Genomic DNA, 140,848 nt, shown 5'->3' with positions numbered 1-140,848 from the left:
GGATTGATGGCAGCATTCGCGTGAAACTGAAAGCGAACCACTGCTTTTAATCAGGCAAGGTGTCTGGTAACATGTCCGAATATAAACAATGCAGCTATTCCCTCCGCAAGGCTATTAAACAAGCTAAGCGTCAGTACAGAGACAAAGTGGAATCTCAATTCAATGGCTCAGACACAAGAGGCATGTGGCAGGGTCTACAGTCAATCACGGACTACAAGAAGAAACCCAGCCCAGTCACGGACCAGGATGTCTTGCTCCCAGGCAGACTAAATAACTTTTTGCCCGCTTTGAGGACAATACAGTGCCACTGACACGGCCTGCAACGAAAACATGCGGTCTCTCCTTCACTGCAGCCGAGGTGAGTAAGACATTTAAACGTGTTAACCCTCGCAAGGCTGCAGGCCCAGACGGCATCCCCAGCCGCGCCCTCAGAGCATGCGCAGACCAGCTGGCCGGTGTGTCTACGGACATATTCAATCAATCCCTATACCAGTCTGCTGTTCCCACATGCTTCAAGAGGGCCACCATTGTTCCTGTTCCCAAGAAAGCTAAGGTAACTGAGCTAAACGACTACCGCCCCGTAGCACTCACTTCTGTCATCATGAAGTGCTTTGAGAGACTAGTCAAGGACCATATCACCTCCACCCTACCTGACACCCTAGACCCACTCCAATTTGCTTACCGCCCAAATCGGTCCACAGACGATGCAATCTCAACCACACTGCACACTGCCCTAACCCACCTGGACAAGAGGAATACCTATGTGAGAATGCTGTTCATCGACTACAGCTCGGCATTCAACACCATAGTACCCTCCAAGCTCGTCATCAAGCTCGAGACCCTGGGTCTCGACCCCGCCCTGTGCAACTGGGTACTGGACTTCCTGACGGGCCGCCCCAGGTGGTGAGGGTAGGCAACAACATCTCCTCCCGCTAATCCTCAACACGGGGGCCCCACAAGGGTGCGTTCTGAGCCCTCTCCTGTACTCCCTGTTCACCCACGACTGCGTGGCCACGCACGCCTCCAACTCATTCATCAAGTTTGCGGACGACACAACAGTGGTAGGCTTGATTACCAACAACGACGAGACGGCCTACAGGGAGGAGGTGAGGGCCCTCGGAGTGTGGTGTCAGGAAAATAACCTCACACTCAACGTCAACAAAACTAAGGAGATGATTGTGGACTTCAGGAAACAGCAGAGGGAACACCCCTATCCACATCGATGGAACAGTAGTGGAGAGGGTAGCAAGTTTTAAGTTCCTCGGCATACACATCACAGACAAACTGAATTGGTCCACTCACACTGACAGCGTCGTGAAGAAGGCGCAGCAGCGCCTCTTCAACCTCAGGAGGCTGAAGAAATTCGGCTTGTCACCAAAAGCACTCACAAACTTCTACAGATGCACAATCGAGAGCATCCTGGCGGGCTGTATCACCGCCTGGTACGGCAACTGCTCCGCCCTCAACCGTAAGGCTCTCCAGAGGGTAGTGAGGTCTGCACAACGCATCACCGGGGCAAACTACCTGCCCTCCAGGACACCTACACCACCCGATGTTACAGGAAGGCCATAAAGATCATCAAGGACATCAACCACCCGAACCACTGCCTGTTCACCCCGCTATCATCCAGAAGGCGAGGTCAGTACAGGTGCATCAAAGCTGGGACTGAGAGACTGAAAAACAGCTTCTATCTCAAGGCTATCAGACTGTTAAACAGCCACCATTGAGTGGCTGCTGCCAACACACTGTCATTGACACTGACCCAACTCCAGCCACTTTAATAATGGGAATTGATGGGAAATGATGTAAATATATCACTAGCCACTTTAAACAATGCTACCTTATATAATGTTACTTACCCTACATTATTCATCTCATATGCATACGTATATACTGTACTCTACATCATCGACTGCATCCTTATGTAATACATGTATCACTAGCCACTTTAACTATGCCACTTTGTTTACTTTGTCTACATACTCATCTCATATGTATATACTGTACTCGATACCATCTACTGTATGCTGCTCTGTACCATCACTCATTCATATATCCTTTTGTACATATTCCTTATCCCCTTACACTGTGTATAAGACAGTAGTTTTAGAATTGTTAGTTAGATTACTTGTTGGTTATCACTGCATTGTCGGAACTAGAAGCACAAGCATTTCGCTACACTCGCATTAACATCTGCTAACCATGTGTATGTGACAAATAAGATTTGATTTGATTTGATTTGAGGTGTCTCGCCTGCTTTCCCTGCTCCAAAGGGATGTGGCCCTGGTGCAAGTGGTCCCAGCGCCATCTCTGGCTGGCCCAATCCCGTCTGCCACCTGCTCTCCAGAGCACATTTGTCACTCACCCCAGAACTGACATTTGGCTGGGGTTGATGACATTCTAGAGCAGACCGATAAGGTTCATAGGGATCGACAGAACCTGAGACAGTTCATGCCGCCTCCTCAGGCCCCAGGTGCAAGGCAGATGGAACGTCGCCACACACCTGCATCCGAACGACGGTGAGGTCCTTCTCCTGCCCCATCGCCTTGTGCTAAGGTATGACAGCAGGGAGGGGCACAGCCATGCAGTGAAGCAACAGGCTGTTTCCCACACAGGTCTACCCTGGTTCTTGCAGAGGTACTGGGTAATTTATCCCTCGCCGTGTTCCTATTCCTCCAAGGGGGTCACAACATAAGCTCTCCCAGAGTGTTGGATCCCTGCTTTGTGGCCTTGTTGGCTTGGTTGAGCGTATGACCTCCCTTTGTGAGAGGTGTGATGGTGTCAACCGTCACTGACATAGGGACGTGCCTGGGAGACCCAGGTGCTCGGGGCACCAGAGGACACACCCTTCCCCGGCCTTGGCGCTTCTCCAGGTCTCAAAGGGCAAAGTGGGAGGAGGGTGTGGAGCATAGTGTTGTCCACTATGCTCGAGGGGTACGGACTCTAATTCCGGTGCCCCCTGAAGAAAACACTGCGGCCGAAGATCTCCTCACTCCTGGATAAGGGTGCCATCCGCAGGATCAAGACATCAGAACAACTAGGTAGGTTCTACTCCACTTATTTTGTGCTTCCAAAAAGAGATGGAGGGTTTCAACCGATTCTGGACCTCCGCAACCATACTGCCTGGCTGGCATGCCAGTGCTGGAATCTGTGGTGGCACATTCAACACGAGGTGGGTCTGCGTCCTGGGCTCTACTGAGAGAAGTGCCCCTTGCTGAGATTTGTGCTGCGTCCAGCTGTGCTTCCTCTTGCACCTTTGCTAGGTGATCCATATAGCTCACATAACCGTGGTTACATGGGTAACTTTTGTTTTCAATAGTTAGCAATGCTTTCTTACACAGGTTCTGGGACAGTCTTTTCTTACGGCATCTTTCAACATTTTATTTGAGTGGCCATAGCCATCTCCAGAGATCTAGAGAGGATTTAAAACCAGAGAGATCTTTTAAACCAGAGAGTGTTTTAAAAACAGACCACAGAGATAAGCAGCCTAGACCGCCCTCTTAACCAAGACATTTATGGCACATGTATTTATTTGTATTTGCATTTATTATGGATCCCCATTAGCAGCTACTCTTCCTGGGGTCCAGCATAATTAAGGCAGTTATACATTTTTAAAAACATTACGATACATTCTCAACATATTAAGTCTGTATACCTTTCTTTCATTGAGGATTTGTTGAGTACATCAGAATTCAACCAATTCTGCATACGTTTGTTTTATAATAAAATGCTATTTCATTTTCAACATCTCCCCATATACTGTATACTTCTCAATCTGACCGTTATGCTTCTATCACGACAGAAACATGACACATGACATGAGATTTAACATTAGAATAGCACTCCATAGCTCTATTTAAATTGAAATATGTAGTGTGCTCAACATTTTTTATCATTTACATTACACATGTCAGTGTCATGGTATGAAAATGTCCTTATGCAAAGCTTGTCTTATTCAGTTTTACTGAAAGCTCTTCAGCTTGTGATGAAAAGTATAGTTTCCTCTTTGGTTGAGCCAGAAGGTTAGTTAACTGATGGGGTCTAACCCAGCTGAGCTGAGCTCTCTATTCCACCTGGATCCAAGCCAAATGGACGAAAAGCAAATGTTCCCAGTGGGAAAAGACTGGAGTTTTTCCCTCTCATAACACTCCTTAAGAGTGCAGGATTTTTTAAATCAGCTGCACCTGCTGTGGGCCATCAGCTGCATGGTGGGAAAATGCTGGTATATTTGGTCAGTGTCCCTAGAGGACTTAAAGGTTAAGGACTTAAGGTAATGTCAGTTATTATGATATTGATTTCCAATCAGAAGAGAGGTACTTTCCAGAGGAAAAACACAAAGCAGGACATGTGAAGCATGGATCATTTCAATGTATGAGGGAATATCACAGTGGACAAGTCTAGGGATGTGCGTGTCCCAAGCTGCATATGAGCTGCAGTATTTCTCTCAGCAGATTAACATTCAATTTCTCTCAGCAGATGAACATTCATCTTCTGTTTCAATAGATTGTCACTGTATTTAATATCAATATAATCCCCAGAATTTGACGTTTGTTAGTGTAACTGATGTGAAATGGCTAGCTAGTTAGCGGTGGTGCGCGCTAATAGCATTTCAAATCGGTGAAGTCACTCGCTGGGAGACCTTGAAGTAGTTGTTCCCCTTGCTCTGCAAGGGCCGTGGCTTTTGTGGCGCGATGGGTAACAATGCCTCGTGGGTGTCTGTTGTTGATGTGTGCAGAGGGTCCCTGGTTCAATACTGTTACATTAGTACTTTATGTGGCTTTTATAGCCGCTTATATAGGAGAATAAGTGTAAGTCATCTCCCAGCTCATACAAATGTAGCTACATGACATAACATGGAATATTGGCAGTAGGAATCAGGTTATCTTGACACAACATATACAGTGCATTCGGAAAGTATTCAGACCCCATGACTTTTTATACATTTTGTTATGTTACAACCTTATTCTAAAAATGATTCAATTCTTATTCTTTGCTCATCATTATGCACACTACCCCATAATGACAAAGAAAATACAGGGTTTTATAAATATCACATTTACATAAGTATTCAGACCCATTACTCAGTACTTTGTTGAAGCACCTTTGGCAGCGATTACAGCCTCGAGTCTTATTGGGCATGACGCTACAAGCTTGGCACACCTGTATTTGGGGAGTTTCTCCCATTCTTCACTGCAGGTCCTCTCAAGCTCTGTCAGGTTGGCTGGGGAGCTTCACGGCACAGCTATTTTCATGTCTCTCCAGAACTGTTCGATCAGGTTCGGGCTCTGGCTGGGCAACTCAAGGACATTCAGAGACTTGTCCTGAAGCCACTCCTGCATTGTCTTGGCTGTGTGTTTAGGGTCTTTGTCCTGTTGGAATGTGAACCTTCACCCCAGTCTGATGTCCTGAGCGCTCTGGAGCAGGTTTTCATCAAGGATCTCTCTGTACTATGCTCTGTTCATATTTCCCTCGATCCTACTAGTCTCCCAGTCCCTGCCACTGAAAAACATCCCCACAGCATGATGCTGCCACCACCATGCTTCACCGTAGGGATGGTGCCAGGTTTCCTCCAGATGTGACACTTGGCATTTAGGCCAAGGAGTTCAATCGTGGTTTTATCATACCAGAGAATGATGTTTCTCATGATCTGAGAGTCTTTAGGTACCTTTTAGTAAACTCCAAGTGGGCTTTCATGTGCCTTTTACTTAGGAATGGTTTCTGTCTGGCCACTCTACCATAAAGGCCTGATTGGTGGAGTGCTGCAGAGATGGTTGTCCTTCTGAAAGGCTTGGTTGTTGCTTTGACATGCATTCTGAACTGTTGGACCGTATATAAACAGGTGTGTGCCTTTCCAAATCAAGTCCAATCAATTGAATTTACCACAAGTTGTAACAATTGTCTTTAGTGGAAGAAGGTGAGGACCAAGGTGCAGCGTGGTACGTGTTCATATTTCCTTTAATAAACTGAACACTAAATACAAAGGAACAAGAGGATAAATGAAAACCGAAACAGTCCCGTATGGTGCAAACACTGAAATTGAAAACAACTACCCACAACCCATAGCGGGAAAACAGGATGCCTAAGTATGGTTCTCAATCAGAGACAACGATTGGCAGCTGCCTCTGATTGGGAACCATACCAGGCCAAACACCTAGAAATATAACACACAGAACAAAACAGAATGCCCATCCCAACTCATGCCCTGACCAAACTAAAATAGAGACATAAAAATGGAACTAAGGTCAGGACGTGACACAGGTAGTCTCCAATCAAGTTGTAGAAACATCTCAAGGATGATCAATGGAAACAGGATGCATCTGAGCTCAATTCCGAGTCTCATAGGAAAGGGTCTGAATACTTATGTAAATAAGGCATTTTTATTTTCGATTTGTTATAAATTTACAATTTTATTTTCACTTTGTCGTTACGGGGTATTGTGTAGAATGATGATTTTTTATTTATTTAATACATTTTATAATAAGGCTGTAACGTAACAAAACGTGGAAAAGGTCAAGGGATCTGAATACTTTCCAAAGGCCCTGTACCTTAAATGCTGACACCAGCCTGTTTGGCCATTCTCTGCTGACTGCCTTCCAACCCAACCTCCAACCAGATCACTGTTTAGACTGTTAATATTGTCTGTCCCTGTTGGGCTCTTCAGATGCATGTACAGTTTCATCTGAAGGATGAGATTATTCAGTATTTAGTCACCTTTCCCCTGACTGACTCTGTGGGAGCATGGAGCGGGAAGTGTGCTAAGGTCTTGAGCTGACAATTTCGTTCTAAGTCACTGATGCCTGGGAAGGATTACTCATTGTCTCCTTTAGCCCTTGACGTATTGGAAATGACATAAGATGTGATCACTACGTAGGAGAAGCAACGGATTTTGTATGGGGGTGACTCAGCTGTGGTTATGTTATAAATACTGGAATGCAAAGCTGCTGTGGAATATTGCCCTCCATAATTAGAAAATATAACCCTAGCCAGCCAAACTGGTTGCAATGACGTCACTAAGACGGCCTTTGTGACATCCTGGTCTTGTTGTGAAATGACGTTTTGTTAACGTCTTTTTAGCGACCAGAAAAATGTCTTTATATCTGGTCTGACAACCTAACAACCAAAACATAACTTGAAAAAATGTTTACAAACAAAATATGATGTCTTTTTGACATCAAGTTCCACTAGGAAAATCTGAGGCTAAATAATGGAATGATAATAATGACGTCGGTTTGTGTTGATTGGGCAAACAAGAGCCTTTGACCTCATGACCCTACATGTTTGCTGTTAATGAGACACTCTCTTTTCTTCACTGTTTCAGGGTAATCAAATTTCCACTAAATCCTGTGTGCAGATATTTTTTCACCTGGGACACAGAAAGGGGACATTGTCTTTTTTTGTGGGAAATCGTGGGTGGGTGACGTCTGAGGGAGAGTAAAACCCAACCAGGCGTGAGCTGTTGCTTTTGGCCGGTCGAGAAAAATACTGCAATGAGGCGGCTGGGCTGGAGCATTGAGCATGTCCCCGCACCTGTGTCCACTCCTGATTGACAGCACGCAACTCCCGGTCATTCTACTCAGTGACAGCAGTGACCTCACTTGCAATGACATCATGGGATTGTCTGTGTCAGACAGATGGTAGCGTGGTTGGTTTGCACAGCTGCAGAACCCCATAGGGACTCTTTACACCAGCACATCACGTCTCTCTTACACCAAAGTCCACAGCTCAACTCAGATTCCTTAATACTGCAGGGACCTCATCTCCAGTGGATCTGATGTCTCTGTTGTTGACGCAAATACTGCAAAGTGCTTGGCACCGTTGTATTGTATATTTGATCATTTCATGTATGAGTAATTTTCCTTGGATAATTCTAAAGACATCACAATGCTTCTTTGAGTGAGAGCACTCATAATTAAGAGTAATTTGTGTCTGGCACAATTTGAGATTGAGTGATATTTCCATTCAGATATGCATGACCGCATGATGAAGCTATGTACTGTGTATTCCTGGATTTGATATGGCTTTTTAATGGTGGGTGTTGATATACAGAGAAAGGCTTGGGTTTCCTTAGTCTTCCACACCTTCTCCCTCAGTGCTAATATTTTACGTGTGGACAAGGTGTGGTTGCCATGTGCAAAAATATTCGTATTTAGATAGATTTAATTTGTTTAACTTTTCTTAATCAGATTTTTCACTAAACTAAATAGGAAACGAAGCACACATTTGATGTGTTTCAATCAGTGAAGGCTCCACTTGGGAAAAATAGGGGCGGTCCTCCTCAAACATTTTTCAAACATTAAAAACAATTTTTTAAAATGTAATTGTCGTTGTTTCTCACATCTCCTCCCATTAGCTTACCAGCCGCGACTCCTTTCTATAAACAAATGCTCACACGCAGTAATTTTTAGTCTTACCATCCATCACGTTCATTAGTCTTACCGAGGGGTTACCCCACAGCTAGTGACCATGTCCTCATTTGTCAGTCACCCCATGACAATATACTTCTGCATTACCTTCATTTATCACGTCAGCCACAACAGCTCTCCAAAGAAAACTGCTTCAGCTAACATCCTGAAAATGCCCTGACTTATGACACTTTTACATGATTGATTCATTTGAAAGGGGTGAGCACCAAGAGCCTTGAGGAGACGCAGTGGAAACACACTGGTTGTGTCAACATTGTTTCCACGTCATTGAAAATAAATGACATTGAACCAATGTAGAATACACATTGAATTGACGTCTGTGCCAAATGGGGACACTCTTAGAATGGCAGCAATGACAACAAACAGTACAATTGGTGTTTTCTCAACAGAGCACACCTGCTCTTGGAACAGTTCTTCAACAGTGCTCTTCTTAGTCAACTGGTGTTTTCTCAACAGAGCACACCTGCTCTTGGAACAGTTCTTCAACAGTGCTCTTCTTAGTCAACTGGTGTTTTCTCAACAGAGCACACCTGCTCTTGGAACAGTTCTTCAACAGTGCTCTTCTTAGTCAACTGCAAGCTATTGTTCAACTGCAAGCTATTGTATCAAATGACAGAGGTTTTGGTTCTTGTGACTTAGAAAAAAATAACCACAAAAATGCCACAAGGTTGATCATTTTGAAAAGATTCAGGTAAGGTTGGCGGGTGGCTGTTTATTTTTCAACATGAAAAGAGGGAGAGATATGAGAGTTAATTTCATGTACTCTGTAATATGGTTTCATTATTTTTTTAAGTAAAAAAAAAACATTTTACTGCCATTTTGTCACCTCAGCAACAAGTGCGAAGATGGTCAAAAACAATTTACTCAAGAGTGCAAATTACGTTCAATTTACATTTATAAATGTCCAGTAGTAACATGTCAAGGTTATACTCTGAAAGCTCTGAGTAAAAAAGCAGGTGTGTGCAAGGCAGCTGATCTATCCTACTAACTGAATTCTCCACAGTTCTCCTCTGAAGACATTCCCTTTCAGCAGAAGTGTCCAACCTCTAGAATGGTGAGTAGCCATGACATTTACAACACACTGTAGGGGAAATAAGTCTGCCCGAACCAGGCATCCATAGCTCCAGCCTTTAAGCTTATAGAGATTCAGATGAATTCTCTCTGCATTGTTCAAGCCTTTTGTTTCATGTTTGTTACTGGGCCACTGCACTAGGGTGTGTGGTGCTTAGCTCTGATGGAGGTGAGACAGTGAGAACATTGGCAGGCTGTGAGGCTGGCTGGGGAAATGGTCAACAACTCATAAAATATGTTCCTTCAGGAGTAGCACATGGTACTTTGAGTATCGGAAGGAAAAGTCAAGGTCACCTCCAGGGACGGTCAATGAATGTCTCCTAGTGGTACACTGTATAATTTAGATGAAGATGGATGTCTTCCCTTAATGATGTTTTTGCATGCTTATGATAGGGTTTCTGGAACAGTGACCCAGAAATACCACACCCCAATGATATAAATGTGGATACTTTTTCTCTCTCTTGTGGAAACACATGTTCATTGGGGTCATTGAGGGTCATGACACTCTGAAATTGTTTTCACAGACCCTGGAATGTCATCCAATTTCTTCAGGAGGTTGAAGGTTGGAGTAACAGAATGAAAGTTTTATACTAAATCACGAATGACAGGTAATGTATATAACCTGATAACATAGGTCAGCGGTTTTGTTTGTTGCAAAGCTATCTACTGTGGATAATGGTTTTTGACACAAATTACAACTTTTGAGGCTTAGGGAAGCCCTCCTTAACCTTTTATAGGGGCTATATAGATGCTTGAGAAGCATCATCTTCTATGTGGTATGACTTTGCTTTGTGAAGATGATTTGTGAAGCAGAAGTGCTTGTGAAAACTTCACAAATCACAGCTTATTTGTAAAGTTATTGTGAGACCCCAAGTTCTTCATTCCTTCTCCATGCACGTTGAGTGGGACCAACGTGATATTTGCTGATTTCCCCACTGTTTTAAAGTCACACAGTGGCTTGCTGACCTCTCATTCCATAGAGCCTATTCTGTTTGAGAGAGGTTGCCTAGTCGCTGCTTTTGACTGATCCTTATCAGTTGACAGGAACAAAAGGGTGCTCAGGTCTGAGAGTGCTCTCCAAAAATGTGGGGGGGAAGAAATGTCCGGGTATTCACTTCGGACATGAATTCTTAACATTTATGGTCATCTGTTTTCAGAAGAATGTGTTTCTTTCAGTTCAAAGAAATGAGAATGTTTCAATTCCAAGACATGTAGCCATGTTGGGTTTGAGAATTTTTTGTCAGTCTGGGTTATTGTGGCTTTTGATTTTGGATGTTAAACGCAATTACTTTCTAAGAGTGACTTGTGGAGTAACTAAAAGACTACAGCTTATTGAACCTTTATACGAGAATATATTTTCTAACTTACTTATCTGTGGATGTGTGCAGCAGTGAAAACATTTGTGAATAACATAGTTCAGTGTGGTTTGACTAATTAACGTCACACGAAGTGAATGTGCATGAAATAACTTCATTTGTGAGTTTTCATGGCCATCAGGTGTTAATTTAATTAGTCAAAGAGGCAGCTCAAATGTGCCAAGCATTCCATTTGTGAGTGTGTCAGTGCTCTCGCTAATACCAGGCCACAGATACTTTAAACTTTTGTTTTTAGGTTATCTCACCCCTAAATGTGACAAGCATTCCTATTTTGTATCCTTTTCTATGCCCCAAAGCTGCTCACAGAGTTCAAATGGCCAATGGCATTTTGACGTCTTGTTGTTCATGTGAGCAAGGTCGTGAGTAGTTGGAAGACAGGGTCTAAAATAGCATGTTATTTTTAGACAAAACTTAGTCATGGACATGAACTTTACTGTCAAATAAGACTATTTGTTCATTCTAAAAGTTACCCAAGGGAATAATGTCTCATTGTTTCAACCAACGGTCATTATTAAATTAGAGTGGCTATTTAAAATGGATGTAACAAGCCTTAAACTATTAATAATTAATTCATGTTTAACAAATAAAGTATAACAGATTTGCTTTCTTACCTTGGTAGTATGCATGGGTAAATCCACATACTATACAGACTTCATCAAAAGCCACTTAAAAACATACCAGAATATTTGAATCCTTTATGTTGTCTGTTTGAGTGGCAATCTGGAATTCGAATAACAACTGAGGAATGGGTCTGGATGAATGTAAGCAATCTCAAATTCCTAGACCAAGCTATGGAGCTTCACAGGATTCACGTGGTATTACATGTTATGTTCTAAGACAAATGGCCTTTGACTGACGCCAGTGTTGACTGACGCCAACACTGTACAATGCTTGGTGATGTTTCAGCACATGTTGTGTTTTGAAGGAGTCTGTCAGTGAAGTCTGGGTACCAAGGTTTTTTTTTTCTTTCGGGGGGGGGGCGGACTGCTGAATAGTTCAAGACTGCGAAAGTGAACATTTTTGTATTTTGAAAAGTCAAAACGAGAACTGTAAACAGTAAAATAAATGAAGGTATATGTTGAATAAACTCATACACAAATGGTTGGCACATTTTAATTAAACTGATTCACACTAATAATTTCAATTTGATACCATCAAATTTAAATTGATTTGATTGATTCGACAACACAATTCAATCACACGTGTGGATACACTGCACATCATTGAGGATAACCCAAAGTTTAACAACTTGGTACTTTTAAATGAACTCAATTATTTACTTAGTCTCAAGTGTATATATACACATGATTTAATTATACCTGTCTTCAATGTGGTTGAGAAATGGTGAGAAAATGCCAATATTTTCAGAGATTTGATACTTGATACTTTGAACAGCTGCAAAGCGGAGGGTTTTAATGGATTGACAAGGCAGCAGCATCTGGTAGGTTTATCACATGATGTGACATCATTTACCATAAAGGCATCAGGGGCCACTGGGACACATTCCTGGTATGGTTCTGTTGTCCATTAATATCAGACATGAGAATATCATATATATTGGACACTTCAGCGATGATGGACGTCTGTTTCAGCTTTGGGATTTGCTGGTGCGTCTTCGCACAAGTGGGATATGACTTTAACTTGGTGCCTGAACACTTGAACAAAACAGTAAGCTACGGTTTCAACATAGAACCAGAGGCAGCATTTTATCCAAAAACATTCCTACATTGTGTAGCGTTGCAATTTCTGAGGCCTGATAATGGTGTATCTGGATTTTTTGGGGGGCCAATCTAAGTACAGTGCCTTAGGTAAGTATTCAGACCCATTGACTTTTTCCACATTTTGGTAGGTTACAGCCAAAAATGTATTAAATAGTTTCCCCCCCATCAGTCTACAGACAATACCTCATGATGACAAAGCAAAAACACAATTCTATACATTTTTGCTCTTTTATAAAAATGTAAAACTGAAATATCACATTTAAATAAGTATTCAGACCCTTTACTCAGTACTTTGTTGAAGCACCTTTGGCAGCGATTAAAGCCTTAAAGTCTTCTTGTGTATGACGCTACAAGCTTGGCACACCTGTATTTGGGGAGTTTCTCCCATTCTTCCCTGCAGATCCTCACAAGCTCTGTCAGGTTGGATGGGGAGCGTTGCTGCACAGCTATTTTCAGGTCTCTCCAGAGATGTTCGATCGGGTTAAGTCCAGGCTTTGGCTGGGCCACTCAAGAACATTCAGTGACTTGTCCCGAAGCCACTCCTGTGTTGTCTTGGCATCGACCTGTTGGAATGTGAACCTTCACACCAGTCAGGTCCTGAGCGCTCTGGAGCAGGTTTTATCAAGGATCTCTCTGTACTTTGCTTCGTCAATCTTTCCCTCGATCTTGACTAGTCTCCCAGTCCCTGCCCCTGAAAAACATCACCACAGCATGATGCTGTCACCACCATGCTTCACCGTAGGGATGGTGCCAGGTTTCATTCAGAAGTGACGCTTGACATTCAGGCCAAAGAGTTCAATCTTGGTTTCATCAAGACCAGAGAATCTTGTTTCTCACGGTCTGAGAGTCTTTTGGGAAATTTCAAGCAGGCTGTCTTGTGCCTTTTACTTTGGAGTGGCTTCCGTCTTGCCACTCTACCATATAGGCCTGATTGGTGGAGTGCTGCAGAGATGGTTGTCCTTCTGGAAGGTTCTCCCATCTCCACGGAGGAACTCTAGAGCTCTCAGAGTGACCATCGGGTTCTTGGTCACCTCCCTGACCAAGGCCATTCTTCCCTGATTGCTCAGTTTGGCCGGGCGGCCAGCTCTAGGAAGAGTCTTGGTGGTGCCAAACTTTTTCCATTTAAGATAGGCCACTGTGTTCTTGGAGACTTTTTTGTTTTTTGGTACCGTTCCCCAGATCTGTGCTTCGACACAATGCTGTCTCAGAGACAATCCCTTCGACCTCATGGCTTGGTTTTTGCTCTGACATGTACTGTCAACTGTGGGACCTTACATAGACAGGTGTGTGCCTTTCCAAATCATGTCCAATCACTTGAATTTACTACAGGTGCACTCCAATCAAGTTGTAGAAACATCTCAAAGATAATCAATGAAAACAGGATGCATCTGAGCTAAATTTCCAGACTCACAGAAAAGGGTCTGAATACCTATGTAAATATTTTTTATTTTTAACAAATTTACAAATAAATCTCAAAGTCTGTTTTTGCTTTGTTATTATAGGGTATTGTGTGTAGATTGCTGAGGATTTGTATTTATTTAATCCATTTTAGAATAAGGCTGTAACGTAACAAAATGTGGAAAAAGTCAAGGGGTCTGAATACTTTCCGAAGGCACTGTAAGTAGTTAATTTGCTGTGGTTCTCTTTCAATCCAAAATATTTTCATATTATCTTGTGAAGTTTGATGGTCTCAGTGTTTTTCTTCTGTCAAGTCCTCATTTCAGCAGAAAACTGACAGCTTTGGTGGATGCAAAATGTTCAAGTGCTTCAATAAATAAAATAAATAAAAATGCAAATTATGTGACATGTTGACCTCCAGCTAAACAATACATGGCAATGAAAGAAAAATGTGCTCCTACGTACGAGTGGAAACAGTAAAATACTTTAAAGTACTACTTATGTATTTTGGGGTGGTATCTGTACTTTACTTTATATTTTTGACAGCTTTTACTGTTATTCTACTACATTTGTAAAGAACATATGCACTTTTTACTCTTTACATTTTCCCTGACACCAAAAAGTACAGAAAAATGGTCTAATTCATGCACCTATCAAGAGAATACTGCCGCTGATCTGGCTGACTCACTAAACACAAATGCTTTGTTTGTAAATGATGTCTGAGTGTTGAAGTGTACCCCAGTTTATCCATATAAAGAAGAAGAATTGGGCCACCTGGTTTGCTTAATATAATGAAATTATTTATACTTTTACTTTTGATATTTAAGTATATTTTAGCAATTACATTTACTTTTGATAGTTACGTATATTTAAAACCAAATACTTAGATTTTTAATCAAGTAGTAATTTGCTAGGTGACTTTCACTTGAGTCATTTTCTTTTAATGAATCTTTACTTCTACTTAAGTATGACAATTGGGTACTTTTTCCATCACTGAGAATATCACCCACTAAGTTCTCAAATACACAATGATGGATGGAGGACCTATGTGAAAACATCATCCTCTGCATCACAGATCCTGATATCTATCTGGTGGGAAACACTCATTTTGCCAGAACCCACTCCCCTTCCTTGATGAATAGTTCACTTTAAGCCGTTCTAGAAAAGATGTCTGAAGATGTCTTTTTACATACTCTTAGCCATGATGACATTGAAATCATAATTCAATTTACACATGCCATCATATGTGATTCCCTTTCACTACCCCCATTATGTGCTGGCAACAGATTATATTGGGGCCTCTTGGATTGGTAACCATGCAGTTCTACCTCATAGAGAAAGCCCATATACACTGAGTGTACAATACATTGGGAACACCTTCCTAATATTGAGTTGCACTCCCTTTTGCCCTCAGAACAGCCTCAAGTCATCGGGGATGGACTCTACAAGGTGTCAAAAGTGTTCCAGAGGAATGCTGGCCCATGTTGACTCCAATGCTTCCCACAGTTGTGTCAAGTTGTCTGGATGTCCTTTGGATGATGGACCATTCTTGATACACATGGGAAACTGTTGAGCGTGAAAAACCCAGCAGCGTTGCAGTTCTTGACACAATCAAACCGGTGCACCTGGCACCTACTACCATACCCTGTTCAAAGGCACTTAATTCTGTTGTCTTGCTTATTCACCCTTTGAATGATACACATACACAATTCAAGTCTCAATTGTCTCAAGGCTTAAAAACAATTATTTAACCTCTCTCCTCCCCTTCATCTACACCAGTGGTCACCAATTGGTTGATCAAAATCTTATCTCCATGGCATTCCTAGTCAATCACCAAACATTTCTGTAAAAAAACAACGATAAAGCCTTGCGTTCCTATTTTATTTGTATTTTTTTGGTCTCCCGCTGTTGGCGGTAGGTGCAACCGATTGAGCGTAGAGTAGCCGATGTCTTCCCAATTTGAAACATTTCATGTGTCTTAAGGTACAAACTCTGCCTTCCCGGCGGGCCCGGAGAGCAAATCTATAGGCCTACTGCTGGCCAATCGGATGGCTCAGATTACTGTGTCTGCAATGGAGTAGTTGATGCTGTGAGATTTCAAAACCTTTAAAACCATGACTAGAGAGACTGTCAACTAATAGAGCAAAGAGCGTCTGTTTATATTAGTGAGTTCTAGTTTACAGTTCTTACTCAGCACTGTCAACACTCTATTCAACACTTTTTACAAGCCATAAAATGCACGTTCCCCCGACTTCCACTCGTGCTACAACCAGCACTGCAGCTGCAATGAATGAGTCGTAAAGTATATTGATAGGCTTGTGTTATTATTAGCAGCATGGGTATTTTTTAATATCAAGGAATACTTTAATAGAAGTTACAAAATGAATTTGTGCATGAGGCAGAAATAATGGGGTGCTACTGGAGTTACGCTGGAAGATTATGTCCCTTATTGGTCAGTGTCTGCGGAGGAAAGTGAGAGCGGAGATACGTTTAGAGGCAGACCATAAGTCTGCTACCCTCTCCCTCCACTGACCATCAGATGCATGTACTGGGCCTATAACCTACTGCACAAACCTCATTGCTACAGTACTGCTTTTAATATGTTCGTGTTGCATAGACTTACGTTTTTGAGCGGTAGATCTCGGCTTGCATTGTGACTCAAAGTGATCTTGACTCAGAAAAGGCCGGTGACCACTGATTGAAGTGGATTTAGCAAGTGACATCGATAAGGGATCATAGCTTTCACCTGGATTCACCTGGTCCCTTCCCTATGTCGTGGAAAGGGTTCCTAACGGTTTGTACACTCAGTGTATATGTGATTCCAAGGCATACACTTAGAAAGCTAATGTAAGCTGTTCCTCGCTATGTTTCTACAATTGAATCAAAGTAAACAATTCTCATCCCTAAACGTGTTTTTTTAGCCAAATAGAATTATGTTCCTGCCCTCCCCAAATTACAAGATGACCTGTTGTAAATGGCCCATGGTGGTCTGTAGAGGAAGGGTCATCTCATCCCCTTTGTCATTTCTCTTGTAGCTGCCGGAATTCTAGCTTGGCTGCATTGACTTGGCAGTGTCAAGCACCATAGAGTGCAGCTTTGTACGTCTCATCCAATTCTCTGCTACCTCTCAGTCACGCACCCCTAACAGGCTAACAGCTGACTACACCACAGAATGATTTCTCAGAACAGCTAAATAGACTGGCATGCAATGGGCAGGAGTGAAATCATTGTAATTCACTGAGCAGAGCAGAAGAGTTGGCATGACCGTGTTTTTCTGGGTTTGGTGGAAAACAACTCCAACTAGTAAGCATAAGCATCTGTTTCCTGATACAAGTTTGTAGCCTCAGTTGGATCTTTGCTATTTTGAATAATACATTTTCACTCGTACTCTTACAATGTTTGAGAGAGAAAGAGAGAGAGAGAGAGAGATTTTAAGTGAATATGAATGTGACTGTATTTAAATCTGAATGGAGAGAGAGTGCATTATCTTCACATTTTGGTAGTCAGGTTGGCTTTGATGGTGTCTATTTTATAAAAAGATCACCAGTATTTTGTCTTGTATGTTGGAGGAAAATCGAACTTTCGTTGCATGCTGATTGTTGTTCAACAGCGCACTTTTAATACTTTGGGGAAAAAGGGTATTTGAATGTTAACAGAGCCTAACACTCAAGTATATTATCCAATGGGAAAGGAATAGGAAAGGTCTCTCACATCAGCTTGGAGAGTCATATCAAACACAAGGGATCTGTTATTAGATCACATTTGAGCAATGAATATTGGCTGGGTGTAACCCAATCAATTGGGTAAGAACACATTACTATAATTTGATACATTTGATTTAATTCACCGGATGAAATAGTACATTCTGCAGCTTGTCACAGTTATTGAATGAGACATTTTAATTGCATTCTAAGCTATTACACGGGAAATACTCACAGTAAAACCGCAGCGTGAACATGGAATACTAAAGACGGGCCATTTTGTAGAATACCTACTTCATCTGGTCATCATACTTTTTTTTTAGGTTAAAATAGACTTTTGTTGTAAAAGTGATGTAGTATGACACAGAATTATGCGAGCCTCTAAAATGTCTTCAGACATACATATGGTACATTTCTTGCATGTCTTAGTGTAGCATTTCTAGTGCACTCAGGTTAAACCCTTCGACAATGGATAGCAGATAGTTCCAATATCAACCACGGAAAGTAATGGAAATTGACACATGAAAAGTATTAAAATTACATGTAATTATATTACTACTGTGTTGCAATGCAGTTAAACACATTTTTATTATAAGGCTATGTGGGTGTTTTTTTTACACATCTAGTTCATAGGTGATCATATTCAATTAGTTAATGCCCCACTACATTTACTCATGACCTCATCCACAACTGCAAAATGGGAAAGGCTTTATGTTGGCAGTGAGTGTATTATGACCTAATAACTCATATTTTCCTTGTGCCTGTAAACCTAATTTTGAAGGTTAAACATGTTTACCTAAAATACAGTGTTACTAAAGTTTATTTTGGGGAGTCATTAACTGTTTTTTAGATTTGAATTCAGGATCTCCAACACATCATATTCTGGTTGTACATACGGTGCATTCGGAAAGTATTCAGACCCTTGACTTTTTCCACATTTTGTTACATTACAGCCTTATTCTAAAATGTATTATATCATCTATAAACAGTACACCATAATGACAAAGTGAAAACAGCTTTGTAAAAAAACAGAAATTCCTTATTTATATAAGAATTTTGTCCCTTTGCAATGAGACTTGAAATTGAGTTCACGTACATCCTATTTATTGGACATGATTTGGAAAGGCACACAGCTGTCGATCTAAGGACCCACAGTTGACAGTGCATGTCAGAGCAAAAACAAAGCCATGAGGTCAAAGGAATTGTCAGTAGAGCCCCGAGATAGGATTGTGTCGAGGCACAGATCTGGGGAAGGGTACCAAAACATTTCTGCAGCATTGAAGGTCCCCAAGAACACAGTGGCCTCCATTATTCTTAAATGGAAGAAGTTTGGAACCACCAAGACTCTTCCTAGAGCTGGCTGCTCGGCTAAACTGAGTAATCGGGGGAGAAGGGCTTTGGTCAGGGAGGTGACCAAGAACCTGATGGTCACTCTGACAGAGCTCCAGAGTTCCTCTGTGGAGATGCAAGAACCTTCCAGAAGGACAACCATCTCTGCAGCACTCCAGCAATCAGGCCTTTATGGTAGAGTGGCCAGACGGAAGCCACTCCTCAGTAAAAGCCACATGACAGCCTGCTTGGAATTTGCCAAAAGGCACCTAAAGGACTCTCAGGCCATGAGAAGCAAGATTCTCTGGTCTGATGAAACCAAGATTGAACTATTTGGCCTAAATGCCAAGCGTCACGTCTGGAAGAAACCTGGCACCATCCCTACGGTGAAGCATGGTGGTGGCAGCATCATTATGTGGGGATGTTTTTCAGCAGCAGGGCCTGGGAGACTAGTCAGGATCGAGGGAAAGATGAACGAAGAAAAGTCCAGAGAGATTGTTGATTGAAACCTGCTCTAGAACTCTCAGGAACTCAGACTGGGGTGAAGGTTCACTTTTCAACAGGACAATGACCCTAAGCACACAGCCAAGACAACGCAAGAGTGGCTTCAGGACAAGTCTCTGAATGTCCTTGAGTGGCCCAGCCAGAACCCGGTCTCAAACCGATCTAACATCTCTGGAGAGATCTGAAAACAGCTGTGCAACACGCTCCCCATCCAACCTGACAGAGTTTGAGAGGATCTGTAGGGTAGACTGGGCGAAACTCCTGACGTCCAGGTGTGCCAAGCTTAGAGCGTCATACCCAAGAAGATTCAAGGCTTTAATTGCTGCCAAATGGTCTGAGTACTTGTAAATGAATACATGTAAATGTAACATTCTGTTTTTCTATTTTTAATAAATTAGCAAAAATGTCTAAAAACCTGTTTTTGCTTGATCATGATGGGGTATTGTGTGTAGATTGATGAGGGGAAAAAACAGTTCAGTCCATTTTAGAAAAAGGCGGTAGCATAACAAAATGTGGAAAAAGTCAAGGGGTCTGTATGCAATACTTTTGACAGGTATATGAGGATGTAGGTTATAGTACACTGTATTGCAGTCTTTGGAGGCCAAACTAGTCTCTAATTTCTGTATGGAACATTGTTTGGCTCGGGCAGTGGATCTGGTACATGTTCGCAGAGGAGAGAGGAAGTGGAAAATAATTGATAAGAAAAACAGAGATACAGTAGAAGCTGGGAGTTTCAAGTAAACAAAGTCTGTGTGTCACATGTGAATCTGTGAGTGTATCAGTGGAGTATAGCAAGTGAGGGCTTAACAATTCCTCTAATCCTCGTTTACTTTGTACAAATTCCAATTTTAACGAAATCATCTTCAAAGACCTCTGATTTCTTTCAAAACACATTTCAGTTTCCTATATTTAAAATAAACAGCTCGGCAGGTTTGATATATCACTTGGGCATCATGGAACATTGAACATTTCTCAGTATTGTCTTGGCTCCAAAATGTTGATTGAGCCTCCCGTAGGATAGTTTCATTTACGTGAATGTTTTTAACAGTCTGGCCACCAGTGACCTAGCCGGCATGTACACCCCAGTACGTCATTTCACAGTACAGTAAGATCTCACCAGTCTGAAACACTCCCTCTGGAGCCGCTCCAGGACACAATTTCTCACTCTCAGGACTGTCATTTTGAGGAATGTAAGTTGAAGCTTTTCAAACTAATGGGATGGAACATCCCAAACTTGTCCACTCAGGTAACACTCAAATACAATAACAGAGTTTTGTCATTGATGTATGGGCCAAGTGTTGCTGTATGATCTCTGTTCGAGATTATCCTAACAACGGAACATTAAAAACTGTAATATCTTATGTTTCACCGAGTCGTGGCTGAACGACGACACAGATAATATAGAGCTGGCTGGGTTTTTCGTGCATCGGCAGGACAGAACAGAACAGCTACGTCTGGTAAAATGAGAGGTGGATATCTATTTGTCAATAAAAGCTGGTGCGAGATGCCTAATAATAAAGAAGTCTCGAGGTATTGCTTGCCTGAGGTAGAGTACCTCATGATAAGTTCTTGACCACAATACCTACCAAGAGAGTTTCATCTATATTATTCGTGGTCGTCTATTTACCACCACAAACCGATGTTGGCACTAAGACCGCACTCAACGAGCTGTGTAAGGCCATAAGCAAACAAGAAAATGCTCATCCAGAAGCGGTGCTCCTAGGGACCGGGGACTTTAATTTCTACCAGCATGTCACATGTGCAACCAGAGGAAAGAACTCTCGACCACCTTTACTCCACACACAGAGACACACACAAAGCTCTCCCTCGCAATGCATTTGGCAAATCTGACCATAATTCTATGCTCCTGATTCCTGCTTACAAGTATCACGAACCGGCTCAAAGCCCGTAACGAAAGGGAGACAACGTGGAGATAAGGAGTAACAAAATATATATTTATTAACTAAAGCAACTAAGGAAAATATATCAATGGTGTGTGTAATCAGTAATCAGTAGTGTAAGTGAGTGTTTTGCATGCATGAATGTGTTAATGCAGGGTTTTGAAAGGTGCTAAGGCAAACAACCAAAAACCACCAAGAAACACAACAAAAACTATCAAAGTGTCTGCATGAAGAGAGTCTCCTGCATGAATGGGGAAGTGGTGTATTTATCCTGGGAGACACCGGGCCCAGGTGCAAAAACGAAAGCTGTAAGTACGAATGACTCGCGCAATACAGAAGTGGTCAGATGATGAAGATGCTATGCTACAGGACTGTTTTGCTAGCACAGACTGGAATATGTTCCGGGATTCATCCAATGGCATTGTGGACTATACCAACTCAATCACCGGCTTCATCAAAAAGTACATTGACCCACAGTGACCGTGCGTACATATCCCAACCAGAAGCCATTGATTACAGGCAACATCCGCACCAAGCTAAATGCTAGAGCTGCCGCTTTCAAGGAGCAGGACACTAATCCGGACGCTTATAAGAAATCCCACTATGCCCTCAGACGAACTAAGATTGAATCCTACTACACCGGCTCTGATGCTTGTCGGGTGTGGCAGGGCTTGCAAACTATTACAGACTACAAAGGAAAACCCAGTCGCAAGCTGCTCAGTGATGCGAACTTACCAGACGAGCTAAATGCCTTTTATGCTTGCTTCGAGGCAAGCAACACTGGCAAGTGTCTTAACTGATATTTTTAACATCTCCCTGACAGAGTCTGTAATTCCTACATGTTTTAAGCAGACCACCATTGTCCATGTGCCCAAGAAAGTGAAGGTAACCTGACTAAATTAATACCGCCCCGTGGCAATCACGTCGGTAGCCATGAAGTGCTTTGAAAGGCTGGTCATGACATCAACACCATCGCATACCACCCCAACAGATCCATAGATGATGCAATGTTAATCACACTCCACACTGCCCTTTCCTATCTGGACAAAAGAACACCTGTGTGAGAATGCTGTTCATTGACTACAGCTCAGCGTTCAACACCATAGTGCCCTCAAAGCTCATCACTAAGCTAAGGACCCTGGGACTAAACCCCTCCCTCTGCAACTGGATCCTGGACTTCCTGACGGGCCACCCCCAGGTGGTAAGGGTAGGCAACAACACATCTGCCACGTTGATCCTCAACACTTTGCTCAACACTTTGCTCGTCTACATCATAAGCATACATCGCTAACTCTTTTTTGATCAGCGGTTTGATTAGTGACTTTTAGGACATTTAACGAACATGATGCTGTTGTTCATTTTGCTGGTGTCTACCCTTGGCTTTTACAATGTTGACGATACATTTAGAACCCGTTGCACTGTAAATGAGGAAATATATGATTGTTTCTCCCTCGAGTATTGTGAGAAACCCCACACTTGCTTCGGAAATGCACATGAGAACTATGCACATTTCTCCCGAACAATATGGGAGAAATCGGACTCTTGCGCTTACATGTCAGGACTGTTCTCTTGGTACTTAACCATGTCTCTGGACTTTACACATCTTCTGAAATATGTGGCGTTAAAGACTGGTGACTATGGATTCTCGTTCAAGTTCTGTCTGTAACTCCAAATGTTGTAACACTCGATATAGACTTGCCATTATCTTGCTGCTTCTTTTGTCTGGAAATGTCCAGTCTAATCCAGGTTCTGACATTCTTACCCCTGCCGAATTAAGTAGTTAGTGGCCTGAAGTTTTTGCATATGAATGTAAGAAGTCTTCTGCCGAAGTTTGATTTTGTGAATTACTGGATAAAAACTTCCGACCCGGATGTATTTATGCTTTCTGAAACATGGCTTAAAAAATATATTTACAGACAAAAATATTGGCATAAATGGTTGCAATGTTTTTCGTACAGATCGTAAATCTAAGGGTGGTGGTGTTGCTGTATATGTAAAAGACAAGTTCTCGGTGGTCGTTCTGACTTCTGTTACTAAACCTAAGCAATTTGAATATCTGTCTTTGAACCTAAACCTTGGCTCATCTTTAAATATTGTTGTATCTTGTTGTTATAGATCTCCATCTGCTACTGTTGGCTCGCTGGATTGTATTTTCAAATTGTTATCACAGAATGTCAATTCTGAGTTTGTCCTGATGGATGATCTGAATCAGGACTGGCTAACATCTAGCTCTGATCAACTTAAAATTCTGTGCAATACCTACAATCTCACTCAGATTGTCAACAGTATAACTAGGTTGAATATAAAATATCCTCTGAAATCCTCTTTGATTGATTTGATCTTAACCAATACTCCTCATCGTTTTAATGCTTCTGGAATGCATGGAATGCAATCAGGTTTTAGGTCTGGCCACAGCACTGTTTCAGCAACATTGAAGGTTTTAAATGACAGGGGAGGGTCCGGGTGGGCATCTAGCCTTGATGGCGGCTCCGGTGCGGGACATAGACCCCGCTCCGCTCGCGGATCCGCCCGCTTCGGTGGCGACTCTGGTGCAGGGCTCGTCGCCGGGGGATCCGGACCGTGGATTGTCGCCGGAGGAACCGGACCGTGGATCGTCGCCGGAAGCTCCGGACCGTGGATTGTCGCCGGAGGAACCGGACCGTGGATTGTCGCCGGAGGAACCAAACCGTGGATCGTCGCAGGGGACTCCGGACCGTAGATCGTTGCCGGAGGAACCGGGCCGTGGATCGTTGCCGGAAGCTCCGGCCTGTGGATCGTCGCCGGAAGCTCCGGCCTGTGGATCGTTGCCGGGGACTCCGGACTGGGAACCTTCGCAGGAGGCTCTGGGCCATGGATCATCACTGGAGGCTCCTGGCCATGGATCATCACTGGAGGCTCCGGGCCATGGATCATCACTGGAGGCTCTGGGCCCTGGATCATCACTGGAGGCTCCAGACTGGGAACCGTCGCTGGAGGCCTTGTGCGTGGAGCTGGCACAACGTGTCTTGGACAGATGACAACCTTCGCATGGCAAGTGCGGGGAGCTGGCACAGGACATACCGGGCTGTGGAGGCGCAATGGAGACACTGTGCGTAGAACCGGCACACATTGTACCGGAACGATAACACGCTCCTCAAAGCGAGTGCGGAGAGCTGGCACACGACATACTGGGCTGTGGAGCCGCACTGGAGACCTGGTGCGTGGAGCCGACACAGATGGTACCGAACAGATGACACGCTCCTCAGGAAGAATACGGGGAGCTGACACCCGTGGCATCAGACAGATAACACGCTCCTCAGGGCGAATGTCTTGCCTCTCCAGCCAAACCTCCTCCGCTTCACTCTCTTCACATTTCGCCAACCACTCATCGAAGGTCTCTATCTCACCCCTCAGTTAACTCTCTCTCAATCTATCCAACTCTTCCTCCATGGTCTCTGACTCACCTCTCAGCGTTGCCGACCACCCCGTGTGCGCCCCCCCCAAAAGGTTTTGAGGCTGCTTCTTGGGCCTACGTCGTGGCTGCGAACCCCAGTGTCTTCACTGTACCTCCTTCGCTGCTTCCGCCTGCTTCCATGGCAGTCTTTTGTCTCCTGCCATTTCGTTCCAAGTCCAGGATGTCCTCCACTCCTGGCTTTCCTCCCAGGCCCAGAATCCCTGCTCCTCCTGGGCACGCTGCTTGGTCCGTCTTTTTTAGTCAGGTCAGTAAATAAATATAAATTATGGTCCCATTCTGATTTGCTTCTAACAGTACCAAAAATTAGAACAGGTCATGGTAGAAAAGTTTTAGTTACTTAGCACCGTGGTCCTGGACTTCTCTCCTGAACATTTTAAAATGTGATGATCTAGTTTTGTTGGTGGAGTTTAAACACTTGATCGATATGTATATCATAGAAGAGTGTAATTGTTTTCAGGCCAGCTGTTTTTAGTCAAGATGTTTGTGTTTTTAATGTAATATTTAATTGTTGTACTGTATGTGTATTTATAGTTTTGTTTAATGTTGTGTAAGTGTATGTAAGTTGTTTTGTCTGAAACGTTGTTCCTCCTGCTGCTATTGGACCAGGTCTCTCTTGGAAAAGGAAAAGAGATATTATCTCAATGAGAAAAAACATGTATAAATAAAGGTAAAATAAAATAGTTTTAAAAAACACTGTGGCCTCTCAGGGGTGTGTGCTTTGTCCTCCTGTACTCCCTGTTCACCCACGACTGCGTGGCCAAGCATGACTCCAACACCATCATTAGGTTTGCTGACGACACAGCGGTGGTAGGCCTGATCACCACCAACGATGAGACAGCATATAGGGAGGAGGTCAGAGACCTGGCAGTGTGGACCTGGAGGTCAGAGACCTGGCACATCTCCCTCAATGTGATCAAGACAAAGGTGCTGATCGTGGACTACAGGAAAAGGAGGGCTGAACAGGCCCCCATTAACATTGACAGGGCTGTAGTGGAGCAGGTCGAGAGTTTCAAGTTCTTTGTTGTCCACATCAACAACAAACTATCATGGTCCAAACACACCAAGACAGCCGTGAAGAGGGCACGACAACAGCTTTTTCCCCTCAGGAGACTGAAAAGATTTGTCATGGGTCCCCATATCCTCAAACGGTTCTACAGCTGCACCACTGGTTGCATCACCGCCTGGTATGGCAACTGCTTGGCATCTGACCGTAAGGTGCTACAGAGGGTAGTGCGTACGGCCTAGTTCATGACTTGGGCCAAGCCTCCTGTCATCCAGGACCAATATACTAGGCGGTGTCAGAGGAAGGCCCAAAAAATGGTCAGATACTCTAGTCACCCAAGTCATAGACACTTCTCTCTGCTAACGCATGACAAGCGACACCGGAGGACCAAGATTAGGTCCAAAAGGCTCCCTCTGGGATAGGCGGGACGGTAGCGTCCCACTTGCCCAATAGCCAGGGAAAATGCAGAGCGGCACATTCAAATAAAATACTGTAAAAATCAAACTTTCATTAAATCACACATATAAGATACCAAATTAAAGCTACACTCGTTGTGAATCCAGCCAACATGTCAGATTTCAAAAAGGATTTTCGGCGAAAGCATAAGATGCTATTATCTGATGAGAGCACAACAGTAAACAAAGAGAGAGTAGCATATTTCAACCCTGCAGGCGCGACACAAAATGCAGAAATAAATTCTAAATCATGCCTTACCTTTGACGAGCTTCTTTTCTCCAATATGTCCCATAAACATCACACATGGTCCTTTTGTTCGATTCATTCCGTCAATATATATCCAAAATGTCAATTTATTTGGCGCTTTTGATCCAGAAAAACACACCTTCCAACTTGTGCAACGTCACTACAAAATATCTCAAAAGTTACCTGTAAACTTTGCCAAAACATTTCAAACTACTTCTGTAATACAACTTTAGGTATTTTAAAACGTTAATAATCGATCAAATTGAAGACGGGATAATCTGTGTTCAATACAAAAAGAAAACAAACTGATGCTACTTTTCGAGTCATGCGCCTCTCTCAAAAAGTCCACTTCAAGTGACACTCATTCAAGATGGCCGTACGTCTTCATGGCCGTACGTCTTCATTACACAAAGGAATAACCTCAACCAATTTCCAAAGACTGGTGACATCCAGTGGAAGCAGTAGGAACTGTAAACAAGTCCCTTAGAAATCTGGTTTCCCAATGAAACTCATTGAATAGACAGTGACCTAAAAATTTTAAATTCTGAATGGTTTGTCCTGCTACATAAGTTCTGTTATACTCACAGACATGGTTCAAACAGTTTTAGAAACTTCAGGGTGTTTCCTATCCAGATCTACTAATAATATCCATATCTTATATTCTGGGGATGAGTAGTAGGAAGTCGGATTTGGGCACCTTATTTATCCAAAAGTGAAAATGCTGCCCCCTATCCCGAAGAAGTTGTTTAACAGCTTCCACCCCCAAGACATAAGACTTCTGAACAATTCATCAAATGGCCACTCGGACTATTTACATTTATATCCCCCCTTTGTTTTTACACTTTATTTGTTATCTATGCATAGTCACTTTACCCCTACCTACATGTACAAATTACCTTGATTAACCTGTATCCGTGCACATTGACTCAGTACCGGTACCCCCTGCATATAGCCTCATTATTGTTATTTTAATGTGTTACTTTTTATTTTTACTTTTGTTTATTTAGTAAACATTTACTCAACTCTATTTCTTGAACTGCATTGTTGGTTAAGGGCTTGTAAGTAAGCATTTCACGGTAAGGCCCATGTGACACTTAAAAATGGATTTGATTTGATCTTAGCCAAGATTTTGAAAGCAACGACCATGGTGAGGCAATAGTTTTTTAAAGTAAATTTGTCAATAATTATACCTGTTGTATTCGTCGCATGTGACAAATAAAATTTGATATTCTCATAACCATGCTGTACCAAACAATTCTCCTGGAATTTGTGTTGCAATGTGCTTCTGTAAACATGGTTCTGGTTTTGATGTTGGGCTTGGATGAATTCAGGACTTCAAACCTAGAGACTAAAGCCTTATAGTGTTATAGAACCATAGCGGGACAATAGAGACTAACACAACTCTTGTCTTGGTTAATCAGTGAGGTTGTGTATTCTCTAGCCGTCCTTTAACAAACTGCTTTAAACTAAAGCCTTTTTTCTCTTTCCTCCCCTCAGCCTCAGTGGGGTTCGGAGCGCTCCGTGTTGACTGAACACCAAAGGTATGCTGAGGCTTGCAATTGGGATCAATCTCACACAATCTCTCATTGTCTGTTCTGTTTAAGAATTTGCCTCAAGCTATGATTTATTTGACCTTCCTTTAGCCTCCCACTTCTAGCAGTAGAAGTAGTGTCTCAGTGTTACCATAGGGAGATTTGTTGGAAGAGGTTCTCTTCGACATGGAATCCCTGGTCGCTTTAATAATGGAACACTAATCACTATAATCATGTTTACATACTGCTTTACTCATTTCACATGTATATACTGTATTCTATTCTACTGTATTTTAGTTAATCCCACTCCGACATTGCTCATCCTAATATTTATATATTTCTTAATTCCATTATTTTAGATTGGTGTGTATTGTTGTGAATTGTTAGATATTGCTGCACTGTTATAGCTACGAACACAACCATTTCGCTACACCCACAATAACATTAGCTAAATATGTGCATGTGACCAATAACATTTGATTAGATTTTATATTACCCCAAAACTGACAATGTGCTTGGTATTGTAATTGGGTAACACTTCAGTACTGTAACAGTTTTGAATTAACATGTTTTGAGATAGTTGCCTGGCTACCCAGACTCCTTTCTCTCGCAAAACGCTATGCCACACCCACAAACATTAGTTTCCTCTCTGCAATGAGTCTGGATCTGAGTATCTCCCCCGCACTGAATTGCGAACACATTCAGCGATGTCTGATGGGTAAAGAAAACTATGGGTTGGGCCAGAGCCAAAACACACGTGGGTAAAGTGGCAGTTTGAAAATTCATCATTGGCTTTGATGCTCTGATTGGTTAGACTATCCAATCGCTGATGACTTTGTTTTGTACAACGCCCCTCGTGGCCCTTGTCACCACAAACAACTTCAATGATGGCAGTCTCAAACTAAAGTACGTAGAGAGCAACAGAGCAGCGGAAGAATTTAGTGTGAGTCGTCAGGCTAGTTACATAGTACTGTACTTTAGTTGAGGACAGTCCCCATTTGTATATGGACAGTCCCTATTCCATTGATATACAGTATTTAATAACAAAAACCACTCAACTTAATTACTATGTAATTATATTGCAATTGCCAAAGTACATAAATGTACTATCATGTATAATATAATGTTTACCAGTTGATTAGAGTAGGTCAATTTGTTATATTCATTTTTTACTGAGAAAAAAAAATAACCTACTGTACTTTACAATAATTCTACTCACAAATGAGGAGCTGAACTATCAGAGTCGTAACATAGTTGCCACAACAGGGCTCACATTTCACAGGTTAGTTGTGTTGTGCTTTAGTGCACCTCTGGCACATAAGGGGCAGGTGTTAGCAATAACACCTGATCGCTTAGCTCTCCCCTGCTGTTTATAAACTGAACTGGTTATGCCAGGCATTAGTGCCTACCCAATTATAAATCTATGTTTGGGTTTAAGGCTTGTAATGGGTACCAGGTGGGGTCACGCAAGCATGGTTGGATAATGTCCAGACACAAAGGCCACATTCTCGTCTGCACAAGTTCGAGGAAGCATACTCACATGAAACGTGAATTGTGGAAGATTTCCAAGACATTGACCTGAGAAGCGATATAAAAAAATTAAATCAAACTTTATTTGCCACATGCGCCGAATAGTGTAGACCTTACCGTGAAATGCTTACTTACAAGCCCTTAACCAACAGTGCAGTTCGAGAAGAGTTAAGAAAATATTTACCAAATAATCTACAGTAAAAAAAATAAAAAAAGTAACACAATAAAATAACAACAACGAGGCTATATACAGGGGGTACCGGTACAGAGTCAGTGTGTGGGGGTAAAGGTTAGAGGTTATTTGTACATGTAGGTATGGTTGAAGTGACTAAACGGTGAACTAACATAATTTAACACAGGAAATATATTTCTATACTGTATTTCTTATTCCATCTGATGAAGTGACTGACACTCCTTTGCTCTTGGGCAGAACCTTGTTGAAACCTTATGGTATGCAACATAAGACCACACAGGCATACTGGTATGATGTCATTGGTGTCTAGCTTATTTGGAGCACATGTGCGGCAAAAATAGTACTCCTACAGTCTAACTATTAATATTTTTGACCCCTAGAAGTTTACATGCAAAATGTATAAAATACTGCATGTGACAATATTACAGTGTATTCGTAATGACTTGATCATTAAAGTCTTTATTGTCACGGCTACTCCCACTCCTCCCCTCCGGTTTTCGACGTCGCTGGTTTACTTACCACCGGTCCTGGGAATCATCATTACGCACACTTGGCTTTCTTCATTACGCACACCTGTGCGTCATCATCAAGCACACCTGTTCTCCATTACCTCACTCATTACCTCCCCTTTATCTGGCACTCCTTTAGGTTCCTTCCCCAGGCAGTATTGTTTCTATTTGTTCATGTCTAGACGCTACGCCTACATTGTATCATTCCATGTTTGTTGTTATATTAAACTTACCACCTGCTTCTCGACTACCAGCGTCTATGTTACAGAATACTGTCTCGCCAAATGGAAGAAGCTGGAAATCAGGACATCTCGGAGACAGTTGACAAACAGGGATACCTACTTCGTAAACACCACGACCAGCTGGCTCAAGTGGGGACGGCCATGGAAGAGGTTCTTCGCATTGTTCAATGTCTCCAACATGCCTTCCACTAGCGGAGGAGACCCTTCCACCAGTCGACCGAGCGAGCCAGCTCATCATTCAGCAGTCTGCTCAGGTCAGAGTTGCAAAGAAAAAGCCATGCCTCAGACTGGCCAATAAAAATAAAAGATTAAGATGGACAAAAGAACACAGACACTGGACAGAGGAACTCTGCCTAGAAGGCCAGCATCCCGGAGTTAACGTTGAGACTAGTGTTTTGAGGGTACCATTTAATGAAGCTGCCAGTTGAGGACTTGTGAGGTGTCTGTTTCTCAAACTAGACACTCTAATGTACTTTTCATCTTGCTCAGTTGTGCACCGGGGCCTCCCACTCCTCTTTCTATTCTGGTTAGAGCCAGTTTGCGCTGTTCTATGAAGGGAGTAGTACACAGCATTGTACGAGATCTTCAGTTCCTTGGCAATTTCTCACATGGAATAGCCTTCATTTGTCAGAACAAGAATAGACTGAGTTTCAGAAGAAAGTTCTTTGTTTCTGGCCATTTTGAGCCTGTAATCGGACCCACAAATGCTGATGCTTCAGATAATCAACTAGTCTAAAGAAGGCCAGTTTTATTGCCTCTTTAATTAGCACAACAGTTTTCAGATGTGCTAACATAATTGCAAAATGGTTTTCTAATGATCAATTATCCTTTTAAAATGATAAACTTGGATTAGCTAACATAATGTGCCGTTTCAACACAGGAGTGATGGTTGCTGATAATGGGCCTCTGTACGCCTATGTAGATATTCCATAGAAAATCTGCAGTTTCCAGCTACAAAAGTCATTACTTCGCCACCATGGCCTATTTATTGCCTTACCTCCCTTATCCTGCCTCATTTGCACACACTGTATATAGACTTTTTCTACTGTATTATTGACGGTATGTTTGTTTATTCCATGTGTAACTCTGTTGTCACGAGTCCGACCGAGGGTGGCTTCCCTTCCCGGTCGGGTGGCGCTCAGCGGTCGTCGTCACCGGCCTATTAGCTGCCACTGATTGTCTTTCCTCCCCCTCCTTGTATGTTTATTGGTAGCACCTGTTTGTGATGATTAGTTGGGCTTCTTTAGACAGCCGGCCCGCCTGTTTGTTGTGCGGGATTATTCATAGTAACCTTCGGCTCTGTAGTAGAGGAACGTGTTTGTTCCTGGTCGTGCATTTTTCAGTTGTACATTTTTCATTCCCCGTGTTTGGGGCCGTTATTATTGTAAGCACCCTGTTGGTGCAATTAAAGAGCACAGCATTGCACTCTCTGTCTCCTGCGTTTGACTCCACACCCACGACACCCGGAGCATTACAGTTGTATGTGTCGAACTGCTTTGCTTTATCTTGGCCAGGTTGCAGTTGTAAATGAGAACTTGTTCCCAGCTAGTCTACCTGGTTAAATAAAAATGTACACCAATAACAATGTCTACACTGTATTTATGATCAATTTGATGTTATTTTAATGGACAAATGGGCTTTTCTTTAAAAAAAAGGACATTTCTAAGTGACCCCAAACCTTTGAATGGTAGTGTATATTTCTGTCCTAAAATGTTTGTTTTTATGGGGCACATGCCCCCAGCCCCTCTCCCCCTTCCCCGTCAGTTTCAATGGGCATGACGCCTCTGCTAATGAGGAGCTGCTACAGCTCATTTCCTTGTTGTGTAATCACATTCAAACTGATTCATGGCTTTTTAACCTCCTTCCATGACTTGTCATGAGTGGTGTTATGCCCCCACTTACACTGCATTCGGAAAATATTCAGATTGTTACATTACAGCCTTATTTTAAAATGGATTACATTGTTCCCCCCCCCCCCTCAGTCTACACACTACCCCATAATGACAAAGCAAAAACAGGATTTTAGAAATTGCAGCAAATTTATTTAAAAAATAAAAACCTGAAATATCACATTTACATAAGATCCCGTTACTCTGTACTTTGTTGAACCTTTGGTTGCAATTACAGTCTTGGGTATGACACTACAAGCTTGGCACACCTGTATTTGGGGTGTTTCTCCCATTTAATCTTTATAGATCCTCTCAAGCTCTGACAGGTTGGATGGGGAGCGTCGCTGCGCAGATATTTTCAGTTCTCTCCAGAGATGTTCGATTGGGTTCAAGTCCGGGAGCTGGCTGTGCCACTCAAGGACATTGAGCCTGTTCAGAAGCCACTCCTGCGTTGTCTTGGCTATGTGCTTAGGGTCGTCATCCTGTTGGAAGGTGAACCTTCGCCCCAGTCTGAGGTCCTGAGCACTCTGGAGCAGGTTTTCATCAAGGACATTGCTCCATTCATCTTTGCCTCGATCCTGATTAGTCTCCAAGTTCATGTCGTGGAAAAATATCTCCACAGCATGATGCTACCACAACCATGCTTCATCGTAGGGATGGTGCCAGGTTTCCTCCAGAAGTGACGTTTGGCATTCATAATCTTATAGTCTTTACGTGCCTTTTGGAAAAAGTAAAGGTTTCTGAGTGCACTGTAAATACGAAATATCTGACATTGTATTACCAGTTCCACCTTGTTGTGCTTTTAAATGGTTGAAAGTGCAGTGATAATACATTTAGGATGACAACTAAACCCAAAAACTTTTTTTCCACCATTGGAATCTGGTTGTGCTTTTAGATGGTTGAAAGCATAGTGATCACACTTCTGGAATTCAACAAACATCTGGCTGGCTTTTTGAGGGGGTGAATAAAGGTTGAGTCTCAACCAAGTATTACCCAGATTTCCATGTTGAAATGACGTGGTCTGCCCAGTGGGTTATTGCGAGTTGCAATTGTTACTTGCAGGTATGTTAACACACACCCTTGTGATTTTCACAGCACATGATCTTGAGTGCCCATTGTAATGACAGCTCTTGACTGTTATTATAGAGAACTTAAGTGGTGCTTGCAGGCATGTAAAAAGCTTGTTGGATAACACAAGCACACGTCTGTCAAACTCTTGCATAAACAGCACTTTGTTGGTCAAGATTTGTTTGATTGAACATGTTGACTAAAATACATTGTGATTGTAGGGATCTTTGTATGCGGTAGCCTATGATGAGGCACAATGATGGATTAGATGCTTAGTAGAATACAGAATGCCACCATAATAGATTCCCAGAACTGTATTTTCTAATGCCACATCTACATTCCTACTGAAACAGTGTATTCAGGGTGTGTCCAGAGAGTTTTTCACATTTTGAGTGAAGCACAAATGCCGGTGAGCAGTCCTGGGTTCAAATACTATTTGTAATAGTTGAGTTTGCAGTGCAATACAACCCCAAAAAATGGTTGTATTTGAAAGATTTGAAATGGTCTTTGAAACCGGGTCTGCTGGGGTTCACAGCATTGTCTCAGGTTGGACCAGATCTGAAGTATGTAGGTAATCCATCAAGATCTGTCCGGACATGGCTGCATTTCCACGACTAACGTGTAGTGCATGTGGAATCTCAGGATGATGAATGAAGCCCACTGGAAACAGTGAGACAGCAGGAGACTCTACTCCTCTCACGCCCTCTCTCCCCCTAATCTCTACTTCTCACAAGATTGTAGTAACTCCCCTCTCTCATCTGGTTTTTGTCTTGTATCTGTGCAGGTTATTGTAAACATTTGCTCAAGAGAATCTTTTGAGAAACTCTTGTGCTTTTGACGTATCGATTTATATATTTACAAACGTCAAGCAAATAGGCCTATAGAATATATCAGTTTGCTCATACCGATATATGACTACCCTACAGTACTACTAGGAATGTCTCTCCGCAAACAACTAGGTAACTCCTCATGTCCCATATAAACAGAGCAGAGGTTGGACATGCTTACAGAACCAAAGGGCTGAAACACTAAGCATTGGCAACTGTAATGATGATGTTAACGGCACCACTGGGACTCCCTTTCAGGACATGAGTCATTTGCCCTGTCACTCCTGGATTAGGCAGCCTGAGAAATGCCTCCCCTATGGGTCTAATGGAACTATATACCCATTTCGACCAATTAATCTAATGCATTGTTGGACAGAGACTGCCAATGAGGGCAGATTGATAAATTATTACTAGTGGGTTGATGGAGGGGGCCCCAAGTTCTTTAACTCAAATTGAATTGCCTGGCTCGACATCACATATTTGGAAAATTTGAGCTATTGTTAGGGATGTAAAAGTGAATAGTATTAATTATGTTTCGTAATGTGTTTTTGTGGTCTTATTGGCTTGCTAGTATCTGTCATGGTCTTTCTGTTATTTTGCTCTTATGCGACAGTATTGACAGTTTTGTATGATAGCAATCCTCTATCTTACTTGAGAGCCTATGTTTTTCTCCTGTGGGCCGATGGAGAGAAGGAAGTTAGGGTTTCACGGTCTAGAGAGAACAAGCTTGTCAAAACTGTGAAGCAGCTGAGGGAATAGGGAGTAACCAGAGCCCTTTGCACTTCCTCTGTAGCGTCCATCACACCCACAGCTCAGGAGACACGGCTTGGAAGCCAACCATCCCCTGCCACTCTTAGCTCTGTCTGTGCAGCAGCTCTCAAACTGTGGAGTAAAGACCCCACTGAGGCAACCAGAGAGAATGCACACACACACACACACACACACACACATCAAATCAAATTGTATTTGTAACATGCGCAAAATACAACTGATGTAGACTTTACCGTGAAATGCTTGCTCACGAGCCCTTCCCAACGATTCAGAGTTAAACATTTATAATATTAAAATAAAATAGAAACAAGGTGTAAAATAAAATACCCAGAGTGTACCAGTACCAGATCCAGGGGCTCAACTTTGGTTTTAGATGTGGCGGGGACATAACTTGGTGGCTGGTATGAGGGTCCTCCCAGTTTTGGGGGGCCTCTAATGCTTATTTCCTGCATTACTACACAATCTAATATGACCCATGGCCCTTCTAGCCGTCTCTATTTAGAGCAACATAAAGTAAGCAAAAATGCCCACAGTCAAGCTAGGTAAGAGATCATTATTAAATATGTTTAAGTGATTGATAACACTGAACGAGATCAATGATAATTCAATAATGAATATTGTTTTGCACCTTTAACTAATAGCCTAACAAACGAACAACTCTTACAAATAAAGTAAACACTAAACTTTTGTCTTTAATTAATAATTAAAGACAATCCAATTTCAGCCAGACCGCCCAGCAAGCCCTAGCTGCCTACACGCCCAACCCCACCAGTCTAGTCAATAACTCAACTCCCTCCCCAACACAACCTACTTCCAATGTTTCTTTTTATGTCTCAAGGAAAGGTTTGGAAAACATTTATTTTTATTATTTAAACACACATAACCCTACACATTAACACACAGACACAGTACACCCTCCATATAATTAATATCATAGGCCTAATAGTACTGTTGAGCTCTTGTTACTTGCACACAATATAGCTGGGTCACCCCGTCCTGTCCCTAGGGGTCCACGGCCCTGCAGAGCCCCAACCCAACACACCTCACTCAGCTTTAGGATCTTAGTGAAACATTCAATAATGGTTTCAGGTGTGTTAGGCCACGGACAGAGTGTCATCCAACAGTATGGCAGACCCCCAGGGTCAGGACTGAGCAGCCCAGCAGCTAGGGATTGCCTAAAAAGGTATGTCCCCTGACGTGGTTATGTTTTCAATACAGACAAATTTTGTTGTACTGTATTCCATATATTCCATATAAGCCATCCAGACCTTATGAAAGTTGCACAGTATACCTTAATCTTGTAAAACATCTAATCTAGTGATACAGTGTACATAACTTGACATTTCTTCCATCCATTGTGGGAGTATATGTCACGACTTCCCCCAAAGTCGGCTCCTCTCCTTGTTCGGGCGGCGTTCAGCGGTCGACGTCACCGGCTTTCTAGCCATCGCCGCTCCATTTTTCATGTATCCATTTGTCTTGTCTTGTTTTCATGCACACCTGGTTTGCATTTCCCCAATCAATCGACTTGTATTTAACACTCTGTTTCCCATCATGTTTTGTGTGTAATTATTTTCATGTTATGTTGTGGTTGTTAAGCGCTTTACTTTATTGTTCCGTTTTTTTTGAGCACGTTTGTTTTTGTTGTGCTCCCGGTTTGGAACTATAATAAAGTGCGCTTTATTTAATCATACTCTCTGTAACGGGGTTCTTCCGTCGAAGGAGAGGCAGACCAAAATGCAGCGCGGTAGTTGTCAATGTTTTTTAATTAGAAAAACTGAACATGAACACATAACTACAAAACAATAAATGTGAAAACCCGAAACCAGTCCCGTGTGGTACAAACACTGACACAGGAGACAATCACCCACAAAACCCAACACCAAACAGGCTACCTAAATATGGTTCCCAATCAGAGACAATGACTAACACCTGCCTTTGATTGAGAACCATATCAGGCCAAACACAGAAACAGACAAACTAGACACACAACATAGAATGCCCACTCAGATCACACCCTGACCAAACAAAGCATAGAAACATACAAAGCAAACTATGGTCAGGGTGTGACACTCTCCTCTCCTGCACCTGACTTCGCCTTTATACACAGCCTGACAGTATAAACAACTTTCCAATTATTGCCAATGCATTTCTTACCCGCTAGGTTAGTTCTCCAGTCCACATTTCCAAGCAAACAAAAACAGGGAGAAGGGAGAATCTGTAGAATTCAGCCAGCCATCACAAGGCCATAACATATGCAAATATGTCCCCTTTTGTGTTTTACACCTCCAGCAGAATAATTACATTTATGTGTGCATGATTCCATTTCACTGGTATATAGTGAATCATGCACACATAAATGTATGGATGGTCTTAAACGTCAGTAATTTATGTTTGAGATTATATGAACATGACGGGATATTCAAACATCTGTACCGTTCATCATCAATAGCTTCTCCTAGGTCTTCCTCACATTTTGTTTTACATGTGTGTCATTGGGAAAAGCCTCTATCAACCCTTGATACAGTTTGGAAATCAACTTTAGAGGTTTGTCAGACTGCCTTGAAATAGTTTAAATCTTTGAGGCTTCTTGCTTGTCCAGTGTTTGCTGCACTAGGGAATAAAGTGTTGTATCTGTAAAAATTCACCTCAGCTCTGTCACAGACTGGTCTTCCCTGGCTGCCTGACCTCAGCTCTGTCACAGACTGGTCTTCCTTGGCTGCCTGACCCTGATGAGACCCATGTCACCATCTGATCCTGCTCAGATGACGCATGACAAAGATTTACATTGTACATGTATACATTATATTATCCATGAATGATTCAACAATTGATATGACCATTATTCCCAGATCTCAGACTGTATCCTACCCATCAACTCAAGATGGAATTTTGCATCCATTCACTGATTGTTATAATATACTGCAAATTTCAACTGAGCTCTGTAGACTGGTCTTTACTGGCTGTCTGACCCTGCTGTCACCATCAGATCCTGCTAAAACATGATGGGCATAGTGTTGTGTACTGACGGTGCACCATGACAGTGAAGCCTGTAGAGCTGTTTATACCGTGTCTGAGTGAAAAGTAGGGAATTAGCTAGGGAAACCCGACAGATCAATAACGTTACATTGCTGTACTGACTAATAAAAACTCACATTGTTGTAACAATGTGCGCTGAGAGTCGGGAAGCAAGTTCAGGGAGTGAGTGTTTTGATGAATAAACGCACCATAATAAAAAAGAAACACGAACAACAGCCATGAAACTGAAAAAGAAACAATTACACCTTCGGAAGGAACTAAAGGAAGTGACATATATAGGGAAGGTAATCGGGGAAGTGATGGCATCCAGGTGAGTCTGAGGACGCACAGGTGCGCGTAACAATGGTGACAGGTGTGCGCCATAATGAGCAGCCTGGTGACCTAGAGGCCAGAGAGGGAGCACACGTGACAATTGTGCTGATAAAATGTCAGAATATCAATCTTCAGATGTTCGTGAGCTAGCTAGCTAGCTAACGTTAGCAAACTTTTGTCTAGCTCTGCTAGCTAATGATACAATGATACATCAATATATTGACTTCTGTTGAAACAGGACAAAACGAAGGCTACAAAACATTTCCATACACACAACAGCTGTTAGATACTGCTACCTGACAGATAGCTAGAGCTGAAGTGGCTGTGGTAGCTACTTGTTAGCTAACTAGCTGCTAGTAGGTAATTCACTTCAGTCGAGAGGGGATGAAACATTAGCTAACGCAACATGTCAATTACACTACTAGCTCAGCAATGGGAGTAAATATTTGTTTTTCTGTCAAACAGCAGTTACCTTGCCAGCTAGATCAGTCAACTAAAGAGTAGCCAATTTTCGCTCTGCTTACTTTTACAACTCAGAGAATAAGTGTAACACAGACAGCAGCTGCCTCTGTTCATCTGTCCCGTGCTGGTACTATATGCCAGCCTTTCAGAAGCTTTGCCTTCACACAGTCTGTCTGCACGCTCTGTGATGTCTGTGCTGTCCTAAATCCAGCCAGCTGAAACCGGAAAGCAGCCTACCCAACCACTCTGAGGTGTCTGCATGGTCCTAAAGCACCCCGAGCTGTGTTTTGTATCACAGTGCAATGATAAAACTAGGGGGGACAAAATTAAATTTCTGAATGTGTGTGTGTGGAGGGGGAGGGGGGGGGGGCATTGAAAGTTGCACCCCTGACCAGATCAATGTGTAGAGGTATGAGGTCTTTGTGGGTAGACGAGTACATGGAGGCAGGGTAAAAGTGATTAGGCATCAGGATAGATATAAGTGCTTGACTTGGGATAAAATAAGTGCATTTGTCCAAGATGGTCCATTAGATTTTGTTCAAAGAAATTCACGAGTTACATTATGCTGTAGAGACCTCTGATTGTTCACTGTTGAGGGTTCATACACATTTTCGATGACTTCTCGTTGGCTTTTAACATTTTCATGACTTTTATCAGCGGATATTCCCAAACTGTACCCCAGGGGTACGCCAACTAAAAATGTGATTCAAAATTGAATATATATATTTTTCTCATTGTTTAAAATAAATATTTAAAACATCTTCACATTTTCAAACAGTACATATTTTCCAAAGGGGCTTTACGTTTGGGTGTTTTTTTCTCTCGCCTGAGTAGCCTCGTTTCACTGTCAAAAATACAATTAAACCTTCTAGTGTTCGGAGAAATAACACAATGCCAAATACAGGTAGCCTTGTCAAATAATTAACATCCAATCACATTAACCGTTACTCTAGCGGGAAACCTTCACTCTTGCGCAGACATTTAGAAAATAAACATGACAATTTGAAAAATAAGCCACGGGAGTTTTCTGAGCGAGAATAAAGACGACTTTTGAGTAGTAAGACGTTGTTACGGTTTTCTTCTGTCGAAGGAGAGGAGGACCAAAATGCAGCGTGGTAATTTTGATACATCTTTAATAAACAAGACAAAACCTAAACAGCCTATCTGGTGCAAACAAACACAGAGACAGGAACAATCACCCACAAAACACTCAAATAATATGGCTGCCTAAATATGGTTCCCAATCAGAGACAACGATAAACACCTGCCTCTGATTGAGAACCACTTCAGGCAACCATAGACTTTTCTAGATAACCCCACTATACCACAATCCTAATACCTACAAAAAATCCAAGACAAAACACACCACATAATTAACCCATGTCACACCCTGGCCTGACCAAAATAATAAAGAAAACACAAAATACTAAGTCCAGGGCGTGATAGACATGTATAAAAGCAACAAATACCATTAATAAGAAGGGTCTAGAAGCGTCTTATATGATAAGCTACTGAGTGGATAGGACAGGGAAGCCCTACACTATCGTGGAGGACTTAATTCTTCCTGCTGCTGCGGATATACCTGGGACAATGCTGGGGGAAAAGGACAAAACAACTATACAGACAATGTCTTCATCAAACAACACTGTTTCACGACACATCCGTGACATGGCAGGAGATGTTTTGAAACAATTACTGCTTCGCATACAAGCCAGTGAATTCTATGCGTTACAGCTGGATGAGTCAACAGACGTGGCGGGCCTGGCACAGCTCCTGGTATATGTCCGTTACGTTTATGGGAGGTCATTTAAGGAAGACATCCTCTTCTGCAAACCACTAGAAACCAGGACAACATTTTTAAAGTACTGGACAGCTTTGTGACATCAAATGGACTTTGGTGGTCATCTGTGTGTTGGCATCTGTACTTATGGCGCAAAAGCCATGACAAGGAGACATAGTGGAGTGGTAACGAGCGTGCAAGCAGTAGCTCCCGGCGCCACTTGGGTACACGGCAGCATCCACCGAGAGGCTCTTGCTGCCAAGGGAATGGTCCTGTTGAGCAGCTGATGTTTAGGCTACAAGGTGGTTTGACCAGGGCTTGAACAAAAGCCTGCACACCCAATAGCTGTCCTGGAGGATGGTTGCTACCCTTGATATAAAATATTTCAACATTACTACCAAGTATTTTTGTCTTTATAAAATGATTCCCTCATTCAATGAATCAGGGATCAAATGGATAAGGTAAGCTTCTTCAAAGCATAGTATCTAACTAGGCATGATTATATATAAGGCTCAAATATTCATGTTTCAGGGGAGCTCCGCCTGATATAGAGGTCCTGGATGGCAGGGAGCTCGGCCCCAGTGATGTACTGGGCTGTCCGCACCACCCTCTGTACGCGTTGTGGTCAAGGGCAGTGCTTTTGCCATACCAAGCGGTGATGCAACCAGTCAAGATGCTCTCGATGGTGCAGCTGTAGAACTTTTTGAGGATCAGAGGGCCCATGCCAGATCTTTTCAGCCTCCTGAGGGGGAAGAGGCACTGTCTTGCCCTCTTCATGACTGTGTTGGTGTGTCTGGACCATGTTAAGTCCTTAGTGATGTGGACACCAAGGAACTTAAAGCTCTCAAGCTGCCTCACAACAGCTCCGTTGATGTGGATTGGGGAGTGCTCTCCTATAGCCCACAATGAGCTCCTTGGTCTTACTGACGTTGAGGGAGAGGTTGTTGTCCTGGCACCACTCTGCTAAGTCTCTGAGGTGGTATGTGAATGGAGAGGGTCTAGGTGTTTTGGGATGATGTGTGTTGACCAGCCTTTTAAAGCATTTCATAATTGCAGATGTGAGAGTTACAGGGCGGTAGACATTTTGGCAGGTTACCTTGGAGCGCATGGGAACCGGGACACACACACAATCACGCTAAACCTAAGATTTCCTTTTATTGGATTTCCTCCAATAAAGCTGTTGGCTGTTTGTAGAGATGTCTTTGGCTTGCTTTATCTGGTTCGATGAGTTTTAATATAAACTGAGACATTGTGAGTCATGTCAGCCCAGGGGTAGCCCATGTGTAATAAGCTATCCTCTTACACTATATTACTGTATGCTTTGGCAAGCTCATGTTTGCATCAGACCTTTCAACATATTATTCAACTCAACTGTGGACGGATGTTCAACTTGTCTGCCTTATTTATTATTATCTGATTATTTGACTTAGCATGACTTCATTCTTATCAGGCAGATTCCAAGTGAGAATGGGTTGGCTTTCTCCCCTGTTCACTTCATCCTGAACACTCAATATCTATTGTCATTGGTCCACCCTTCTGTTTGACAAAACCCATTCTACACCCTTACAGCTACACTATACATTGGACGTTTGGCGCAGTCTGATGTTGGCAATGGCAGTACAAAACATCTCCGCTAACTGTCCTAGACACAACATCTCTTCCCATCTCCATAAGGAGAGAGTTTTCATGTCTGAGCCTCTCCCTGGTCTAACTGCAGTCTCCTGGCTGACCCTGAGTGCCAGGGGAAGGCCTGAGCCTCTCCCTGGTCTAACTGCAGTCCCCTGGCTGGCCCTGAGTGCTAGGGGAAGGCCTGAGCCTCTCCCTGGTCTAACATCAGTCCCCTGGCTGACCCTGAGTGCTAGCGGAAGGCCTGAGCCTCTCCCTGGTCTAACTGCAGTCCCCTGGCTGGCCCTGAGTGCTAGGGGAAGGCCTGAGCATCTCTCTGGTCTAACTGCAGTCCCCTGGCTGGCCCCGAGTGCTAGGAGAAGGCCTGAGCCTCTCCCTGGTCTAACTGCAGTCCCCTGGCTGGCCCTGAGTGCTAGGGGAAGGTCTGACCTGTGTTCACACGCAGCAGAACTCTGTGGTTTGTGGGGCTCCTCACTGATGAGGACTGACAGCCTGTCTCTCTAGCTGCTTTAATCTGCTGACATCCAGGTAGCATCTGGCCTTGTTGAAGCAATACAAGGTGAAGGACTGAAGGCAGAGCTAGGGGCCTGTTGCTTTTGCATTGACTGGTAACTGGATTAGGATATTTGGATTGTTTTCAGTTTCCAACTCAATAGATAACACCATGTAGTTTGGTATCATAATGATCTATATCATCATTCCAGATGATCTATATTTATTTACCTTGTCTTTACAGGTAAATACATTAAGAACAGACTTGTATTTGCATGATGAGGATGAGACTGAAAATGAGGATTATTATTATGACGATGATGTGTTATCCTCTAGGTTTGTATTTTTTTAATTATAGAATTCTACCCTCCCCCCAAGAAGTGATGATGGTGATGATGAAGTCGACTGTAGCATATGCCTATAAAGAAGAATGGATAAGGCGAGCCTCACGTATCCTTGTCAGACTAACCCCTGCTGTCATGCATGGTTTTCAGATATGTTCTGTACAGTGTAGTGTGGAAACTCTGTAGGCCTACCCATAGCATGTTATGCACTACAAATGTGTTTGCATTCACATTGTAGTATTCCCCAAATAATATGATATGTCAGAGGTTAACAGTTTGCTGCAGTTCTTGTTTTTGTAAAGCTAGTTGACTAGTGGGGCCTCAAGGTCAGGTCTATGAAATCACTGTGTGGTCAAATTACATGGGGTGGCAGGTAGCCTAGTGGTAAGAACATTGGGCCAGTGACCGAAAGGTTGCTGGATTGACTCCCCAAGTTGACAAGGTATAAATCGGTCGTTCTGCCCCTGATCAAGGCAGTTAAACCACTGTTCCCTGGCAGGCTGTCATTGTAAATGAGAATTTGTTCTTAACTGACTTGCATAGTTAAATAGAAAAACATACATATGAGCAAACATAATCAATTTAATGGCATGTTTTTTAGATTGTTTATTCATTTAACTTTTTCCGAATGTGAAGAACAAAGTGTATTATTTGTTTTTTTCCTATTCATTATTTATCCTTATTAACTCTACTAGGTGAGTGATTTATTTGGAAGCGATTCTCTGGATGATATTCGTCTATCATCATCATCATGGAATAATGGTCCCTGACAGCTGAAAATGTAATGTGTTTGGAACGAGGTGTTGGTTTCCGGGAGTCCCTTTCCACCGTCCACATGAGAGACTGTCAAATTCTTGCAGGCAGTGAAAATAACGGAAGATGGGAATCCATCATGTTAGCATTTAGAAGTCTTGAGCAGAATCAAGACAACCTGACTCTGGACGGTATTGCTGACAACACACTAAAGCAACTGAATCCTGAGTAGCTCAACTTATGTCCTCCCTGTGTACATCCTCGTAGTGACAGTGAAAAGGAACCGACTGCCAGACCTGAGTATAAACAGTATTTCAAATCATAGAAGTATGTTTGCCGTGCTTGACTGAGCTTGTCTGGCGCAATGGAACCAATGGAATAGTCCCAAAAGTGCAGACCCCACCCCCATCTGCACCCCAGGCAGGCTCAAGCCAAATACTATCTTGTATGAAGTGGTTTGTCTCTGATTGAAATACAATGGATTAAAGTGACAGTGATATATTACAGAATCCATTTGGAGTGATGAGGGAATGGGTAATCCGAACCACCGCCATGACACCACATACACATCTAATTCAAACTGTCTGCCTCCATGTTTATGTAGCGTTTAAACCTCTCTGCTGTTTTAGTACCTCAGGGATTGAATAAGCTAGAATTACCATCCTCACCAGGCCCACTGTGGTCCAGCCTGCCACATAAACATTTGTAGAGCATATTGACAACCATGTCAGCCGCAGCATTATGTTAGCACCAGGAAGCAAGAGAATAACTCCTTTAAGACATGCAAAGGAAGCTTGAGCTCATTTACTATTGACCGACTGATGAGAGGTTCCCTACACCTGAGAAGGGACCGTATATCTTCTGGAGAGGAACTTGGCACCGCTTGTGGTATTTTGTATTAAGTACCTGTTGAAAGACAGGGATATACTGCACACAACTCACTCCCATATATTTAGCCACGGGCCATAGTTTTAGCTTATCTATCACTTGCTTTCTCTACCTTCTAATAAAACAGGTGACAACAAACCTTCATTTCACATTATTTGTAGAAAACACTAAATGAAAAATGGCCATTCTGTTTAAACCTACAGGCTTGAGGGGAATAAGGATATGCTCAGACGTAACACACCCATTGCTGTTTTGGGTCTTTGATCAGCAATTTGTAGCAAAGTGTGTAGGAGAGACCAGATGTTCTCTCTCTATCTGGTTATACTGTCCAGAGAGAGAGAACATGCAACTAATCTAAATCTGCAGGTTACCAAGAGTTAAGGACCCTCAAACAAAGGAAAGGCTATATGAAAGGAACTCCTTTGATTGTTTCCATTGAACCAGGTATTTCACAAGGTTTTACATGTTTGATGCATAGACATAATCATCCCCTAAGCATCTATAACTTTGGAAATAATATATCCCAATAGTCATCATTTTGTTATGATCTTTCTTTGGAGCTGTTCTTTTCGAACCCTCAGTAAATCCAAAAAATAGTACAGTGTGTGGCACGTGGATACTTTAAAGACTGGCAATGATGGATGGGGTGTTTTGGCTGTATTCGAAGTCCGCTGGTGAATTACATCATCGTTCTCTCATCATGTGAAATCCAATACCTTGTCAAACATAAGATCAGGTCGCCAGTATGACTGTATAGTGTTTCATATATTTTTATATTTTTATATTTTATCCAATGTCGTCACTTAGAAAACAAACATATGAATAGCATGAGAACACCCATTACAAAACTGTTTTACTGCCCCTTGGGTAAATGGTTGACCACATATTTTCTCCACTCAAAACCACAATGTTGACATATTTAAGAGGACATTCACAGCGTAGTGCAGTACTATTATATGCATAGTGCATGACCATAACCTTATACCGTAAAAAAAAAAGAAAAGATTCAGTGATGTAAAAATCACTCTTATTCCTTTACACAGAAATAAGAAGTGATACTTAGTTTTTGCATACAGTGATCAAATGCAGCATTAGAATTTCACCATTATACCACAGAACTCGGTTTCAAATAGTATATTCCTTCAGATACTTTGAGTGTTTGACTGAGCCTACCTGGAGCACCAGATAGGTAGTGTGGCACTTTTGGGACAATTGCACCAATCAAGTACAACTAAAGTATATGAAATATTTAAAATACTATTTGGACCCAGGTCTGCAGAACACCATATGTGTTCAGTGTGATTCAGTGGACAGAGAGACAGAGAGAACGGGGTGAACCAGTGGGCAGAGACAGTTCACTGCACATCCCTCAGCCTACTTCATTAAGCCCCCACAGGCCCATACATTGTTGAAATCACTCCGAGAGTGAAAACAGCATCGAAGATCTCATTACTTTCATCCTAGCAAATTGCTTCTATTCTGCCTGGCTGACTGTCTGTAAAACTATCCTCCCCCAAACAGAGATTCCCTCTGAGTGGCCCAGTGAATGCGGAGGAGGGGAGAGAAATCACTCTACTGTAAACTCGTTAAGCAAACACAGCAAATTAAGATTAAACCCATACTGTTTACCTCTGCTATGATTCACTGATAATAACCGAGCACATCAACAGGCCTTTATAGGGCTGAAATATCTCTGTCTCTCTCTCTCCCTCCCCCTCTCTCTCGCTCTGTACGTTTTACAAAGCCATCAACCAGAGTCAGTTTGAGATACCTTGTGTGTACTCATTACTGAAAATAGGATGTGTGTTTGTTAGTATGTGTGTCTGTTTTTAGTGTGTTAGTGTGTGTGTCTGTTTTTAGTGTGTTAGTGTGTGTGTCTGTTTTTAGTGTGTTAGTGTGTGTGTCTGTTTTTAGTGTGTTAGTGTGTGTGTCTGTTTTTAGTGTGTTAGTGTGTGTGTGTGTCTGTTTTTAGTGTGTTAGTGTGTGTGTGTGTCTGTTTTTAGTGTGTTAGTATGTGTGTCTGTTTTTAGTGTGTTAGTGTGTGTGTGTGTCTGTTTTTAGTGTGTTAGTGTGTGTGTGTGTCTGTTTTTAGTGTGTTAGTGTGTGTGTCTGTTTTTAGTGTGTTAGTGTGTGTGTGTCTGTTTTTAGTGTGTTAGTGTGTGTGTGTGTGTGTGTCTGTTTTTAGTGTGTTAGTGTGTGTGTCTGTTTTTAGTGTGTTAGTGTGTGTGTCTGTTTTTAGTGTGTTAGTGTGTGTGTGTGTCTGTTTTTAGTGTGTTAGTGTGTGTGTCTGTTTTTAGTGTGTTAGTGTGTGTGTCTGTTTTTAGTGTGTTAGTGTGTGTGTGTGTCTGTTTTTAGTGTGTTAGTGTGTGTGTCTGTTTTTAGTGTGTTAGTGTGTGTGTCTGTTTTTTTTTAGTGTGTGTGTCTGTTTTTAGTGTGTAGTGTGTGTGTCTGTTTTTAGTGTTAGTGTATGTGTCTGTTTTTAGTGTGTTAGTGTGTGTGTGTGTCTGTTTTTAGTGTGTTAGTGTGTGTGTCTGTTTTTAGTGTGTTAGTGTGTGTGTGTGTCTGTTTTTAGTGTGTCTGTTTTTTAGTGTGTGTGTGTGTGTCTGTTTTTTAGTGTGTGTTTAGTGTGTTAGTGTGTGTGTCTGTTTTTAGTGTGTTAGTGTGTGTGTGTGTGTCTGTTTTTAGTGTGTTAGTGTGTGTGTCTGTTTTTAGTGTGTTAGTGTGTGTGTCTGTTTTTAGTGTGTTAGTGTGTGTGTGTGTCTGTTTTTAGTGTGTTAGTGTGTGTGTCTGTTTTTAGTGTGTTAGTGTGTGCGTGTGTCTGTTTTTAGTGTGTTAGTGTGTGTGTGTGTCTGTTTTTAGTGTGTTAGTGTGTCTGTCTGTTTTTAGTGTGTTAGTGTGTGTGTCTGTTTTTAGTGTGTTAGTGTGTGTGTCTGTTTTTAGTGTGTTAGTGTGTGTGTGTGTCTGTTTTTAGTGTGTTAGTGTGTGTGTCTGTTTTTAGTGTGTTAGTGTGTGTGTGTGTCTGTTTTTAGTGTGGTAGTGTGTGTGTGTGTCTGTTTTTAGTGTGTTAGTGTGTGTGTGTGTCTGTTTTTAGTGTGTTAGTGTGTGTGTGTGTCTGTTTTTAGTGTGTTAGTGTGTGTGTGTGTCTGTTTTTAGTGTGTTAGTGTGTGTGTCTGTTTTTTTTTAAACGAGGACATTTTTACAGCGAAGCATCACAGAGGGCAGTTGAAAAAAATCAAAGTCCTTTGGCATGGCTGGTAGATTCCTGCCATTCATTGGTTCCATCCCTTTAAGATAACAAATTGCGGTCTTTGTTACGTGAAGGCAAGCAACCGTTGAAATTGGGCAAAGTTTTGCAGGCAAGTGAAACTCTCATTGTTCATGCCTTCAGCATGGCCACATCAAATAGTAAAAAAGTACTCACATGATTGTAGTTATCCTCAACTTTTGTAGCCAAAGGCAAAGCCAATGGACACACTCTCTGCAGCAACTCCTATAACTGCCAGTTCATTTTATCATAATACACTCGTCTATATCAAGACCATCCTCAAAATTACCTGCATCCTAAATGTCACCCTATTCCATATGTAGTGCACTACTTTTTTTTTTTTAATGCGATAGGGCTCTGGTCAAAAGTAGTGCACTTTACTGTGTAGGGAACAGGGTGCCATTCGGAATTTAACCAACGTCTTTCTAAGGTCCATGTGCAACTAATGTTTCTTTCAGAGCTACATGAAAGGCATAGGAAGTGTCAGAGACATGTGACATGACTACTTAGAAGTCAACTTATTATACGTTACTGGTGTGTCTTCTTACATGTCATCATCTCTGAACTAAGGAGTGGAAAGGTCCATAGCAGTGATGACCAGTTCAAACTTGTATAAGAATACAGTAAAGTCTGTTGAGTGAAAATTCTTCCTGTTTGTATAGGCCTTTGCATGCTCAGTGATGTAATTGTGCACATAGGCTGTCTGATCCCTCTTTATAAAACCGTAATGTTCCATCTGGTTTAAATCATATCAGTTGCAACAGTTTTGGCATAACAATTTTTTTCTTCTGCTTCACTTCTGTGATGTTGTGGATTTGAATGGATACTGTAGATACATGTCATGGGAATCATCAGCAAGTACACCTTTTACTGACAGATTGGTTGGAACAATAAAGGGGAGATATTGCACAACATAACCACAGACCTTGGCACTCCCAGGGGGAAAGATCAATGTCTTGTTTCTTCTTCTTCTTCGTTCAAATTGGTTTGGAGGCGGACAGTGGAAACTGGGGAAATAAGCTACTTTCACACACAATGGCTCTCTTACAATTGTTCTTGACTAATCAGAAATGATCCATGTTCTTTATTGTTACCTGTTTGGAAAGAATGCCTACCAAAAAAGATATATTCATCATGTCACATATAGGCCATGTGAGTGATCTCTGTGGCATGTTGAAACCCTTTCCAAAGCAACATCTGGTCCTTGGTAGGTATTCAGCCCTTATGCAATCTCAGACATGTCTTTTCTAACAACAGTATGTACAGTATTTTGTCAAGTTATCGTTACTCATTGTGTATTTATTCCACCTGATTTTATTTTATTTTCTCTCTGCATTGTTGGGGAGGGCCTGTAAGTAAGCATGTTGCTGTTAGTCTACACCTGTTGTCTACCAAGCATGTGACGAATAACATTTGATTTGATTTGATTTACTCCTCAATTACTATTGGTTTAGACTTCTAAGGTATCATACACATTCTGGTAGACTTTGTGAAAGTAACCGTCACCTTTCAACCAACCTGAAAAGGAGAATAAGAGCTCCTTCAGATAGATAGTCACCAGGCAAAAATACAGTAAACCAATGTTTCAACTCAATTAAATATCAAACAAATATGGACATTGGTTTTTAGTTTTTATGTTACCTCAGGGTATAGTCCGATTATTCAGATGAGAAGGTCGCCATGGAGATGTGAGCGAGCCAGTGACCTCACCACTTGTAGCCCACTGCTTTTCATTACGCCCTGGTGTTGCTTTGCCTTCTAGAGTTCCCAACACTGCAGTTAGCCCTGCCCTTATTTTGATGTGCACCATACGTTTTCACCATAGCAACCTAAATCTACTTTAACCCTGGAAAATCCCTATTTATGTCCTCATTAAAAAAAATTATCCAGAGGAATAAGAAGGCAATGTGAGACTGTTCTTTCTCCCTAATGCTGAGCTGTAGGTCTTCTCTGTGGTGTTGAAACTACTCCAGGGGAACTTACAGAGGCAAAGGAGTATTGTAATTGTGAATGTACGTGTCTACGTAAATAGTGGAGTTGAACAGGTGTTTTTTAGAGTGGGGAGTGAATGTGTGTGTGGAGGGGGTGAGTGTGAAAGAGCTAGACTGGTTCCTCATTCCTGCGATTCAAAAAACAACAAACTGGCTGCCCCACCACTTGTTTTGGTAAACAGCTGATGAATGGCTATACAGTATATCATTCATTTAAAAGTCCAAAAATGTATGTGGCAAGTGAACAATGCTGTTTTAAGCAGAAAAGTTGTGGAATTTATTAGAGACACAGTACATTTTCAGAATAACAGCTAACCTCTTAACTTTGAAGAGGTATTTTGGATGTATGCCCACTGATGCTGGCTCAACGTACAATGCAGAAATGTTCAGCTCAGTTCAACTCAGGACAGGCTTTCGGTTCCGTGACGTATTTAGCCAGAGACAATGTTGAATGATGGCTGTCATTTTGACTGTAGTGCCGTAATTACGAGAGCAAAGCTGCTATAGCTGTGCTGCACAATTTATATATTTTTTGGGAAAGTCCCAAGATTTCTGGGGACCTAATTTAGCCCAGCTGGGTGTTGTTTACGGGCCCTGTCAGGACATTTGATGAACACAGCAATATGCCTGCCAGTTGTATTTCCGCTCCTGTCATGAGCTTTTCAAATCAAATGTCAGGCTTTGGTTTGCATGGTTACATTATTACAGTAGCATTAAGTACAAGCACATTAAAGGAGAAGTTACCTTTATTTGTACCAAATCTCTATTTTGATGTAAGTGGCATGGTTATAGCAGTGTCCAGACACTTTTTTTGCAATCTCACTTGTTTTTGAGAAACCCCACCAATTATATACTACATTCATCAGTTATAGTTATAGTTATAGTTATTGTTTTGAGTTACTATTAATATTTGAGATAAAACGTGAACAAAGGCTGCAAAAACACCCAAATACATCCTTTTTGGAAATGAGAATTCTCTGAGTATAGTGACGCAGGTCTTTAGATGTTGTACACATAGAATTGTGTCATTCCGACCTTTCCATTTTGTGTGACTCTAGCGATACGTCTCTGTGCAGCTCAAGAGGGCTACATGGAGAAGCAACGCAGCAGGGGAAAACGCTTGAATCACACAAAATGGAATATAACGTTGTGGTAATGTTTGGAATGACACAATGTCATTGTTTCTCATGGTACACCATCAATTAGCTAATGAACCTGAAAACAAGATCACTGCAGGGGTAAGGCAGCACAAATAAACTGCTGAGAGACGGCTCAAGTACGCACACTCAGTTCTGCATACTCAAGTGTGTCATCCAAAGAGTTATTGATTCTCTGAATGTTTTTGATTCATACAAAGCGGTCCTCCATTTTGGCTCCACGTTGACCCAAGTCAAGATGTGGAGCTGATGACACAGGCGCCAGTGAGATGAGCTGCAGTTGTTTATGTTTCTTTTCAACTCGGCACATTCTGTATCTCGTCCAGGGGCTTATGGTATTAAGGTAAACAAATAAATAAATCACTGAACACATTGACCTCACTACCACCGACTCTGGCAACTCTTGATCGCCACATAATCCCCAGAAATGGGATCTTTGCACCACAAGTGATCCCATTTTAGATGCGTGGAGCATAGCACACTTGGCTTATCTGTATGTCAGTGAAGATGTAAACACGAGTTCTCTCTCTCTCTTTCTCTCTCTGTCTCACTCTTTCCCTGTCTCTCTCTCTCTCTCTCTCTCTCTCTCTCTCTCTCTCTCTCTTTTTCCAATGGAGTCCATGGAGTATTTTCTCATGACTGTGGCCTGTGGTCCATCCCAACCTCCATTTGTCACGAGTAACAACTTGTCTGGAGCCCCTGACAAACGGGGCCCGACAGTACGGAAAACATCTCACACTGTTAAGGGTCAATCCTTCCTTTATGTGTTTCTTTTAGCCTGGGATTTCTACCACTGTGTTTTAGCTTATTGCCTTCGCTAGTCTCCTTACCCAAACAGAATGAATCCGTTTGAATCCCACGTGCCCGTGATCTAGGCATGGCATCCATACAAAGGAGCACCAACAGAAGCTGCATGTGTACACAGAATGCACGCAGTCATTTTTCACACAGATGCCATTTCTAAGACCGCTGGGGCTGTTTTTCATGCTCTGCTTTCGAACGACACAGTGGTCGTTGGAATTCCATTGGTTTTCCGTGGACTGCCGGGTTTCCTTGAAGGTTTAGGTCGGAGGCTATAGTTTGACTTGTGAGCTCTAGTGCAAGGACAAATTTAGAAAATGGGGTAACACTTTACATTAAAGTTGCCCCTATTACTATGCAACTACACATTCATAACTGTAGTAGCACACAGGTTACACAGTTAAATAGGTATTACCATGTAATTACGTAGTAATCAGGTTGTAGCGCTCTCAGTTCATGTGAATCTTTGTCAAATCCATTAAAGAAAACTGAAAAATGTTCTCCTGTCTCCTTGTTTTTCCTGGTTAGCCTGTTGTCTGCAAACGGTGTTACATTGGAACTGCAAAGTAATAAAAATGGCACTTGACTTTACCAGTAAGTTGCTTGCTCCTGGGAAAGTACATTATGAATCCATGTATATCACTTGTAACATTGTAATTACAGAGCTGATTGTTCAAGATTGTTAAATTGTAAGTAAAATGTAACTATAAGGGTTATACCATTGCTCTCCTGTCTCCTAATTCATCCTGGTTAGCCTATTGTCTGCAATGGTTGTTACAAAGTGATTATAAGGGTTATACCATTGCTCTCCTGTCTCCTAATTCATCCTGTTTAACCTATTGTCTGCAATGGTTGTTACAAAGTGATTATAAGGGTTATACCATTGCTCTCCTGTCTCCTAATTCATCCTGGTTAACCTATTGTCTGCAATGGTTGTTACAAAGTGATTATAAGGGTTATACCCTGCTAGGTTTCACGTTTCATTAAGTTGCTTGCTTCTTGGTAGGTACATGATGATTACAAGTATATCCTATGTAACCACATTGTTCTTACACTTGATTCAGCATAACATTTGAGCCTGGTCATAACATAGAAATAAAGAAATTGAAAATGACTGGTAGGGAGTGCCTTCTTACAATTTCTTCCTACCAGGCCGTAGCCTATTTATCCACCCTGGTATTACATGTGGATTGGATGGGAGTGACACCTTGTAGTTAACATGTAACAAGGTCAGATTTTGGTTTGAGTTATTAACATGGTAATTCACCGGTTACTTTCAAACGTGAAATTACAAGACAATAGCTACACAGTGGAAAAAAAACATGTGTAATAACATCAGTAATTACACATATGGAATGACCTTCAGTGGATGTGTAATTGTGACTTGTTTTAGGAAACTAGGCATATGTCGTGCGTCACTACTTCACAGGAGAGGCATTTGAACGTAAGAAATGTCAAAGCTCAAAACACGTTTTTGAGCAGAAATGCCTTTTGGAACATATGAACTTTCATGTGCCTTAGTAACAAACTTGTATGCCATCTGTAAATATAAATAAAATTGTTAAATTACGAGCCTAGTTGGTTTAGCTACGGAAAAATACAGGAACCTTCCCGCTAGCCATGATCGGCTGAGATAATGGACAGGCCGAGAGATGAGTTGATTGGTCTGCCATGTAGCATGTTTCTGTCTATAACATGAGCTACTCAGTATGTGTAGGTAATCCTTTTTAATGCATATTTATTTTTAAAGGTATCATGTAGTAGAACTGCACTTTCTTGAAGACCGAGTTTTGAAATCAGTGGAATGCCTGATGGAATTACAGTATGATTAGCTAAGGAGATTCAGAAAATTTTGCCGTTTGATTGCAAATATGCAGAAGGAGTTGAAAAGAGAACACATAGAAAGAAGGCTGTTGTATAAAACACCTGTCTCCGGATTACATCTTCAAACTAAGGGCAATCATGGCATCCATGCAAGGTAGTAACATTGTGAGTTGGGATTATGGTTCATTGTTTAGCTAGCTAGCTGGCTACATGTCTAAACAAAAAAGACTCCACGATTCAAGTAACCATTTCACTACACCTTCTGTATCCTGTTCATGTGACAAATACACTTTGATTTTATTCGATATAGTATGTGTTAACTAGAGATGGTAATGTGAAGAACATGACCTGCAGCAAAGTCAAATTAAGATATAACATTAGGCCAATGAGACAGTGTCCAAGTTCTAAAATTCTGCTGTAGAATGCCCTGTTTTTATCTGTAATTGGCTCGCCATTACCTTGTAAATAATGACTGTGTTGTGAGTTTATGTTCCTATAATAATGAAAAAAATTAGCTAAAGTGAAGACATTGTCAGCTATATGATACGGTCATTATTTGAACTGGCTAGCCAGCTAACTTAACATTAGCTAGCTAGCTAGCTAGATAACAAGCTAGAAACTAACCAAAATGTTGTTTAGAAAGTTGCTTTTAGTTGCCTGGTTTGCTAGATTTGACATACACTAAATTCATTTTTAAACGGGTGGGCTTGTTGGTGTTAAAATACACTAGTTATGCTATTTTGGACCACCAGGCTGCTGATGTCATGCAGCCTGTAGTTTTTGTGTTTATACTTTTTCATAACGACAATGACAAGTTTGATGTCGGACGACAATAGAATGTTCATGATGTCACTGCAACAACTGTCGATAGACGTAGTATAAACCAGCCTTTAGTCTTGAAACATTTAGTTGTTTAGTACATAGCCTCAAATGTGAATCCTTAAAGAGATGGGTGGGGCTAAGGCTTAAGAGGGTGTGAACAATGCTGAATGGGTGAAAACAAAGAAGAGCTCTCCAGTAGGTTTATCAAAACATTCAAGGGTATTTTCTCAAACGTGAGGTTACAAGTTGATCAACTTTCAAAGCAAAATCACTTTCCCATTGTTCATCAACTGTAGTGTATGATATACCATTTTCTAGCTCTGAGTCTTTACTTTTATCCAATGTAAAAAAAAACACATCTATGAGCTGAAATGACCTCTCTTGAAACTAAAATACATTCTTAGATTTGCTCATCTGTCTGTTGTGCATGGCCTTCTAAATGCATTTAATTCTGCAACGCTGGTCATATTGATTTCCAAGGTTATCTAAGTGGCTCAGCCATTGTAAAGGCCAACTTAATAAGGGCTCAATGGTTCCAAAGGACTGGAAAATATTAACCCTTTGAGGTTGTTTTCCCCATCAGAAGAGAGTGAAGGGGCACACAGCCATCCACGTAGAGAAAAGGGGGAAATGAGTGGGAGAAGTCTTTTCTGCTACTTGTTGTGTCCGTGTGTCATCCGTTGCATCGTTATGTCAAGGGCATAATGGGACTTCCAGACAGAAATGATCCTCACACATTATGCGGTAGTGCTGAGTCTCCTTCCAGCTGAACTCAAAAGACAGATTTGTGTGGACTGAATGAAATAATAAATAAAAAAACTAAACTGGTGGCATGTTTAGATAAGTCTTTCCTTTTTCTCAGTCTGTGCAACAAGCACCAACAACATCCCAATACATCAAACTTACTTCAACAGGTTTCTGTGGAGGACGGAAAAGGTCATTTCTTTGAGCGCCACTTGTCTTTTTTTGAGTTACTATTAATATTTGAAAGCAAAGAAACAGTTTATGAATAGCTCAGTGACTGTGGCCTGCTATACCCACCATGTCATTCTGGGTAGGGGAGATTTTATTAGTTCAACTTTTATTGGAATGGAAACAATTAGTCGACCACCGTGGCTAAACCTTGACATTTAAGCACACATGAAGGAGGAAAATGGACAGGAGCCAGGAGAGATCTGAGACCAGTATATTTTGTATGTGGCGTGATATAAAGTGTGTATATTTTTCTTACAGGCTCATTTTCCTCTATAGAACCTGCTTAAGTATTCCACAAATTCCTACTTTGATAACGTCATAAAAGATCACAGAGCTGGCCAGTTTGGGTGAGTTTACTGGCCAGTTTACTTCATAGGAATTACCCTCTTACCAAATGAGATGGAAATACATGCAAACTATACCATATTTGGTGTCTTTTTCACATGTACGGGCGAGACCTTTTGTAATTCTACAACCAGCCTTTCTATCCGTTTTTCAGTAACAAACTGTGATGTGGTAGTAATAATTAAACAAATAGTTTAGTGATTTTACATATTCAAATATGGATCGCTGTCACGCCTTGTCAATAGACTGCATTCAATGTAAAGAAACAAATATCTAAATATGCAAAATTGCTTAACAATGACTTTAATAGTAAGGTAGAGTAAGTATAACATCATTCTTTAAAATAAATGTAATAACATTTGAACGTCAGAGAAGCAGGTGTGGTGCACTGAAGAAGCGCTCCAAAAGCCTGTTTGTCAGACTCTTTGTTTCTCCCCAGCCATCAACATACCATCAATGCCCTGTCCACTCAAGCTACACTGCCTTTCCCTCCCACGGCCTCAGCTCCCTTTCCATCATCTGGAACCAACAACTAGAGACTTTTCAATCTCCATCTCCACCCAAAACTTTTTGTTTTTGCATAATACCTGCCTTTTTTTTGTGATATCCCTGTCACGTTTTTAAAAGATATGTATGTGTATGTGTTTTGTAAAATGGCAAATAAAGTCTATTTAAAAAAAAAGACATAATCAAGTGAAGCCGTGGATAGGGTTTCTGTATTGTCAAGGCTAGGGGGAGTTGTAAGTGTTGATGTGTTAGCCAAGACCAGAACTATCCATTGTATAATGACAACCAAATGCATATGATAACATGTCATTGTGAAAGTTACTAGGTCAGTGTTTTTGGGTAAGGAGAGTGGTCAGGACCCGTCGTCGGAAGTGCTCTCAAAATACCCAATGAATGTGGAGACTGCCTAGCTCTCCCCAACAATAGACGTGGATTACCCGGCATGATGTAGTGGGTCTGTGACTGTTGTTCCAGGGAAGCCAGAACACTTGAATCAGCAAATTCCAGTGACTGAATGAGGTGGATGTGTTGGAGATAGGCTCTGGTGATGTGCCTCTTTGGCTGCATCATCACTTGGGGATCTAGACTGAAAAGCAAACAGTTTGCGCCTCATCATGTTTATCTTTGGCATTCTAAACAGTTTAGTTAAAGGGATAGTTCAGTGATTTTATGTATTTAGATACGTGTTTCCTTAGTGGCGCAGTGGTGTAAGGCACTGCAACGCAGTGCTAGCTGTGCCACTAGAGATTCTGGGTTCGAGTCCAGGCTCTGTAGCAGTCGGCCGCGACTGGGAGACCCATGGGGCGGTGCACAATTGGCTCAGTGTCGTTTGGGTTAGGGGAGGGTTTGGCCAGCAGGGATGTCCTTGTCCCATCGTGCACTAGCGACTCCTGTGGTGGGCTGGGTGCAGTGCATGCTGACACGGTCACCGGGTGCAAGGTGTTTCCTCCAACACATTGGTGCGACTGGCTCCCGGGTTAAGTGGGCATTGTGTCAAGAAGCAGTGCGGCTTGTTTGGGTTGTGTTTTGGAGGGCGCACGACTCTTGACAGTCGCCTCTCCTGAGTCCGTACGGGAGTTGCAGCAAAGAGACAAGACTGTAACTACCAATTGGATACCACAAAATTGGGGGAAAGAAACATAATAAATAATAAATAATAAAAAACAAAAAAAGATATGTTTTTCCATGTCCACAGACTGCTTTCAAGGTAGGGAAACACATATCTAAATCTGTAAAATTACTGAACTATCCCTTACAGATTGTGGTCTTATGAGTATGTGTTATTACAGTTAAAGAGCCTAGCCAACGACTTCCACACATCTGTCAACTTTTTGGCAAATCTAAGATAGGTTGCAGGCCTACATACAGTAGCTAGCCAGCAAACACACAACATTGTTTCAATGCTGATTCAAAGTTGCGGGCCTCAACATTCCATTACTACTTTATAACGACCAAATTGGACAACTTTTGAGTTGGTCATTGGTTGCTACTGCTCTCTACTGTATCATCTGACTACTTGTCTCCACATCACTGACATTAAACACGTGACCAAAACACAAAGAACACAATATTCACGTGTTATTTATTTGTGCGCAGATGAATGTATACATGGTATACAAATGCAGCTGACGAAAGAACAAGTCTTTTGCTGTACATGATGCAAAAGAAAATGAAATAGCTACAATTCCAAAGAATACAGGAACCATCTAAAAGATGGAGACAAGACTGAACCAAGACTGTCAAAATAGACAACAGAATTGTATCATGGGAGTGGATTCTCTCTTCTAGGTAGGTGCCCTTATTTACAGTGGGTCTGAATGGAATGTAGAGCAAAACAAAATGCCTTTTGTCACTTTCCTATGCATTGCAATAAAACAATTATTATTACATATTAATGTCAATAACACAGGCTTTATTAGAAAAGTCAGTAGAGAGGACAAAGTATCATAAATTGCATCACTAATGATGTGACATGGTCTTGTAAAGTTCCTATTATAATTTACCAGCATTATATTGAAATAGCTGAACTGAACACACTGTAACTAATAGTATTTAATGGAAACTCAAATTCTCAAATGACCATGCAAAAGGGGAAAAGGAAGAATAGTAGTATCCGCTCCACTGCTGGAGGTAAGGAAGCAATGCTATGTCAAGTTCATGTAGTGAATCTGAGATGTGTCTCTTGCAGTACTAAGGGTTTCCTCTAATTCAGTATCCTCATCTCTTTGGCGAAAACATGAATAAAATCTGAGCTTTGTGAAATTTGCACCGTTCAAGACACAACATTAAGATGAAAATGATGCATTGCACAATACAAGTACATTGTTTCTTGAAATGAATCATTAGTTATACAGTACGTACAGTACCTTTGATGTTTATATATAAGCTTTGTTTCTCTCAAAACATTTAATTGTTTGGTCCAATTAAAGCTTTATTGTATCACTGAATTGATTAAAATCGATTCCTAATTGGTTTGATAATTGCCTATTGCTGGTAATCTTTTCAAGTGTATAGGATATTTCATTAACAAGTTTTCATTATCATCACATGAGAAATATTACTTACTGTTTAATCATGAAAACTGATAAAGTTATATTGTAGGGTTTTTAACAAGACTTTTTTAAATGGTTTTAGATTAGAGTAGTAATTTTTGACAATGTTTTAAATTTATTTTTATATCGAACTTATATCAATGTACCTAATACATTAACAATTAACAATACTAATAGTACAATTCCATTGTAAATACAAAAATATAATTTGAAACTAGTGCATGGACGAAACAGGTCTTATATTTTGCAGACACAGTACTGCACTTCACATTTCATTAAGATTATTACTGAAAAAATGGGGATGGTGAACTTCAGATGTAGGTAAATCAAGATAACAAACATCCTGCTCCAATGATAATCCAGTGACTGATTTGAAGTTGATTGAGTCTCTTGTGTCATATACAGTAAATAGTCTATAGACCCATATAGACTGTACCTAGACCAGCACTGTGTGTGTGTGCATGTGTGTTTTACTCTTTGTCTCACTAGAGGTAGACTGGCTGTGGCTGTGTCAAAACTCGTTGTTGCCTACTCCCAACTAAAATAATACTATGTACTAACCGTACTGCATACTATTTAGAACATACTGTTTAGTAAAAATGTATGCAGTAATGAACAAATATCAACATACTAGGCTCATCCATACCGAGAGGGTGTCATCTAATGCATAGCTGGGTTGTCCCCCGCCTTTCGTTTATTTTAGTACAGTAGTTCCCCTTTTCTGATTATCAGCTGTTGTCAAACTCACATGGATCTAATAAACACGAGAATCTTCTTCAATAGTGTGCAGCGAATTCATATTATATCAAAAGCCGAAAGAAGTATGGGATCCTGGCATTAAAAACACTCAATATTTGAAATTTCACATACAATAAAACGTTATATTTTTGCATACGCAAAGACCCTACTACTTAGGACACAAGTACGAGTAGTTGGACACAGCCAGTAACTCCAACTCAACTGAAATGGTCCTACAGTTTGTACCTCTACCACTTTCTTTCCCTTAGCTGTTTCAAATACCATTTTGTCATCACAGTCCTCCACAACAATGCCATGCACTATGGGAGTCCGTCAGAACCTTATAGGACATCGAATGGGTTTTCTTTTCAAGAGCATCACTGGAACAACACAAAGAGTCAGCAGACATAGAACTTCTCTAACACGGCTGCACTGTGCAGAAATCTAGTTCCTGTGGCTTCTTCATACCAGCACAGTGCTCTCTGGGTAGGTGCAAGCCAGTCTGAGTACAGCAACGCAGCGGCCGCCGTTTGAAGCCCCTCCCGCATGTCTTGGAGCACGACGACCACTGGCCTATGTCCCACATGGGACAGGGGTCCCCACATACCCTGGTGGCAGCCGGCCTCTGTAAGCTGTCACAGTCCGTGGCTGTTTTGCCCTCTGGGTCCGTACACTGAACCCGTCTACTCTGGAGCCCATTCCCACAGGTCACGGTGCACTCTTCCCATGCCCCCGTCGACCACATGTTCGGGGGAATGGACTTGTGCGACGGCCCCTTCAGCTCCACCTTGTTGCTGTCCATCAGGACGCTGTTCTGCGAGTGGCTCCTCCCCACTTTCTTCAAGATCTTCTCCTCCTTGTGGTGCTCCCGAGCCAGGTAGAAGGAGTATCGGACCCGGGGCGGGGTCATCTTCCCCACCGAGAGGACCTCCACGGTCAGGGCTTCCTGGAGAGGCCTGGTGGCCTGGAGGATCTCCACAGCACTAGTGGTGCCGCTGTAGCGCAGCAGGCTGCCCTTCACAATGATGTCCCGCTCCACCGCTGACACCACGTAGTTCCCATTCAGAAGGTATTTGCCGTGTCGGTTCTTCACCGCTAGGTAGTTGTCGTCGTTAACCAGGGCCCTGTAGCCACGCTGTCGGATGTCAATGTTGGACGCTCCCACAGGCAACATCACCACAAAGTTGTAGCCATGCCTGAAAAAATTATGGTGACATAAAGTATGGTGACATAAAGTCTGGTGACACAAATTATGATGACAAAAGTATGATGACAAAAGTATGCTGACATAAAGTATGCTGACATAAAGTATGGTGACATAAAGTATGATGACATAAAGTATGGTGACATAAAGTATGGTGACATAAAGTATGGTGACATAAAGTATGGTGACATAAAGTATGATGACATAAAGTATGGTGACATAAAGTATGGTGACATAAAGTATGGTAACATAAAGTATGGTGACATGACAAAAGTATGATGACATAAAGTATGGTGACATAAAGTATGGTGACATAAAGTATGATAACAAAAGTATGGTGACAAAGTATGGTGACATAAAGTATGGTGACATAAAGTATGGTGGCATAAAGTATGATGGCATAAAGTATGGTGACATAAAGCATGATGACATAAAGTATGATAACATAAAGTATGATGACATAAAGTATGGTGACAAAGAATGGTGACAAAGTATGGTGGAATAAAGTATGGTGGCATGAAGTATGATGACATAAAGTAAAATATTATTGTATACATTGAGAACAGCATACTGTGTGCTGGTCACTTACATGGGTTTGGTGAATAATCCGGACACTTTCTTGCATCTTTGGTTGTCCCCTCCACACACACCACACTTGTCATACTTCTTATTGGAGCTGAGCTTGCCGTCACAGCCCGCCTTGATACATTTCCCTTGGACACACACTGCAGAGGTGTCAGGAGAACAGGGTGTTCCATCAACAACCTGTAGGTGTGAGTAGATTGAGAAATATATTAGTGAGAGTGAGAGGAAGCGGGCTTGTGTGTGTGTGTGTGTGTGTGTGTGTGTGTGTGTGTGTGTGTGTGTGTGTGTGTGTGTGTGTGTGTGTGTGTGTGTGTGTGTGTGTGTGTGCGTGCGTGTGTGCGAGTGTGAGGTTGTGCGTGTGTGTGTGCGCGTGCGCGTGTGTGAGGGTGTGATGTGTGATGTTGTGCGTGTGTGTGTGTGTGCGTGTGTGATGTGTGAGGGTGTGCGTGCGTGCGTGTGTGTGTGAGGGTGTGATGTGTGAGGGTGTGCGTGCGTGTGTGAGGGTGTGATGTGTGAGGGTGTGCGTGCGTGTGTGATGTGTGAGGGTGTGCATGCGTGTGTGAGGGTGTGATGTGTGAGGGTGTGCGTGCGTGTGTGAGGGTGTGATGTGTGAGGGTGTGCGTGCGTGTGTGAGGGTGTGATGTGTGAGGGTGTGCGTGCGTGTGTGAGGGTGTGATGTGTGAGGGTGTGCGTGCGTGTGCGTGTGTGAGGGTGTGCGTGCGTGTGTGAGGGTGTGATGTGTGAGGGTGTGTGTGAGGGTGTGATGTGAGGGTGTGATGTGTGAGGGTGTGATGTGTGAGGGTGTGATGTGTGAGGGGTGATGTGTGAGGGTGTGATGTGAGGGTGTGATGTGAGGGTGTGATGTGCGTGTGTGAGGGTGTGATGTGTGAGGGTGTGATGTGTGAGGGTGTGATGTGTGAGGGTGTGTGTGAGGGTGTGATGTGTGAGGGTGTGCGAGGGTGTGCGTGTGTGAGGGTGTGATGTGTGAGGGTGTGATGTGTGAGGGTGTGATGTGTGAGGGTGTGATGTGTGAGGGTGTGCGTGCGTGTGTGAGGGTGTGATGTGTGAGGGTGTGTGTGCGTGTGTGAGGGTGTGATGTGTGAGGGTGTGCGTGCGTGCGTGTGTGAGGGTGTGATGTGTGAGGGTGTGTGTGCGTGTGTGAGGGTGTGATGTGTGAGGGTGTGCGTGCGTGTGTGAGGGTGTAATGTGTGAGGGTGTGCGTGCGTGTGTGAGGGTGTGATGTGTGAGGGTGTGTGAGGGTGTGATGTGTGAGGGTGTGATGTGTGAGGGTGTGATGTGTGAGGGTGTGATGTGTGAGGGTGTGTGTGCGTGTGTGAGGGTGTGATGTGTGAGGGTGTGCGTGCGTGTGTGAGGGTGTGATGTGTGAGGGTGTGTGTGCGTGTGTGAGGGTGTGATGTGTGAGGGTGTGTGTGCGTGTGTGAGGGTGTGATGTGTGAGGGTGTGATGTGTGAGGGTGTGTGTGCAGGGCTTGACATGAACTTGTCCTTCGGAAAATATTTTTTACTTGTCCGAAAGCTCATGTCAAAAAATGGTCTGTAACACAATGCGCCAAAAAGGTAACTGGAAATAGTGTTGTATGGTGCATGGAATCATTTTACAAAATACAATGTAGCATTATCATTATTATGCCTATTAGCACAGAGAAAATCAGACAAAAATGTACGCTACCCTCTGCCTACTGGCTTCTTTGCAGATTCAAGACTGTCTCAAAATACGACATTGCCCCTTTAAAGGCCTAATGCAGCCCTTTTATAGCAATATCAAATCATTTCTGCTTAACAATTAAGGACCTTACTGTAACTTTACAAAAGTCTCTTTTTAGCAATTTGCTAGGACTGTTTGGGAGCGGTCTGAGTTGGGATGGGGAAACTGAATACCAGCTGTAATTGGCAGGGAGGTTTGGAACTCTCTTTGTTATTGGTCTATTAACCAATTTATTGCATGGTGATGTCACCATGGAAAGCCGAAACTCCCGCCAATGCAAACCTGCTGATTAGATTGTATTTTCAACCAGCAACTATCAGGAAATAACACTGAGCAATTATTTTCACACTTTTACAGTGTTTTATCAGCTGATATAAAACAATGTAAAAAAATAATGTTGACTGCACTGGGCCTTTAAGTCTCTTCTCAAGGATGATTGCAACATTAGGGTTACAATTACAACAAAATACTTTTCATGTCTTTATAAAATAATTTTCTAATTCAAAGAATCAGGTGGCAAATGGCTAAAGTAGGCTACTTCAAAGCAAGGTAACTAACTAAGACATGTTTACATTCAGGATTCAGGGAATATCTATTGACAGCATGGGAGATTGTCAATTCTAAGAATATATTTTAAAGCCAATGTGGAATAGAGGGGAATCCCAGCTTTCCAACAGTGTCAGATTTCTCTTTTCAGCTCCCAATACTCAGCACTGGAGAGACAGTTTTACAACCGGAGTACGTAGCATTGGTTTATTAAGGCACCCATTCATCAACTGCATGTTGGCCATTTGCAGTGTGCCAGGAGAAGGTTTTAAGGGACTTCGGACTTGCCAATGACATTAACACATGCTAATAGCTAAATAGTTAACTATTGATATAACTAGCCAGGCTACACGATATGTGTTGAATTAGCTATCTAATTAGCCTGTAGTCTATCATTTTTTTATAGGCTAGGGCCTCTCACTGGCACACATGCACAAGCATACACCATAACTTTTCCAGGACTTCCATGACGGTACAAACTATATTGCTGACCAGAAATGTGTCATAACTGTGCAAATAACTCACTAATTAGTAAGGAATATCAATATGTGCAAACGCAGCTACACTCGGCTCTGCGACTTGATCTCAAAAGCTTGCAACCGGGAATGTTTGAAAGACCGCTCCTGTCAATGCAATTACAATCCTACTTGATGCGCTCTGCAGGAATTGGGAGAACAGCAATACTTCGCATCCAGAGGACAATGAACCAATTCTTATCCAATTCTGATTGGAGTAATTGTTAGATGTTGTGATTTGTGAACGGACTCAAATCTATATTATTATTGCCCAACTTTTTTTTACTTGTCCCCGAAAAGTGTTAATGTTGGTGTGTGTGTGTGCATGTGTATATGCGTGCGCACGTGTGAGAGAGATAGAGTAGAGAGAGAGAGGAAACAGAGAGAGATTCCACTCTAAAAGACCACAAATGGATCCACACTTTCTATCCAGCAACTATCTGGACCATCTAAGGACAGAACAGCAAACAAGCAATACAAATATCAGAGTGCTCAAAGAGAAAGGGAGGTCTGGTATGTATTGATATAAAAGATTGTTTGATATAAAAGCTTGTTTCACCGGTTGGCTGTGTAAATACTTGCCGACATACAACAGCTGTAAACCAGCTGTAAACCAGCTCTCTCTCTCTCTCTCTCTCTCTCTCTCTCTCTCTCTCTCTCTCAATCAAGCTTCTGACTGGCATTCTTCTTCACACTCTTCAGAGAAAACATGACTTATGCCTTAGTTTGGTTACGATGGTTGTAGCCTACAACATCGCCCTTAACTCTTAATTGACAGTGCCACCTGTCATTAGATCACTAAATGTGAGACAGACAGTGTTTGTTGGGTAACACTTCACTTGACACCCAGCGTCATAACAAGTTATGACACAATCATAACCATGTCATAACAGCTGACATAACTTGTCCTAACCTGTCATAATATGGTCATAACACTGTCATGACATATATTTACACCTGTTGTGACCATATATTGTGTTATTTTATGTCTGGTTATGACACTTACATAGTGTCAAAACCCACAAAACCTTACACCATAGCCTATGTGTCAACAATATGCTTATGCTTATATAATATCATTTAAAAAAAATCATTGTCAGACATGCATCGACCCCAATGCTCTGTTGCTGATGACTGGGATGAATGCAGGAGCAGATTTCAGGAGCAGGACAAGACACCCTCTTTGTGACTGATGACTGACATAAGGGATTGTACGTGATAGGCCTATCTGGCTTATATGATTATGACGGTCATAATGCTTCTTGACAGTGTCATAAAGTGTATTTTCTTTGTTTAAGTAAAGTGACACAGTATAGTCATAATGCTTCTTGACAGTGTCATAAAGTGTATTTTCTTTGTTTAAGTAAAGTGACACAGTATAGTCATAATGCTTCTTGACAGTGTCATAAAGTGTATTTTCTTAGTCCAAGTAAAGTGACACAGTATAGTCATAATGCTTCTTGATGGTGTCATAAAGTGTATTTTCTTTGTTTAAGTAAAGTGACACAGTATAGTCATAATGCTTCTTGACAGTGTCATAAAGTGTATTTTCTTTGTTTAAGTAAAGTGACACAGTATAGTCATAATGCTTCTTGACGGTGTCACAAAGTGTATTTTCTTAGTCCAAGTAAAGTGACACAGTATAGTCATAATGCTTCTTGACGGTGTCATAAAGTGTATTTTCTTTGTTTAAGTAAAGTGACTGTCACGCCTTGGTCATTGTATTTTGTGTTTTCGTTATATTTTGTTCAGGCCAGGGTGTGACATGGGTTTATGTTATTGTATTTTCGTATTGGGGTTTGTAGTATTTGGGATCGCGGTTGATTAGGGGTGTTGTATAGGCTTGGCTGCCTGAGGCGGTTCTCAATCAGAGTCAGGTGATTCTCGTTGTCTCTGATTGGGAACCGTATTTAGGTAGCCTGAGTTCGCTGTGTATTTCGTGGGTGATTGTTCCTGTCTCTGTGTAGTGTTCACCAGATAGGCTGTAATAGGTTTCACGTTCCGTTTGTTGTTTTTGTCTTTATAAGTTATTTCATGTATCGTTCCGTTTTTTCTTCATTAAAGAAACATGAGTAACCACCACGCTGCATTTCGGTCCGACTCTCTTTCAACAAACGAAGAACGCCGTTACAGAATCACCCACCACACACGGACCGAGTGGCGTGGTTACAGGCAGCGACAGCAGGAACAGCGAAGGGAGGACGTTATGGACAGCAGAGGCATGGAGTATACGACGTGGGAAGAGAGAGTGCAGGAGCCCGCCTGGGATTCGCTGGAGAAATGCGAAGAGGGCTATAGGCGAATGGAGTCGAAAAGGAAAACACGGCGGCGCAGAGCGAAAACCGAAAGTAACCCCCAAATATTTATTGGGGGAGGGCTCAGAGAGAGAGTGGCGGAGTCAGGAGTCAGACCTGAGCCAACTCTCCCGGTTAATCGTGAAGAGCAGCTGCAGTGGGAGAGGCTGCACCACCTGGAGAAATGGACATGGGAAGAAGAACTGGACGGTAAAGGACCCTGGGCTCAGCTTGGAGAATATCGCCGCCCCAAGGAAGAACTGGAGGCGGCGAAAGCTGAGAGGCGCAGATATGAGGAGGCAGCACGGCGTAGCGGATGGAAGCCTGAGAACCAGCCCTAAAAATCTCTTGGGGGGGGGGGTTCTCAGGGAGAGTATGGCTGAGTCAGGGGATAGACCTGAGCCAACTCTCCTTGTTAATCGTGAGGAGCCAAGGAGGAGACCAGAACCAGAGCCGGTGTTAGAGGTGAGCGAAGCAGAGACTGTGAAGGAGTTAATGGGGAAAGTGGAGTGGAGAGTAATGAGGGAGTTGCTAGCTTGGTGCTATAGGTACAAAATTCGTCCGACGGAGCGAGTCGGGGAGTTGATGGCACCTGGGGCAGCGCTCCATACTCGTCCTGAGGTGCGTGTTAGTCGGCTGGTGAGAATTGTGCCAGCCTCACGCACTAGGCCTCCTGTGTACCTACCTAGCCTTGCACGTCCTGTGCCAGTCCTGCTCTCAGGCTCTCCAGTACACCTTCACGGTCCAGTCCATCCTGTGCCACCTTCACACACCAGTCCTCCGGTGGCAGCTCCCCGCACCAGGCTTCCTGTGCGTGTCCTCGATCCAGTACCACCAGTTCCAGCACCACGCACCAGGCCTTCAGTGCGCCTCGCCTGTTCAGCGCAGCCAGCGCTTTCCTCCTCTACAGCGCTGCCGGAGCCTCCCGCCTGTTTAGCGCAGCCAGCGTCGCCAGTCTGCCCAGCACCGCCAGTCTGCCCAGCGCCGCCAGTCTGCCCAGCGTCGCCAGTCTGCCCTGCGTCGCCAGTCTGCCCAGCGTCGCCAGTCTGTCCAGCGTCGCCAGTCTGCCCAGCGCCGCCAGTGCTGCCAGTCTGCCCAGCGCCGCCAGTGCCGCCAGTCTGCCCAGCGTCGCCAGTCTGCCCAGCGTCGCCAGTCTGCCCAGCGTCGCCAGTCGGCCTGGATCCGCCAGTCAGCCAGGATCCGCCAGAAGTGCCAGTCAGGCAGGATCTGCCAGTCTGCAGGGTGCTGTCAGCCTGCATGGAGCAGTCAGAGCTGTCAGTCTGCATGACGCAGCCAGAGCTACCAGCCTGCAAAGAGCTGTCAGTCTGCAAAGAACTGTCAGTCTGCAGGGAGCTGTCAGTCTGCAAGGAGCTGCCAGTCTGCAGGGTGCTGTCAGCCTGCATGGAGCAGTCAGTGCTGTCAGTCTGCATGAAGCAGCCAGAGCTGTCAGTCTGCAAAGAGCTGCCAGTCTGCAAGGAGCTGCCAGTCTGCAAGGAGTTGTCAGCCTGCATGGAGCAGTCAGAGCTGTCAGTCTGCATAGAGCAGCTAGATCCGCCAGTCAACCAGATTCTTCCAGATCAACCAGTCAGCCATGATCTTCTAGATCTGCCAGTCAACCAGTCTCTTCCAGATCTGCCAGTCAACCAGATTCTTCCAGATCAGCCAGTCAACCAGAATCTTCCAGATATGCCAGTCAACCAGAATCTTCCAGATCTGCTAGTCAACCAGAATCTTCCAGATCTGCTAGTCAACCAGAATCTTCCAGATCTGCTAGTCAACCAGAATCTTCCAGATCTGCTAGTCAACCTGAATCTTCCAGATCCGCCAGCCAGCCAGGATCTACCGGAGCCTACTACCTACCTGAGCTTCATCTCAGTACTGGGCTTCCTCTCAGTACTGGGCTTCCTCTCAGTACTGGGCTTCCTCTCAGTACCGGGCTTCCCCTCAGTCCCGAGCTGCCCCTCAGTCCCGAGCTGCCCCTCAGTCCCGGGCTGCCCCTCAGTCCCGAGCTGCCCCTCAGTCCCGAGCTGCCCCTTAGTCCCGAGCTACCCCTCAGTCCCGAGCTTCCCCTCAGTCCCGAGCTGCTTCTGTCCCGAGCTGCCCCTCAGTCCCGAGCTGCCCCTCAGTCACGAGCTGCCCCTCAGTCACGAGCTGCCCCTCAGTTCAGTGGGGTTCTGGGTGAGGACTATTAGGCCATGGTCGGCGGCGAGGGTGGATTATCCCAGGACGCGAAGGGGATGAATTAGGACATTAATGGAGTGGGGTCCACGTCCCGAGCCGGAGCCGCCACCATGGACAGACGCCCACCCGGACCCTCCCTATGGTTTTGAGGTGCGTCCGGGAGTCCGCACCTTAGAGGGGGGTTCTGTCACGCCTTGGTCATTGTATTTTGTGTTTTCGTTATATTTTGTTCAGGCCAGGGTGTGACATGGGTTTATGTTATTGTATTTTCGTATTGGGGTTTGTAGTATTTGGGATCGCGGTTGATTAGGGGTGTTGTATAGGCTTGGCTGCCTGAGGCGGTTCTCAATCAGAGTCAGGTGATTCTCGTTGTCTCTGATTGGGAACCGTATTTAGGTAGCCTGAGTTCGCTGTGTATTTCGTGGGTGATTGTTCCTGTCTCTGTGTAGTGTTCACCAGATAGGCTGTAATAGGTTTCACGTTCCGTTTGTTGTTTTTGTCTTTATAAGTTATTTCATGTATCGTTCCGTTTTTTCTTCATTAAAGAAACATGAGTAACCACCACGCTGCATTTCGGTCCGACTCTCTTTCAACAAACGAAGAACGCCGTTACAGTGACACAGTATAGTCATAATGCTTCTTGACGGTGTCATAAAGAGCATTTTCTTAGTCCAAGTAAAGTGACACAGGTCATAATGCTTCAGGACATTGTCTTTTCTACAAGTTATTTAAAATATGATGAAAAAACATGACTGTTAAGAATTCACTACAACAAAGGATTTTAAGAAACAAACTTTAAACGAAAGGAAACTTCTTGGCAGGGGAACAAACTAATTTGATTAAATGTGGGCTTTGACACTCTTATGTAAGTGTCATAACCAGCCATGAAATAACTAAATATATGTCACAACAGGTGTAAATATATCTGTCATGACAGTGTTATGACCATATTATGACAGGTTAATGACAAGTTATGTCAGCTGTTATGACATATTATGACATGGTTATGACCGCGTCATAACGTGTTATGACACTGGGTGTCAAGTAAAGTGTTATCGTTTTGTTGTTTGTTGTTTGTTGGTGCAATCTGTTACCGCAGGCCAGGAGAAGTTCATTTCTCAGCAGCCTTTCTCAGCATTCTTCAGCAGGTTGCTACTGCAGTCTGCAGGTACTCACCTTTGGAGCAAGGACATAGAAGTAACCTGTTCCATTGGCCCTGCAGATGAGCTTGCACTTGTCCTTGGGTGACACTCCAGAATATTTGGGGACCCACACCACAGACGCTGAGAGCCTGTTGGTGTTGAGGCTGAATCCGTTGAACGCCTCACACTGCTCCTCGCGGAAGCTTTTGCCTATGGATTGTAATGCTTATTAGTAACGGGGATCCATACGAGTACACATCTCTAAAAAAAAATGTGGGTCATCCTTTAATGAAGCAACGTATAAAGGCATTATAGGACATGAATAAAGTCTTCATGAGCACTACATACACGCTTGACATGAAAAGTCAAAGAATAAGATGTTTTATTGTCGGACAGGTGCACTGAAACATGTTGATTACATCTGTTACTTTGCCAAATGTGACATTACCTTTTGTGACTGTTCATATAACATAACATTTGCTTATGAATGATGTCTGAAGCTTTTCTATAAGCTTTATCAAGGACTTGTGTCTTTCTTTAACATGTCAAATTGTAATTTTAAAGTGGGACATTCAGGTTTCACACTCAGGTTTAATTTAGCATATTTTTTTTTACAAATTAGCATGTCAGCAAATCTTATTTATTGTGGTAAAGAAGCTAAATGTTTCCAGTTTTCAAAATCATATAATTAAGGATTATTTAAAACTTCACAATGAGTTCTACCTGATTCTGGACAGACGTCCAAATTGCAGGAGCGATACTTCACACGGAGTCCTTTGCAGTATTTGCCCCCATATTCTGGAACAGGGTTGTTACAGTCTCTTTTGGCAAGCTGAACTCCTCCTCCACAGGTTCTGGAACATGACCCATACACACCCCACGTCCCCCATCCACCGTCCACCTGTAGGAGAACCACACAGATTTAGAACCTGCAGTCTAAATGACATGTACAGCCTATAGTTACATTATAGTATACATTTAGAACCTGCAGTCTAAATGACATGTACAGCCTATAGTTACATTATAGTATACATTTAGAAATAGAGGTTCCAGTACATATTATTATTAAGATATAGATGTTTCATTGTTGTTAGATTGTGAAATCATTGTATTCATTGTGAGATCAGTCTCTACCAACATCTACATCAATAGCAGTAACTAAGCAGATCAGAACACAGACAGTGAGTGTGCTCACCTTGGTCTTAGTGGTGTTGTTCTTGTCGGTGCACACCCCTCGGAAACAGAGCTTACTGTTGCCACAGCTGGTGCCATCGGCCCAGGGGAAATGACGTGTCTGGCAGACCAGCTGGCCTCTGGCCTTGCCCGTGCACCACAGCTTGGAGCAGTGCTGCATGTAGGGACAGGGCTTGGAGCCCGTACCGAAGGCCAGCTCACATTGGCGGTGGAGGCTGTAGTTGGTGCCTGGGAGGCTCTCGGGCAGAGCCAGCAGCTTTTGGGGCTGATCCAGAAGACAGTCCCCTTTTTAAGAAAAACAACCACAGTGTCAAGATATCAGCCGTGCAAAGCCAGCCAGGTTGAAGACAATTGTTATGGTTTATATCTAAGAGTGACAGGTGTTGTCGTAGGAAGCAATATCTCTGCACTGTTATTCAAAATTCCCTTGCAGTTGAACAAAGCAGTCTTCACTCCTCTTAATCAGAGTTTTTCAAGATTTGTAAACCATTACATAATCATCTTTTCCAGCCCAAATAAGTACAAATACCTGTGCAAAAAAACCTGTGCAACATTAAACAAGCATTGGAACTCTTTATACGTCAGTCAGCTAATGCAGACGTTGAACAGGGACAGTATTGGGAATGAGCGGCCCATGAACTCTAGTGCTATTACTGCTAATTGCATGACCTCGTTTAAGAACTCCAATAGTTCAAACTGTTTAGATTTGTTGCAAGGGTGAGAACAAAGTCTAATCTTTTTCAAAGTGGGGGGGGGGGCATAGAGTATATACATTCGTATGACAGGTACAATTTACACAGGCAGAACTCACACACACACACACACACACGCACATGCACAACAGCTGCAATTGACAGAGACCGAGCTGAGTGGCTGACTGACCATGGCCTCTGTCCAGGAAGTCTGTAATGATGGCTGCACTGCACACAGACCAGGGGTTGGCACGGTCGATCTGGATCAGCGTGGGGGACATCATGTGGTTGTCCTTGAGCTTCCCAAACACCTCCTTGCAGGCATTCACATTGTCATGGGGCATGTTGAAAACATGGCCTGGAGGACAGAAAAAAATAGCACAAGGAGGAAAGATGACCAGGACGACTATAAAATCAAAAAAAAAAAGAATATTGGTTATTGGGGTACTAGGTTCATTTCATCATCCTAATTTGAATCAGTGTCATTCATCATCAACAAAATCCAATAATGTTCTAATTCACGTGTCAATTGCTCCTCCATTGTACTTGATCGATTAAATATGGACACTAATTAGAAAGGAACTCCCCTTACCTGGTTGTTTATGTCTTAATTGAAAGGAAAAAAACAAAAACCCGCAGACACTAGGCCCTCCATGGAATGACATGACACCCATGTATTAATTAGAGGATGATTTAAATAAGAGGGAAAATTAAATCTCTGCTCAACAAGCCATTGAGACCTTGCTACTGTTGAGCAGTGGTTTGTTTGCAGATATTTCCCCCTTTTATTAAGTTTGCAATGTCCATTTGTTTTGCTCAGCCTGCTGTAGCTCATGGTGCTAGCCTGGCTTAGTACCATTTGCTTATGTTTGTAATGAAGACCGCTGACAGTGGAACATAATCACAGATTCATTGGGACGAGAACAAGGACACTCAAGGAGGTTCACTAGTCTTCTAGTGTTATCATTGAGGCGGTGTGCCCTAGTAGGAGGTCCACTGTGTGCAGCTCACCCTGCACCAACATAAATAACATGACAATATCTACTTCTGCTAAGCTTCCCAGAAAAGCAATGAAAACAAGCAAGCATCCCTACAAAAGTGCTCAAAATAGCCCACGTTAACATTTGTAGCTTAAGAAACAAGGTTCATGAAATGAATAACTTGCTAGAAACAGTTTACATTCATATTCTGACTATCTCTGAAACTCACTTAGATTATACATTCGATGATACAGTGGAAGCAATACAAGGTTATAACATTTAAGAAAAGACAGATGGTGGGAGTGTTGCTGTTTATATTCAGAACCACATTCCTGTAAAGCTTAGAGAGGACCTCATGTTAAATACTTATGAAGTAATATGGCTACAGGTTCATCTGCCTCATCTAAAGTCCATTCTTGTGGGAAGTTGCTATAGACCACCAAGTGCTAACAGTCAGTATATTGTTAACATGTGTGAAATTCTTGATAATGTATGTGATATCAACAGAGAGGTATATTTTCTGTGTGATTTAAATATTTACTTGCTTTCATCAAGCTGCCCACTCAAGAAAAAGCTTCAAACTGTAAGGTTGACTGATAACCTGAACCAGGTTGCAGGCACTGGTTGCAGTTTGAAGCTTTTTCTTGAGTGGGCAGCTTGATGAAAGCCAGTCAATATTTAAACCAACATGTATTGATCACATCATTACTAATGCTGGAGAAATGTGCTTGAAAGCAGCATCCAGATCCATCGGATGTAGTGATCACAATATAGTAGCCATATCTAGGAAAACCAAAGTTCCAAAGGCTGGGACTAATATAGAGTGTATAAGAGGTCATAAAATAAGTTTTGTAGCGATTAATAAAATGACTGTAAAAAGTAAAAACTGTTAAATCCATGTAGATTGATGAGGAATTGAACAATTGTATGGTTGAGAGGGATGAGGAAAAATTTATGGCAAATAAGTCTGGCTGCAAAACCGATTGGCAAATGTACTGCAAATTGAGAAATCACGTGACTAAATTGAATAAAAAGAAGATCAAACTACACTATGAAACAAAGAAAAATGACGTAAAGAATGACACTAAAAAACTTGAGCACATTCAATGACATTTAAAAAGAAAAGTCAACTAGGCTCCATCATTCATTGAATCAGATGGCTCATTCATATCCCAAAACCAATTGATATTGCCTACTACTTTAATGAATTTTTCATTGGCAAGATTAGCAAATTTATGCATGACAAGCCAGCAACAAACGCTGACACTACACATCCAAGTTATTTTGACCAAATAATGAAAGACACGCATTGTCATTTTTTATTCTGTAAAGTGAATGTGGAAGAAGTAAAAAATCATTGTTGTGTATCAACAATGACAAGAAACAAGCAAGGGTCTGACAACTTGGATGGAAAATTACTTAGGAGAACAGCGGACGACATTGCCACTCCTTTTTGCCATATTTTACATTTTAGCCTACTAGAAAGTGTGTTCCCTCAGACCTGGAGGGAAGCAAAAGTCATTCCGCTACCTAAGAATAGTAAAGCCCCCTTTACTGGCTCAAATAGCCAACCAATCAGCCAGTTAACAGTCCTTAGAAATGTTTTGGGTAAAGCCAGTGTGTCTATGTATGCGGATGACTCAACACTATACACGTCAGCTACTACAGCAATTGAAATGACTGCAACACTTAACAAACAGCTGCAGTCAGCTTCAGAATGGGTGGAACGGAACAAATTATTCCTAAATATTTCAAAAACTAAAAACATTGTATTTGGGACAAATCATTCACTAAACACTAAACCTCAACTACATCTTGTAATAAATCATGTGAAAATTGAGCAAGTTGAAGTGACTAAACTGCTTGGAGTAACTGTAATGGTCAAAATATATTGATACAACAGAAGTCTGGGGAGAAGTCTGTCCATAATAAAGTGCTGCTCTACCTTCTTAACAGCACTATCAACAAGGCAGGTCCTACAGGTTCTAGTTTTGTCGCACCTGGACTGCTGTTCAGTTGTGTGGTCAGGTGCAACAAAGAGGAACTTAGGAAAATGGCAATTGGCTCAGAACAGGGCAGCACGGCTGGCTAATATTGCCTGCTAACCTGGATTTATTTAAGCTAAATATGCAGGTTTTAAAATATATACTTCTGTGTATTGATTTTAAGAAAGGCATTGATGTTTATGGTTAGGTACACATTGGAGCAAGGACAGTCCTTTTTCGCAAATACGCATCGCATCGATTATATGCAACGCAGGACAAGCTAGATAAACTAGTAATATCATCAACCATGTGTAATTAACTAGTGATTATGATTGATTGATTGTTTTTTATAAGATAAGTTTAATGCTAGCTAGCAACTTACCTTGGCTTACTGCATTCGCGTAACAGGCAGTCTCTTCGTGGAGTGCAATGAGAGGCAGGTGGTTAGAGCGTTGGACTAGTTAACTGTAAGGTTGCAAGATTGAATCCCAGAGCTGACAAGGTAAAAATCTGTCGTAATGCCCCCGAAGAAGGCAGTTAACCCACCGTTCCTAGGCCATCATTGAAAATAAGAATATGTTCTTAACTGACTTGCCTAGTTAAATAAAGATTAAATAAAGGTGTAAAAAAAATATAATAATAATAATAATAATTCGGCCAAATCGGTGTCCATTGTTACGAAAACTTGAAATCGGCCCTAATTAAATCGGCCATTCCGATTAATCGATCGACCTCTAATGCATACCCCATAAGACATGCCACCAGAGGTCTCTTCACGGTCCCTAAGTCCATAGCAGACTATGGGAGGTGCATGGGAGTACTACATAGAGCCATGACTACATGGAACTCTATTCCACATCAGGAAACAGATGTAAGCAGTAGAATCACATTTTAAAAACAGATAGAAACACACCTTATGGAACAGTGGGGACTGTGAAGCAACACAAACATAGGCACAGACACATGTACACACACACACATGATAACATACACACTATACATACACTTACACCTGGATTTTGGGTTGTAGATATGTGGTAGTGGAGGCCTGAGGGGCACACACTTAGTGTGTTGTGAAATCTGTTCAGAATGTTTTTGAAATTGTATAACTGCCTTCATTTTGCCAGACCCCAGGAAGAGCAGCTGCTGCCTTCAGCAGCTAATGGGGATCCATAATAAATATGAATTCTTCACTGCAACTGTTCATGGCAGGACACTTGTGACTAATGTTTGATCCCCATACTTTTCTATTCAAACTCATATAGCCTACATGTTGTAGGGCTAGTATGTATATTATACACTACGTTGTGAAATGTCATGTATTCACTTGAACTCCATCCAATCCACTCCAAATATCAAACCAACCACTTTTCCCAATGCTGTCATAGATTATGAAGTATAATACTCACAGGCAGTAGAAGTAAAATAAAAATGTTCTTTGATGGGGAAAAAAAAAGGAAACAGTTCGATGTTATTGGAAACAAACTCCTCGGTACCAAGTCATCACATCCCACACGGAAATGACGACTTCACAAATGGATGTAAAATATGACAGGGTCCGTTTTGAAAGGAAATTGCATAATTAGTTCATAGACGTGTGCACCTTAAACCAGTGCCTCTCAATGGGGCCTCACATCTGCTAGTACTTCCCCATCTGTTTTCAGGCTTTACTTCCTTCACAGCCCCACATGGATGACTGAAAACACTTGATCGCAACTATCACTTGTCTCATTAATAATACCAGCCTTGACAAAAATGGCTTCAGTGGTAACGAGACCGTTGGACAGAATGACACCCATTTCATTGGATCAAAGGAAGAAGGCGAGAAAAGTTCAAGAGTGTTCAATGGGCCTTAGTCCTTTTTCCCCCATTCCATGTCTGACAAATTAGAAATGGTAATCAAATGATGCATGTGGGGAGTCAAGGACCCCCAGGGCAGTTCACACATGGAGAGATTATGTATGCTCTTTGGTCCGACTTACAACATCTAATTTGTACGGAGATTGATGAACTGTACAGTACATCCACAGCATATTAGAACTTACTTACTAGAACTTACATACTAGAAATTAGAACTTACATACTAGAATTAGTTAACACCAAATGACATCATCAACACCTATCATCTTTTGTTCAAGACATGCATAATGCCTACAATTTCACTCTGGCATTAACAATATTCAACATACAAGTCTATTTGGGCATTGCCATGTTATTTATTAGCTGTGAACATCGAAGACGATGAGGTGCCTGATGAAGAGCTCCTTGGCCTGTTTGTCAGATGTCTCTACCTCCCTGCCTGACTGTTCCATCTATGCTCCCTCCTCTCAAGCTACTACATTATTAAACTCCTATCATCTAAAGCTGTGGAAGACCAACACCCAAGAACGGCCAGATCCCTACATTTGTTTTGTAAATGTTTTTGTTTGTTTTGTTTTTTAAGCGACTTTGATTCTACTTGTATTGAAAAGCGCTATATAAAATAAATATTTTATTGTTATTATTATTTGTATTATTTAGTCTTCACACGCTATCTAGAACCAATAAAGTTTCTTTGGCTGTCCCCAAAGATCAAATCACCACGATGTGTAAGAGGTGCGTAACTGGCTGCAGTGAAGTCAGGCGCAGGAGAGCAGAACTGGGTAATAACCGGAGCAGTATTGTATATTGTAATTGACAGTATGGTAGGGGGCCAGTAAAATTGTCGCTATTTTCACAAATGGAACATGTTCAAATGATCAGATCTTAATACTCTTTGGTATTAAATTGCCTGGACCAAAATATAAAAAGAGGGGCAGGTAGCCTAACCCTTAGTGTTGGGTCAATAACCAAAAAGTTACTAGTTCGAATCCCCAAGCCAACAAGGTGAAAGATCTGTCGATCTGCCCTTCAAGCAAGGCAATGAAACTGGCTGATCCCTGGCCGTGACCTCACTCTCCGAAGGTGTCTCAGGGGGAGTTGGAATGTACAAAAAACACATGTGTACAAGCTACCCTCTTGTACATGCAGTAAAACAGGACAAATGTAAGCACCCCTATTTGAGTATATGCAGTATTATAAGCAGAGCCACTGTAGAGTGAGTCATTTTACAGTGTTTTTCCTCTTTCTCAGATTTGAAACATGTTCTAATCTTAATAATTGTTGGTATATAGATGGTCTGGACCTTCTATAAAACAATATCAAATAAATCCAAACACTGTCTCTCACACACACTCCTAGAGTATAGTATACAGTATAAGCATTTCCATTGTATGTCAATAGAGAATGAGGCCTACCTCTTTCTCTCCCTCTTTCAAAAGCACACGTGTACACAAATACCACAGATCTACACACACACACGGGTATGCATGGAGGTCTCATGGGAGGGTGGGGTATGCCAAATGGGTCATCTTTGTGCACGTTCTGACCACTTCTACAATGCGCAGACATATATGGAAGGTGTCAGTCAAATCAAAAAGGGTGCAGTCAAAAAGTGATTACATTTATAACATGAACGACCCACACTTATTCTACAGCAAAAGGGTAGGAATATCAATTCTACAGTTTCCACAAATGAATGAAACCAGTTAGGACATCAGACTAAATAAGATTAGCTTCAAAGATGTGTATTTGTACATACATTCAGAATGGTTTGGCTTTCCCACCCGGTGTTGTTTGTTGGTGTGTGTGTGTGTGTCTGTGTGCACACATGGGTGTTCAAAAGGTTTTGTATGTCACATGTGTGTTTGTGAGAGAGGGAGAGAAAGAAGGATACTAATGTATCAGGTCTCACTCTCCATTGACTTACATTGGATTTGCTTATACTGTATAATGTACTCTAGAAGTGTGTGTGAGTGTGTGAGGATTGCTTTAGATATTGTTTATACAGTAGATACAGTGCCTTCGGAAAGTATTCAGACCCCTTGACCTTTTCCACATTGAGCTCAGGTGCATCCTGTTTCCATTGATCATCCGTGAGAAGTTTCTACAACTTGATTGGAGTCCACCTGTGGTATATTCCATTAATTGGACATGATTTAGAAAGGCACACACCTGTCTATATAAGGTCCCACAGTTGACTGTGCATGTCAGAGAAAAAGCCATGAGGTCGAAGGAATTGTCTTGAGGCACAGATCTGGGGAAGGGCACCAAAAAATGTCTGCAGCATTGAGGTCCCCAAGATCACAGTGGCCTCCATCATTCTAAAAATGGAAGAGGTTTGGAACCATCAAGACTCTTCCTAAAGCTGGTCGCCCGACCAAACTGAGCAATCGGGGAAGAAGTGCCTTGGTCAGGGAGGTGACCAAGAACCCAATGGTCACTCTGAGAGAGCTCCAGATTTCCTCTGTGGAGATGGGAGAACTTTCCAGAAGGACAACCATCTCTGCAGCTCTCCACCAATCAGGCTTTTATGGTAGACTGGCCAGACGGAAGCCATTCCTCAGTAAAAGGCACATGACAGCCCTCTTGAAGTTTGCCAAAAGGCACCTAAAGACTCTCAGACCATGAGAAACATGGTCTGATGAAACCAAGATTGAACTTTATGGCCTGAATGCCAGGTGTCACGTCTGGAGAAACTGTGCACTATCCCTACGGTGAAGCATGGCGGTGGTAGCATCTTGCTGTGGGGATGTTTTCAGCAGCAGGGACTGGGAGTCTAGTCAGGATTCGGCGAAAGATGAACAGAGCAAAGTACATAGAGATCCTTGATGAAAACCTGCTCCACCGCACTCAGGACCTCAGACTGGTGCGAAGGGTCACCTTCCAACAGAACAACAACCATAAGCACACAGCCAAGACAATGCAGGAGTGGCTTCGGGACAAGTTTCGAAATGTGCTTGAGTGGCCCAGCCAGAGCCCGGACTTGAACTCGATCGAACATCTCTGGAGAGACCTGAAAATAGCTGTGCAGCAACGCTCCCCATCCAACCTGACAGAGCTTGAGAGGATCTGCAGAGAAAAATGAGAGAATGTCCCCAAATACAGGTGTGCCAAGCTTGAACCGTCATACCCAAGAAGACTCGAGGCTGTAATTGCTGCCAAATGTGCTTCAACGAAGTAGGGTTTGAATACTTTTGTAAATGTGATATTTCCGTTTTGACATATTTATACATTTCCAAAAACCTGTTTTTATTTTGTCATTATGGGGTATTGTGTTTAGATTGATGAGGAAAAACATTAATTTAATACATTTTAGAAAAAGGCTGTAACGTAACAAATTTTGTAAAAAGTCAAGGTGTCTGAATACTTTCTGAATGCACTGTATATATACACACCTTCCTAATATTAAGTTGCACCCCCTTTTGCCCTCAGAACATCCTCATTTCGTCGAGGCATGGACTTTACAAGGAGTCAAAAACGTTCAAGGCTGCCCATAGTTGTGTCAAGTTGGCTGGATGTCCTTTGGGTGGTGGACCATTCTTAATACACACGGTAAACTGTTGAGCATGAGAAACACAGCAGCGTTGCAGTTCTTAACTCAAACCAGTGTGCCTTACACCTACTACCATACTCTGTTCAATGGTACTTCAATATTTTGTCTTACCCATTCACCCTCTGAATGGCACACATACACAATCCATATCTAAATTGTCTCAAGGCTTTAAAATGATTCTTTAACCGATTTCCTCCCCTTCATCTACACTGATTGAAGTGGATTCAACAAGTGACATCAATAAGGGATCTTAGCTTTCACCTGAATTCACCTGGTCAGTCTATGTCATAGTACAATAAAACCTGACATTGTAGACAAAAGCTTTGGCGGAAATGAGATTTTGTTGATCAGTAAGCTCAGAAAGCAAGTGTACCAAATTAAATGTTACATTTCTGTTATTTCTGTTATGGACATGAATGGGTTAATAACAAGAGAGTAGTGTTGATGATTTTAGAAACATTTTAGAAAATTGAGTATTTCCATTATTCATTAAATAATCTAGCTAGTCTCCAATGGTCTGCATATTGTTTCCTATGCGTTATTCAGTCTAGCTTTACGACGCTCACAACCTGGAACTAACAGAAAAGCTTTGTTTATACACATTCTGATTTGGTCTATAGGAGAACCCTTTAAAGAACCACTTTTGGTTCTTAGTAAAAAAAACTTTTTGTGCCAGGTAGATCACTTTTGGGATCCATGTAGAACCCTTTCCACAGAGGGTTCTACATGGAACCCAAAATGCTTCTACCTGGAACCCAAAATGGCTCTCCTATGGGGATAGCCGAAGAACCCTTTTGGAACCCTGGTAGATACCGATAATACACAAGGTAGAGTGATCTTCACTCACCCAATTCATGAGCAGTGGTGAAGGCCGAGGGGAGACCATCATCCTCGATGACAGAGCAGCTTCTCTTGGGATCACACATAGTGCCCACGTCTGCCATGCCTAAGGTGTCACAGGTAGTGGCTCCACACAAGTCCTGTTGCAGGAAACAAATGACATGTGATCATCTGGACAATGTGTGTAGGTGTGTAATGTAATTTGTCTTGCATGTATGTGTTGTTATTTCATTGCATATCCACCATCTTTTGGTAGATATTTAAACAGAAAACACTAACAATCCGGTCCATTGTTCTGGTTAGACCCATTTTTAAAAATATATCTCTCCCTCTCTCAATCTGGCCCAGTGAACTAACCCTTTAATCCACAAGATGCTTATGGAATGTTACAGCTGCCAGAGAAGAACAATTACACTGCCACTTGCCAAGAGGTCTGTCTGACAATGGAACTGTTAAAAATGTTTTGTACTTCACCATTGTACAATGCTTTTAAACACAAGCTTATTTGATTTGAGTCTGAGAATTATTATCTGATATAACTGCATTGTTCATACAAGCACATTAACACCATACCTCTAGCCTACAATATTAAATTCAATAACCCCCTCTCCCAATAAAGTAAATAAACACACTTTAAGGTAATTGTATAGGTCAAGGCATCTTCACCATATAAGTGGGATCATTTTACACCACTTTGATCATAGTTGGACAGATTCAGCCTCAGAATGAAGTGTTATGCACTCAAAGAGAACCAATGCATTAGATTGGTCCCAGCCAAGCTAGGCTTAATGGAAAACAGACAGACTGGCTGAATCCAGGCTGAGAGGCAGGACTAAAGGCTCACAGCTGGAAGTGAGTGGATCATCACAGAGAAATGGATACTTCCCATTCCACCATCGGAGTGTGTCAAATCCTAGCTCTGGTCCAGGCGTTAGTGCTAATGCTGAGCCTGCCATTAGCAAGCTGTGCTGAATTCCTGGACCAGAGCTAGTGAAACCCCTGCCTGGCCTGTTCTACCTGTGCCATTTCAAAACACAGTGGCATGGTGATAACATGGGTTGGGATCATCGTTGAGTGATAATGCCCGAGAATCCGATGTTTGGAGAATATATTGTGTTGAAAGTCGAACGCCGGGAAACCATGCCAATATATCCTCCAAACACTGGCTTTGAGGGCACTATCACTTTTATACGTATTACCAACATATTCAAATAATTTACATATTTTGATTAAAAACGTTGTTTGGATTCATTTATTCATACCATTTCATCCTTCCACAAGATATAGTCCCGACACAAATCCAGGGTTGCTAGAGATGCGAACCAGTCTTTCTGTTCTGGATCTATGGACGCGACCCAGTCTTTTTGTTCTATATCTATGGACGCGACCCGGTCGTTCACTCTAAATGTTCCATTGCCTTACTGGCTGGCAACGTTCTTATCCCTTGCTACCTAGCCAACTATGGCTAACTTACAGTCACGTCAAACAGTGCAGCCAGAATAATAGCAAAGTAGCTGCATTTGCATTTGTTTAAGATGTGACATTTATTTGGATACATCCATAACAATGCTAATGAGGGGGATTTTCGCCCAATCACAATCATTTTCGCACAATCACTTCAAACTGAAGCTGGAAAGACTGCAAATTAGCTGCATTTCGTTTTGCCTTTTTTCTATAGATTTTTTTTGTATATATCCATAAAAATGATGCCAGTTGATTCATGATTTCGACTAGCTGAGAAACACTGCATGCCTGTCTGTGCCGTCCCGACACTTTCATTACTATGGGACAGCAGGAGATCGAACTTTAATATTGAAACAATGTTGCAAATGTTGGAGAGACAAACAGCAAGGTTTATACAAATCTCTGCTGTTGAAAACGAAACGTTAGTCGAAAATAAATGTGAGATAATGTCTATATATGCTTTTTATACACAGCTGAATGCTGTTTTAACCAATCAGCATTCCGGATTAGACTCACCCGTTGTATAACGTATGATAGAGGCCTCTAGTGGCCAAAAGGCAGTTTTAGCATGAGCAGCGCAATTGAGGGCTTCCAATGGCACATTCTGCCCAGTGGCGACCGTAATTTGTTTCGAGCCCCACCTGTTTTGCATGTTATTTTGGCATTAGTACCTGTCACATATCAGTTTGAAATCATATAATGTTTTATCTACAAAAGCTTTGATTGGACTGATCATGTCAACATCATACTTTCAAAATCCTAGCTAGCAGTCATCATCATGAATCAAGTCGACAATCTACAGGCAAATCCTTTTCAATCCTTGTCATATGTAGAGAAATAATGAAGAGAAATTATAGATAAAATGTATAGGTGCTCATCGAACATTGTTATAAACATTACACAACAAGTTGGAAATCGAAAATTCAACAATGAGTGGTTTGGATGGAATCAGTGGATAACTGCAAGCATTGCAAAGCAATCACTAGCCTGCTATTCAGTGAAATGGGTGTGTGGTCTCAAGTCTGGGTTTAAGAGTCTCTTTTCCAAGTTTAAAAGGATAAACATTCAACATTGGCCATGCTGTTAATCCAGCATGACTTCTGCCGCGCTCAAAACAACAGGAAACTCAGAACTGGGAAATCTTACTTTAGTGCGTTGAAGACAACTAGGAACTTGAAATAAAACAAGCTCCAACTGGGAAAATACGTTTTGAACGGTCATCCAACTCGGAATTGCAAGTCGGGAACTCAGGCCTCATTTTAGAGCTCCGACCTGAAGATCACCGACGTCATCATGATTCAACCTTGTTTTTTCCGCGACTTCTCATTGTCTTGAAAGCACCATCAATCCAGAGAATGCCAGACTTTTATGACAAAGTTTGATGTCAAAATTTGCCCAAATACAACTGCCGCGCCACCTTCCTGTTCAAGTGGTTCAGAACAAGGTTCGTCCGAAAATGTATTGTATGCTGCTGCATAAAATATGTAATATACCAGAGAGATATGTCTACTGTAGCTACAAAAGTAATACTAAATGTATGTTGTGTAGTAAGCTGTTGGTGGTGCACATCTAGCCTATAGCCTGTTTCAGAGAAATTTCATCATTGAATATTGTAAAAGCCTTCATTGTCTGCTTATATGCCCCCTTTATTTATCATATGGTTCTGACTTGGTGTACAGGGAGAATAATGTAAGAATGGCCCATGTTCTGAATTAACAGGGGTACCTTGTTAAAAGTCCATTTGTGGAATTTCTTTCCTTTTTAATGCGTTTGAGCCAATCAGTTGTGTTGTGACAAGGTAGGGGTGGCATACAGAAGATAACCTATTTGGTAAAAGACCAAGTCCATATTATGGCAAGAACAGCTCAAATAAGCAAAGCGAAATGACAGTCCATCATTACTTTAAGACATGAAGGTCAGTCAATCTGGAAAATGTCAAGAACTTTTAAAGTTTCTTCAAAAGCAGTCGCAAAAACCATCAAGCGCTATGATGAAACTGGCTCACATCTCAACATCAGCTGTTCAGAGGAGACTACGTGAATCAGGCCTTCATGGTTGAATTGCTGCAAAGAAACCACTACTAAAGGACACCATTAATAAGAAGACACTTGCTTGGGCCAAGAAACATGAGCATTGGACATTAGACCGGTGGAAATCTGTCCTTTGGTTTGATAATTCCAAATTTGAGATTTTTGGTTCCAACTGCTGTGTCTTTGTGAGATGCAGAGTAGGTGAACGGATGATCTCTGCATCTGTGGTTCTCACCGTGAAGCATGAAGGAGGAGTTATGATGGTGTGGAGTTGCTTTGCTGGTGACACTGTCTTGAGAGAATGCCAAGAGTGTGCAAAGTTGTCATCAAGGCAAAGCGTGGCTACTTTGAAGAATTTGTTTAACACTTTTTTAGTTACTACATGATTCCATATGTGTTATTTCATAGTTGTGATGGCTTCACTATTGTTCTACAATGTAGAAAATAGTAAAAATAAAGAAAAACCTTTGAAGGTGTCCAAACTTTTGACTGGTACTGTATATATTTTTTAAGACATTAAATGAGGCTGAATAAACTGTTTCGCTGCCAGAAAACGCTCCGCTGATAGCCAGGTGTAGCAGTAGTAAGGTGTTGGGACTCTGCTGTTGAGACAGCTTTATGTAGGCCCTAACAGTTTGTGGGCACCGTTTGTCACTGTTATAGTGCAATTAATGTATGTTTAGTGTTGTGTTGTGTAGTGGCTTTGCTGGCATGCATACATTTTTTTCACTTTGCCCCACCAAAATGTACATGCTAAAATCGCCACTGCTTCCGCCAATTTAAAGTAGTCAAAGTAGTCAAATGGGTGGGGATTCCTATGGGTTGTAGCCTCAATGTCGCTGCCCATGCTGTCACAGACGCTATAATGGCACAGATATAAAGCTGAGTCCGCTATCTATCTCTATGGTTGGGATGGAAAAATAGGTGACTGGCTAGACACATTCTGAAAGATGTGCAACAGTCGTTGTTCACATGGTTCATCTTGTTCCATGAGCATGTTTTTGGCTCAGTGATCACGATTGTGGGGGCCTTTATGCTAAATGTTTTGCAATGTGATTCATGATAGGAAAAAGGAGGTGCACTTTTAAGATGTGAAGACAGATGAGTTGCTTTTCAGCTGTGCAGTTAGTTGTAAGCAATATTTTCATTTTTTTCTCGTAGAGATGCATAGAGTAAAAATTGGAATTGGAAGTGTAATTTTAATTTACTTCCTTAATTAACTGAAAAGGAATTGACACCCAAACCCACCTTGTCTCAGCATTATCAGGCTGCATGTAACACACAGGGATGTGTCTATAAAAGAGCACTTAGTATTGTATTTGGAGATAATGTATTGGGTGACAATAAGATAATAATTCAAAATGTAAATAATTGATGATTGCATGGAAGCTAATCTGCAAGTAAACATTGACACCTGGCTGCAACTCACCACTCCTTACCTGTTTGGTGAATAGGATTGCAGTGTCCCAGTATTCAGGGTGCTTGTCATCGTATTTGTTTAAATGTTTCTGCCAAGAACAGAAACTGCGCAGAGTGAGGGCAGCATTGGTGGAAACCTTGGGTCCTTTCTCTGTTTCGGTGATCACCATGAAGCCCACTACCACTATGTTTATGGAATTCATGATGCTGGGGTGCTTGTAAAGCCTTGAAGCAACAGACATCAGGGTCAACAGGTAATGTTTCAAGTCGTCCCCGTGGAATTTGGCCATAGACTCATCAGCCACGACAAGAACCTCCACAAACCTAGGGATGGAGGCAAACCTTTTGGATCTACCCAGGCTCTTCAATACAGTTTCAGTCAGGCTGTCCATCTCCAGTCCTTTCATGCGCTTATATTTCTCAAAAGACCCTGGAAGGTTTTGAGTCAAACCAGGTTCTACTCCACACCTGTTCGTGGTGGTATTGCCGCTGGAGTCTCTGTCGCGTCCCCGGCGACGTATGACATGGGTTCTTCTCTCAGTATTCACTGTATATCCTCCTCCGGTCCTTTCGTTCCCAAGTGGATTGATGAAATATTCCATGCCCTGGTAAGAAAAGGCGCCTTGTAAGCCTTTGCACAGGCTCAGCGCAGCATACGATTCATGGTCTGCATTGACATCACCGGAGTAGAAGCAGTGGTTCAGGTCTGTGGTTGCAGAGGAAGTTGATGCTAAGGAGCCGCTGTGAGGAGTGATGTCGGGCGCAATAAATGTAGAATCCGGTGAAAGGTTTAGATAACATTCTTGCCTGAAAGCTGTAATTTTAAAAACAACTAGCTGGTCATTCATTCTCCCCTCCGTCTGTCGAATAGTATGTCTTTCTAAATGTTGATGATCTAATCGAACAGGTACGCAAAAATCTATTTCCATGCAATAATTAAATTTAGCATATAATAGGACATCCATAAAAATAAACAGAAAGCCAATAAACATAGACATCTTTGTAATACAAAAACTATTATTTATCGATAAATCCGCCACTGTCCTTGGTGGTACCACGTCTGCATGTGAGGTTGACAATCCAGTGCGCTGTGTCACAGAGCCGCAGTTGGGCGTCCTCAAAGGATGAAAGACCAAAAGATGTGATCGATTCCCATCTTGAACCAGACTATTGAGCCCAGACTGCTCTTTGGACTTTGTGAGTTTGACTCTCTGGAGTCATGTTCATAAACATTGAGAACTGTCAACGGAAATCGGGGAGGTGCTGAGAAAAGCTAGTTGGACATAGTCTACCCCCTTGGTTTATGCTTTAAACCGCAGCCACTTGTAGCGCTCTAAATATTATTATCACATGTGGCAAGAGCTGAACTGTCTCGTCCCACTATCGGAACCAAAAGTGCGTCTCTGACGCGATAGGTTGAACACTCATCACCTACCACAAAAGTACAGTTTTGGTATAAAAAACATTGTTCAGACCAATTGTACAGTATGAGTTATAGATTCAGGTGAAACTAATATGACTTAATCTGGCATAACTAATCGATTAATTAAACTATAATATTTTACAATATAATTATCGTACAGGGTAACTAGGCTTAATGACCTAACAGTTCAAACTCCATGCGTAATGCAAGTACACCCAAGATTGATTGAGAAATAGTCTAATAATATTTCCAACAAAAATCACTTATGTTTCTCTAACCTGTTCCAGTGTGCAGTACATAGGCTATTGCTTAAAAAAGAGCGACACCTGTTGCGCCTGCAGTAGAGTGCGCATCTCTGGTCATTCCCTCGCGTAAAAGGCATGTCATTATTTAGTAATCAAATACTACCACCTTGTGGTTGAAATGCTTTCCTCATAACCTTACCTAAAATAACCTACTTTTTATGTAGCGCTAACATGTCTCTTTGCCAATGCCACCTCGAAGCTTATGAGCCCAACGTAATATCAGCGTTCATTTGTTACGTTATATTACAGTTTTGACTATCTCTTAAAGATAATTCTGTAATGTATTCCATGATATCCCTTTATCATTGGTTTATTCGACTGATGAGGACCATGGTCGTGATGGATATGCTATGGCCTACATATGGGAGTCACTTGGGGGTCACTGCACTGGCAGTCACTCAAAGTTCAGAAATAACTGACCGAGCCCTTAAATTATAGTATGGGTGTCCAGGTTGAAGCGTCATGTGCTGCAGGCCTATGCCGAGTTAATATTAGTTGCAGGGTTGTCGAACTGCAGCTATTTCAGACGGGGGGGGGTTGGTCTATTCTCATTGGATCCGTTGATTCCAAGAGTTTCTCATGAGGTACGAGTGGGAGGAGAATTTGAGGCAACGAGTGATATAAAAAACAATCCTCTTCTGTCCAGGGAAGACAAGAAAGTATAAATACCGCTGCTACTCCTAGTATTCAGTGGTGCTGCCGAGTGGTAGAACAGTATTTTAGCTCCGCTATAATAGCAATGAAGATCACACAATTAAACTAAAAATAACAGACATTCTCGACACAGACTGACTATACAACATTGGATTTTTGTTACATTATATTGATGAAAAAATATTTTAGTGAAGAGGTCGCCAAGACTAAAAATAGCAGTGACTAAAGATTTTCTACCGACTACAGACACTATCAATTGACGAGTCCAGCTGCGTATGGGCTTGGTCCGGAATTTCGGTTGAAAGCTTGTCTTTGTTTTAATAGCTTTTTGAGTGCAATTTACGTTGCAGAAGATGTGTTCAAAACGGTGTTTCGTTTTACTAGTTCTGTGCGTAATAGACAAATCACTTTCGAAATTGTTTGAATCCGAGGAAATTGTACCTGTCCGGATAAATGGAAGAAGCAGCGGTCGTTTTTGGAAACGAAGTGAAGAACAGCCGAGGTTCAGACTCAGTGCCTTTGGCCGCGATTTCACTTTGAATTTAAGCCCGGATAACAGTTTCTTATCTCCTACACTGACAATTCAACGCATCAAAGCTAAAGATATCCACGCTTTACGCAGCGCCTCAGGTGCCCAGGGGAGACACTCTGAAACGGAAACTGACTTTCACAACTTGATAAACAAGACTGAGCAGATAGAAAGAGATTTGAGAAGCTGTTTTTACTCGGGGACTGTGGACTCCAACCAAGATTCTGTTGTTGCGGTCAGTATCTGTTATGGCATCCTTGGATCGTTTGTTACAGACGGGGATGAGTATTTAATTGAGCCCAAAGTGCTCGGCTCAGGGAAAAGGAGAGGTCCACTGAACAGTTACATTTTATCAAAAGAAGGACGCCCACAGAAGCACCAAATCACACTAAAACTGTCTTTGATCAACTGAGGGAGGGGAGTAATGTGAAAGCAGACAACGAACGTTTTCTGCATGAGAAAAAAGATCCTGAGAGACAATTACGAGGGAAACGCTTTGTATCAACACCACGATTTATTGAGACGCTGGTGGTTGCAGACACGTCGATGACACATTTCTATGGAGATGAGATAAAGGTAGGATATATTCGAGTAATATAGCCCATGCTGATTCACTCATTTGATTGCATTTAACAAAAATGAAAGTGCCATACTGTCACAATTCTATATTGATAATTTACTACATTATAATTGCAATGACACTTTCTTGCACACAAAAACTGGTTGAATCAAAGTTGTTTCCACATAATTTAACCCCCCCAAAAAAAAAAATCAATGTGATGACTGAATTAACGTGGAAAACTGAGTGAATTAACACAAAGTCAATGCAAGGGCATTTCCTATTTTTTTTCACCCAACTTTGAACCTAAATCCAATGACATGGTGACATTTGCTGATGATTTCACGTTTAATTCACTGTCAATTGACAACTCAACCAAATGTAAATCAAAACTAGACGTTGAAATGACATCTGTACCCAGTGGGATGTTTTCTTAACAGGCTAGTTGAAGGTTTAAAATCAATCCAACTCCCAATGCGGAAACACCCACAACAAATGCTTTAAAGATGAAAAACTCATTTCTGTTTCAATTGAAATAATGCTAGGCTATATTTTGGATGCAGAAACAATGTTTCTGCTCTGTTATGAAAGACTAGGCTCTCCACACTTGCTATTTATCTGATATGCATGGTGTAAACTAAGTTGGAGTAATGAGATCATTAAAAAAAATGAGTTCATATAGATTAATGATGGGATTGGGAAACATCTGATGAAGTCAGGCAGGAGAATTATGCTTTGGCAGTAATTTCGTTCCGCATTCTTTGATTTAGCTGTGAGCATCACCATTTAAACAATGTTGGGGTCATGTAAATGATAAAGAGAATTTGACATTTTTAAGGATACTTCCTTTTTTTGTATACAGTACCAATCAAAAGTTTGGACAACTACTCATTCAAGGGTTTCTTAATTTTTTATTATTTTCTACATTGTAAAATAATAGTAAAAATAAAGAACCTGGAATGAGTAGGTGTGTCCAAACATTTGACTGGTACTGTATGTGTTTAATTCCAGTCTCGCTGTTATTTCACTCACTTAGTTTTAGGATTTTAGGTTAAATCATCACCAACAGTGTTGCCTTGTAATCCTCTCTAATATCTAACTGCCTGTTGTCCTCCCTTGATCCAGCACTATATCCTGACCTTGGTCTCTGTGGCAGCCCAGCTTTACAAACATCCCAGTATCAAGAACCCTGTCCACATGGTGGTGGTGAAAATGGTGGTGGTGGAAGACGAGGAGGTTGGACCGTCACTTTCCAATAACGGGGGAGTCGCTCTGCGTAATTTCTGTGCCTGGCAACAACAGTTCAACCCGGCCAGCCAGAGGCATCCTGAGCACTACGACACTGCTCTGCTTTTTACCCGAGAGGTGAGCACTGCCTGCATCAATGTCACAGGTTTTCCCCAACCACTTATTCCATAACCATCTTACCATATGGTTTGGAGAGTTAATGAAATAATGTCATATTTTATTATGTGATCTCTAATGAAACACAATTGCCTGTGTCAATGAATCAGATCGGATGAGCTTTGAAACAAATAGGGCTAAAGGCTCTCCTATGAGCTATTTTTAGAATGGTTACAAATCAGCCTTGAGTGACGATGATATCCTTAAAATGGCCAGAGTATGGGTGTGATGTTGCTGCCCTGAACTTGACCTGCCAAAGAATGTGTGCCATATGTCTTGTCATAAGATAAACCAAAAACTCTAGACCTAAATTGGAAGTAGTTTGTACATGCGGTCTCCAGTGAGTGATGCTTCTGCAAAACAAGGTGTACACATGCTGAGTTGAATTCAGCATGTCGCTCTAAGTCCAGATGTCCTTTGAATCATGTATGGTTGTGTCTTGTGGTTTGGGTCATATTCCCCAGGAAACATGTATCTCAGTTACAGAGAGCCATCCTGACATGTGAAGGGAAAGGCATGTTGTTGAAATGCACTGCTCCAAAAAATAAAGGGAACACTTAAACAACGCAATGTAACTCCAAGTCAATCACATTTCTGTGAAATCAAACTGTCCACTTAGGAAGCAACACTGATTGACAATAAATTTCACATGCTGTTGTGCAAATGGAATAGACAACAGGTGGAAATGATAGGTATTTAGCAAGACACCCCCAATAAAGGAGTGGTTCTGCAGGTGGTGACCAGGCCACTTCTCAGTTCCTATGTTTCCTGGCTGATGTTTTGGTCACTTTTGAATGCTGGCGGTGCTTTCATTCTAGTGGTAGCATGAGACGGAGTCTACAACCCACACAAGTGGCTCAGGTAGTGCAGCTCATCCAGGATGGCACATCAATGCGAGCTGTGGCAAGAAGGTTTGCTGTGTCTGTCAGCGTAGTGTCCAGAGCATGGAGGTGCTACCAGGAGACAGGCCAGTACATCAGGAGACATGGAGGAGGCCGTAGGAGGGCAACAAAGGGCAACACACACTACTGAGCCTCATTTGTGACTTGTTTTAAGGACATTACATCAAAGTTGGATCAGCCTGTAGTGTGGTTTTCCACTTTAATTTTGAGTGTGACTCCAAATCCAGACCTCCATGGGTTGATAAATTTGATTTCCATTGCTCATTTTTGTGTGATTTTGTTGTCAGCACATTCAACTATGTAAAGAAAAAAGTATTTAATAAGAATATTTTATTCATTCAGATCTAGGATGTGTTATTTTAGTGTTCCCTTTATTTTTTTGAGCAGTGTATATCTCTGATACCACACCTTTACTTTCCCCACATCATAGATCTGCTTCTGTCTGCCAGGAATATTTGCTTCATTTTATAATGGAAAGGGGGAGAGAAAAAACAACCAGTGACAAATACAAATGCTGTCTAAAGATTCACTGTTTGAAACTGCTGCTTTCTGTCTTCCAGGATATTTGTGGACATCAGAGTTGTGACACCCTAGGAGTTGCTGATGTGGGAACCATGTGCGATCCAAAAAGGAGTTGCTCTGTCATTGAGGACAATGGACTTCAAGCAGCCTTCACTGCTGCCCATGAACTTGGTATGACTTGGGAATTAAAAAATTAGACTTTCTCAAACTTCAATAGCGACCATATACAAAGATACTATAGGTCTACATACATTTTGCCTCTTGTCAAAAATGTTCCTCTATATGCACAGAAATATTGTCTACAAATAACTTAATTTGGACATAAAGGGGCACACCCATGAGCCGAAAGATTATGCAAAAGTTTGTTAGCCTACAACTAATAATTGTGTGGTTTAAGGAGATAAGAACTTGATAAGATAGTCAACCCCCAAGCCTAATGTAAACTATTAGTAACTTTACTTCCATAGCATACCTTAAATAGTTCACATTTAATTTGAATGGGTTTTCAGGGTGCCTCTTTCGTCCCATGATCGGTACTGAATACTGATACAGTATTGTTCTCCCTTAGGCCATGTGCTGAGTATGCCTCACGACGACTCCAAAAATTGCGAGAGGATGTTTGGGAATCTAGGCGGCCATCACATGATGGCCCCTCTGTTCGTTCACCTCAACAAGACTTTCCCCTGGTCCCCTTGCAGCGCTCTCTACGTCACGGAGTTCTTTGACAACGGACACGGTATGTCATGCTGACAAACAACACTGACAACTCTGGTGTAGGCAAATAAAACTTATTTGGTAACACTTCTTAGGAGGAAGTGACGTCAGAAGGCTGGACGTGAATGAAATCCGATATACATTTTAAAGACTGATTTTTAAAATATTTTTAAAATGTATATATTTTTTAAATATATTTTTTTATACTCGAGCCTTCTGTTTTTACTAGAGCCGTCTAGGTTAAACCACTCGTATGAGGGCCCAGTTTTCACTTCTCTATTTTCTTTTACAATATCTACCCAATTAAACTAAATATGGCCACTGAAAATACTCTTCCAGTAGGCTTATAACAAGTTTAAAAGCATTATACCTGCGGGCTTCACAAGTGTTCACAATGTTACCTAATTTCTCACCTCAGGTTTGCTTATATGCAAAAGACTCTGCAGTTGCAAAAAAATCTCAATATGGAGATACGGTGCATTCGGAAAGTATTCAGACCCCTTGATTTTTCCACATTTTGTTACGTTACAGCCTTATTCAAAAAAATCCTCATAAATCTACACATAATACCCCATAATGACAAAACGAAAACAGGTATTTAGAAATGTTTGCAAAGTTATGAAATATACAATTGACATAAAATACAACATTTACATAAGTATTCAGACCCTTTGCTTTGTGACTCGAAATTGAGCTCAGGTGCATCCGGTTTCCATTGATCATCCTTGATGTTTCTACATCTTGATTGGAGTCCACCTGTGGTAAATTCAATTGATTAGACATGATTTGGAAAGGCACACCTGTCTATACAAGGTCCCACAGTTGACAGTGCAAGTTCGAGCAAAAACCAAACCATGAGGTTGAAGGAATTGCCCATAGAGCTCCGAGACAGGATTTTGTCGAGTCACAGATCTGGGGAAGGGTACCAAAACATTTCTGAAGAATTGAAGTTCCCCAAGAACACAGTGGCCTCCATCATTCTTAAATGGAAGAAGTTTGGAACCACCAAGACTCTTCCTAGAGCTGGCCGCCTCGCCAAACTGAGCAATCGCAGGAGAAGGGCCTTGGTCAGGGAGGTGACACTCTGACAGAGCTATAGAGTTCCTCTGTGGATATGGGAGAACCTTCCAGAAGGACAACCATCTCTGCAGCACTCCACTAATCAGTTCTTTATGGTATGGCCTTTTTAGAAATGTCTTACTTTGTCATTATGGGGTACTGTGCATAGATTTGAGAAGGAAAAACAACAATTTTAATCAATTTTAGAATAAGGCTGTAATGTAACAAAATGTGAAAAGTCAAGGGGTCGGAATACCGAATGCACTGTACATTGGAGACGTCATAAGGAAATTAGAGATTGGCTGCCAGGTTGTTTGTGGTTACTACTTGAAATTGGGAGTGAATGGCAATGTGCTTGTTATTTAAAAAAAAATACTTGTAACATTTAATCAAGCCCTTCCTTTCCTCTGAGTCATACATACAGAGAAGGTTTTGTTTCTCACTAGCCAAAAGTAACAGCTGTTACAAGCAAATGTTCTTTATCAGTTAGTCAGTGATTCCAAAGAGAGCGTATGTGGCTAAGAATGTGGTCTGATCACTGGGTCAAGAACACCATCACACTAAAGCTCATTGAACATTTCTACAAATAAACTCAGCAAAAAAAGAAATGTCCCTTTTTCAGGACCCTGTCTTTCAAAGATAATTTGTAAAAATCCAAATAACTTCACAGATCTTCATTGTAAAGGGTTTAAACACCGTTTCCCAATGCTTGTTCAATGAACCATAAACAATTAATGAACATGCACCTGTGGAACGGTCGTTAAGACACTAACAGCTTACAGACGGTAGGCAATTAAGGTCACAGTTATGACCACTTAGGACACTAAAGAGGCCTTTCTACTGACTCTGAAAAACACCAAAAGACCCAGGGTCCCTGCTCATCTGTGTGAATGTGCTTTAGACATGCTGCAAGAGACATGAGGACTGCAGATGTGGCCAGGGCAATAAATTGCAGATGCCTAAGACAGCACTACACAGAGCCAGGACAGACAGCTGATCGTCCTCGCAGTGACAGACCAAGTGTAACAACACCTGCACAGGATTTGTAGATCCTAACATCACACCTATGGGACAGGTACAGGATGGCAACAACTGCCGCAACAACTGCCCGAGTTACACCAGGAATGCACAATCCCTCCATCAGTGCTGAGACCGTCCGCAATAGGCTGAGAGAGGCTGAACTGAGGGCTTGTAGGCCTGTTGTAGTAAGGCAGGTCCTCACCAGACCTCACTGGCAACAATGTCTCCTATGGGCACAAACCCATCGTCGCTGGACCAGACAGGACTGGCAAAAAGTGCTCTTCACTGACGAGTCGCGGTTTTGTCTCACCAGGGGTGATGGTCGGATTCGCGTTTATTGTCGAATGATTGAGCGTTACACTGAGGCCTGTACTCTGGAGTGAGATCGATTTGGAGGTGGAGGGTCCATCATGGTCTTGGGCGGTGTGTCAGCATCATCGGACTGAGCTTATTGTCATTGCAGGGAATCTCAACACTGTGCGTTAAAGGGAAGACATCCTCTTCCCTCATGTGGTACCCTTCCTGCAGGCTCATCCTGACATGACTCTCCAGCATGACAATGCCACCAGCCATACTGCTCGTTCTGTGCGTGATTTCCTGCAAGACTGGAATGTCAGTGTTCTGCCATGGCCAGCGAAGAGCCTGGATCTCAATCCCATTGAGCACGTCTGGGACCTGTTGGATTGGAGGGTGAGGGCTAGGGCCATTCCCCCCAGAAATGTATGGGAACTTGCAGGTGCCTATGTGGAAGAGAGGGTTAACATCTCACAGCAAATCTGGTGCAGTCCATGAGGAGGAGATGCACTGCAGTACATAATGCAGCTGGTGGCCACACCAGATACAGACTGTTACTTTTGATTTTGACCCCTTTGTTCAGGGACACATTAATCCATTTCTGTTAGTCACATGTCTTTGGTACTTGTTCAGTTTGTCTCGGTTGTTGAATCTTGTTATGTTCATAAAAATATTTACACATGTTAAAGTTTGCTGAAAATAAACACGGTTGACAGTGAGAGGATGTTACTTTTCTTGCTGAGTTTAGGTAATTATGGGTTTGAGAAGTTTCAACTGTTCAGAATGTGTCTGTGAGAAGACGCCAACAAAGTCAGCTTCTGTCACTGTCAAATCTCCACATTATACAACCTTCAGATTTTTAAAAACAGAACTCTTGTGTGTTGAATCACAGGCGACTGCCTCTTGGATCCACCGGAGAGCATCTTACCGTTACCCAGTGTACTTCCAGGCACCACATACGGCCTCGACCGCCAGTGCCAGCAGATGTTTGGGGAGGAGTTTGTGCACTGCCCCAACACCTCTGACAGTGACGTCTGCAGCCAGCTGTGGTGCCGGGAGGAGGGCAAGCCCCACTGCACCACCAGAAACGGCAGCCTCCACTGGGCGGATGGCACCACGTGCGCCACCAACAAGAGCTGTCTGCACGGTGCATGCATGGCAGCCCACGAGGTCACACAGCCAAAGGTAAGCCCTAGTTTTTCTCAGAAAAGGGGGGAGAAAAATAATCCCCCATATTTGGTCTTGTAGTATTGCATTTTGATTCCAACACTGGCTCAGAATGCCTTGTTAGTTACTGTATGTGTATTAATTGATCTGTGAGTACTTCCTTCCAGCATTGTAAGGAAGACTGTACTTTTGAGAGTACAAGCTCTTTAGCATGTCAGTAAATTTGATTTATAAACTGACATGCTGGCAGTAAATATACTTTTTTCTCACCCACTAATAAAAGCTTGTGAAAACACACACATGAACACACACAGTTTAGTATTGCCAAGGGCGCAACGGGTTCTGCAAGTGGTGACACACAGGGCAGGAATGTGGTAGACAGCAGAAGCGTGCCACACTGACGGACAGATTTACCCAAGTCATGGCATGCCAAGAGACGCTGATGTCTCAGCCTAGAGTGTGGTTGAGTTGGACGGCTCATGTTATCATGGCACTCAGTACTCAATCTGTTACGTTTTGGCTTTACCACAGGTGGCTGTGGATGGTGGCTGGGGCGCTTGGGGGCCATGGCAACATTGCTCCAGGACATGTGGGGGGGGTGTGGAGTTCTCCTACAGGGAGTGCACAGATCCCATGCCCCAGAATGGCGGAAAATACTGCGAGGGCCAGAGAGTTCAGTACCAGTCTTGCAACACCCAGGCGTGTGAGGATAATGATGGTAAGCCATACTTGCACTATAGCATTTAACTTTTTTTTATATAGTGGTGAGCAATAGTGACGTTTGTAACCTAGGTTTTTCAATAAATGTCTCTGCTTTGATATTAGTTTGATGGATTTTTTTTTTTTTTTTTGCTTTGTAATTTTCTCCAACATTAGCAAAGAGTTTTAGAGAGGAGCAGTGTGAGAAGTACAACACCTTCAACTATCTGGACATTCTGGGGAACATGAAGCAATGGATTCCAAAGTACGCTGGTGTGTCGCCCCGGGACAGGTGTAAACTCTTCTGCCGGGCCAAAGGCAGCAGTGAATTCAAAGTCTTTGAAGCCAAGGTATGTTGACTAAAAGTCATCTGTAGAAAGTTAGCCACTGTAAATAAATAATTTTACAGCTCACCTTCACGGTTTGGTGAATCACAGTGTTTAGTCAATTGAGACATCAACTTTGCATTTGTGGTCCATAGGTTGTCGACGGCACCACATGTGGTCCCGACACTACGTCTGTCTGTGTACAAGGCCAATGTGTCAAGGCGGGCTGTGACAAAGAGATCGGCTCCAACAAGAGGCTTGACAAGTGTGGCTTGTGTGGTGGGGATGGCCTCAGTTGCAGGAAGATCACTGGCTCATACAACAAAGCCACGTGAGTACACCTAAATATTCCAATTACATTTCTGGTAACAAGCATGTATGACCCTAATAGCTATTATGATCCAGACTAAATAATAGTCATATTTAGAAAGTGTTATTGGTTGATAGTCTTCTGTGCTGCTGATGTGATTACAGCTGTAATGAGACATTTAGCTTCTTTCTTTCAGTTATGGATACAGCGACATTGTGACCATTCCTGTCGGGGCTACCAATATTGACATCAAACAGCGTAGCCATAGAAACATCAAACACGATGGAAACTACCTGGCGGTCAAGCGAGAGAGCGGTGGCTACATACTGAATGGTAACTTCTCTGTGTCCACGGTGGAGCAGGATATCCCTGTTCTCGGGGCTGTGCTGAAGTACAGTGGCTCGTCCACCACCTTAGAGAGAATCCAGAGCTTCAGACAACTGAGGGAGGCCATCACCATCCAGTTGCTGGCCACTGCTGGGGAGGCATCTCCACCCAAGGTCAAATACACATTCTTTATCCCCAAAGATGTGTCTTTCACTAAATCCAAAGAGAGAAAGGCTTCGCTGCATATGATCCAGGCTTTCGGTGTGCCCCAGTGGCGTTTGGGCGAATGGTCAGAGTGCTCCAAGAGTTGCGGCTCTGGGTGGTCCCGAAGGAACGTTGAATGCAGAGACAACGCTGGTTTCCATTCCAACACCTGCGATAAGGACCTGAAACCCACAGATATCAGACCCTGTGCTGATCTGCCATGCCCCATCTGGCAAATGGGGCCTTGGTCGTCCTGTTCACAAACTTGTGGCCAGGGGGAACGCCGACGCAGTGTTGTCTGTATAGACTACACCGGCAAGACTGTCGAGTCGGAGAAGTGCGACACCAATAAGCAACCCGCGCCAGTGTCGGGAGAGTGTGTTTACCAAATGTGCTAGCGAGGAGCCATGGAGATAGAGAACTTTGGTAGGGGTAGTGTAGTGGACCCTTAACCACTCCGACCCGACCGTGCTTTAGAGAAAAGCAGGGAAACCCTAGTTAGGAAATTAAGAGTGCACTAACTAACCCGGACAGGTTCAGGGCACTGGCCTGTGACTTTGTTTTACAACCACTAGAGATGTTTCAACCAATAGAGATCTACCTCAGGATGTACATGTTTTGATAAAATAGACTAAGGTACTGTGTGCAACTTATTATTCTCTCCGAAAAGCTATTACTTTGCAGAAAACCTACTGACAAACACCATTGCGGTTAAATATACCTCAATTTTCCAGCATATAACCCAGAACTATACAGTCAGAGACTCCGAGCCAATAAATGACCTGGGCAAATAAAGTTAGTCTAAAGGCATACTATTTGTACCATAACATGTGACATTATCATTGCAAGACAACTACTCAGTGCTTATTATTTAGAGTAAAAGGGGTTTGTGTACGCATTTGTTTAGGTACACAATATGGAAAACTTTGTAAAATACCTACTTTATTTGTGGTTTGCTCTTTTGTTTCATTTCCTTTGAAAAAAATAATATTTTCTAAATGTGAGATTGTGTTAGTGCCTGTAAAAAAAAAAGAAAAAAAGCTCATCTGCTATCTTATTGATTAATGATATGCGGTACTGATATGCTTACAGATAAATGATAATTCTCCCATTATCATTCAAATCATACAGGTGATTAGGTCTTCTATTAACTAATCTCTCATGGACAGACTACGTAACATAATCTGACGCAATTACGATTTTAGTTCTGGGCTTCCGAGATTAGACGTTGACAGACACTAAATAGAAGAATGTACTTTGTAACAAAAAAGCAACCAGCATAGTTAGTAGTAAGAATGAACCAGACATTTTAGTGTTCATTAAAAAAATACTTTAGTTTGAGTTTACACTTTCTTTGTGTAAAATGTTGTTTAGCATAGACAATGGTCAAGAATCTGATCTGAGGCAAAAGTGTAACAGGGGACTTTTCCTCTGTTCTGCACCTTTTTTTATGTAGTGTTTTAAAGAAATTCTATGGCTACAGAGAATTGGAAGTACACCCAAATTCATTATAAACATGTGTAAAATATGATCTATTTGCATAAAGAACAACTCCTTTGTAATAATTTCATAGTTGTGTTTTAAAATGTTATTATTCATAATACGAAGAATGCTCTATTGTTTGTCAGATGTCTATGTATATGTTTGATTTCTCATTCCAGTTTTGTATGTCATAAAACAAAAAAGGCAATATGATATACCTTCAGTGAAGGACCATACTATATTATTATTATTATTATTTTAGCTATCTTTTTTAAAGCTATTTATTTTTGTAAAGTTTTTACCTTGGACATGAAATTATAACATTTTCAGATGCTGCTGTCTTTGAGATTTATGTCTACAATAAAATGGTAAAATACATCACATTTTACTATATGCTGTAAGCATTGAGTGTCTTGTTTTTACCCGTTTGGAAAGTTAATGACCGACTTTAGCTATGTTTGGCCTACATCAGGCCCGCTTCTCCTTCCACTGCAGTCTGCTGGTTAAACACAGAGAATAAAAACATGTGCAAACTACACACATTGTTCAATCTTCTCATTAGATGGGCATTGTCACGGATTACCCCGGTACTGCTGCTCTTTCTGTGCACCAGTTCCGGAGATCTACGCCACCGGCCTCTAGGCGTCACTGAACTGTCTCATTACGCACACCTGGTTCCATTTTCCCCGATTAGTAATTCTATATATGTGCCCTCTTTACCGTTGTCTTGTCAGTTATTGTTCCCATGTCCGTTGGTCTGTGAGTACCTGTGCTTTATTTCGTCTTTCGTGCTGCGTGTATTGTGCACTTGTTATTACGGGTCTTGTCCTGTGTAGTGTGTTACGGGTCTCGTCCCGTGTATTTATTAGAGGTTTTACCTTGCTCTTGTTTGGGTTACATCCCTGTGTTTTTGTATACATGTTTGTTTTGGGCTTCGTCCCTGTGCCTTTCATGGCATGTTGTATTTTTGGGTGGAGTATTAAAACACCCTATTACGTATTCCTGCGCCTGTCTCCAATCCTTTATACAATATGACAGACATACACATCAGACAATGAAAGTATGTTTTAAATTGTCCTCGGTCCATAATTTCTGTTAATCTGGCTAGCATGTATGGGTTTATTGTATTACATGAAAACATCTTGATCAGTTAGCTTTGAGGTACCGTAGTCAATATGAAAGGAGCTATTTGACAGCATGATCCTCATCCAAACAGAAGAATTCAGAGGCTAATGGACTATCTCTAGTATCATCCACTAGAATGGTCCAGAATTGTCTGCAGACTCTTGACAAGTATAACAATAACATATTCAGAGATTAACCTGCAGCTGTGCCTGCAGAAATTATAGCTAATTGCTTAGGATACATGACAAATCAAATGCAAAACAAATTCCATTGTCATTTCCACACAACCTTTTTTGGGCACAGCTGATGGATTCTGCTCATGTATTCTTAGGGTAATTCAATGGGATGCTAATAGGCTTCCCACTGGGCACAATCAACGCTGTTTCCATGTAATTTCAATGAAATGACGTTGAACCAACGTGAAATAGAGGTTGAATTGATGCTTGTGCCCAGTGGGTTGACTACATAATACGATGGGGTAAGAAAAGTGTTTCTAGTGGCCTAGTAGGCTACAAAGCAACCTCTTCAACGGGTTTGGACCTCTTGGTGTTAAGGTGTTGGACTGACGGAGACCCGTGTTCAAGTCCCAGTTGGGCTACTGGTTAAGGGCCTTACACGCAGGGAGCTGCAAACCCTGTCAAAGCCACCTACAGTTTATGAAAAATCTTAAACTGTAACAGGACAATGTGGAGAGGGAGAGTGAGCTGTAACAGGGGCTTGATCCATGGATCCTGCGATGCAAAGGTGCCAACACTACTCCCTGCGCCACAAAAGCCTGGGCCTCCCCTCATGAAAAAGTACTACTGAATTACTACAACCTATTTGTGCAGTAGTGTCTATGTAACAACTTGGAGGAATTGTGTAGTAAATGTGTAATTTATGCACTACTCAAGATACAAAAGTAGTGTTCAGTAGGAAAACAGTAGTGTTTCCAGTAATAATCAGGTAAAGATTTTTACTACTTGATGTTGGTAGTAAATAAGTAGCCAAAACACTACAGCTTCACCACACAGGCTTTTAAATAGTGATCAGTAGAGCTCGTGGATTCCTTTGCACATGACCACAGAAGACAAAACCAGAAGTAGTTGGCTGTTCAAATCAAATTGTATTGTCACATACATGTTTAGCAGATGTTATTGTGGGTATAGCGAAATGCTTGTGTTTCTAGCTCTAACAGTGCAGTAATATCAAATAAGTAATATCTAACAATTTCACAACAGTACACACATCTAAACGTAAAATAATGGAATTAAGAATGTATAAATATATGGAGCAATGTCAGAGCGGCGTAGACTAAGACATAGTAGAATAGAATACAGTATATACATGAGATGATTAATGCAAAATATGTAAATGTTATTAAATTGACTAGTTTTCCCATTTATTAAAGTGGCCAGTGACTCCATGTCTATGTATATAGGGCCTCAGCCTGTAAGGTGCAGGGTTTGAGTAGTGGTAGCTGGCTAGTGATGGCTACCAAACAGTCTTGAAGGCCTTGAGATAGAAGTTGTTTTTCAGGTTTCTCGCTCGGTGTTTCCTACTTTCACAACCTGGGGGCGGCCCGTCAGTAAGTCCAGGACCCAGTTGCACAGGGCAGGGTTCAAACCCAGGGCCCCAAGCTTATTGATGAGCTTGGAGGGTACTATGGTGTTGAAGGCTGAGCTATAGTCAAAGAACAGCATTCTGATGTAGGTATTCCTCTTGTCCAGATGGGATAAGACAGAGTGCAGTGTGGTGGCGATTGCATCGTCTGTGGATCTATTGCGGCGGTAAGAAAATTGAAGTGGGTCTAGGGTGTCAGGTAAGGCAGAGGTGATATGATCCTTAACTAGCCTCTCAAAGCACTTCATGATCACAGAAGGGAGTGCTATGGGGCGATAGTCATTAGTTCAGTTACCTTTGTTCCTGTACACAAGAAAGCAATGGTTGACATCTTGAAGCAAGTGGGGACAGCAGACTAGGATAAGGAGAGATTGAATATGTCTGAAAACACTAAAGCCAGCTGGTCTGCGCATGCTCTGAGGCCGTCTGGACCGGCAGCCTTGCGATGGTTAACTTGCTTAAATGTCTTACCCACGTCGGCCACGGAGAACGAGAGCCAGGGCAATTGAACTTATCCCAGAGGCTGCTCCATGTCACCGGCCGCGGAGAACAGGTAACCGGAGTGGACTTCTAGTCCGACTCAGGAGGTGGGCACACCAGCTACCACTTCAGAGTATATTACTTGCTAATGTTCAGTCTCTGGACAATAAAGCAGACAAGCTCAGGGTGAGGATCTCCTTCCAGGGAGACATCAGGGACTGTAACATACTCTGTTTCACGGAATCTTGACTCTCTCTGGATATACTGTCCCCGTCCATACAGCATTGCGCAGACAGAAATAAAGAACTCTCTGGGAATAAGAAAGGCATATGTTTCATGATTAACTACTCATGGTGTGATTGTGATAACATACAGAAACTCAAGTCCTTTTGTTCACCTGACTTAGAATACTGCGACTATAACCAAAGAGAGTACTCTAGAGGGGTAATACGGTTGGCATTTGATTGTGAGGTATTCTAAGTCTGGTGAACAAAAGGACTTGAGTTTCTGTATGTTATCACAATCCAAGTTTTACTACATCAAATAGATTGCTAGCCAAAACTATCTTAGCCGTTAGCCATTGTCATAGAGATGTATTGTGTTTAGTCTAGCGGTTTGCTAGCCCCATTGAAATTTAGCTATGTAGCCTGTTTTCGTTACGCTAGCAAATAAGTATGAGTGTTTGAAAGCAAATGTACAGTATATTCATAGTAGTATACTTACCTTTTCTACTTATTTTGACCTCTTGCCAAGGAGGCCCTTGCCATTGTTGGTAAGATTAACATTGTTTATCAAATGTTTTTGTGTTTTGTCTTATGTGACCCGTTAGCAGATGATTAATAATGGCTTAGAATTGGCTGTCTCTTGTGCTTGTCTTTATTTTCTAAAAGGTTATGGGGTACAGAAACAAAAAAGAGTATCTGAAGATACAGTGCAGTCAGAAAATATTCAGACCCTTTGACTTTTTCCACATTTTGTTACTTTACAGCTTTATTCTAAAATTAATTGAATTGTTTGTTTTCCTTCATCAATCTACACACAATACCACATAATGACAAAGCAAAAACAGGTTTATAGAACTTTTTACAAATGTATTAAAAATGAAAAACTGATCACGTTTACATAAGCATTCAGACCCTTTACTCAGTACTTTGTTGAAGCACTTTTGCCAGCGATTACAGCCTCAAGTCTTCTTGGGTATGACACTACAAGCTTGGCAAACTGGTATTTGGAGAGTTTCTCCCATTCTTCTCTGCAGATCCTATCAAGCTCTGTCAGGTCGGATGGGGAGCATCGCTGCACAGCTATTTTCAGGTCTCTCCAGAGATGTTTGATCAGGTTCAAGTCTGGGCTCTGGCTGGGCCACTCAAGGACATTCAGAGATTTGTCCTGAAGCCACTCCTGCATTGTCTTGGCTGTTTGCTTAGGGTCGTTGTCCTGCTGAAAGGTGAACCTTCGCCCCAGTTTGAGGTCCTGAGCACTCTGGAGCAGGTTTTCATCAAGGATCTCTCTGTACTTTGCTCTGTTAATTTTTCCCTTAATCCTGACTAGTCTCCCAGTCCCTGCCACTGAAAACCCCCACAGCATGATTCTGCCACCACCATGCTTCACCGTAGGGAGGGTTCCAGGTTTCCTCCAGACGTAATGCTTGGCATTCGTCCTGTCAGCTCCTGTCTTTTTCCCTGCCTCTCTTTTCTCTTTCTCCTGGTTTATGACCCTTGCCTGTCCTGCACTTGTACCCGCCCACCTGACCACTCTGCCCGTCCCAGACCCTGCCTGCTGTCCTGTACCTTTGCTCCCCCTCTGGATTACTGAACTCTGCCTGACCCCTAGCCTGCCTACCTTGACCTGTCATTTGCCTGACCCTGGTGTTACAATAAACATTGTTACTTCACACGGTCTGCACTTGGGTCTCACCTTGATTCCTGACAAAAATACCTAATTTTATATGTAATTAATTTGATTTAAAAAAAAAATGCAATTAAGTTTATAAAAGCGTATTATTATTTGTTTGATTATATAACTACAGTTAGAAACTTGAGGAAATAACATGTGCACTTGTCTTGTAGTGAAATAAGATGTGAATTTTGAATAGGAAAACAGTAAATGTGTCAGTTTTCAATGGCAGTTTTCAAAAGGGTTAATGTAGAACATTTAAAAAGGAGCAGAAGCAACTCAGTAGTGATCAGCAGTTACATGTCACTACACACATTGATAGCAGTAGTAATTCAATCAGGGTTGAGTAGGCATTCAGCAGCCATCTGTAAGCATTGTGTAGTGATTCAATAGAACATGTATATGAATGTGTGGGTTTTAAGTAGTAGATCCCCCTCAGTGGTTCCACAGTAGTAATAATTGTTTTGTGATGAGTACGAAATGAACGTCCCAATTTATCACTCATTACTACACAAATCACTACTGGTTTACTACACATCTCAATAGCAATCAAGTAGTAAAACCATTAGGTTTTGTGTAGAAATTATGTAGTAATGATGAAAAGTAATTAAGTAGTACTTACACCATTGCCCTCACTCTGAGTGTTCTCGCATTCACACCAAACTCCAAATGCTAATAGCCAAGCTCCAACATGACCATCCCACCGCAGCCCAGCAACGTAACTAGTCAGAGAGGTGTAGGCCTAATATGGGAACGATCCATGTGGTGCAGAAGTGAGAGCACTAATCCTGAGCAAGCCGCACAAAAGCACAGGCATTGGGTGAACCTGGTTAAAACAAACCAACAAGAGCTCCCATAGGATAGTTAACTAATCATGTGATCTAAATTGTGTATTTAAACCCCTTTTATTTTGGTCTTCTAGAAGGCAGCATACAGGAAGGGATGCAGTCCAGAGGCATGGCTACTGAGGCTTGTGAAATTATTATTATTTTTTTTTACAGAAAATGTACACCTGCCTTCCAAGCTGCATCACCTCCTGAGTCCCCTTTTTGGTTCTCGTTTAAATGTTTGACTTGTATTGGTTTCAAACGTGCTCCTAAGCCATAGAAAGACCACTGTAACTGAAATGAGAACTAAAATCGAAGTCTGTACTGTCTACTCAAACCTGCTCGAAAAGAACCTGACTCTATTCTACCCCGTGATTACAAGCAAGCAAATTTAGCTGCATTAATTGCTTTAGATGTGCGGCAGGTAGCCTAGTGGTTAGAGCGTTGGGCCAGTAACCTGAGGAATCCCTGAGCTGACAAGGTAAAAATCTGTCGTTCTGCCCCTGAACAAGGCAGGTAACCCTCATAGGCTGCCATTGTAAATAACCATTTGTTCTTAATTGACTTGACTAGTAAAATAAAAAAATTAAGATCCGTCAGACATGATCTTTACCAAATCAGACGTTTGCCTACTGCGCGTTGCATTATGGGACACAAAGTGCAAAAAGGATTAGCACAGGGAGGCTAGCTAAAGAACCTCAACGAAACGGTACAAAAATGTACGTTTTGTAAACCTTTTAACAACAATTTGAGCTATCGACCGCTCCAAGTATTAATGAAAATCTCAAATTTATCTGTGTTTGGCCGACGAATGTTTCCCAAACACAAGGAATTCCAAAGAACGGGCTAAATCGACACCGATAACAGACTGCTTGCAAGCTAGGCTGCTTTGTGCTGTTGCACGCACAGCTGTGGTGTGTTTACATCGGCCTCATTTGACTCCACAACCCGAGGCCGATCAAGTCGAACAACAGACCGAATCGTACACTGTTCTATCTACTGAAGGTATATTTCGTTGCATGGTCAGTAACTCGACCTCTGAAAACTGGTAGTTAGCTAAGTGTTGAAGATTGGTGTATGTGTAGTTTGCTAGCCGGTAAAGTGAAACGTTTTCACTAACGTTACATTATCTAGCAAGCTAGTTCACTTAACTACCTGGTTGCCTGTCGAAGCCTTTGTTAATGTTTATTGACAGCTAACTATAGTTGCTCTTTGTTTTGACTTTACATAGCTTTCTTTGTTAGCTAACTAGCTAGCTCGCAACGTGTTGTTACTTGCAGCATGTTAATGTTTACAAGCGAAAATACTGGGTTCAGTTTAGTCCCCGCCCACTTTGCCTGTAAACATAATGCCTGTCCCAATTTTGGACGACCTCTGTTAGCTAGCTATTTGATGTTGCATTTACACCTGATTTGATTTGTAAGAACTAAGAAGTTAATTGCAGCAGCTAACAACGTAGTTAGCTACTTTCATCGGTATGATGATGAAATCTCAAAGTTAGTGGAGACAGTTCAAGTAGGAATAACGTTCTAAAAATGTATTTCTTAATGCAGGCTACTAGGCCTAGCTATTGTGTTTGTTTCGCTTGAGACTTCGATTTTGTTATGTTTCAACAGGGCATTATGTTGGGTTATTTATGGACCCTTCACCTGGAAAAACGTTAGGCTAGTTGTTGAAAGTTCAAACCTGTCAATGTTCGAGTCGGGTTTTGAATTAGGTTAGCCCAAACTTAGAATCAAGATATGATTTTGAAAGGTAGACAATAACCCACACTCCTCTCCTCCACTGCAGCTAAAATCAGTGGTTCAAGCTTAATTTGCGTTGCCTTTATTGGGCCAACAGTCGGGGAGTATTTCCTCCTCTTTTTTTCTTAGTGAGGGCAGCAAGCTCTCCCAAAGAGAGCCCCTTCAGGAGAGAGTTTTGTTTGATGGAAAATCTCATGCCTCAGAGCAGCCACATGTCTGAGAAAGGGAGGGAGACGGGCAGCTGCACTGCATCCTGTAGTGCAGTGGTTCCCAAACGTGTTATAGTCTCTTACCCCTTCAAACATTCAACCTCCAGCTGCATACCCCCTCTAGCACCAGGGTCAGCGCACTCTCAAATGTTGTTTTTTGGCATCATAAGTCTGCCAAACACTGTACAATACATTTATTAAACATAAGAATGAGTGAGTTTTTGTCATAACCTGGCTCCTGGGAAGTGACAAAGAGCTCTTATAGGACCAGGGCACAAATAATAATCAATAATTTTGCTCTTTATTTAGCCATTTTACATATGAAATCTTATTTCTTAAATTGTGAGTAACTCACCACAGGTTAATAAGAAGGGTGTGCTTGAAAGGATGCACATAACTCTGCAATGTTGGGTTGTATTGGAGCGTCTTAAATCATTTTCCACACACCGTCTGTGCTTCTATTTAGTTTTCATGCTAGTGAGGGCCGAGCATCCACTCTCACATATGTCGTGTCTTTGGCTATGCCGGATTAAGTGATATGACGTGCTATTCTATAAAATAATTGATCTGTAATTAATATTACCTGATTAAGCTAATCAGGTTAATGTAATTAACTATGTCGGGGCACAACAAAATAATGTTTATAGAGCTGTTATCTTCTGAATAAACTCTTAAAGACCTGGTAAACTTTTACCTCAATAGGAGTCAGTATCTAATCGTCACTTTATTTAGACGCATCTGAAAGTTGGAAATTCTTGGTTATCCTCACGAACCCTTGCTAACAAGTTGAATCAGCAATACAAAATGTGGTAAATAATTTATTTACTAAATACCTAACTAATCACACAGAATTACATATACACAGAATGAATCCTACATTGATGGGACCTGGTGAACGGAGCCGATATAGCGCCTGGTTACACAAAGAAAAGGGGTTTGAGTGAAAGAGTGGGAAGACTGAGGAACAAAGGGAGAAGCTATGCTATCGTAAATACAGTATCTTATGCATTCTAAATTACCGCCCATTTGGAAATGGAAAATGCAATAAATATTTACTCTGAGCTGCGCTTCGATCGGTTGGTCGTAGATGGGAGGCCGGGTTGTCCAGCATGGATCTCTGGTCCTCTGAAGACTGTCTAGTGATGAACTGGAGCATGGAAGAATGGATACATCGTCCATCCTTTCCTAGCCCACGTTTACAGCGACTGCTGCTAATTCAACCGCTAGGAGGTATCACTTCTGGAGTGAATAAGAGTTCAAAGTTCATACCAAGTTGCCATACTTTTAAGCTCATGCTATATTCTGGCTAGTATTGTTGAAATTCATCCTTTTGGCGTGTTGACCGTCATCTTCACGTTGAAATTCGATGCTGATTTTTATCTGAGCCCTTTTAAAGTAGGACTGTCGCCCTAACGTCCTCGGAACAGAAAGTTACATTTTTTGTCAAGGGGCTTATATAGAATTGGGAGAGAGGGCTGTGTTTCATAGTTTACAACCCATGTCTGTTCAGTTGGGCGGGGCCTCTGAGTGTTGTTCTTCTGACAAACCGTTTTCTCATTAAGAAGCTAAAAATTACATTGAATCTTTTCACAAATAGTTTCAAATTTAAACATTTAAATTGCACAACAATTCCATGTGAATCTGATGAATGGTGAATGGTGAATGTGTAGATTTTCCAAGATACAGTTCATGTCGTCCTATCATCAGTAATCATGTCTCAGGCGCCAACTGAACTGACATCATATTCATTAAGTCCCAACGCATATTTTCAACTGGTTGGATTACCGAAATATGGTTCCGTTTCCCATCTTTTGATGTCACTCTATGTTAACAACGGCATTTTCAATAGTCACTTTGGTAGAGTAGAGAGAGGAAAAAGGGGAAAGGTATTTATGGGGGTCATAAACCTCCCCACCTCAGGCCAATGTGATGACACATAGGGACGTGGTAGCAAAGGGTATCAGTGTCTTAACAGCTCGATTTGCCAAGGCAAGAAACTCTGAGCGCCTCCCTATCCAGAAATCTGTCAGTGGCTTCTGATTAAATTACATTTTCACAGAACCACTTGTTGCAATTTCGATGAGGCTCTCTTGTTCAAATATCGGTAAGTGAACTGGAGGCAGGGCATGAAAAGGAAAATGAATTCAGTTGTCTAGTTGTCTGTGTCATCCGTGTCAAGAAGGTACATGCGTAATTGCGCACCCAGCTCATTCAGGTGCTTCGTTATATCACATTTGACATCGTCCGTAAACTTGAGTTCATTTGCACACAAAAAAATCATACAATGATGGAAATACCTGTGTGTTGTCATTGTTAATGCAGACAGAAAAGAGCTCCCACTTCTTAATCTAGCCTCAATTTTGTCCCACACATTGAATATAGTTGCGGAGAGTCCCTGTAATCCTAGATTCAGATCATTCAGGCAAAAAAATCATCAACCATATAGGCCAGTTGTGTTAGAAACTCGTCACCATGCAAGCGGTCAGACGTGGAGATTATGGTCAGTCAGGAAAACTTTAAGCTCAACTCTCAATTTGAAAAAAGTGTCAATACTTTGCCCCTTGATAACCAGCGCACTTCTGTATGTTGTAAAAGCGTTACACGGTCGCTGCCCATATCATTGCATAAATGCAGAAAATACACAAGAGTTCAGGGGCCTTGCTTTAATAAAGTTAACCATTTTTACTGTAGTGTCCGAAACGTCTTTCAAACTGTCAGGCATTCCCTTGGCAGCAAGAGCCTCTTGGTGGATGCTGCAGTTTGCCCAAGTGATGTCGGGAGCAACTGCATGCAAGCGCGTTGCCACTCCACTATGTCTCCCTGTCATGGCTTTTGCGCCATCAGTACAGATACCAACACATCTTGACCACCAAAGTCCATTTGATGTCACAAAGCTGTCCATTACTTTAAAAATGTCCTCTCAGGTTGTCCTGGTTTCCAGTTGTTTTCCTTAATTGACCCCCCATAAACGTAACAGACATATACCAGGAGCTGTGCCAGACCCGCCACGTCTGTTTACTCATCCAGCTGTAACGCATAGAATTCACTGGCTTGTATGCGAAGCAGTAATTGTTTCAAAACATCTCCTGCCATGTCACCGATGCGTCGTGAAACAGTGTTGTTTGATAAAGACATTGTCTGTATAGTTGTTTTGTCCTTTTCCCCCAGAATTGTCCCAGGTATATCCGCAGCAGCAGGAAGAATTAAGTCCTCCACGATAGTGTAGGGCTTCCCTGTCCTATCCACTCAGTAGCTTATTATATAAGACTCTTCTAGCCCCTTCTTATTAATGGTATCTGTTGCTTTTATACATGTCTTACTACTCAAATGTCATCTTTATTCTCGCTCAAAAAACTCCCGTGGCTTATTTTTCAAATGGTCATGTTTAGTTTCTAAATGTCTGCGCAAGAGTGAAGGTTTCCCGCTAGAGTAACGGTTAATGTGATTGGATGTTAATTATTTGACAAGGCTACCTGTATTTGAGATTGTGTTGTTATTTCGCTGAACACTACATGGTTGAATTTGATTTTTGGCAGTGAAACGAGGCTACTCGGGCGAGAAAAAGACCTCACCCAAATGTATAGCTCGGTTGGAAAATATAAATGTACGGTTTGAAAATGTGATTTATTTCCCCCCATTTTTGAAAATTTTCTATTTTTCTTTTAAAAAATGAATAAAATGTGAATCACATTTTTCTTTGGCGTACCCCCGACGACATTGCCCAGGTTGGGAATACCTGCTGTAGTGGACTCCACATGAACTTGTCTTTCATCATGATGCATTTGCTTTCGTTATTGTTACATAACGTGCCATTTTATCCTTCACGCTGTCAACTTCCCTCACCCTCTCACCACCTCCCTCGCCGCCTGCTCTCTTTCCTAGTCATTTTTTGGATGAAACCAAACTGGACCTTTTAGGTTAAAATGATATGCTTTTACACAATTACATTATTTGTTTGAACAATTTTGGCTTTATGTTTTCGTTGGAGTGTAGAATAATGTAAGCAGCACTTCAGTTGTCCTCAACCATCAACAATGGAAAATGCAGATTGTTTGGTGTTAGGTTAAGTTTATTTCGAGATTTGTTAAGTTTGTTTAGAGATCTTCTCTCTAAAACATTGCAAGAGCTGTAAATACATGGTCTCTGGCTTTGAATATCCACATTAGTTTATGCTAGTAGCACATTTGTATATTCCATTTTTTTGGATGCATCTTGAGGTTGACAGACCTGAAATCAATCTGAGGTTCAGTGGGTTTCCAAATGTCAAGAGGGATGTTTCTCTTGGCTCTGCACTCCTTCATCGCTGTTTTTGTTTGTGCATTTCTTTTGCCACTCTGTTAAGTCCATGTGAGGCCAAAAGAAAGTCCCCCCAGACAATACTGACTGTTGTCTGTTAACACTTGTTGTTAAGTTGTCTGTCTGTGTGGTTACTTAGGCTAAACTGAACTCCTCTAATCCTATCATCTGACAGTGTAGGTTTACTACACGGTGGCAGTTATTTTCAATACCATCACTGGATTTATATTCAGGTTTTTATTTTTTATTTTAGTATAACCGTTGTTTAACATCCATAAGGATAATGAATTACAAACATTACATTGACTTTATAGCAAAGGCCCAATGTAGGCCAACATTTGTAGACTAATTTTCCATTCTTCCTGTAGGTGAACGCCCTCCAGAGCAAGTACGCTAAGACAAAGATGGGGGTCAAAACCTTTACCCACAGTTCCCCCACGCACAGTCAAGAGATGCTGGAAAAGCTAAATGCCCTGCGCAACGAGGGCCACCTCTGCGATGTCACTATCCGGGTGCAGGACAAGTTGTTTCTGGCGCACAAGGTGGTGCTGGCCTGCTGCAGCGAGTTCTTCCGCTCCAAACTAGTGGGCAGGCCTGAGGAGGAGGACAAGTTTGTGTTGGACTTGCACCACGTCACGGTGAGCGGCTTCACCCCTCTGCTGGAGTACGCCTACACCTCCACCCTCTCCATCAGCACGGAGAACATCATCGACGTTTTAGCCGCTGCCAGTTACATGCAGATGTTCGCCGTGGCGAGCACATGCTCAGAATTCATGAAGTCCAGCATCCTCTGGAGCGCCGGGAATATGGGGCAGGAGAAACCGCAGGAGTCGGCTCTTGGCGAGAGCGCTTCCTCCCACTGCGCTTTGACGCCGTTGGACAGCAGCCTGTCGCCTGTATCCTCTGACTGCAGCGTGATGGAGAGGAACATCCCTGTGTGTCGCGAGTCGCGCCGCAAACGTAAGAGCTTTATCATGATGTCCCCAGAGAGCCCACTCAAATGCACCTCGCAGATCACCTCGCCGCAGATGCCCAACCCATCTCCCTCCTCCTTCTCGGAGACCACCACCCAGCCAGTGGACTCTTCCCTGGCCTTCCCGTGGACCTTCCCCTTCGGTATCGACCGGAGGTTCCACCCGGATAAGCAGCCCAAGCTTCCCGAGAGCCCACGTCGTCTGGACCAGGCAGGGCCCTCGGAGGTGAGCCGCCGGCTGAGTGACTTCCTGGCCTGTGAAAGCTCCATTAAGGCGCCACTGTCGCTGGCGGGCCCCGAGGAGGACATACACGTGAAGGTGGAGAGGCTGAGTGACGAGGAGGTCCAGGAGACGTTGTCGCAGCCCGTCAGCGCTTCCCAGAGTTCTTTGAGCGACCAGCAGACAGTGCCCTGCAGTGAACAGGTCCAGGAGGACCTCCTCATCAGCCCACAGTCCTCCTCCATAGGTATGGGTGTCACGTGAGTGGACAAAACACTCCAAAGTCAGTCTGCCAGATGTTTTCAGACCTCAACAGTAGTCTTGTGTCAAGCTGAGTCTGCTACACATGCCAACGGTTGTGTAGATATAGCTATATGCCTGACCCCAAAATAATGGAAGAGCCAGGCCTAAGCACAGACTTTGGTGTGCATATATTTTCCGTTAGTTTTGGATTGCGTCATGTAGCTGGGTCTACAATACAGATGACCTAGGATGTGGACTTATCTCAATACAAGACCACCAACTTTTTTTCTCTTTACACTTTTTGGGAGTGTAATTTCCCTCTAGATTTAAAGGGCTAATCTGCAGTTGCTACATTCTTTTTTTGCTTATAAATTAATTATATTTAGGCCTACCCATTGATTCTTGAAAAATAAAACCTAATATTGCCTTATGAACTTTGTTCAACTGTCGTACCCCATCAGAACCTGAAATATAATGTTGTTTTACTCAAAGTAACAAAGTAGGCCTAAATATAAACAAACATGTTTAAAACTATAATTTTGATATCATGGATGGTCAGTCCTTGCATCGATAGTTCTGTCTATGAATTTGAGTGGCTATGTTTCTCCAGCCCCATTCCTCAGCTGTTTTCCCAAACAGTGGCGGGGAGGACGCTTTATTGTTTCAACTGCGGATTTCCACTTTAAAGCTATTCAGTCTTTGCATTGGATCTGTGTATGGGTTCTATCCCGAACCATGTCTTATGGAAATCAGACTGAGAAAGAACTAGTAACTGGTGGAAATTATATTTGTTTTTTGTTTTGGCATAGGTTCGATAGATGAGGGAGTCACAGAAGGGTTGCCCTCAATGCAAAGTACATCCAATGCTGGAGGTCATGCTGAGGATGATGAAAGGTAACAATATGATTGGAAAATACTTATATTCTTTAAATGTAAGTGGAAATATCATGATCACCTTCCCTGGTTTTCAACTCCATTCATTTGGAAGGTTTGATAACCTTGATTTTCTTTTGTTCAAGCTAATCTTGCATTTATGTAAGATGTTCCATTTTGCCTTCCAACTGGTATGGAACCCTTAAGGTCTTGATGTTATTATGATGAAACTAAAGGAAGGTTTTCATCTGCCACCCCAAGGTCTACCACATTTGTGTCTACCCTCACTGGAGCACCTAATCCTCTTTCTTGTTTCAGATTAGAAAGCCTCCAGTACCCTTACCACTTATACATAAGCCCTTCAACCCGCCCTGGCACCAACGGGCCTGACAGACCTTTCCAGTGCCCCACGTGTGGCGTCCGATTCACCCGCATACAGAACTTGAAGCAACATATGCTCATCCACTCTGGTAGGTAATTTCCACGCATCCACTATGCAGTTGAACAGACGCTGTGTAGACTAACTACTGCTCTGCGACCTCTAGCAGCTATCTGTTATGTTGTATCTGTTTATGTCATAGGTACCCATCTGGAAAGTAGCTCATGTGATTTGTACTGTATTTACATTGCCCTCTACAGTAGTTCCATGCGTCCTCTATTCACCCGATGATAGGAGCCGGAGATTAATGGTATGAATGGCTCGTTAATGGTTTGACTCATGGCACACTGTGGAGAAGAATGAAGGGCATTCCAGGGAACATTGATTTTGGAAACACTTGGGGCTTAGTGTCTCCCGCCTCGGCTGACATCGGAAAAACACACTCATCAAGTGCACACATACCCAAACGCGTGCACACATAGCCAAACTCCAATGACAGTGGAACATTATAACAGGAAATGATGTCAGCCAAATATCGACACAAATCTCAACTTGAGTCTTAACCATCACAAACAAGCAGTGCTAAGTTCAAGGAGATCGTGGTGCTGTTTAATCTTTTCCAGCCCTTGATACAAGTTTTATTTTGGAGTGTAATGTCCCATTAATATCTGCTATAAGCTTGAAGCATGATGTTCTCAGTGATAGAGAATGCCTACTTTTAAGTTGTCTATAAAGCCAGTTAGTAGTTGTCCAAAAGTAATCAGGCTTGCATGTGGACAGTCCCATTTGTGTAGCCATGTACGGTTACAGCATGTGGAAGGTAACTAACTATAGGCTGCAGGCAATGACTCCACATTGTGTCCCAACATATAATGGGATAATGGTCTTTGCTACTCCAAACTTCAGACACACTGCTCACATTCATCAAGACAACCACCATTGTATTCATTGGGGTTCTATCCCCCTGCCAATGCACACATCCACAAGACCCAATTATGAAATTGGTATAATGGAGTAATCCATCAAAGCAAGAGAGGGGGGGGCTCCTGTGTGGTATTATTATTATTCTGAACTGGTCAGTTAAGTATACCATAGAGTAGGGCTGACTCTCTGGTTGAAAAGACTTGATGGGGCTCAAGTCTTTTTCTTCAGGGTCATTTAAGCTCGACCCATAGTGTTGTATTGTATGCAGTTAAAAGTAATGCAGTTCACGTCTGCTTAAATATACTTACTCTGGCTCTGCGAAAGGAGCTTCATTGGAAGTTCACGTCAACGTATGCCTCATAGAGCTGTCAATGTATTTTTATATTTCTCATTGAAAAAAGTCAGTCTTAATCTTAAAGTCGGGGCATGTTTATGAGGGCCATAAATAACTGAATCAACAGAAGCCCTTTTTGCCCATCGTATTGTTCCCCTGGTCCGATCGGCTCAGAAATGCTTGTTGCAACTAGTAATGCACCTATATGACATTTTTTGCCAATACCGATATTTTCCTTGCCAAAAAACCCGATACCGATATAAAAAACTTTAGCGGCCTTTTAAGCATTCTAGTACAGTTAAATAGTTAAAATACACACATGGACGCAGCGGTCTAAGGCACTGCATCTCAGTGCAAGAGGCGTCACTACAGTCCCTGGCTCGAATCCTAGCTGTATCGCATCTGTTGGCCCAGCGTCGTCCGGGTTTGGCCGGGGTAGGCCGTCATTGTAAATAAGAATTTGTTCTTAACTGACTTGCCTAGGTAAATAAAGGTTACACACACACACACACAAACACACCACACTGACCAAAAAGTTATTTTGTTGGCATTTACGTATGTCCCCATTACCAGTTAAACATAATCAAAACCTATTTCTTTCACTTACTTGCTGTGCTGTTTCATTGTTCATTTGTTCAGTCGTTTCATTCTCAACCAGGATTTCTATGGAACGCCGTTTGGTTCTTTGTGTGTCAAAAAAAAATAAAAGTAACCCTATTTGTAAGCTTGTTGACCAATCAGGACCTGAATATGACTGCACGTCACATAATAATTTAAAGTGCTCATACATATTTTACGTAGTTATTACTCATTGATTACACTATCACTCGTATTTCATATGTCACAACGATTCATTGATACATATGCTATGATGTTGGTAAAGTTGTCTTGCGTACCTACAGTGCTGGTCATAAAAAAGTTTGCATCCATGAGCTAGCTAGCTATGTTCTTCCCCAAAAATATAGCAAAACGACAATCTGTTTCAGTAGCTATAGTTAGCTAGGTAACTATATAGCTAGGTGTCATCTAAAAATAACCCTAATTTATTAGACCGTTCTTATTTGATTAGTGGTGGTCAGACCCATCTATGTGAAGCTAGCCACAATAAGGATTAGCCACAATAGTGGACTTTGCGGTTAGCCTTCAAAATAAAAGTACGTCATTGACAGTGATGCAAATGAATATAAATAGTAGAATTATGCCATAATTGAATAGATCATGCTAAACGAGGTTGGAATATTGTTATATAAAATCAGCAAAATATTTTATTTATTTTATTTCACCTTTATTTAACCAGGTAGGCAAGTTGAGAACAAGTTCTCATTTACAATTGCGACCTAGCCAAGATAAAGCAAAGCAGTTCAACACATACAACAACACAGAGTTACACATGGAGTAAAACAAACATACAGTCAATAATACTGTAGAAAAATAAGTCTAAATACAATGTGAGCAAATGAGGTGAGATAAGGGAGGTAAAGGCAAAAAAAGGCCATGGTGGTGAAGTAAATACAATATAGCAAGTAAAACACTGAAATGGTAGATTTGCAGTGGAAGAATGTGCAAAGTAGAAATAGAAATAATGGGGTGCAAAGGGAAAAAAATGTAGGAAGAGGTAGTTGTTTGGGCTAAATTATAGATGGGCTATGTACAGGTGCAGTAATCTGTGAGCTGCTCTGACAGCTGGTGCTTAAAGCTAATGAGGGAGATAAGTGTTTCCAGTTCCAGAGATTTTTGTAGTTCGTTCCAGTCATTGGCAGCAAAGAACTGGAAGGAGAGGCGGCCAAACGAGGAATTGGCTTTGGGGGTGACCAGAGAGATATACCTGCTGGAGCGCGTGCTACAGGTGGGTGCTGCTATGGTGACCAGCGAGCTGAGGTAAGGGGGGACTGTACCTAGCAGGGTCTTGTAGATGACCTGGAGCCAGTGGGTTTGGCGACGAGTATGAAGCGAGGGCCAGCCAACGAAATCGTACAGGTCACAGTGGTGGATAGTATATGGGGCTTTGGTGACAAAACGGATGGCACTGTGATAGACTGCATGCAATTTATTGAGTAGGGTTTTGGAGGCTATTTTGTAAATGACATCGCCGAAGTCGAGGATCGGTAGGATGGTCAATTTTACGAGGTTATGTTTGGCAGCATGAGTGAAGGATGCTTTGTTGCGAAATAGGAAGCCAATTCTAGATTTAACTTTGGATTGGAGATGTTTGATGTGAGTCTGGAAGGAGAGTTTACGGTCTAACCAGACACCTAGGTATTTGTAGTTGTCCACATATTCTAAGTCAGAACCGTCCAGAGTAGTGATGTTGGATGGGCGGGCAGGTGCAGGCAGCGATCGGTTGAATGGCATGCATTTAGTTTTACTTGTATTTAAGAGCAGTTGGAGGCCACGGAAGGAGAGTTGTATGGCATTGAAGCTCGTCTGGAGGCTTGTTAACACAGTGTCCAAAGAAGGGCCAGAAGTATACAGAATGGTGTCGTCTGCATAGAGGTGGATCAGAGAATCACCAGTAGCAAGAGCGACATCATTGATGTATACAGAGAAGAGAGTCGGCCCAAGAATTGAACCCTGTGGCACCCCCATAGAGACTGCCAGAGGCCTGGACAACAGGCCCTCCGATTTGACACACTGAACTCTATCAGAGAAGTAGTTGGTGAACCATGCGAGGCAATCATTTGAGAAACCAAGGCTATTGAGTCTGCCAATGAGGATGTGGTGATTGACAGAGTCGAAAGCCTTGGCCAGGTCAATGAATACGTCTGCACAGTATTGTTTCTTATCAATGGCGGTTAAGATATCGTTTAGGACCTTGAGCGTGGCTGAGGTGCACCCATGACCAGCTCTGAAACCAGATTGCATAGCGGAGAAGGTGTGTTGGGATTCTAAATGGTCGGTAATCTGTTTGTTGACTTGGCTTTCGAAGACCTTAGAAAGGCAGGGTAGGATAGATATACAGTGGGGCAAAACAGTTTTTAGTCAGCCACCAATTGTGCAAGTTCTCCCACTTAAAAAGATGAGAGAGGCCTGTAATTTTCATCATAGGTACACTTCAACTATGACAGACAAAATGAGAAAAAAAATCCAGAAAATCACATTGTAGGATTTTTTTATGAATTTATTTGCAAATTATGGTGGAAAATAAGTATTTGGTCACCGACAAACAAGCAAGATTTCTGGCTCTCACAGACCTGTAACTTCTTCTTTAAGAGGCTCCTCTGTCCTCATCTCGTTACCTGTATTAATGGCACCTGTTTGAACTTGTTATCAGTATAAAAGACACCTGTCCATAACCTCAAACAGTCACACTCCAAACTCCACTATGGTCAAGACCAAAGAGCTGTCAAAGGACACCAGAAACAAAATTGTAGACCTGCACCAGGCTGGGAAGACTGAATCTGCAATAGGTAAGCAGCTTGGTTTGAAGAAATCAACTGTGGGAGCAATTATTAGGAAATGGAAGACATACAAGACCACTGATAATCTCCCTCGATCTGGGGCTCCACGCAAGATCTCATCCCGCGGGGTCAAAATGATCACAAGAACGGTGAGTAAAAACTCAACTCGTCGTGTTTGGAGGACAAAGAATGCTGAGTTGCATCCAAAGAACACCATACCTACTGTGAAGCATGGGGTGGAAACATCATGCTTTGGAACTGTTTTTCTGCAAAGGGACCAGGACGACTGATCCGTGTAAAGGAAAGAATGAATGGGGCCATGTATCGTGAGATTTTGAGTGAAAACCTCCTTCCATCAGCAAGGGCATTGAAGATGAAACGTGGCTGGGTCTTTCAGCATGACAATGATCTCAAACACCGCCCGGGCAACGAAGGAGTGGCTTCGTAAGAAGCACTTCAAGGTCCTGGAGTGGCCTAGCCAGTCTCCAGATCTCAACCCCATAGAAAATCTTTGGAGGGAGTTGAAAGTCCGTGTTGCCCAGCAACAGCCCCAAAACATCACTGCTCTAGAGGAGATCTGCATGGAGGAATAGGCCAAAATACCAGCAACAGTGTGTGAAAACCTTGTGAAGACTTACAGAAAACGTTTGACCTCGGTCATTGCCAACAAAGGGTATATAACAAAGTATTGAGATCAACTTTTGTTATTGACCAAATACTTATTTTCCACCATAATTTGCAAATAAATTCATAAAAAATCGTACAATGTGATTTTCTGGATTTTTTTTCTCATTTTGTCTGTCATAGTTGAAGTGTACCTATGATGAAAATTACAGGCCTCACATCTTTTTAAGTGGGAGAACTTGCACAATTGGTGGCTGACTAAATACTTTTTTGCCCCACTGTAGGTCTGTAGCAGTTTGGGTCAAGAGTGTCCCCCCCTTTGAAGAGGGGGATGACCGCAGCTGCTTTCCAATCTTTGGAAATCTCAGATGACACGAAAGAGAGGTTGAACAGGCTAGTAATAGGGGTTGCAACAGTTTCGGCAGATAATTTTAGAAAGGGTCCAGATTGTCTAGCCAGATTGTCTGATTTGTAGGGGTCCAGATTTCGCAGCTCTTTCAGAACATCAGCTGACTGGATTTGGGAGAAGGAGAAATGGGAAGGCTTGGGCGAGTTGCTGTGGGGGGTGCAGTGCTGTTGACCGGGGGAAGGGGTATCCAGGTGTAAAGCATGGCCAGCCGTATAAAAATGCTCATTGAAATTCTCAATTATAGTGTATTTATCGGTGGTGACAGAGTTTCCTATCCTCAGTCCAGTGGTTAGCTGGGAGGAGGTGCTCTCATTCTCCATGGACTGTACACTGTCTCAGAACTTTTTTGAGTTTGTGTTGCAATAATTAGTTAATTTAACAAAAATCTGTTGAAATCACACTGGATGTATTATACTTTAGAATTGCATTGGCGGCATACTTATTTCACTGTAGAACCTGACCTATTGATTGTGGATCAATGACATGGGGTATCAGTCTACTCAGTGACACCCAGAGAACATTAGCATCTTAGCTCTTATTGCGGAACTCTGAAACAACTGTGAATTGAGACACATTTATTGTCAATCTATGTGTATCTGACATGCCCCCTGAGTACACTCAGACACTCTTGACACCTATTCCAAATGGGAACTTCAAATGTGTCTCATGGGCACAGTGCAATAGCACTATAAAAACATCCTTCTTCAGACACCCACATACAGGTCGAAAAATATTTAATATGCCATAAACTATAGTTTTTTTTAACAGTTTCATTAATTCATTCTAATTAACTGAATCATTACGACACACCCCTCACTATTGTCATTGGTTACATTAATTGCACTGTTTGTCTACATAACCTGGTTCAAGCATTCATGACATTACCCTGAAGAAGGCACAGTGATGCCGAAACGTTGGTAAATACCCAATAAATTACTGGGAGTTTATATATGGAGTGTGCGATTCTCTTTATTTTGATAGTTTATAGTTTATTTTCCGTTAGTTAGCACCTCCACACAAACACATTTTTCTGGGTTTGCTCCAGCTCATGTTTTTCAACACGATTCCCGAGGAGAAACAATACTCGTAGATGTTTTGGAGTCCGATAACTCTGAGGAGGACGTCGGGGAAAAAATATCTTTGGCATTGAGTAGACTGATACCCCATTTCATTGATCCCCAATCCTTAGGTAAAGCTGTACAGTGCAGTATGAATGTCAATACACACAATTGGCTGACTGGTGAGGTGATGTCATACAGTCACAGTCCCACGATAAGAGCTACAATGCTAATAATATTTAGTCAACTCTTCACAGTTGTGTTCTGTGGGTGTTACCGAGTAGACTGATACCCCATTTCATTGCTTCACATTCCAACCTTGTTTAACATTATTTAGTCTAAATATGGCATGATTCCACCAATTGTAACCTTCTGCATCACTTTCAAAGAGGTACTTTTATTTTGAAGGCAAACTGCTAATTCCACTATTGTGCCTAATTCTTATTGTGGCTAACTTCACAACACACAACCCGGGCCGGTCGACCCTCACTAGCCAGATGAAGCTAGCTGGCTGCTTATAACGTTAGCTTTGGGCAACAGGGTTAAGTAGCTAGCTAGCTAGCTATTTAATTTCATGAACTGAAGTTCAATTTCAATAGGCGAACAACAAGTGGCAACCTAGCTAATACTTACTCACATGGATTCCTAAATCATTGCTAAGAATAATGAAAATGACTGCAGTTTCTACTGGTCATTGTTTTCAGGCTGGTTGTATTGCTGCAAGCTAGGTACCAAGCTAAAGCTAGCTAGCTACCCCAGAAGTTGCGGTCAAACAAATAATGCTTTATTACCAACAAGGTATTGTAAACACATCGTTTGTGGCCGGTGTTTGCTTGTTTGCTGACTTTTTTGTACAGCTTTGACTGTGCTACTGATAGTAGTGGTGGCGCTTGGCTTGCACGTGCAAATTCATCACGCACACCATTCTATAATGGAGCTGTGTTATTTGATGTGTCAAATAGTGTTATTTGATGTGTATCTTTTTTGACACGCAAAGACCCAAACGGCGTTCCATAGTATGTCATGAACATAGCACTGACTCTATTACTGTTATACTCCGATAGCACACTTGTTAGTGCGTACCGGTGCTCGACCAGTCGCGATAGCCAACATCACCCACGACATAGAACAGTTGATTGTCAAGGGAGATGAATTCCATTATCTTGCCGTTAATGGATTTCGCCTTTGAGTTCTCTCGCTGAAATGTTCTTACTCTTTCAAACAAGTGCTCAACTTGTTGACTGCTCGATCCACACAGCAGACTTTGTGGGCTCGGTTAGGAATGCTGTGTTGCGCAGAATTTTACGTGGCGTCATTACGTCATGTACCTACGTTATATAGGTATACACATCAGCTTTGACATCGGTTTTGCACATCGGCGTTTAAACTAGACAGGCCAATACCGATGTTGGCATTTTTAACTAATATCGTCCGATTCCGATATGTTCACCGATATATTGTGCATCCCTAGTTGCGACCCATGTGTGTCAATGAACCATGCGGGATATTGGAGACTGGATGCCTCTGTCACAGTTTCTTTGGTGTGCATGCATACTATACTGTAGGTCATACAATGATGATTACTACCTGTTTCTGACACATTTTACGCATCTATTTTTAACACTCACACTTAATGTTTTTGTGATACATTTTTAACACTGACATCTTTTTTTGTTTTGTGATAGTTTTAACATTGACAATTCTAAAAATCAACGTCTTATTGCAGAATTCATAGTTAATCTATTGTAGTGATTCTAATGTGCGACACAAGTCCTCTTTCTTTTCATCCCTTTTTCAACAGGCATTAAGCCTTTCCAGTGTGATCGCTGTGGGAAAAAGTTCACACGGGCCTACTCCCTAAAGATGCACCGGCTGAAGCACGAAGGTAAACGCTGTTTCCGGTGCCAGATTTGTAGTGCCACATTCACGTCCTTCGGCGAATATAAGCACCACATGAGGGTGTCCCGCCACATAATCCGCAAGCCCCGGATTTACGAGTGCAAAACGTGCGGCGCCATGTTTACCAACTCTGGCAATTTAATTGTTCACCTGCGGAGTCTGAACCATGAGGCATCTGAACTAGCAAACTACTTCCAGAGCAGGTGAGGAGTCCCGGGGTGTCGTCCCTTCATTTAATCAGCTTAATATAACACAGGAAATAAGGAAAAAATACAATTAAATCTCCCATAGTGGCCATGTTCAGGGAGATATGCTATTTCAAGCTTTTCAGAATTGGTTCATTAAACAGGTCCAACTAACTGAGCATACCGTGAAACTTGTAATATCAGTCATGCTGAATATGTGGTTCAAAGCAGTCTTTGGCCACTTTCCTCAAAATCCCTATATATGTCTTAGCTCAAGGGTAATGTAGCATAGACTATTACATGAGTTACTATTGTGTATTTTGTTGTCCATTTTCTTAATTGAACCATTCCATGCTGTTATCTTAGTTACTTGCCTTTGGGAAACATACATTATGAAATTATACGTGCTACGGGCTTTTAATCCTTGCGTCTCGCAACAATTTGGATAAATTACATAACCTATTTCTGTCAGAATAAATGTTGCTTTTCCATATAGGAATTTCACTCAGTTTAAAGGCTTTCATTAATATGTATAGCTCATAGTACTTAACGTACTTCTACATAAAGCAGACGTGCTCATATATTCTAGACTTTTCCACTTCTTAATCAAACTCAAGCCCTCACAGGTTGGTAGGGCTCAAATGGGCCATTTACTTTTTAAAATGTTATAGTATAATGTCTATGCCTGAGATCATAACAGTGTATGGAAAATTCTTTGGCGATCCAGTTTGATTCTCAAAAAACAGATCGCAGGCCTCACACAGCCCTCACATAATGATCTGTCACCGTATTATTTTTCAAGAAAATGTACTGATTTCCATACGTTTTTCATTTTGCCTTTAACTTCAACCATATTTACTGTGTAGTCTACTTCATATAGGAGGTTTAGAGACACTTTCATCAACAGCTTTCTATCGTCTGTTATGTCTCCACATGGTCCCAGTGATTTCCTCATGCCCGACTACCTGAGCCAAGTGCAGGAGGAGGAGACTCTGGGGCAGTACGAGCTGGTGGAGCACGGCTTTGAAGGCAACCATTCGTCTGTCCAGATGCCGGTCATCTCCCAGGTCTCCTCCACCCAGAATTGCGAGAGCAGCACCTTCCCCCTGGACCCTTTATCCTTGAAGGACGAAAACGTGTCAGAGGAGCCAAAGACAAATGGCAGTAACAGCTCCCCGGACGGCTCAGAGGAGGAGAACGCCCACATCAAAGAGCTGGCTTCCATTACGATTGAGTGACTGTCACTTCCTAATTGTCCCACTCGTTCCCCCTTCCAATCCAAAGCCCTAACTTTGGAAAGTGCCTGAGATTGCCCTTCTTTAGCGAGCACCACTAGAATTAGATGTCTTAACTTTGCTAACAAGTAGTTTCTTTCCTTCCTTATTGGATTGTTGTTTTTTTTCATAATGATCGTTCATACGGTAGATGCTGTGTTACTTCTTGAGTGCCGTCGCTTCGGGCAAACTGTTAGTGTTACTAAATATGATTTGATAATAGAATGCTACGTTGGATTTTGTCGTGATTTATGTGACAGGTGTGTATGTATTCCTTCGTGAATAGGGAGGGACACAGTACATTTAAATCTTTAAAAAATATATATATATATTATTTGAAAACTTGAAATTGCATTATAGAGCTCTCATTGTCTCTTTCTTTACGCGCAATATGAATGAACTGTAGCTACTACACTTGACTTGTGTTGGGTGTTGTTCATAATTTAGGTATCTACTGTGGCTTTGACTCTCAAAGGTCGGATCACAAAGGCATGGAAGCATTTCATATGTGAAGTCAATCATTAATTCATCAAGAGAGACGCACTGCAACGGCTGCGCTTTCCGATATCTAGAAGAGCTAGGCTAAGTTCAAATGTGAAGTTAAAGTGTAGTTCATTTGTCGGACCTATTTCATTAGAAATACTTGTCTCTAGCAGTTCTTGTGTGATGGAAATCTCTATACTGACATATTTGTAATATGTCAGCTGTGTGACAAAAAAGCGAGTCTCACTATAATTAGTGATTAAATCAAATAAAACATTTCAGTGAGGTAGAAGTAATATGTAGGTGACTTATAACTAATATGTCAACTTTGGTGACATATAACTACTATGCTTCAATGTCACTATTTTGACATACAATGAGACCATGTTGCATTTGGTGGAGCATGTGTTGGTAGGAATATTTCTACCTAACTTTACACAGACAGTTTACTTTGGACATGAATGTGAGTGACATTCTTCGGACTAACGTTGTACGAATCAAGTGGTCAGCACATTAGAATTTAGAGCTGGGTGCCTTGCTTTTATTTTGAGTTTAGTTTTGTAATTCCGTGTATATGGAGCCAGGAGAGGTCTTCAATAACATGGCCAACATGACATTGCTTTGTATCATTTAAGTGTGATCGATAGATATTTTCATCTTCATAGTGTTTTCGGTTCACCTTGAGATTTCCAGCTAAATTTTCTTTGTCACTGCTTTTCAACAGAAATCTTGCCCTAGTTTGGACACCTGTTATATTGAGCCATCACTAGTCAGTTGCACATCACCATGCCTTTATAATAAGGTGGTGATACTCCATTGATTAAATGCTACTGATATTTATTTGTTCATTAAGTGTAGTCCTTATCACTTCATTAATCTTGGTAGTCCTGCAAAAAAACAAAAAAGGACTTTTGCGTTCCAATGAAATGCAAAATAGATTACGAACTCTGATGGTAACATTAAAAATATTACTAGGAAAATAAGAATTTGGTGATATTTAACATGATGAATCTGTTATTATTTTTGTTTTGTCATTTTAGCAGATGCTCTTATCCAGAGCAACTTACAGTAGTGAGTGCATATCTTGGGCTCAGAGAAGTAACGTGTGTTTTATAATCAGATAATGGGTGCTCAGAGATTTGACATATGATTGTCTCGTGCCATCCAATCAACCTTTCCTAAAAGAACCACCCTATGTCTGGGTAACAATCAAGCTCTCCTATTGGACCAAATGTTCCCAGTCCCTTTGGGGGTTGGTGTATCTACCATTTTAATCTATCGTTGCTGTTGACATTATAAAGTAATGAGGTAATCATGCTTGATTTCCCCATGCTATTGAAATATTGTTCACAGGAAATGTAATTTTCTCTCCGATAGACACTGTATCATGTGCGTTGGAGAAACTATAGCCTTTATATAGGACCTTGCATAGCTTCAAGCTGCACAATTTAAAATCTGTAGTCATTTTATTTTTTCACGCGTTTGAGCATTTTAGCGCTTAAGTAAGCTTGTGTTTGTTTCTGTTTGTATTCACATACCTTTTTCATAAAGAAATGCTGCTGTTTGTTGAAACTTAAAGTGCCCAAATATTTTTTGGTGAACCTATTGTGTGCAATAAATGGACAAGCTGTTGGGTTCTATGTTTATATTTTGTGTCTGAATAATGAAAGAAAAGAATGTACTGTTTTTCGTATTGTTGTGTACTTACAATGTGATAAATTAACTGAAGAAAAACAAGTGAGAATCCACTCAATCTGTGAAATCACCAACGAAGTGTACATCTTGATTTTTTATTTGATTCTTTTCAAATTACTCCTAGGATTGTGAAATGCACGTTCATTTGAAAGTCCTGTGAATCTGAGAGCATGCGTTTTCTTTCTTCTGTTTGCTGTTCAGTGAGATGTGTTGAAACCTCAGCACGTATCAGCGTTTTGTTCTTGATTTTTCTCCAACTAAAGTTTTTACAGATATTAGCATGTCTTTCCTTTGTTCCCCAGATGTAGCTTCTCTTATGTGCAATGTTTAAAAAATGTATTGACATATATGCCTTTTCAATGTGTACATGATATATACATTTCCTGGTTCATATTGTTTGTTGAAAATATGACAAAACGGTAGCTCTTAGTTATACATTATATATTTTTGTGACTTTTGTATTAAAATTGCTGTTTTATGAGTATGCCATCTTTTGGATATTCTTGTTAAATGTGAATACATCAAATACATGTTTAATACATGTTTAAGGAGTGTGGGCCTTTTAATGTTCACTTTGTTGACTGTCTGCAGACACACAAACATACATATATATATATATTGTATATTCTTTATACTGTAGATTAATTTCCAACTTAGTTTGGATGATTGAAAAATATGTTGTATTTTGTGACTTTGATATTTAATCTGTAGTTTCATTTAACAGTTTTAAACATCCCCGTAATGCAATTTGCATATGGTGCAAGAGCAGAAATGTTTGTGGTTTCATAAGCAAGTGTTGAATGTTCAACTTTCCAGATCATTTCCAAGATTTAACTGTTTTAAACTGATGAAACCACTTTCTACTGCTATACAGTTAATGGATGTTCCCAATTCTGATCTGTGTTTTTTCCTAGTTTGCAATTATATTGTGAAGAGGGGTGTTTTGTACAGTACAAAAAAAATGACTAAAATGTCAATAAAAACTTGCAATCGACTCCCACCCCCTTGGCCAAGTTATTTATTTTTGAGGACATAAAAAGACAACGTATCTGGTATGCATCACTTACGCAAACATCTGACTGGAGCACATGTCTATAAATATTTTTTTGTGGCTATATGCCAAAACAATAAAACCCACCAAGCTTTAGCGCTTGCCTAATGAAGGTGTTTGTGGTTCCTACTCATAATCATGTTTCCCACTGTTTATTGCTAAGAAAAGCAATATGGGCTACAGATTAAGTTAATCAAATATACTTGTTATTGATTATTCTGATTCATTATACATTGGCATGTAAATATTTTACCTTTCATGGCATTCAATTCTAAGATGCATTATGTGGTTGGTAAATGAAAGTTAAAAAAACAAACATGCATTATTTTAATAAATAGGGTCTTGCATGTGTTGTAAAATAACTACATGCCCCTCAGATCCAGACTTCTCACTACAGTTCAGTCCAAATCTCTGTAATTGCTTACTGGTGCATGTCCCAGATTACAGACAGTTTTGATTCAAATGTGGAAAACAAAGATTCAAAAGATAACCTTATGTCGAAAGTGTGTTTACTTTAAGTAGTGAAAGCCCATAGAGTGAGGTCTGGACTATTAAAGGTGATTTATGATATATTTGAGATGATCCCAACCACCTGCGTATAATTCAGTGTCCCTTTGTGACTCCGAATTGGTCTTATTTTATAGAGGAATTAGGCTAGTATCAGTGAAGCTTATGTTATCAAAGTCATTACCGTGGATGGATTACCCTATAAACTAGCTATAGTGTTAGGCCTTTTTTAAAAACCTTTTTAAAGGATAGGAAAACTCTGGATCGGAGATCCAATATAACATTTATCACAAATAATGTCCTTAATAGAAACATATTTCTCCTGTTTAAAAAAAAGAAGGAAAATAATAAGGGTTTCGTGAACTAACACTCGCACTTGACCCCCCCCCCCCCCCCCCCCTCCTTACTAGCTCTGGCTTTGCTGATAGCTACTTTATTGAAGAAAAATGTACTTACAATGACTGTGAAATGTGGTTGTCCCCCCTAGCTATCTTAAGATGAATGCACTCACTGTAAGTCGCTCTGGATATGATGTAAATGTAATGAACTCAGATAATGAACAACAGATCATTTTGATCTGGATTAAAATGTTCTGGAAAAACGAGCCTATGGGTTTATCCACATACCCTGTTGTGAAAAAAATCCCACAGAAGTGTGGGAATATATAGGTGAATTACTTAGTGAAACCCATAGTATTATCCCCTACTGTGGGCCTCATTAAAATGTTACGTAAGACTGGGCTGTCACTTCGTTACTTGTAAAGTTTTACTGGAGAGCCAAGAATGTGTTTGTAGATGCATTTATGACTTGTTTACATTCTTGACTTATCTGTAGACATGCAATCCCAGAGGGGCTTCGATGGGATAGAGCCAAACCTGCGTTGCCAGGAAAACAACATACAATGTTGAACACAGCTGTCATGCATCTCCAATCAATTCCCCAATGTCTAATCCATTCATTTGACTATAACTTTAATAATTGTATCAGATGCAAACTTAAAGAGCCTTTAAAATCTCTACAGTGATTTCAATGCTGCATATAAGGATGTTCAGATATTGTTAACACTTTACAACTGTCATGAATAAACATTTATAAACATTTATAATGGCTTATTTATGAAAGTTGTCATTTGAAATACAAAAGAGACATTTAAATGTTGCATTGGTTCAATGATTTGGTGACCACAATGCCAACTTTATCAAATGGGTTTGGATAGTAGAAAGGGGAGCCAAGGCATGATGCCTGATGTGGTCTGCCCTAGTCACCCACCCTGTTGGTGGCATGTGGCTGCTAATCATCTCTGTAAGCTTCCCTCAACAATACTTTCCCTCTGTCCTTTTGATAATCCTGCTGACGTCTATGTGGGTGACCCCAGAATGATGTGTTGTGAGACAATGATTTAACTCGACTTCAACCTTCTCTCTATTTAAATGTCTAAATCAACCCTTGTCTCATTGGGGTTTTCTTACAATAAAATACAACTATTTTGTGGGCCTTTCTTGTTTAATGAAACAAATTGTTAATACCATTTAAGAATCACAAGCTACTCAGCAATTACAACTCTCTCTGGTTCTGTCTCAACTCTAACCTCATATATAGTTGAAGTCGGAAGTTTACATACACCTTAGCCAAATACATTTAAACTCAGTTTTTCACAATTCCTGACATTTAATCATAGTTAAAATTCCTTCTTAGGTCAGTTAGGATCACCACTTTATTTTAAGAATGTGAAATGTCAGAATAATAGTAGAGAGAATGATTTATTTAAACTTTTATTTCTTCCATCACATTCCCAGTGGGTCAGAAGTTTACATACACTCAATTAGTAGTTGGTAGTATTGCCTTTAAATGGTTTAACTTGGGTCAAACGTTTTGGGTAGCCTTCCACAAGCTTCCCACAATAAGTTGGGTAAATTTTGTCCCATTCATCCTGACAGAGCTGTAACTGAGTCAGGTTTGTAGGCCTCCTTGCTCGCACATGCTTTTTCTGTTCTGCCCACAAATTTTCTATAGGATTGAGGTCAGGGCTTTGTGATGGCCACCTTTACTTTGTTGTCCTTAAGCTATTTTGCTACAACTTTGGAAGTATGCTTGGGGTCATTGTCCATTTGGAAGACCCATTTGCTACCAAGCTTTAACTTCCTGACTGATATATCCACGTAATTTTCCATCCTCATTAAGATATCTTTTTTGTTAAGTGCACCAGTCCCTCCTGCACCAAAGCACCCCCACAACATGATGCTCCCACCCCCGTGCTTCACGGTTGGGATGGTATTCTTCGGCTTGCAAGCATCTGTCACGCCCTGGCCATAGAGAGGCTTTTATTCTCTATTTTGATTAGGCCAGGGTGTGACTAGGGTGGGCATTCTATGTTCATTTTCTATGTTTTGTATTTCTTTGTTGTTTGGCCGGGTGTGGTTCTCAATCAGAGGCAGCTGTCTATCGTTGTCTCTGATTGAGAACCATGCTTAGGTAGCTTTTCCCCACATGGGTTTTGTGAGTAGTTGTTTTCTGTATTGTGTCTTTCTGCACCAGACAGAACTGTTTTGGTTTTTGTTCATTCTCTTTGTTATTTTGGTTAATCAGTGTTCAGTTCCAATAATAAAGATGAACACGTACCACGCTGCACTTTGGTCCTCCACTCCTTCCAACAGCCGTTACAGCATCCCCCCTTTTCCTCCAAACAATGTTCATTATGGCTAAACAGTTCTATTTTTGTTTCATCAGACCAGAGGACATTTCTCCAAAAATTACAATCTTTGTCCCATGTGCAGTTGCAAACCGTAGTCTGGCGGTTTTGTAGCAGTGGCTTCTTCCTTGCTGAGCGGCCTTTCAGGTTATGTCGATATAGGACTCGTTTTACTGTGGATATACTTTTGTACCTGTTTCCTCCAGCATCTTCACAAGGTCGTTCTGGGATTGATTTGCACTTTTCGCGCCAAAGTACGTTCATCTCTAGGAGACAGAGTGCGTCTCCTTCCTGAGCGGTATGATGGCTGCGTGGTCCCATGGTGTTTACACTCACATACTATTGTTTGTACAGATGAACGTGTGACACGTTCGTTGTACGGAGGAGACCAAGGCGCAGCGTGATGTGAATACATGATACTTTAATGAAGACGAAGAACACTTAACTATACAAAACAACAAACCGAACATGAAGCTATATAAAACTAGTGCAGACACAGGCAACTAGACATAGACATAGACAATAACACACAAACCACAATACAAAACAGGCTACCGAAATATGGTTCCCAAAAGTCCATGAGTCCTGTGTTCTTTGCCACTGCTGCTGCTGGCCGTTACCACGCTGCTTGGTCCATTGATGGTGGGTTATTCTGACTATGTTATGTTGCATGTTAGCACAGTGTTTCATTAGCAGTCACGTACGTCTTATTATTTTGTATAGTCAATCATTAAATCATGCATTCACACCACGCTGCGCTTTGGTCTCCCCTTTACGACGATCGTGACAACGTGGTACCTTCAGGCGTTTGGAAATTGCTTCCAAGGATGAACCAGACTTGTGGAGGTCTACAATTTTTTCTTTGAGGACTTGGCTGATTTCTTTTGATTTTCCCATGATGTCAAGCAAAGAGGCACTGAGTTTGAAGGTAGGCCTTGAAATACATCCACAGGTACAGCTCCAATTGACTCCAATTATGTCAATTTAGCCCATCAGAAGCTTCTAAAGCCATTACATCATTTTCTGGAATTTTCCAAGCTGTTTAACGGCACAGTCAACTTAGTGTATGTAAACTTTTGACCCACTGGAATTGTGATACAGTGAATTATAAGTGAAATAATCTGTCTGTAAACAATTGTTGGAATAATTACTTGTGTCATGCACAGAGTAGATGTCCTAACCGACTTGCCAAAACTATAGTTTGTTAACAAGAAATTTGTTGAGTGGTTGAAAAACGATTTTTAATGACTCCAATGTAAGTGTATGTAAACTTCCGACTTCAACTGTATCATTGTTAATATGCCTATAAGCTTATTTTCTAGTCTATCTAGTCTAGTAGTTTGTCCAACCAAAAATGTAAATACTTTAGTAATACCTGGAAGTTAGACTGCAAATGGAATAACAAACAATAGATCATTTCAAAACAATGTGTTTCATCTGAAAACCATGGCCCGAGTCATTTAATCTGACAGTACTAAACATTGGGTATTAAGTGGATACACGCACTTAAGCCTCTTTCCAGCAATTTTTGGACGCCCTCATAATTGTATTTGCTGTTTAATTCTTTCCACTATGGTTCCGAATTTAATCCTCTCCCCTTTTGGAAAACATTCCCTTCAGCCAGACTTGGAAAATTGAGCCTTCATTCCAGTTGGAATTCCATTGGATACACGTGACCCCTGGAGATAGGAGGCAGCAGGGGTAAACATGTGAGTGGAATGTCTATTAGTTGCATAATAATTAAAAAGTGACTACATCTGACAGCTTGGTACATCTTTTCCAGAGAAAGATTCAAAATGAGATATTCCCTCTGTAAGCTCAGGTTCAGCCTGTTTTAAATATTACTGATAAATCGACTTATTGTGCAAAACCAAATAATGTCATCAATGCCTGCCGTGACCTTTCCAATCAGGGCTCCAGGGGTTACATGTGTATTCAATGAGAAGAGCTATGAGTTCTTTCACAGTGGCTCAGCCCTGGACCTTCAAAGTAGTCAACATCGTGGTGGAACTGAAGCGTTTGTCTGAACTCACCGTTACTCCTGGTGTGTAAGTAATTGGCCTCCTGCCAAGCATGCCAGACGTTTTTTTATTTTAAGTTGTGACACAGATGTATTGTATTTGAACAATCAATTGTAAACTGTTATGCTTTGTTGTAAATGGGCCAACGTCGCTCATGCCGAAGTTGATGTATCTCAGTGTCCATCCTGTCATTGTGCTATAATAAATGATTATTTTCAGGTGGGGTAGTATTCGTCAGAGGATGTCCCTACTCATATTGTATGATAAACCTGCGTTTAGAAAATGTAATCTTTGTATTTGTATTTATTAGGGATCCCCCTTAGGGGGCCCTGGGGCCCAAACACATTAAGGCACTTGCATCACACATTAAAAAAAAGATAAAATAGTACATCATATATAACATTATCACACCACTACATATCTACAATAAACAATGTATAATACCACCATACAACAATATTACAATGTACGCATGTGTAGTGTGTGTGCTAGCGTGTGTCTATTCCTATGTGTGTATCTCTTCACAGTCTCCACTGGTTCCATAAGGTGTATTTTCTCTGTTTTTAAAGCTGATTCTACTTCTTGCATCAGTTACCTGATGTGGAATAGAGTTCCATGTAGTCATGGATCTATATAGTACTGTGTGCCTCTCATAGTCTGTTCTTGACTTGGGGATTGTGAAGAAACCTCTGGTGGCATGACTTGTGGGGTATGAATGGATTTCCGAGCTGTGTGCTAGTAGTTTAAACAGACAGCTCAGTACATTCAGCATGTCAACATTTCTTACAAAAACAAGTAGTGATGAAGTCAATCTCTCCTCCACTTTGAGTCATGAGAGATTGACATGCATATTATTAATGTTAGCTCTCCGTGTACATTTAGGGGCCAGCCATGCTGCCCTGTTCTGAGCCAGTTGTAATTTTCCAAGGTCCCTCTTTGTGACACCGGACCACACGACTGAACAGTAGTCCAGGTGTGACAAAACTAGGGCCTGTAGGATCTGCCTTGTTGATAGTGTTGTTAAGAAGACAGGGCAGCACTTTATTATGGACAGACTTCTCCCCATCTTAGCTACCGTTGTATCAACATGTTTTGACCATGACAGTTTACAATACTGGGTTACTCCAAGCAGTTTAGTCATCTCAACTTGCAAAATTTCCACATTATTCATTACATGATTTAATTGAGGTTTAGGGTTTAGTGAATGATTTGTCCCAAATACAATGCTTTTAGTTTTTGAAATATTTAGGACAAATTTATTCCATGCCACCCATTTTGAAACTAACTGCAGCTCTTTGTTAAGTGTTGCAGTCATTTCACCCGCTGTTGTAGCTGACGTGTATACTGTTGAGTCATCCGCATACAAAAACACACTGGCTTTGAGCACACTGCCTTTACTCAAAGCCAGTGACAAGATTGAAAAAAGTATGGGGCCTAGACAGCTGCCCTGGGGAATTCCTGATTCTACTTGGATTATGTTGGAGAGGCTTCCATTAAAGAACACCCTCTGTGTTCTATTAGACAGGAAACTATTTATCCACAATATGGCAGGGGGTGTAAAGCCATAACACATACAGTATGTTATTCCAGCAGCAGACTATGATTGATAATGTCAAAAGCCGCACTGAAGTCTAACAAAACAACTCCCAAAATATTTGTATCATCAATTACTCTCAGACAATTATCAGTCATTTGTCTATGTGCTGTGCTTGTTGAATGTCCTTCCATATAATCATGCTGAAAGTCTGTCAATTTGTTTACAGTGAAATAGCAGCTGGTCAAACACAATTTTTCACAAAAGTTTACTAAGGGTTGGTAACAGGCTCATTGGTCGGCTATTTGAGCCAGTAAAGGGGGCTCTAATATTCTTGGGTTGCGGAATGACTTTTGCTTCCCTACAGGCCTGAGTGCACACACTTTCTAGTAGGCTTGGATTTAAGTTATGGTCAATAGGAGTGACAATATCATCCACTATGTTCCATCCATATTGTCAGACCCAGGTGGCTTGTCATTGTTGATAGACAATACTTTTTTCACTTCTTCCACACTGACTTTACGGAATACAACATTACAATGCTTTTCTTTCATAATTTGATGATTTATACTTGGATGTGTAGTGTCAGTGTTTGTTGCTAGCATGTCATGCCTAAGTGTGCTAATCTTGCCAATGAAAACATGATTTAAGTAATTGGCAATATCAGTGGCTTTTGTGATGAATGAGCCATCTGATTCAATGAATGATGGGGCCGAGTTTGCCTTTTTGCACAAAATGTAATTTAAGGTACTCCAAAGCTTTTACCTATCATTCTTTATATCATTTATCTCTGTTGCATAGTATAGTTTCTAATTGTTTTAATTGAGTTTAGTCATATTTCTCAATTTGTAGTACATTTGCCAATTGGTTGTTCCGCCAGACTTATTTGCCATTCCTTTTGCCTCATCCCTCTCAACCATGGTAGCCTAGTGGTTAGCGCGTTGGGCCAGTAACCGAAAAGTTGCTGGATCGAATCCCTGAGGCGACAAGTTAAAAATGTGTCATTCTGCCCCTGAGCAAGGCAGTTAACCCACTTTCCCCTGGTGCTGAAGACGTGGATGTTGATTATGTCACCCCCCCGCACCTCTCTGATTCAGAGGGGTTGGGTTAAATGCAGAAGACACATTTCAGTTGAATGCATTGTTGTACAACTGACTAGGTATCCCCCTTTCCATACAATTTTTTAATTCCTCATCAATCCACAGGGATTTTATTGTTTTTACAGTCATTTTCTTAATGGGTAAATGCTTATTAGTAACTGGAATAAGCTATTTCATAAATGTATCAAGTGCAGCATCTGGTTGCTCCTCATTACACACCACAGACCAGCAAATATTATTTACATCATCAACATAGGAATCACTACTAAACTTATTGTATGACCTCTTACACACTATATTAGGCCAAGGCTTTTGAACTTTGGCTTTCCTACTATATGGTGATTGCTACATCTGAGGGATTTGGATCATGCTTTAAAGCAAATTTCTACAGCATGAGTAAAGATGTAATCAATATATGTTGATGATTTAATTCCTGTGCTGTTTGTAACTGCCCTGGTAGGTTGACTGATAACCTGAACCAGGTTACAGGCACTGGTTACAGTTAAGCTTTTTCTTGAGTGCACAGCTTGATGAAAGACAGTCAATATTTAAATCACTCAGAAAATATACCTCTGAGTGATATCACACACATTATCAAGCATTTCACACATATTATCCACATACTGACTGTTAGCACTTGGTTTATAGCAGCTTTCCACAAGAATGGGCTTCAGGTGAGGCAGATGAACCTATAGCCATATTACTTCAACATTATTTAACATGAGGTCCTCTCTAAGCTTTACAGGAATGTGGTTCTGAATATGAAACAGAAATACCTCCACCATTGGCATTTCTGTCTTTTCTGTTGATGTTATAACCATGTATTGCTACCACTGTATCATTAAAGGTATTATCTAAGTGAGTTTCAGAGATTACCAGCAAGTTATTGATTTTATGAACCTTGCGTCTTCGGCTACATATGTTAATTTATATTTGAACACTTTTGTGGGATGCTTGATTGTTTTCATTGCTTTTTTGGGAAGATTAGCAGAAGTAGACATGTTATTTATGTTTGAGGCAATAGTGCAGGGTGAGCTGCACACAGTGGACTTCCTACTAGGGCACACCACCTCAGTGCTAACAGTATAACTCTGCTTCATGATTACTGCATACAATAGATGTAGGATCAACAGAGGCATTCAGGGCAGTTAGAAGGACTTAAATTGTTACTTACATTGTGTCTGCCAACGCCCCTGGGATAATGTACTTTTGTTGAAGCATGTACATTATCCCAGGGGTGTTGGGGGATTATTGGAGCTGGGCTTGTGTCATTGATAAGTCATTGTCTCAATGCAGCCTTATAATTTTTTTATTTTTTTTATTTTACCTTTATTTAACCAGGTAGGCAAGTTGAGAACAAGTTCTCATTTACAATTGCGACCTGGCCAAGATAAAGCAAAGCAGTTCGACAGATACAACGACACAGAGTTACACATGGAGTAAAACAAACATACAGTCAATAATACAGTATAAACAAGTCTATATACAATGTGAGCAAATGAGGTGAGAAGGGAGGTAAAGGCAAAAAAGGCCATGGTGGCAAAGTAAATACAATATAGCAAGTAAAACACTGGAATGGTAGTTTTGCAATGGAAGAATGTGCAAAGTAGAAATAAAAATAATGGGGTGCGAAGGAGCAAAATAAATTAATTAATTAAATACAGTTGGGAAAGAGGTAGTTGTTTGGGCTAAATTATAGGTGGGCTATGTACAGGTGCAGTAATCTGTGAGCTGCTCTGACAGTTGGTGCTTAAAGCTAGCGAGGGAGATAAGTGTTTCCAGTTTCAGAGATTTTTGTAGTTCGTTCCAGTCATTGGCAGCAGAGAACTGGAAGGAGAGGCGGCCAAAGAAAGAATTGGTTTTGGGGGTGACTAGAGAGATATACCTGCTGGAGCGTGTGCTACAGGTGGGAGATGCTATGGTGACCAGCGAGCTGAGATAAGGGGGGACTTTACCTAGCAGGGTCTTGTAGATGACATGGAGCCAGTGGGTTTGGCGACAAGTATGAAGCGAGGGCCAGCCAACGAGAGCGTACAGGTCGCAATGGTGGGTAGTATATGGGGCTTTGGTGACAAAACGGATTGCACTGTGATACACTGCATCCAATTTGTTGAGTAGGGTATTGGAGGCTATTTTGTAAATGACATCGCCAAAGTCGATGTCTGTCTAATGCTAATGCTAAGTCTAATGCTGTGAAAGGATCCAGGAATCCAAATTATTCAGCTGGATCCCATCCTCATTATATAACATGATTTATTTAAAGCCTTTAATGCCACAATTCAGAGAGGGCACCAGGCCAGATATGATGGGTCTTTTATTAGTGACTAGCAGAGAATCAATCAGCTCTTTAAAATCCAGTTTCAACTGTTCAGAGCTGCCCTTCATAATGTCATTAAAACCCACATGGACTACGATAGAATCAATGTCCATGTCCTGGCGTAGTACATTCTGATGCAGATTAGTAATGTCATTTATTCAAGCTCCAGGATAGCAGTGTTTTTGCACTTCTTACCATGGAGCTGCCCAAAATCACAACTGGTGAGAAGTAGGAGGAAATCCTCCACTTCCACAGGATTCTTTATATTCATTGTGCAATGAATACACAACTAAACTTACATACAGTAGCATACCTTTAGGTTGGGAAGGAATTCACTACTCGTGTGTGGCACCTACCCGGGACATCTGGGTAATGCATGGTAGGCATTGGCAGCCATTTTATAGTTTTGGACTTCCATACTCATTTTGTAAACCTGGGTGCAGACCCTTTTTTTGTTCTCCAGCTGCTAAGCCATATGTTTGGGTTGATATGCACCCATATTCCACCTTTCAGACATATTGGGAATAGGGTGATGTTCAGTCATATGACATGATTTATGAGGCTGGCCAATACAACTCTTAAACACACCTTTATAACCCTTAAAATGTACGTTTCTGAGGGGGTATGGATTGTTTTGTTTTTCAAGGGGTTTGGAGACTAATATTGACACTACAAATCAATTCATTATTGTCGGCTTTAGCTAGGTGGGCTAGCACAGTCTGGAGATACACAGACCACCCCAACTTCAACACAGGGTCAGATACATACATTTCAATGGAAAGAACTTTGAATGAGAATAAAAGGTTTACAACTGTATTACTACACTCTTAGAAAAAAGGGTTCCAAAAGGTTTATTCAACTGTCCCCGTAGGAGAACCCTTTTTTGTTCCAGGCAGAATTTTGGGGGGGTTTCAGGTAGAACCCTTTTGGGTTCTACATGATTTGGTTTTTAGGTAGAACCTGTTTTGGTTTCAGCTAGAACCCTTTTGGGTTCCATGTAGAACCCTCTGTGGAAAGGGTTCTACATGGAACCCAAAAAGGTTTTACCTTGAACCAATGATGGTTCTCCTATGGGGACAGCCAAAGGACCCTTTTGTTCTTGATAGCACCTTTTTTCTAAGAGTTTATTATCTATTGCTACTTTCTAGGTATATGTCAGCAGAACATACAGTATAGGCAAAACTTGATATGAGTGTGACTGTAAAAGAGCTTTGCTCTCTCCAAGTAGCCTCTTCTCTCTCCCCAGCTGGCAGGAGTCTCCATATGGATTCTTCTAAATCACTGCCTAATATGGTTTCCTATCACTGCACTCCAGGGTTTTTATAGTCACATTGTCTGATGAACCACTTGTTCATTTAAGGCTGGGATTATACGAGTACACAAAGTCCAAAAGTGCTTTGCAATTGAGCGCTGTAACGCACATTAGTTATGGGACTATATATTGTTATTTTGACTATAGGGAGAGTGTTTCTGTCTGTGCAAAATGTTAGACTTTCTTGTTATATAACTGGACCTAGGTCAAGTGGCCATGTCTGGCTTGTGTTTGTTGGCTTTAATTAGCCAGACAATGTTTTACTTCGACAGACTGTGTTCTGCTGGAGAATCACAGAAACAGGTCCAGTGCTTATGACTGAACTGGGAGTGATACGCAAAACTAGTCAAATAAGATCCATTCACTAAGGCTATTGTATGGTTAGGGTTTTGCTGACTGTGGTAAAATAATTATGTTTCAGACATGCTGTTTGGGGAAGGAAAACAGTCTCATAGGTTAACAACAGAAGGCAAAGCTTGCACATCAAACATATGTTGGATATCACACAGGCTCAGATTGCATTGCACAAATAAAAATGAACTAGGACGGGTAGACTGCCACACTGGAGGTGGTGGAAATGAGCACTTAGGAAAGACAGATATATTCTATGCTATTTACAGTTAACAAAACGTGTTTCAGAAAGGCAAAAGTATTTGAGATACAGTATGTATCAAAATGTTGCTGTCCATCAAATCAAATGTATTTATATAGCCCTTCTTACATCAGCTGATATCTCAAAGTGCTGTACAGAAACCCAACCTAAAACCACAAACAGCAAGCAATGCAGGTGTAGAAGCACGGTGGCTAAGAAAAACTCCATAGAAAGGCCAAAACCTAGGAAGAAACTTAGAGAGAAACCAGGCTATGAGGGGTGGCCAGTCCTCTTCTGGCTGTGCCGGGTGGAGATTATAACAGAACATGGCTAAGATGTTCAAATGTTCATAAATGACCAACATGGTCAAATAATAATAATCACAGTAGTTGTCGAGGGTGCCTCAGGAGTAAATGTCAGTTGGCTTTTCATAGCCGATCAATAAGAGTACCTCTACCGCTCTTGCTGTCTCTAGAGAGTTGAAAACAGCAGGTCTGGGACAGGTAGCACGTCCGGTGAACAGGTCAGGGTTCCATAGCCGCAGGCAGAACAGTTGAAACTAGAGCAGCAGCATGGCCAGGTGGACTGGGGACAGCAAGGAGTCAGGTCCTCCGAGAGAGAGAAAGAGAGAATTTGAGAGAGCATACT

The 140,848-nt window shown here is 41.7% G+C and overlaps 3 protein-coding genes across 6 annotated transcripts; 2 read left to right on the top strand and 1 right to left on the bottom strand.

The window, feature by feature from the left end:
• Positions 1–58,090: 58,090 nt before the first annotated feature.
• On the bottom strand, positions 58,091–87,278 carry LOC115136869 (A disintegrin and metalloproteinase with thrombospondin motifs 15-like). Its single transcript, XM_029672741.2, has 8 exons — positions 86,047–87,278; positions 81,121–81,253; positions 72,086–72,253; positions 71,205–71,488; positions 70,733–70,910; positions 70,044–70,219; positions 61,611–61,786; positions 58,091–61,013 (listed from the first exon to the last, which is right to left on the bottom strand). The coding sequence occupies exons 1-8, from the start codon at positions 87,022–87,024 to the stop codon at positions 60,236–60,238; spliced, it is 2,871 nt and encodes a 956-aa protein (XP_029528601.1). The 5' UTR covers positions 87,025–87,278; the 3' UTR covers positions 58,091–60,235.
• Positions 87,279–88,414: 1,136 nt separating this feature from the next.
• On the top strand, positions 88,415–100,925 carry LOC115136870 (A disintegrin and metalloproteinase with thrombospondin motifs 8-like). The gene is given in 10 exon segments (XM_029672743.2): positions 88,415–89,244; positions 89,247–89,513; positions 90,622–90,861; positions 92,363–92,495; positions 92,893–93,060; positions 96,304–96,596; positions 97,110–97,296; positions 97,455–97,627; positions 97,759–97,934; positions 98,110–100,925. Coding segments are annotated over 10 exon segments (2,853 nt in total). The 5' UTR covers positions 88,415–88,761; the 3' UTR covers positions 98,843–100,925.
• Positions 100,926–106,503: 5,578 nt separating this feature from the next.
• LOC115136872 (zinc finger and BTB domain-containing protein 44-like) lies at positions 106,504–128,071 on the top strand. Of its 4 annotated transcripts, none has more exons than XM_029672747.2 (6): positions 106,504–106,575; positions 112,475–113,546; positions 114,352–114,436; positions 114,734–114,885; positions 123,343–123,643; positions 124,569–128,071. In XM_029672747.2, exons 2-6 carry the CDS (start codon positions 112,511–112,513, stop codon positions 124,861–124,863), a joined length of 1,869 nt encoding a protein of 622 aa, XP_029528607.1. In that variant the 5' UTR covers positions 106,504–106,575; positions 112,475–112,510; the 3' UTR covers positions 124,864–128,071. The 4 variants fall into 4 exon arrangements, with proteins under 4 accessions (XP_029528607.1, XP_029528606.1, XP_029528605.1 ...); XM_029672746.2 differs by having other exon boundaries at positions 106,511–106,861; XM_029672745.2 differs by having other exon boundaries at positions 106,511–106,878.
• The last annotated feature ends 12,777 nt before the right edge of the window (positions 128,072–140,848 follow it).

This window comes from Oncorhynchus nerka, linkage group LG11 (genome assembly GCF_034236695.1).
Source record: "Oncorhynchus nerka isolate Pitt River linkage group LG11, Oner_Uvic_2.0, whole genome shotgun sequence".
Classification (NCBI taxonomy): Eukaryota; Metazoa; Chordata; class Actinopteri; order Salmoniformes; family Salmonidae; genus Oncorhynchus; species Oncorhynchus nerka.
This window is presented reverse-complemented; position numbering and strand designations above follow the sequence as displayed.

Bases quoted from the DNA above. Each gene is read 5' to 3' on its own strand.
- LOC115136869 (XM_029672741.2), bottom strand. From the start codon at position 87,024: ATGTCTATGTTTATTGGCTTTCTGTTTATTTTTATGGATGTCCTATTA. The intron at 70,911-71,204 runs GTGAGCACACTC...GTTCTCCTACAG, and splicing joins ACAACACCACTAAGACCAAG to GTGGACGGTGGATGGGGGAC. The intron at 70,220-70,732 runs GTAGAACTCATT...TACAATCCATAG, and splicing joins GGACGTCTGTCCAGAATCAG to GCAAAAGCTTCCGCGAGGAG.
- LOC115136872 (XM_029672745.2), top strand. The intron at 114,437-114,733 runs GTAACAATATGA...TTCTTGTTTCAG, and splicing joins CATGCTGAGGATGATGAAAG to ATTAGAAAGCCTCCAGTACC. The intron at 114,886-123,342 runs GTAGGTAATTTC...CTTTTTCAACAG, and splicing joins ACATATGCTCATCCACTCTG to GCATTAAGCCTTTCCAGTGT.